Source organism: Callospermophilus lateralis, chromosome 4 (assembly GCF_048772815.1).
Source record: "Callospermophilus lateralis isolate mCalLat2 chromosome 4, mCalLat2.hap1, whole genome shotgun sequence".
Classification (NCBI taxonomy): Eukaryota; Metazoa; Chordata; class Mammalia; order Rodentia; family Sciuridae; genus Callospermophilus; species Callospermophilus lateralis.
Window position 1 is genome coordinate 35,497,462 of NC_135308.1, and position 140,182 is coordinate 35,637,643.

General features: G+C 36.1%; 2 protein-coding genes and 1 non-coding gene across 4 annotated transcripts; 1 reads left to right on the plus strand and 2 right to left on the minus strand.

Moving 5' to 3' along the window:
• Positions 1 to 31,730: 31,730 nt before the first annotated feature.
• On the plus strand, positions 31,731 to 112,364 carry Snx25 (sorting nexin 25). Of its 2 annotated transcripts, XM_076852402.1 has the most exons (18): positions 31,731 to 31,809; positions 41,844 to 42,060; positions 47,124 to 47,296; positions 48,341 to 48,527; positions 66,357 to 66,427; positions 80,413 to 80,594; positions 83,659 to 83,790; positions 85,711 to 85,983; positions 88,703 to 88,867; positions 93,507 to 93,638; positions 96,562 to 96,702; positions 99,328 to 99,441; positions 101,118 to 101,282; positions 103,479 to 103,596; positions 106,754 to 106,820; positions 109,918 to 110,099; positions 110,807 to 110,907; positions 111,805 to 112,364. In XM_076852402.1, the coding sequence occupies exons 1-18, from the start codon at positions 31,788 to 31,790 to the stop codon at positions 111,883 to 111,885; spliced, it is 2,523 nt and encodes an 840-aa protein (XP_076708517.1). In that variant the 5' UTR covers positions 31,731 to 31,787; the 3' UTR covers positions 111,886 to 112,364. The 2 variants fall into 2 exon arrangements, with proteins under 2 accessions (XP_076708517.1, XP_076708518.1); XM_076852403.1 differs by lacking the exon at positions 99,328 to 99,441.
• Positions 112,365 to 115,504: 3,140 nt separating this feature from the next.
• Lrp2bp (LRP2 binding protein) lies at positions 115,505 to 134,898 on the minus strand. Its single transcript, XM_076852404.1, has 9 exons — positions 134,855 to 134,898; positions 133,470 to 133,596; positions 132,582 to 132,694; positions 130,520 to 130,633; positions 120,773 to 120,915; positions 120,589 to 120,694; positions 119,098 to 119,321; positions 117,126 to 117,300; positions 115,505 to 115,570 (listed from the first exon to the last, which is right to left on the minus strand). The coding sequence occupies exons 1-9, from the start codon at positions 134,867 to 134,869 to the stop codon at positions 115,505 to 115,507; spliced, it is 1,083 nt and encodes a 360-aa protein (XP_076708519.1). The 5' UTR covers positions 134,870 to 134,898.
• Positions 124,065 to 124,172, minus strand: LOC143398695 (U6 spliceosomal RNA). The gene has a single exon (XR_013091300.1). It is a non-coding gene; the product is annotated as a U6 spliceosomal RNA (small nuclear RNA).
• Positions 134,899 to 140,182: the final 5,284 nt, after the last annotated feature.

The following is a 140,182-nucleotide window of genomic DNA, read 5'->3' on the forward strand; positions in this document are numbered from 1 at the left end:
ATCCTCGTGAATCCAAGAATGAAACACTTGATGTTAAAGCTAAACACAGAAGAACAAGTATAATTCTGTTTGTATAAGGAAGTCATATTCATAGACAGCAGAATAATAGGCCCTAGGCTTTCTGGGGAGAAGGGACTAGGGAGTTGATGTATTTGGGTTGTTAAAAAAGTTCTGAGCCGGGCTGGTGGTGCACACCTGTAATCACAGTGGCTGGGGAGGCTAAGGCAGTAGGATCCCAAGGTCAAAGCCAGCTTCAGCAACAGCCAGGCGCTGAACAACTCAGTGAGACCCTGTCTCTAAAATACAAAACAGGGCTGGGTATGTGGCTCAGTGGTTGAAAGCCCCTGAGTTTAATCCCTGGTACTAAAAAAAGAAAATTCTGGGCTGGGACTGTGGCTTAGCGGTAGAGTGCCCGGGTTCCATTCTCTGCACCACATAAAAATAAAGGTATTGTGTCCGTCTACACCTAAAAAGTAAATATTTAAAAAAAAAATTCTGGAGAATGGATAATTATATAGTTGCATAACAACATGAAAAATGTTGAATTATACATTAAAAATTGTTAAAATGGTAAATTTAAGTTTTGTATATTTTACCACAATAAAAAAACACATTTTAAAGTTTTATACCTTAAAGTATTTTTGACTCTCTTTTGGGGCTTTGAGTTTGTAAATTTTGTCTTGTTTCTGTCATCTTAGGCATTCAGGCTACTATAACAAAATTCCATAGACATGGTGACTTGTGTACAACTAACTTTTTTTACAGTTCAGGAGACTAGGAAGTTCAAGACCAGAGCAGACCAGGTGTCTGGTGAGAGCTTATTTCCTGGTTCAGAGATGGCTCCTTTGTAGGTCTTCACTGTTGTAAGGGACTGGGCAGCTCTTTCAGGCCTCTTTTTTTTTTTTTTTTTTTTTAATATTTATTTTTTAGTGTAGTTGGACACAATAGCTTTATTTTTATGTGGTGCTGAGGATGGAACCTAGGGCCTACGGACAGCGCTCTACCACTGAACCACAACTCCAGCCCCTTTCAGGCCTCTTTTATAAGGGTACTAATCCCATTTATGCAAGCTGTGCCCTCAAGACCTAATCACTTCCCAGAATCCTACTTCCTAATATCAACACATTGGTGACTAGGGCTCAACATACGAATTTTGAGGAAACAAACATTCAAACCATAATATTAATTGTGCACTGCCTACTTTATATTTTTCTCTGCTCATGACAAGTGTAGTGAAATACAGATCAGTTCAAAATTTACTAGCTGTTAGCATTCTCTAGAGGAACAGAATCAGCAGGGTGTGTATGTGTGTGTGTGTGTGTGTGTGTGTGTGTGTGTGAGTGAGAGAGATTATAAAAAGGGATTTATTAGATTGGCTTACAAATCAGAATCTAGTCCAACAGTGTCCTTATGCGCACCAGAGAGCTGGAGAAAGCAGTAGTAGCTCAGTCCAAGAAGCTACAGCCTCAGTCTGAAACCAAAGGCCCGGGAATTCACCTGTATAATTGCTGGCCAGAATTCATCTTGAAAGAATGAAGAACTGGAGTCTAGTTTCCTCGGGCAATGGCAGTAGCAAAGAATGCACCCTCTTAAGAAGAATCAAGCTTACAATTGCTACATTTGAACTGGCAGCCTGTTGGACAATGCTGCCTACATTCACAGAGGATCTTCCCTCAATTTGCTGTCCCTCATGCCAAACATCTCTGGAAACACCCTCATACACACTCCCAGAATTCTCTTAATCTTAGGCATCTTTCAGTCTGTTCCAGTTGACAATCCATATCATCACATTAGCCCAGTGCTTTCTGGAGACATATCAAGTAGTCACAATTTATTTTCTTTATAATTTGCTGATCACTAATATTGATGTCAAAATCTAGGTGAGTTTACAATTTTTTTTTGTTTTGTAATTTGAAAACATTGGAGTAAAATAAAGATGGTTAGCATCTTTATTACCAGACTCCTAACAGGCAAACATAAATAGTTGTTTACTGTCTCTTGTGACCTTATCCTCATCCTTTCCTTGTTTCCTAAGTAGATGGGAGCAGATTATGAAGATTATCAATTTAAGGAACAAGAAATGTGAACTTTTATGTATTTACAGTGGTAAATCACTTGACTTGGGTGAGCAAACAAGTGATCCACCAGAAACTAATAAAATGCATTTTGTCAATTGGCGATGGTTGTCATTAAAGTAATAGAAAAACTGAATTACATCCCTTACATTTAAACCCACATGTAGCCTGTTCCCTTATTTACTCCTTTGCCACAGTCCAGCTGCAGCAAAATAACCTGGGAGGAGGGTGGGGGGTGATGAACAACTTGTGTAGATCGATTCAGCAGGAGAGGAGCCGTTTATTGTAGGACCTGAGCGATATTTATACATTCCACACAGCTTATCTAATTAACATAAAATAGATATAGCAGTCAACCAATAAGGAATCTCCACACTTAATGGCTCGCTTTTGTTACTTCACAAACCACTCCCTCTGGCATTTTGCCAGGTGCCATCCAGACTTGTTTACAGACTCTAACATTTCTCTGGCAAAATGCTAGGCGCCATCCTGACTTGTTTACAGACTGTAACACTCCTTAATGGGCCATGTGATTTGCTTTGCTTTGGCCAAGGGGACATTGGCAAACAACACAACAGCTTAAAAGTACTTGCATATTTCATCCCTGAGAATGTCATGTGAAGAAGCCCATACTAACATTTTGGGGGATAAGAACACAGGCTGCAAAGACAAGTTACCTCAGCAGAGGTTCTACAGACCAAGCAGCCTCTAGGCTATGTACCAACAAGGTGCAGCTTTATTTTTTTATTTGGATACTGGCAATTGAACCCAGGAATATTTTCACCACTGAGCTACATCCCTACTCCTCTTTTTTTTTTTTTTTTTTTGGATGATACTGGGGATTGAATTCAGGACCTGGCACATGCTAGATAAGTGCTTGGCCACTGAGTTACATGCCTCACCACCAGTCCCTTTTTTTTCTTAAGTTTGAAAGGTTCTCATTAAATTGCTGAGGGTCTCACCAAGTTGCATATACTGGCCTTGAACTTGAAACCCTCCTGCCTCAGCCTCCTGAATTGCTGGGATTATGGGTATGTGTCACCATACCTTGCTAGTTACAGCTTTATCAGTGACCCTGGACAAGAAGAGGAGAATTGCCCAGCTGACACTAACTCACATTGCTGGTCCATAAAATCATACAATGACCTTTTTACAGGGTATGTATTATGCAATTGTAGATAATTGACATGCAGTATTTACTACAGTTTGGATCTGGAATATCCCCAAAGGCCCATGTGTTAAAGGCTTGTCACCAGTGTGGCACTATTGGGAGGTGGTGGAACCTTAGAGGTGGTGAGCCTAGTGGAAAGAAATTAGGCCATTTGCGGGGGGTGGGGGTGGGGGGGTAACCTTAAAGGTGATATTAGAATGCCAATATCTTCCTTTCTTTTGGTTACTGAGCATCATGAGTCAGGAAGCTTTTCTCTGCCACATACTTCCTACTATGATGTTCTGCCTTGCCACAGGCCTAAGAGCAAAGGGCCAAGTAACCAGACTAAAATAAACAGAAAGTTGACTTAACACTCTATTTCCTCAAATTTTAGATCAACATCTACATAAGTCAAAATTATCCTTTTTTTGTGATCTACCCTTATTCTCTATCTGAATACCAGCTGGTTTCATTTTCAGTATTCTTTGTGATTTTGTTTCTCTTTAGGGATTAATATAAAGACATTTCTGCCTGAAAGTTTACCAGTATAGATACTTTTACTAATATGGAAACTCACATATACTAATATGGAAACTCATTAAAATTATATGTGTGTGCATACACACACACACACACACACACACACACAAATATATATATTTTAAAGTTACTTTCAGAGATTCAGTTTCCTATAAGCAATACTGCAGTATGTTTCCTTCCAGGTTTAGCAGTCTATTATTTGCTTTTATTGCATTTTGTGATTTTTCACTTTCCCCTTTTAAAGTCTGACAATAAATTTCTTCTCTCATATATTTTCCACAAATCACAATTTTTTTGAGGTTATAAGAAAAACATTAACTGACTTGTTATGGTCTTACAGTGAATTGGTGGAAGAAACTAGAATCTATATAGGTCTCTGAACTTGCGTCAATGTCTTTATTCACAAAAGTGGCCAGGGACAAACATTGTGGTTTTCTCTCCAATCCTGTGACTACCTCTAAGGTGAGCCAAGGGACTTAAGGAGAAACAAACCAATAGGGAAAGTAAAGATGCATCACACATTTAGATAAAAATCAGGTGTTATCTACCTGCTTACACAATCTAGCATTTAAAAATTGTCAAATTTTCACTTATTAATTTTATCCTTAGGTGTTAAGGCACATGCCATTCCCATCTTAGATAAGAGACAGTTAAGGCACCTTATGGAGTATTCAACAGGCTTGTCAGAATTCACCAGCAGTAAGGAATACAAACAAGGCAACCCTACTTATCCATTATAACCCTTAGAACTCAACACTGACTACTGGGAAGGAACACCTAGATGCTAATTTAAAACCTAATTTAGTGGGGCACAGTGGTGCACACCTTTAATCTCAGCAACTGAGAAGAGGATCTCAAGTTCAAAAGCCAGCCTCAGCAACTTAGAAAAGGCCCTAAGCAACTTAGTAAGACTCTGTCTCAAAAAATATAAAGGGCTGGGGATGTGGCTCAGTGATTAAGCACCCATGGGTTCAATCTCTAGTACTAAACCAAACCAACAAAAAAACCCTGGTTTTAGGACCTCATTTCCCTCAGTACCTTCTGATCCTAGGTATTTTCTTATGCTCTCTTATTATGGACTAATTATGAAGAGTCCCCACAGAAAGTGATGTAGCAATGTTTAGAGGTGAAATGATTAGGTTGAGAAATATGACCTAATCAGTGGATCTGTCCATTCAAATGATTACTCCATCAAATGGATTAATTCTTCAAATGGATTAAGAGGGGGTAACTATAGGTAGGTGGGACAGCTAGAGAAATTAGGTCACTGGAGGAATCCCCTTGGGGATTATATATCTTGTCCCTGGCTCCTCTCTCTGCTTTCTTGGCTGCCATGAAGTGAGCAGTGTTCCTCTACCACACTCTTCTACTATAATGTTTTGACTCATCTCAGGCCTAGAGTAATGGAGTTGACTAACCATGGACTGAACAAATGAACCAAAATAAATTGTTCTTATCAGATATTTTGGTCACAGTAATGAAAAGCTGACTAACACACCCCTTATCTTGCCTCACCTCTCAGTGTTCTTCAAACCTTGTACCAGGGTAGAGGCCTACTTACTGTTAAGTATAAGTGCTGACTTAGCAGCAATATAGAATGTGTCTTGAGGCCATTTCCTGATTGTGGGTTTACATTGCTCCAGTTCTGCCTTACTCTTGGGAAAAATGTACTGATGTATTAGAAAGCTCATTATGAGTTACTACCTGAGATATCAGTAAATGTCAGCCAGTTTCCCCTTTACTGATTCAAATTATAATCCCTTGGCTCTTGTCAAGGGTAGCTAAGGTGGTGCTTATTTTCACAAAATAACCAAACACTTTTAAACATGTAATACAGGTCTTAGGCTCATGCATTTAAACCCTGTTTTTTTTTTCTGTTTTCCTGTAATATAGGATGCTAATTTAGTTAAGAAGTACTATAAATAGTGGTTAAATGTACAAATTCTGAAGCAAATCCAGAGTGATAACAAAATACTAGCTTTGTTATTTATTTGGTTTTGTGATGTTGAACAAGATTAATTTACTTCCTGTGCCTTAATTTCCCCATGTGTAGATGGAGATAATCTCTATCAAGATTATACATGAAATGAAGTATATCTAATGCTTGGAATGGTATCTGGTACACAGTAAGTGTTCAGTTAGTAACTATCATTGTGAACTATGAGTTTTAATTGGAAAACAAAATATCTTCATATGGTCCCTGCTTGTGGCAAAAAATATTGATATAATTACTGAATGCTATCAGTCTTTAAATGAAATAACTTGGATTTGTACAGTACATTTTGAGGCTCCCTGATGTATAAATATTAACTATTTTAGAGGCAAAAGAGCTTACTCAAAATAGATATACTGCTTTTCTTTTTTAAAAAAAGGACAGGAGATTATGAAAGGTAGGTTTTTGTTTTGTTTTGTTTTTTGGGTTTTTTTTTTTTTTTTTTTTTGCACCAGGAGTTGAACCCAGGGATACTCAACCAATAAGCCACATCCACAGACCTTTTTTATTTTTTGTTTTAAAACAGCATCTCACTAAGGTGCTTAGGGCCTCACTAAATTGCTGAGGCTGACCTTAAATTAGTAATCTTCCTGCCTCCGCCTCCTGAATTACTGGGATTATAGGCATGGGCCACTGTGCCTGTCTAGTTACTTACTTTTGATGTCATCACCTTGGCATGGCAAACTCACATTTGGCTAGTTCTTATTTTTGTATTAGAGGGTATAAGAGAGAATGAAGTTCTCCATGAATACCAATTAGTATTAAAAACAAAAGGTTTCTAAAAATAAAAAATGTGAATTTGTTTATATATATATAAAATAATTCACTTGCATACCATTTGTTTAAATTAACCATTGAAGATTACTTTTAGAACTTACTTCATTTCCTATTTGAAATCCATGTGCCATTCCAAAGAAATCATTAAGACATGAAATGAATGCCTAGGTGAACTGTACATGTCTATGGACACCAGTGCATTTTCTTTTGAATAACCTCTTAAATAATACTTAATTTTAGAAGAATATACACTAAATATTTTAGCTTACTTCTAAATAATGTTTAATGTTGAATTTTACCTTTATTGAAGTAACACAGTAATAATACTTATTCACAGATGGAATGATTCCTTATAGAAAAACACATAGTCACAGTATCTTAAAATACATTTTAATCCTTATATTTCTTATATTACCCAAGGAAAGCTGAATGTAAATCCACTTATTGGAAAACAACAGAAGTTTAAAAATATTTAAATTATTCATTAAAGTGGCAATGGAGAGAGTTCCTAGGCTCTTGCCCTTTTAATGTTTCCCATATCCTTATCTTTGTCTCATGCTTCTCTTGCTAAAATGCCTCTCCTTCCCGTCCTGTTTTCATTCTTTATTTGCCATCCTACTCTTTCCTACTTTTTAAATAATCTTTTTAGAATTCCTTTAATCCCATTGTCCAGTAAAGATACATCTGGTACTTTATTGGTCTTAGCACTACAGTAATTACCTGGGTTTGTGTAGCCTATTGGCATCTATCTTCTCAAAGCATCATGTGTATACTACGGGGTGGGACCATAATAGGAAGAGGCAAATATATAATATAAAAATCTGGACCACTCTCGTTTGCGTGGGTAACAGCATTTGCACTGAACAGTTGGCAACAAAAAATACATTATTGGAGATAAACTAATTATGGCAGCTGTGTATACCCTCTGGCACCAGGCAGAGTCTTTCGGCCTTTCCATAAGTAGGAATCTAGATTTCCTTTACTCCACCTTTGCCTGATTCTTTATCTAAGGTAGCAGCAGGGTGGGAAAGAGGAGTTTGTTAGTGGAAAATTGTTAAAAAGTGAGGAATAAAAATGATTTCCGTTTACAGAGCAGGCGAAAACAAGGCTATAAGGAAGGTTAGGAGGTTACTTTTAGGTGATGATCAGAGGGCGGAATTAAGGGATCACCTACCTGAGTTAAAAATGCTCCCGACACCTGCAGCAAAATTTTCCATCAACAGACGGTATCCTGGGGGAGTGAAGAAAAGGGGGAGGGGGAGCGCGGGAAAGAGCTGTGTTCGCTGCGATTGGTTGCCACCCTCCCCCCTAGGGGCAGCGGCCTGCCTGCCGGACCCCGCCCCCGCACCGCGGATGGGTGGCCGGCACCTCCCAGCTGTCACTCTGCTGTAGCAGTGGCCCTCCGCCCTCTCTTGGCAGTCACTCGGTGGCTGCCCCCACCCCCCGCCCAGCGTCAGGCATCGCCGGCTTCAGTCACAACACGGTCCCGCTACCTGGGCGCGCCCGGCCCGGCAGCTGAGGGCCCGGCGCCGGCTGGCGGCGCTGAGGGGCCGCTGGGAGGGGCTCGGCAGAGTCTGTTGGAGCCGTTCCCTCGGAGGGCCGCCGGCTGGGGCATGAGAACCGGCTCCCCTAGCCTCTGGAGCGGTGGCGGGAGCGGCGAGGCGGGGAGGCGCCGCGCAGAGGCCACCGTCCAGGGCAGCGCCAGGGGACAGCGGGGCAGGAGATGTGCCTGTCCTTAGCGGCACAAGAAGCAGCATGCACCCCGATGCCACCGACAGCAGCAGCACCGGCTTCAGCCCCGCGCCGGCCGCAGGCACCGGCGGCCATCCTGCCCCGGGCTGCGCGGGCGGGCAGCAGCCAGAGTTGCTGGAGAACGCCCAGGCGGCGGCGGCGGCGGCGCCCGGGGGTCCCGGCGGCGGTTGCTGGCGGGTGCCGGTGGCCGTGGCCGCATTCGCCGCCGTGGCTCTCTCCTTCTTGGGGCCCGGCTGCTGGGAGGCGGCGGGAGGCGCGGGGCCGTGCACCGTCCTGCTCCGGCTCAGCCTGTACCTGAGCTGCGCGGCGGCCGCCTTCCTGCTGGGGACCCTCTTCGCCCTTGTTGGCTGGAGCCCTCGCGCCTCGCCGCCCGACTTCGTCGGCGCCTGGAGCCGGCTGGCCGCTACCCCCGGCTGGCCGCTGCGGGTGAGTACCCCTCTCGGCTGCCTCACGCGCCCGCGGCCTCGGCCCGTTCGCCCGCTTCCGGTGCGAGCCTCCGGTTCTGCGAGACCCCGCGGGCCGCGGCGTGCCCTCCTCGCCCGCCCTGGGCCCCTCCTTGTAGCTGGAAACCCGAGAGGAACGGGCGAGGTGTGTGGGCCCACGCGAGGCGGCTCCAGACTCCGTGGCTTTGGAGGGGATACAGGGCATTAGGTAGGCTCTGTAGTTACTCATCCACCATCCTCAGTCTCAACCTCGGTCGCTGAACAGTCATGCCGAATCCTCGATGTTGCTGTGCAGTAGGGGAGTGGTGTGTTCCCTAGGAACCTGGACAGCTTTCGCTGTACCCAGGCACCGCACTCTACATTGGCTCTCCTGTTTGGTTCTGGGAACCGGTTTTGTTGGGAGGTAAATTTACAGTCATTTCCAGGTAAGGAAACTTTGTTAGATCACCCACCTACTACCTCACACCAAAGCCTGTATACACTTCCTACCACCCCGTCCTGTCTTCCACCATATTGATAACTAGGAACAGGACAGCACAAATCACTGTAGTTTGCAAAGAAAGACAAGTTATCCGCAGCGAGGTCTGGGACATTGGGGCTGTGATTAGGAAAAATAGCAAAGAACTATTATAAATGAGCTTTTCTTGAGTTCCAAACCCACTATTTTCTCTACCTCTTATCTTTTTTTTTTTTTTTTTTAATAATCCCTTAAAAGTAGCCTTATTCTGTTGTAGCTTGATGTTCACTGCTTGACTGAATGATACTATCATTAAACTGAAATTGCTCAAGCACTCTGGGGAGTCAGTGAAATGGCAGTAGCTAAATTTCATAAGAATGTTTATTAGAGTGACCATCATCCCCAGGGTTTGTATTTACTTATAACATGACCTGCTTACTCATATGTAAAAAAGCATCACACTCTCCTCCAAAATGACTCTTCCTAGAGTCTGTCAGTCAGAATGGCGTGCTGGAGTAATGACTGAAGGTTTGAAGACAAAGAAGGAATCAGGCATCCTTTCTCTGATGATTTGGTGTAGTAAAGGGTAGGAGACTCTTGGTTATGTAAGTAAGTAGTCCCTCAAATCGGTAATGGCTATTTCTCTTAAAAATCTTCACCTAGCTGTCCATTTTTCCTTTCTCATGTAGCAAGAGTTGGTGAACAGATGTTTTCCTTTTTTTTTTCTATAGTGGTGTTACCTGTTTGTTTATAGATCTATACTCAGTTCTTGAGTAGTGTGAGAAGTTATAATTCTTTCAGTACATATTTAATGAGCATCTTGTATGAACCAAATTCTACTGTATTCTGGAAGCTGGGGTTGAACTGATACAGAAAAGTTATTCTTTCTGGAAGTTATATTCCTGTGAAGGACCAGACAATAAATACATATTTTCATGTAATGATAAATGCTCATTAAACAAAGTGTGATTAAGAAGCCAGGCACTCACCTGTAAATCAGCAGCTCACTGAGTCAGGAAGATGGCAAGTTCAAAGCCAGCCTCAGCAACTTGGTGAGACCCTGTCTCAAAATAAATAAAGGACTGGGGGTCCAGCTCAGTGGTTGAGTGCCTCTGGGTTCAACCCCTGGTGTGTACACACACACACACACACACACACTATTAAGAGATAAGTGATTAAGATCCAGGAGTACTGGGGGGAGAGAAGTTTAAATGGTCAGATCAGGGTCAAAAGCTGAGGGTCTGGAAGCTTCATGTTGTGGATTACTACTATTTCCTACAAAATGCATTCTCCCACATTTCACAGCTCACTTATACCTCTATGTTGGTAAAATTTGATTATCATTTAGAAAGATGGTTTCATAGAAGAATTTTTAAAGAAAGTACTTTGCAGGTGACAGAAAATGAAGCAACAGGCATAGTCTCTACAGTATATGATGCCAAGATTTCAGATAATAGCAGAGGGAAGTATAATCTAAGGAAAGTGATTATTGTTCATTCTTTTTGAACTTTTAATTCCTATAATAGATTTAATTAAGAAAATAAGCAATTAGGGAATTACTTTCAAAGTTATATATTACTGAGAATTGAAATGTAAGTTATTCCCATGAAATTGTGTTTTCTTTATGGCTCTGAGACTAGTTACTTGAGCCTCTAGTTTTGCTGTATTTGCAGTAACTTGTGTTTTTAAAAAATGTTCTCTTCTTTATGAATGGAAGGATGGGAAGCATAAGCATGTGGTGTAGTATAAGATATCCATCAGTTATGTGGGGGTAGGAGCTGGACCACACAGGTCATTTAACATATGTGGAGGGGGAGACTGTTTAGCAGTGAACCAAATGGAGCTTCTTAGAAAAACAGTGACTACTACAGAAATCTGGATTCTGCATACACAAAAAAAGAATCCTTTTTTATTCTTTATACATGGTGAGTTTTTCCAGTCTGAGCTAGACATGCAGACAGTGGGATCCATCCTTTTATCTACCATACTCTCCCCACCTTTTTTTTCTTTCTTGGCTTCTTTCAGTAGAAGAAAAACACGTATACGGTTAAAAGCAGGTAACTCCAGAAATCTAAACTGAAAGGGCAAAAATGTTTTCATGACTAGAGGTGTTTGAAAGCTTTACCATATTGTTATCAGTTGTAAACTCCAAGAAGTCAGGGCCTATAATTGGCATCTTTTGTTATCCTTTGCACCTAGTAGGAGCGCAGGGCTCCTCAAATGATTGCTGATGATAATTAAAAAAAAATGGTCTGTTTGTGTTCACTAATTTAATACTTTCCCCCTCCAATTAAACTAGTTTCAGACATTTCCCATGAATTTGAATTTACTTAGATGGGAACTACTATTGGTTAAAGTAATAAAAATAGCTTTTATCCCAGATACAAATTGCATCCCAAATGTCCAATGGAATTTTCAGGCACTCGCAAAGCTTTTGTGTAAAGTTGGAATGTTGACACTGAAGTCTTGACTGTTGATATCTGGACCCAACTTTAGAAAAACTTAGACTTTGATACAGGCCTGCAGACTGGAGCTGTGATTCTGTGTTGCTAGTCATCTCCTAGTGTGACAGGTGTTAACTCAACTTTGCTGAGTGGGCTGTCATAGTACAATGTTCCTAGTCCAAGGTTGTGTTTGGTATTCTACAAGTCAGTTAACTTGCTTGGGTCAGATTGACTAGCCACAGTTACTTGACTCTAGCTTCTGATCTCACCAAAGCAAGAACAAGAGAAATAGGACAAATATGAATTAATGGTTTAGGAACTTGATTGTTATTATGAGACCAGCAGTTCAAAGTACATCTTATAATGGAAAAGAGGGAACTATTTCTTACATTTCCATGATAAGAAGGTAAGAGAGAATAACTTCTTAGACAACTTTTCTGCCACTTAGTCTTTATTCTTTTACACAGTTTAGTAGATACTTTAACAATTATTACAAATTGACAGTTTATAGTTGTGTTTATTTTTAAGGTAAAAGGTGATCTTATTTCTGAATATACTGTGAAATAATTAAATCAAGCTATCTAGCATATTAATTCCTCAAACACTTAACAGTTTTAATCTAGGTACTTTCTGACTTATACCTCTTAAGTTCAAAACAAATAAGCAGTTAATTAATGAGGATTGGAGGGCTGACACAAGAATGTCCACAAAAGTTGAGTGATTAGTAGTATACAGGAAATTAAAGATCTTGGTTATATGAAGAAAACATTAATGAAAGACTTCAAAGTTCAGCCAGATAGAAAAGTTCAAGAAGTTCATCAAATGTAATTAATAAACATTTACTGAATGTCTGTTACACATCTCACGTTCTGAACTTGTTAACTATTTTTTTTCCCTGTAGTTTCTGAGTGCCAGTGCCAGGCACATAGTAAACTCTCAGTAGGTAGATTTTGATGTGAACAAATTTAAGTATACAGCTGACATTTTTAGATTTGAAATTTCAACCATCTACTTAGGGAGGGATAGAGTCTTTCTAAAGGGAACATTAAGAGCTTGAATACTTTTTTTTATAAGTGCATGGTATGGTTTGTGGGGTTGAGGAGGATTCAGAGATGAACAAGAATATTCCTGTCCCTGCCCTCTTAGTCTGAGTAGATCAGAATGATACAGAACCCTAGATAGGAAGGCAGATGTTTACAAAGACAGTAAAAACATTCACACAGCAATCAACTGCTCTAGTTGGCCTGGGGTAGACTTCTAGAATTCCTAAATGGGTTCTTTTACTAATACAAACGTTCTTTGAGTAAAACATACTTAATTTAGTTACTTGAGGGGAAAAGGAAGAGAAACAGGAATTAGGAGTCTATACATAGCCTCTTTGTGGCTTTCCTTTTTTTATGCTAACATGCAAGCTAATCCTCAATAATTTGATAATGGGTAATGGCACAATATATTTACTGTCTGCAGAATGTTTGTTAGCATTTTAACTAGAGGATTTAAGTGTGGTGACCAATGAGAAAAATGTTTTTTTTTTAGGAATATGGTGTTTAGAAAATCCCTTAAATCATAGGATTATTCCTAATTCCTTGTGGTATAAGGGACATTGTACTTAAGACTCATACTATGCATAATTTTTAATTTTTATAGGTAGTAATATAACATGATTGATAAAATCAAAGCATTTAGAAAGGTAAAATAATGAAAAAATTTATCTTCCCTATAGGCAGCCACTATTAATAGTTGCTGTTTATTCTTCTAGCACATACAAGCAAATATAAATATATATTCAAAAAGAAGTTTTTAATACCTATAATTTTTTTTCAGTACTTGATTGAACAAAGGGGTGCCATACCATTAAGCTACATCTCCCAGCCAGTTTTTTGTTGTTGTTTTGAAACACAGTCTCCCTAAATTGCTGAGGTTGTCCTTGAACTTGTGATTTTCCTGCCTCAGACTCCTGAGTCATGGGGCACCTATCATCTCTTGATTTATAAACAGTGATTACACATAAAGGGAAGTTATTAATGTTTACTGTTTTCTGTTAGGAAGAAACTCTTCATTAAAGTTGGGGAATTAAAGACAACTTACATTAAGACAAAGCTATATATGAATAGTGATAACTTCAAAGTAGGAAGATAGACTACATGGAACATAAAAATAACCAATCAGATGAACCAAATATATCCTAGGAAATGAGGCAAATATGTATTTGAATTTGGCAAAACTGTCTAAAGGAAGCAATATATATTTTTGTAATTTGTTAAAAGGATCTGGAAAACTGTTTTAGAGACAGAGTACATGTACCATTTGAGATTTGAGTTGCTAGTGAGATTATGAGATGAGTCACAAAAACTGAGTTTGGAAAGGAAGTTTTGGCCAGGTTGTAGAAGTCTTCAAATGAGAGAGAGATTTTGAGTACAGAACAACTGAGCTCAGCTTTAGAGATATTAAATGGAAATGTGATTCTACTGGACTTCAGAGGAGAAATACTGTGTGGCTGCAGTGATCAAAAGTGAGAGTTAAATGAGGGGTTGGGATTGTGGCTCAGTGATAGAGCACTTGCCAAGCATGCGTGAGTCACTGGCACCACATAAAAATAAACAAATAAAAGTATTGAGGCCATCTACTATGTTGTGTGTGTGTGTGTGTGTGTGTGTGTATTTTTTTTTTTTTAAATGAGAGTTAATTAACTTGTGTGAATGGAGACTAGAGGAATACATTTTAAGAGTGAGATTTTTTTGATGTTAAATATCATTGGTTATCAAGTCTCTTGATTGTGTTCTCAATGAGATAGGAATTTGGGAATAAAGGGAGAGATACTGAGTCTCAAAGGAAGTGCCCATGAACCATCGAATTGCAGACAGCACCTACTACTCCAGGCTGACAGGCCCTTGGAACAGGGAAACTCAGGAAAAACTGGTGAGAAATTTATGTAGCTCCATCCTAGCTCCACCTCTATGCAAGGGTATCCAGGAGAACTTCTGAGAAGGAGTTCTATAAACATTAACACCCACACCAACTAGTTGCAGTTTCTCCCTCTGGAGATAGCCTAAAGAATGTGAATTCCTTGCTTTATCCCAAAGTGCTTCTCTCTTGAGATTGCCGCCATGCTCCCTGAATATGGATCTGTTTTCCTAGATAAACCTCCCTCTATGCCTTTGACTGGGTACTTGCTGAAATTCTTTTCTGTCAGGTAACTCTATGCTAAGAACCCCACTGGTTCTGAGTCAAGTTCCCTGTCCTCTCTGGGAACCCCTCAGATCCTTCTTCAGAGATGTCTCTTCGGTGACATAAAAAGTGGCCTTATATTCCTTTTAAACAATACATTCAGACCCAAACCAAAGAGTCATACTCTTGGTATACAAATGTGAAGACTAAAGCCTTGATTTGAATGTTCTCCTCTGAGCCTTCTTAATTCTGGTCATACCTGGGGTGTTATTTTTAACTGTCTTGATTCTTAAACTGCTTTTTGTCGGGAGCATACTATGATGTCATCCTGGTAATTGATGTTGCCTGCTTAAAAATATTTTAGGTTTCGTTTTCCAAGTATATCATTTTGGGGGTAGGAAGTGCCCTAGATTTCCTAAAATGTATGCTTCCTTGTACTCAGAAATGGTGCACAGTTGTACTAAAAAGGTGACTCAGCAGATTTGCTGCTGAGAGTTCAGGCTACAGAGAAGAATAGTGTCTATGGAAGGCTGTTAGTATTCAAATGATTGCGTCCAAACTTGGATTTTTTTTTGTTTTTGTTTTTGTTTGTGTTTTGTTGTGAATTAAAGCTTTACTTTTGAAAAAAAAAAAAAAAGTAAACAGAGAATTTGAGTTTTTACCCTGTTAGGTTACCTTCCAAGCTAGGATTGATTGGTTGAATGGAAAGACATGGAAGTTTGCAGCCCTTCTCTGGAGTTCTCCTGGATACCTGAGGGCAAGATTTAGGTCTAAGCCATACCCTGTTTAGTCTTGGGCTCTGTGCTTCTATAGTTTCTTCAAACACAGTGATGCTTTCCAGAAAACCCAATGGTTTTGGGTGTGTTTGGGTGGGCTTCTCAGCTCACATGCTGCTTTGGGGAGAAAGTAGTTAAGAGTTTTGAGTTATGTCTGCTGTGATCCTGTGGCTAGCCAGAACTTACCAGCTACTCTAGACACTGGCTAGTCCTGGTACCTTTGTTAGCCTTGGATTCCATGTATGAATAGCCACAAGTTGGTATAAAGAGATATGAATACAGTAACTCAAAGTAAAATGCCTCTGAGGTCAAGAAGGAAAAAAGGAGTGAAATGTGCTTTTTATTTTTTTGGATAAGACACATGAACTTGTTTAGGCTACTAGGATCCATTTAATAAGCATTCTATTTTAGCACTAAATGCTGTTTTAGTGAGCTTTTAGTGAACTGTTTAGAGGAAGAAAAGTTATTTTGGGTTCACAGTTTCAGATGTCTAAGTCCATAGACAGTGTTCTCCATTCCTCAGGGATCCAGATGAGGCAGGGCATCATGACTGAAGAGGGTGGTGAAGGAATGAAACTGGGACATGGCACCAGGAAGGGGGTGGGGAGAGAGAGAGAGAGAGAGAGAGAGAGAGAGAGAGAGAGACACACACACTCTCCACTTGCCAGATACAAAATATAAACCCTAAATGCCCCCAAATCACCTACTTCCTCCAGCCACACCCTACCTGATTCCAGTGACCACTTAGTTAATCCATATTAGGAGATTAATTCCCTAATTGTGTTAAGGCTCCCAGAACCCAATCATTTCACCTCTAAACAATGCACTTCTTGCATTGTCTCACACATGATTTTTGGGAGGACACCCAATAGCAAGCCATAACAAATACACTGTTTGGGAAATTAGTTTACAAATATCCATTGCTAAAGTAATCTGGATGTCTGTAGTTCTCACTCAACGTAATATAGTAGTGAGTTTATGTAATAGTAGTAACTAAAATTGCTGAGTAGTAACTAAATTTGCTCATAAGATTTTCATATTTTGCAGTATTCTTTAACTCACGTGGGTTCCTCCATTCTTGGTGCCTGCAGGGTTTTTGAGGGAGGCTTCTGTACTGTGCCACCACTGGCAGTGTCTAAAATAGTGTGTTTCCTGTTGGAGTATCACTGGCTCTATCCCCAGTGTTGTACATTCATAAATGCTTTCTCCTTTTGTTTATCTAGAGCCAAAACCATATTATATGTTTTCTAGAACTTGGAGTATTGTAATTTTTCTCACTCAGACATGTTTAAGTTTTTTTAACCTTGTGGATGCTGAGGAATTCCTGCCTCTGTTTGCACCTCTTGTGAAAACATATTCTTCTTTTTTTTTCCTGGCCTTGTCTTTTCTCCATCTGGCCTAGAATAGCCCCTGGGATCAAGCTAGGACCCTCTGGTTTCTACTCTCCAACCTTAAGCCTTTGCATATGAGCCATCTTTTCTTCCTATACAAATCAACTCATAGAAATATAAGCATGAGGGCTGAATGAAGGGTTTGCCAACTTGTTAGACATGAAATTAATGTCTTCAGTATTCCAGAAATTTCTATGTGTTTTTCCTGATGCAGAATTTTTAATTTTTTTAAATTCCATTTTAGTATACCTTCCTGTGATTTTGATCTGTAGATAGCTGAGAAGGTTGGTTTGTTTTCCAAATTTTAATCTTGGTCATTCTTGAAGGCTCATTTTTTTTTTAAAGAGAGAGAGTGGTGGGGGGGGGGAGAGAGAGAGAGTGAGAGAGAGAGAGAATTTTTTAATATTTATTTTTTAGTTATCGGCAGACACAACATCTTTGTATGTGGTGCTGAGAATCGAACCCGGGCCGCACGGATGCCAGGCGAACGCGCTACCGCTTGAGCCACATCCCCAGCCCCGAAGGCTCAGTTTTTGATTCTCTCTGTTAGGTAGCTCATGTTGAGCTCCCTCCAATAGCCATCTCTACATTAAAGACTTTGAGGGTTATTCCTCAGACTCAACCTCTTAACTTGGCATTTCCATATGGCAGTCCCAGAGGTACCTGAAATTCAAGTCTAAGACATCTTGAGATCAGTGTCTCCATTTGTCTTTTCTCTGTGGCAGTGAATGGCACCTCTGAAAGTTATATCCCACATCCTGAAGCCTAGGGATCCTTTCCAACCTCTCGTCCTCTTAACCACATGCACTGCATCTTCAAGTCCTGTCTTCTTACCTTGCAGTCATCTGCTTCTTTCCAACTCTCCTACTTGGTCCCAGCTAGCATCATGGCCCACTTAGATGATTACAACCTCACCTTTTAATTTATTCTCTTAAAAATGCAAGCCTAATCATATCCCTCTTCAGGTTTCAATTAAAACCCCTCAGTAGTGTCCTGATGATCTTCCAAACCCTGTAGCTTAATCTGTCATAATTACCTTCAGTCCTCATGCTATGTCCTTAAATCTTGCAGTGCCAAGCTCCCTCCATTTATATGGACTTCATGTGTGGTTACCTCTATATCTAGTGCCCCTTTCTCTGTCCCCTTTACCTGTTGAACTCTCTTCCTCTTCTTTCAGGCCTCAATTGTCATGTTGGCAAAGAAGTTCTGTGGCTCCAAGTACCTCTCCTTCATTGTACTTATCACAATTGCCATTTTAGACTCATTTGAATGGTTTCTTGTCCTTTTTCATTAACCCTTGAACTCCATGCAGGCAGAAACACCCCTCTGTATCTTTAATACTTAGGTGATTTACTAGATGAGCAATTCATGTTTCTTGAATGAATGAATAAGTGATTGGATCAGTAGATTATAGGCATTAAGAGAATGTTTTTTTTTTTTTCTGTATTTGAACCTTGGCTTCATCCTAATACTCTGTGATGAGTATTGCATTTTTAAAAGAATAAATTAAAAAGTGAGGTTGTAATCGTCTAGGTGGGCCATGATGCTAGTTGGGACCAAATAGGAGAGTTGGAAAGAAGCAGATGGCTGTAAGGTACTCAAGAGGATGAGGATAATTTGCCTAAGATTTCTAAGCCCATTCCCCTCATCTGAAAAACAGAGGTAGTAAATACTTCTGTGGGTTATTTGGAATAATGTGATAATCTTTGTAAAACATGGATTTTAGATATGGTAAGTGTTAAGTGATAGCTTTTATACTTTTATACTTTAATTTTTAAAAACCTTTTAATTATGAAATTTTGAAATGCAGATTCCCAAAATCACATAAACTAAATGTTTAGTGAATGAATGACTTGGCTCTATAGTACTTTCTTCCTTGCATGCTGTCATTCTATCACCCAAATGTGCATCCACAGACATTAATGGAGTGGTGTGTGTGTTATGGGATAGATTTTGTTGTTTGTTGAGAGAGATTTTGTTGTTGTTGAGAGAGAGATTTCTGGGTTAAGAGACAGACTGGAAAGTAGAGAAGGCGGGACCTAAAAACCCCAGAGATGCTGATTGATAGTGTCCAGGCAAAAAAGGAGGGGATTTAGACTTGAGACTAGTGAGAAAGTGGTAAATGAGAGTACATAGAACTTTGTGAGAGGTTGTCAGGGAATTAAGATACTTCAAGCTGGGTAGCTTCAAATATCTGAGTAAATGGGAGGCAAAATTAACAACTGATGTATGAAAAAAATAGCTGATGTATGTGGAGGGCATTCTATAGAGGGTGATTTTAGGAAAAGTGGTAAAAGGTTTGGAAAAGATAATCATTGGATGGGATAACATCAAACATATTATTTTAGACCTTACTTTATAACAGGTAAAATACACTCTCATTTACTTCTCACAGTTATGAGATATTTACTATTATTCCTATTCTATGGATTAGGAAACAGATTTAAAGAGGTTAAGTGACTTACAAAGGGTGACAGATCTAGTGAATGGTGGATGGTTCTACACTTTTCATGGCATGACAGGTCAAAGAACAAGAGTATTTGATGAGAGTTGCTCATATATTATCTAGCTAAAGGAGGAACTGAGGCCAGGGGAGTACTAAGAACCTGGAGAAAAAGTGCCAAAGGGATTAAAAGCCCCTGCCATGCCAAACCCTTGTGTATATCTCTGAGGATAGGTTCCTGAAATGAAGTGGAAAGGAGCTAGGGCTTGCTGGAGTAGATGGGGTTAGGGCACTCTGTGGCTGTGATCTGCTCCACTGATCTATATTGTTTATTTATCTTTTGTCTGGAGGAATTGCAATCCAGAAATCCCTGGTAAAATGCTATGAGGGAGGGAAAATTGCATTGTACATTGTGAAATCAGAGGGAATGAGAGAAGCCAGGGATGGGTAGGGTAGAGGTTGTTGTCTCTTGACTATTTTGCCCAAGGCCACCTCTGGCTATACCATGGTCATTCAGAGTATTTACTTGTACCTATGTTTGGGAACAGTTTCTCTGATTAAATGCAACAGAAGTCAGATTTTGGGAAAAATAGTTAATATTTTTCTTCTTTAGAAGAGTATGTTTTAGCTACATTTATTTTCTACCTGTGCATAGTATAGACCATTATAGGAATGTAAATAATTTTTTTTCTTTTTAAAAATCTTTTATTTATTTTTTATTTATATATAATAGCAGAATGCGTTACAATTCTTATTACATGTATACTGCACAATTTTTCATACCTCTGGTTGTATATATAGTATATTCACACCAATTTGTATCCTCATACATGTACTTTGGATAATAATGATCATCACATTCAACCATCATTAATTATCCCATGCCCCCTCCCTTCCCCTCCCACCCCTCTGCCCTATCTGGAGTTCCTCTATTCCTCCCATGCTCCCTCTCCCTATCCCACTTTGAATCAGCCTCCTTATATCAGAGAAAACATTCGGCATTTGGTTTTTTGGGATTGGCTAACTTCACTTAGCATTATCTTCTCTAACTCTATCCATTTACCTGCAAATGCCATGATTTTATTCTCTTTTATTGCTGAGTAAAGGAATATAAATAATTTTTTATTCAAATACTGTATTTAAAACTACTTCTATTTAACTGATTTTTCTTTTATGATTTGATATGTTTATATCATTTTGGAATAGAAATGTATATAGAAAGTGTTCATAGTACCTCCTTTCTTTATGAGGATACAAATAAAGCATTTATAAAGATCATTTCAATTAACTAAGCAAAGTTCTAAATTATGAATGTATCTTTTGTGACCCTGATCCCCAATACATATAGAATGACTGCTATATTCTTATATTAAAATTAATCTTTCTGATTTTTCTAGTAATAAAGCACTTCTTTTTTTTTAGAGATTGTAATTTTTGTCATCAGTACCTCTTAGTAGTGTATCTCAAATTGAAGTCCAAGGATTGCAGAAATGAATTAGGAATTCTTGTTAAAAATACTGTGTATATTCCAAAGATATATCTTAAACTTTCCAAATTAAGAATCTTAGAAAGCTCTAGAAATCTGCATTTGAATAACTTCCCCAACTTATTCTTGAAAATTGATTGAGAATATTTTCAAACTAAGGATAGGGTCTTCTGATGTCAACAAGGACGAAGAAAACTCAGTCATATTTAATATGCACATGTTTGTATACCCACATGTGTAAGTATGCATTTCTCAGTTGTCTCTGCTCAGCGTTAGAATGACTTCTGTACAAAGGCAAGTCTTAATACTATGTTTCTTTGAAGAGGAGGTTTTAGTTTTTGAATTCAACACATTTATTTTGGATAGGAATGGATGAAATTATTTTTAGGATTTAGATTTAGGGTGGAGACATTTTATTCACCAGTTAGAAGCAATTTAAAGTCAGACTCTTTGAGTAGATTCAGTTGAATTATATCTTTAATTTTATGCACCTGAATTTTATGTCAATAATTCAGCACACACATCTCAATATCTTAAACATATATGTTATCTGGGTCACTCTGTCTGTAATGCAGTTTTTTGCTTCAAGGGAACTATGAAATAGAGATCCCACTGATTCAATTTACCAATGTAATATTTTTCTAACTATGTACTAAATATTTTATCAACAGTTTTTATTTAAAAGCGAGTCAACAAATTAATAAGAAAATGGTATTGTCATATTCTGGGCAATAATGGAGTATGAAACAGTGAAAAAAGCACTTCTGTGTGATTCATGTAGTTGTTGAATTACATAAAAGCCCTGAAGCAGGGATAACTACACTGGTTTTATCATATTTACGTTCAGTATATCAGTGAGAATGCTTATGAGATGGGAATTATTTTTGTAATATATTTAAATATGTATCAATCTCAAAATTCTTATGAAATTATCTCATGGATAGATTGATTGAGTGACTTTCTTCCATGACATGGGCAGGAGAGTGAAATGTAGAGAGGATTCCAGGATAGAAAGAGTATTAGAATTCCTAAGCATAACCTATCATAATAGTATGGCTCATTAGTTACTCTGTTATGAGCTTCCATCAAGAATAGATTAAGCCCCTAGAGTACGGAGAATGTAATTTCTATATTATTGTCTCTCCAGTACCCAACTAAGTGCCAGGCACATAGAGTGAGTCCTCAGTAAATATTAGATCATTGAATGAATTAATGGAAATGTGATTCATATCATGGAAACCTATGATTTCCCACATGAACTCAAAATTGCAATAGAAGCCAGTGATAAAATGATTGCAGATGTTTTATTACACCATTTTTTTCAAGAATCCAAATAGCTAATGTCATTGTTTTCAATTACCTTTCCCTAAGTCAGTTTCCTTTTTTTATTCTTTTTCTCTATCCCTGCTATCTATTCTACACTTGCCAATTTATATCAGTTTTATGCTAATCTCTGTATATTTTCAAGGGCATATTATGATATCAGTTTTCAAATCTATGTCTGATTTGAAATATACTTGAATTTTTCTTAATGAAATGGAGTATGTTTTAAGGATTTTCAGATTTGGATCTTAGAAATAAAACATGTTTTTTCCCCCATAAATATAACTCTTCCAAATAACTGGAACACCAGTCTTAAGTATTACTATCTCTGTTGATCAGTTAATAGAGATTTTGCCTTTGTGTTAATATTCATTTTCCTCTTAGAAAACAGATTAATTACCAAGCAATATTACTAAAGGGATCTGCTTATGATGATAAAATCTGAATTCATGACAGGTCATTACACCCATATAATAAAACTATAATCATTCTTTGGAAAGGAAACTAACATTGTAAAAAATTTAGATTATGACTTTGGGATCATAATAGCAACATATATATGCATACTGCTTTATAATTTTTAAAGCATTTTTACATGCATATCCTTCTTGAATATATAACAATTCTTTAAATAGTGCAGACAGTATTTCCAATTACAGTGAATCTTGGAGAAGTAGATGTGTTCTTTATAATTCAGCAAGTTAATGGCACAGAATCAACTACATTGTATATCTTTCTTGGTTTGAATTGAGTACCCCTGCCACAATATGAAGTTATATGCTCTTGTCATTGTAATAAGGGGACTATATCGCAGCAGGAAACATAGGAATCCCTTCATAGGATCAAGTCTCAGGGTTTATCTTGACAGATGTTATCTTTATGAAAATATTAACATAACCTTGATTGTTATATTTGATATGTGCAGGTAGGGTTGATCTTTAACCTGAACACAACATACGCTTTGATAAATGGTGTATTCAGTAGCTATTGAAGCTATTGATAATCTATTTCACCATTCATTTCTTGCTAAGTCCATGTTAGGTAATATCATTGTAGTGATTTATACTTCAGAAGACCAAGTGGGCTTTACACAGTAGTGACAGTATTTCTCAGGGTAAAGAACACCCTGGCTTGCTTCTTCACACCTTCTCTGTGTCTAATACTTGTTTCTCTGTCTGGAGGTATTCTGCACAGAATACCTGGACTTCAAGGTACATGATTTACAATTGAATGAAGAGGATGAAAAGGGATTTTTAAAATTTCACCTATCCATAATTTGTACTTCAAAGCTAGAAAAGCTCAGTCCTCGTCCTCATGCCCCCTCCCGCATTTGATCCTTTGGTTTCTTCTCAGCTGGTAAAAGACTCTTTTTGAAGCACAAGAAAATTCTTGATGTATTAAATCCTGTGAAATTAGAATCCAACAATATATTTCATAGACACTTTTATATCTTAGAACATGTTCGGCTATACTTAGACCAATAGTATAGAAATGAAAATACTTTTCATTTAAAATAGAAAAAAAAAACATGGAGACAAAGTAAGTGTAAATAAGAGAATAGTTAAATTATGACATTCAAAATATTCTGTTCTGTTATATACCAGGTCATTTCTCTTTTTTTGTTGTTATTCTTCACTAACTGCATCCTGATTCTACTTATACTTGTTTTATTGGTGCATATTATGTAGAATAGTGAGTTTCATTGCAACATGTTCATAAATGCACATAACTTAATTTGATCAGTTTCACTGCCCCATATCTTTACTTCCTCCCCTTATCTTTCCCTGGATCTGCTTCTTCTACCCTAATGGTTTCCTTCCCTTGTGTTTTCATGAAAACCTTTCCTTTCCCTTCTAGCTTTCACATATGAGAGAAAACATGTGACACTTGTCAGAATTTCTGAGTCTGGTTTATTTTGCTTAACATAATGGTTTCAGTACCATCCATTTTCCTGAAAGTGACATAATTGCATTCTTATTTATGGCTGAATAAAATGATTGTGTATATATTCCATATTTTCTTTTATCTGTTTAGTGGTTGATGGACTTCTAGACTGGTTCCATAAATTGGCTATTGTTAATGGTACTGCTGTATATATACACTGAAATGCAGGTGTCTCTAAAGTATTCTGTTTTTAGTTTTTTTGGACAAATACCAAGGAGTGGCATAGCTGGATCATATGTTAGGTAGTTCCAGTTTTAGTCTGTTGAGGAACCTTTATATTGATTTCTACAGTGGCTACACTAATTTGTAATTCCACCAATAGTATGTAAGTGTTCCAGGTCTTTTATTACAGAAAAGGTGTTTATAATAGAATATTGAGTATACAAAGCTAGATAAAGAATTGTGTCTGTACTATATATACTAATTTCTTTAAAAAGGTATGCAATGGGAAAAGGCCCAATAATAATTTCTGATTATTACTGTGTCATCAGATGATGATGTACTTTATTTGTATTAACTCAAGTTAATCTCACATTAACCCTAACCAGGTGGGTATTATTGTTATCTCTGTTACAAAGAAGAAAACTGAGGAAGTGAAGAATAACTTGTTCAAGGTTACTTAGTAAATATTAGACACGTTGACTAGAAGGAAACACTTCAAAATGTCAGTTATTTTCTCTGGATGATGATATTATGGGTCAGTTTAATTCTTTACACCTATAATATATTATAAAATGTATCTCCACTGTTTATATAGTTGGAAATTACATTTTAAAGAGAAATTGTAGCATGCTTGAAATGTAGAAAAACAGCAATATGAGAAATTTGTAGATTTTAATTAAAAATAGCTTCTATTATATTTAAAATAGAAATTAAGGTTGGTTAAGAAGGGGAAATCTGGTGTGCTATTGAACACACAGTAGGATAACTATAGACAACAATTACATACTGTACATTTCAAAAAGCTAGAAGAAAGAATTTTTTTTTCTTTTAACTTTTCTTTTAACTTGATCTAAACATTGCACAATGTACACATATATGGAAACATCACGTGGTACCCATTAATGTGTAAAATTTTTATGTTTTGTGTTTTTATACATCAGTTAAAATTAATTTGACTACAAATAATAAAAATAAAAGGTATCATTTTCAAACAAAAAAAAAGGGAGAGGAAAGAAAAAGACATAAATGCACCACTTTGTATCAAAGTAAAATTACCTAAATGATAACCTCTCAGTATATGTGCTTGACCATTTTCTTTTATTTATAAGAAAACAAGGTATTCTTCAGTTCATGACTAAACACAATAAAACACTTTCAGGAAACTGACTTTTGTCAAATGAGGCTTTGTTTAGATACTTAAATCCTTGACCAGTAATAGAAAATGGAAAGGCACAAACACAGTAGGACATCTCCAGGAAATGTGTACTTTCCTCTCTATAAAGCATATCCTCTAAGACCAGAATATTCCAGGAGTGGAATGTTCTGTTGTCTAACTCTGGTTGCTTAACTTCTCGGCCCTTTGTTTGCTTTCATTTCCACCTTTGCTGTCCTATTAGAGTCAATCATTTGGCCATCCAGCCAATTAACCAACTTTCACCTTTCTGAAATTTGGTAACATTTTGAGTTTTATTAGTAATACTAGCTGTTCTTTGCCACTGTATACCAGGCATTCTGCCAAATGCTTTATGTAAAGGAGCAATTATAGACTAGATGCCCATAGGTTGAACATGGCTCGTGTTGGGAATGACTTCCCTTGCCCATGTCTCCATCTTCTCTCAGTCTTAGTCTACTTGGATAGCATTTCAAGTTTCTTAGTCTCTTCTTATCCTTCTGAGTATAGATATGCCTTCTTCATTTCTTTGGTTTTGAATAAATTGTGTGTTGAGGCCAAGGCAGAATATGATTGTTTTGAAAGGACCATGGTTCTGAGAATAACAATCAGGAGTGAGAATGCTAGTCATGGGGTCACAGTAGATGGTCACATGCCGAGAATGCTTGGAAAGACTCAGCCATGTGATGGCTCCATGTGGTTAATGATAATTATTGGGTTTCTGTTTTTGTAAATTAAACCACTGTTCTAATAACTTTACGGAAATTATACCCATCACCCATTAAACTCTGTATAATTGTTGAACTCTGTGCAACTGATTTTCTTTTAAAAATGAAATGCATTGGAAAAGTTAACCTATATAACGAAGTGGGGAGAGGCACTTGTTTATTTGAATAGTGCAGGTAAGGCATGAAAGGAATTGCAATTTTGGATTGGCTTGGAAGCAACCCAGAAAAGAGTGCCATTTTAAAAACAGAGGACAATGTGGCTTATGTATGGTTGGATTTCAGATAGGTCCTGGTTATTTACTTGCAAATAGTGTCAGAGTACCCAGGTTTCTCTGGGTGTTGTTTCCTCAGGACAGGGTGTCTCTAGCCTTGACACAAAGAGAATATGAGTGTGTTGACTGAAAATCTGATATGTATTCAAGAGAGGGTTTATTGATATGATGTCTGGTCTTGATGTTAACGATCAAGTTCATCAAGTTCATGTATTAGAGGAAAGCTTTTAGGTTTTTCCTTGTCTTTAGAAAACGTTTTCATAATTAGCAATTATATGTTGAGAGTTTAATTTTCTCCTTCCTAAGAACTCACTGAGTGATTACAAATGATCTTGGAAAGTTGTTTAAGCTAGATTTAAATCTTAAAATGAAGACAGGTTCATTTATTTTAATAAAATAAAAACGTGGTTTGTTTGTTCCTTTGTTTATATAATAGTAATCTGGTTCACCAAAAGTGTTTATGACTTAATTTTGTGATATGGATACTAAAATCTTAAGGCAAGAACAAAGTGGTCAGACTACATATGAAGATGTAATTTCTGGACTAGAACTCTCAAGATTTCTAATACTTATCCTTCATGTCAGTAAGCGAAATACATGTTTTTCTTTCATCTTTCTTTAAAACCAGAGCTTTAGGAAGCTGATTGTCAGGAAGAGGTAGGCTTTATCTCAGGAATGAGGCCTGTGCTAATGCAGATAGAAGAAATTAATATTTGCCTTTAAGAACAAGTCTTTGGGGGAAGTTGGCCTGTGGAGCTTCTTTTTTTAAAACAATAAATATTTGCATTTTAGTTTCTTTCCTGCCTTCCTTCCTTCCTTCGTTCCTTTCTTCCTTGCTTTGGAAAAAAACTCTGCTTTGGGACAATGATTATAAAAATCTATCCTGTGACCTGAAAGAAAATAGTGTGGAGTGTTTATCTTAAATTCATTTCAATATGAGATTCTGACTCCATAAATATTATATCCTTAAAAAAGGAATTTATGTGCATAATAAGTAGCCCAGTTAGTTTTGGCCCTGATTTTTTATATTTGTTTTGTTTGAGTTGGGGAAAAGGTTATTTCTATGTTGCTAAGGCTGGTCTCCAACTCATGAGCTCAAGGGAGCCTCCTGCCTCAGTCTCCCAAGTAGCTGGGACTATAGGTTTGTGCTACCACAATTGGCTGGCCCATGATATTTATTCTTTTATTTTCCCTTACTTATAGATTCTCCATCAGACTGTGGGGTGGGATAAGGATAACTTTTTTTTCTTTCTGATAAGGGTCAGTGACACCTGAGGGTAGGATAAGGGAAATCCAGAATCAAATTGGAAAATCAGATTGAAAAATAATAGAGCTTTCGTTTAAAGTGTTAAAATAGAAAATGTTATTCTCATAAGCCACTCTCCCCAATTTATTTAGTGTGGTAAAATACTCATAATTTACCATCTTATTTTTAAGTATACAGTTCTGTGGTATTAAATACCTTCATAATGTTATGTAATCGTCACCACTATCTATCTCTATAACTCTCTGCCTTGTAAAATTGAAACTCTGTGCCCATTAAACAATTAGTCCTCTTCTCCAACCTCTGGTACCCACCATTCTACTTTCCTTCCTAAGCTTCTTAAAGAGACTCTGTTCAGATATAGTCAGTAGTGTTAAAAGTATTTTGTTATATTACATGTAGTTAACAGACACATCACAAGAAATATTAGCTCCAAACTAGAGAGACAAAAAAAAGAGGAAGAAGAATTTACAAATTGAAAGTTTTGAAGAGAGTTGTAAAAGAGAGACGTGCAAAGAATATGCTTCAAATATGTATGTTGTCTTAGCTTTCTGTTGCTGTAACAAATATTGAGCAAAATCAACTTAAAAGGAGGAAGGGTTTATTTTGGCTTATAGTGTTAGAGGTTTCAGTCCATGGTCACTTGTCCCTGTTGTCCTGGGGCTATGGAAAGGCAGTACATTGTGGTGGGAAGTGCGTGACGGAGGAAACTGCTCACTTCTTGGTGTCTGAGAAGCAAAGAGAGACAGGAAGGGGCTGAGTTCCAATTTTCCCACCAAGGGCATTCCTCCACAGACTTAACTTCCTTCCACTAGGTCCTAACTCCTAAAGGTTCCATCCATCCAAAGAGCAACACATGCTGGGGATCAGCACATGGCCCTTGGAAAACATTCAAGATCCAAACTAAAGCATGTTTGCTGCCTGTCATTTACATTCACACCTGTTTCTCTTCAGCCCTTAAAGATGGTTTCCATTTTAAGAATCCAAGTTCAGGTACTTCTCCAATAAGTGTTTGACTTCAGTTTTATTATGTGATCACAATTTATCATTAAAACTACTATAAGTATATTTGGCAAACTAACCAGAGTACTTGCCAAAACCTTGAAAGGTTATGATTAACTCAAAGTTCAGCCAATAAATAAATAAATAAATAAATAAATAAATAAATTTCTTAAATATCTGCCTGATTGTTTCTTTAGTGTGCCCCCCCCCCCCCCCCCCCCCCCCCCCCCCCCCGCTTCATGAGCTCCATAAAAACTTAAATTAGAGGACTGGGTTTATGGCTCAGCGGTAGAGCACTTGCCTAGCACGTGGGAGGCCCTGGGTTCAATCCTCAGCACCACATAAAAACAAATAAATAAATAAAACAAAAAGTATTAAAAAAAGAGCACTAATCCTATTCCTAAAGGCTCTATTTTTAAAAAAATAAATTAGAATAAAATCTACTGACCATGCAATTCGTTAACAAGCTGCCAAGAGACTAAAAAATAGTTTTGAATGGTTGAATGTATTTTTTTATGCATTGAGTGGCTTTGTCTATATATGATTATGAAGTTTTTGTTAATTTCTTGGGAATGCATTCAATGCTGTATGTTAATTTGTAGCATAAAGGAATGTCTGTTCTTTCATATCGTAAAGCTTTGCTAAAAAACAAATTCTAATTAGAAATCTTAAAACTACAGCTTTTTGGTTGTTTTTTAATAATAACAAGCATAAACAGGGATGACACTTGGCACTTGACCCATGGACAGCATGAAACTAAGCCAAGGATTAGAAATTATCCACTCCCTATTGGGTGACCTATGACCATTGAATCGATTGCAACTGTGCTGGTGTGACATACTTGAGAACAAAGTGATTCCTCATGCTTGTTGGTAGGATGAGAGTGATAATAGTATTAGCCATTTAGATCTCTTAAGAAACATGACAATGCTGATCAAGCATTGTCGTACTTTTCATTCACAAAAGTGCTGTGTAATATTTTAGTTTCATTATTTTCCTCCCAAACCCAGTTACATTACATATTTCAATCACTTTGTATATGACAATTAAGAAGTTTTTCTTTAATTATATTGGCCAAATAGTGGTATTTTAATTCTGTACAGTCTCACCTGTTTTTTTAAAACAAAAAAAAACTTAAATTCTAAGCAGTTATATAGTTCATTCTTTTTAAGCATTACTGACATATAGAGAGTGAAAATTTAAATTCTATGCCTCACTGAGAGAAAACAACTTTTTTGTATGTGTGCTCATGATTGAACCTAGGATACTCTATGTTGGAATTATATTCCCAGCCCTATTTTATTTTGGTAATAGGGTCTTACTGAGTTGCTCAGGCCGACATCATACTTGTAATCCTTCTACCCCAGTCTTCTAGGTAACTGGGATTACAGGAGTGTGACATCATGCCCAGCAAGAAAACATTATTAATAGTTTGGTGTTTGTGCTTCCAAATATTTTCTCAAGTTGGAATATATACTCTCCCTAAACCATGCTTTTTAATCATGTACTATACTTTAACTTCCCCCCATCCCTAGTTCTGTTAGGATCAAACCGAAGGTCTATACATGCTGGGCAAGTGCTCCCCCACTAAGCTATACCCCCAGCACTATTACTCTTTGACTATTGATTTATATTTGGGTTATTTCCAGTTTTTTTTCCCTTATAATCAATAGCAGTGGAATTCTTTGTATATGGACTTTTTTGCATATATGCAAGTAATTTTTTTGATAGAGTCCTAAGAGTGGAATTGGTGAATCAAGATACTTCACTTAAAATTCTAATATTTGTGATTCAGTTGTCTCTTAAAAGCTTTTAGAAATATACATCCTCCCAACTTTATATGAAAGTAGCAATTATTTCCCAAAGCTCTGATCAACATGAGTCTTTCCCCTACTTTTGGCAATCTGATGGTATGTCATTGCTCCAATTTGCAATTCTCTAATAAAAATGTAGTGTATTTTTTCATATGTGTATAGGCCATTTGCTTCTTTTATGATTACCCTTTCAGTCTTTGCTTGGTTTTCATTTTAGTTATTTTTTTTCTTGCTTGAAAATATATGTATAAAATATCCTTTGTTTAATATGTTGAAGATATTATCTCCTAGTCCATCATTTATGTATTGTTTTTAGCATGTTTGGTCAAATAGAAATTTTCTGTTTTATTTATTTATTTATTGATTGATTGATTGATTGATTGATTTTTAGAGAGAGTGAGAGATGGAGAGAGAGATGGAGAGAGAGAGAGAGAGAGAGAATTTAATATTTATTTTTTAGTTTTCAGCGGACACAACATCTTTGTATGTGGTGCTGAGAATCGAACCTGGGCCGCACACATGCCAGGCGAGCGCGCTACCACTTGAACCACATCCCCAGCCCCTAAAATTTTCTGTTTTAAATAGTCATATTTATCTTCGTTTTCCTTCATAATTTTTGGATTTTAAGCCTTATTTTAGAAAAGTCTTTCTCTTATTCTAAGATTATAAGCCGCTTTTGCCATATTTTAATTTTTAGTTTAAGAAAGTATTTAGCTCTTCATTCAGTTTTGAGTTATTTGTATATAAAGGGTGAGACTATAACCCTTTACCCCCCATGAATATAAAATGATTCTAATACTGTTTATTGAATAGTGTTTATCCCTTTCTATATTAATTTCAGATTTTTATTATGTTATTAATTCCCATATATAGATGCATGTTTTTTGTAGTTTCTTATCATTCTGTTGATTTGTTTATTTCTACATTATCACCATACTATTATGATATTTGATAAAGAAAATCCTTCCTTAACTTTTTTTTTTTCGAAAAATGTTTTAACTAATTACAGCATTTACTTTTCCAGAAGAACATTATAATCTAATAAAACTTATCTTAATGATTGTTATATGAAATTTCACACCTTTGATTTTATTTTTATATGTAATTTTTCATTCAATAATCTTTATCGTTTTCCCCCTTATATTTCAGAGTTCTGTTTGTGGAAACTCAAATGAGACAGTTCAGCCTAGAAGGGTAGTAATTTCTCATAATATGGATAAAGCTCTGAAAGAAGGTAAGAATTAAGGTAAGGTAAGGCAATCTGATGGCAATTTGATGGTATGTCATTGCTCCAATTTGCATTTCTCTAATAAAAATGTCATGTATTTTTACATATGTGTGTGGGCCATCTGTTTCTTTTATGATTACCCTTTCAGTATTTGCTTGGTTTTCATTTTAGTTATTTTTTTCTTGCTTGAAGATATATGTTTAAAATAGTCCTTTGTTCAGTATGTTCAATATGTAAGGATAATTACTACATAAAGCAATTCATTATGTTTTAAAAGGAAAATAAAAATCTAGCAAATTAATCTATCCTTCTTTCCTATAGCATTAGGAATTTTTCTTCATAGTTTATATTTGATGATTAAATAAATGCATTCATATTTTGGTTGAATGAAAGGGATTAAGTATTTATCGGGTATGAATTTCCAGATCACAGGAGGTTAGCAGCCAGTCAAGTGGAGCTTCTTCTGCCATAGAAAACACAGATATTTGTTCCCTAAAATAAGGATCAGGAAATTATTTTTTATTCTAGATATAACTTACAGAAGGTATGTTAGGGATAAATAGACACAGTCTTACTCATGGGCAAACCATTAACCAAATTGATTGATAGCAGTTAGTCTTACATAAGAATGAAGAGAACATATAAGTGAAGCTTATATTGACAGAGTGACACTTTTGGGGGGTTTCCTGTGTTGTTATTTTTGATCCTATGCTGAACAACGTGAATGCTATTTTTTAAACACTCTAGATTCTTTTATCTTCCTCTGAAAAATGGTGGTTTTTGTTTTGATATTCAGTTTAGCTATTGACTGGTCACCTTGGAGACAGTTGATTTCATACATTTTTGGGGGGCTGGGTACGTTTGGATTTTGTCTTTAGTCCAAGGTGAATCCTTTCGTCCTAGCAGTCAGTTGTGAGTCTCATTGGGAGACAGTGGTTGAAGTTATCTGCTAGGCTCTTCAGTCCTCCTGTCCTTGCTTTCCACTGCCCTACGGGGGTAGCCAGACTTAGCAATGGGTTTGAGGATTTGTACCTAGTTATTGTATCTCCATCCTTTTTTGTTTTTTTCCTGCCTATATTTTCATCTTCACTGGCAACTCCTATTTTCTGTTATCTGTATCTTAAATGATAAGATAATAATTCTGATTATGGTATCTTTAATAATAATAATAATTATTATAACAACAACAATTATAAAATACAATCATTCTGAGTTCAGACTACCTTATGCCTCTAACAATGTGGTTGCCTTTAGGGGAAAGCATTAAACCACTACTCAAAGAAAAGACCACCGACTCCATCTTTAAATCAAATAAAAACAAGCTAGTAATTCTGACTTGCTGGGACTGTCCCTCCCAAAACCCATGGGAATAGAAGACAGTGCTCTAGCTCTCTAGGAGTGCAGCTTTATAGCACAGAAAGTTGCAAAAAAGGTGGGGGGGGGGTATCTTGAGAACTTACAGATAACAGGATTTTGATAAGCATAATACAAAGGTAGGTAGTAGGTTAATGGTCTAAATGGTTCAGCACTTAGGGAGTAAATTTAGATCCCAACATCAGAATTTATGAGGCGCCATTAGGGTTTCAGAGAGGATTGTTATCTGGCCAGGGAAAGCCAGAATTTATGAGGCGCCACTAAGGTTTCAGAGAGGGTTGTTATCTGGTCAGGGAAAGCCAGGCATGGGTGAGTTCAAGACAAGGGCAGGCATTCCAAGTAAGTTTAAAACATCAAAATACGGCCAGGCCAAATAGAAATCTTACTATTTTACAGAAAACAGAAATGAATCTTTTATAACTTGTGGCTCCTGATCTTAAGAGGGAATCAGGCTGGGTTTATCAAAACTTGTACAGAAACATATCTTATTCAGTACCATTCCTTTTTTTCAAGGGTAGATTCCTCTCCAGTGCCTTTAAATAATTCTTTGATGTTTTTTCCAGAGTTCCTAATTGTATTTTACTGTAAGAAGGTTAGTCTAATATAAGCTATTCCAACAACTCTGAAACTGGAACTTTATCCTTAATTAAAAAAAAAAAAGTTAATGGTATGATTGTGCTTTAATGTTTCTTTCCTTTTTAAGGCTGAATAATATGCCATTATATATATGTACCACATTTGTTTATCCATTTCTCCATTAGTGGACGATTGGGTTGATTCCATATTTTGGCTTTTGTGAATGATGCTGCCACAAATATGGCATTTTTAATTTTTAAGACTTAGAAATTTCTGTGCACTTGGACATAACCTTTTCTATTGGATGGACCAGTTTGTTCTAGAAGTTTTTATTAAAAAAAAAAAAAAAAAAAAAAAAGGAAAAGAGCTTCAGCCTAGGTGACAGAAAGGAAAAACACATTACTCTTAAGCTAATTTCTGTGCAGTGATTTCTTTTTAGGGGAAAATGTTATCCAAAGCCGTTGGGTAAGAGCTTTAGTTAATTACATTTTAGTATAGTTTTTTTTTTTAAACCACATTTCTTAATATTCAGATTTCCTATTCTTTGTTTTAAGTAAAATGATTTTCAGGGAAGTTGAGCATTGTATGATGTACCTAAAAGAAAGCCATAAACTGATTGTTGGAGTAAACTTTATCTATTTGACAATAGTTATTAGTCAACAAAAAACAAGCCAAAACTAGAATCACCTTCTAAAAATTTTGCCATTAAAACTCGTGGGGAATTAGAACCTAGAAATGTGTGTTGTGAAAGCTAAGAGGTTTCATAAGCATTTAGAAAACCCACAGTGATTGTAATTTGCATATCTGGAGTATTTGATTTACATTTCTAAATCTCGGCACCAGTATGTTTAACTGGAATTCAGGATATTATTAGCTAGCTATAATAGACTTAGTGTTGATAAAATTGAGAGTCTCTGTGTGTTTTCAAAACTTAAGTAACTGGGGCTGGGGATGTGGCTCAAGCGGTAGCGCGCTCGCCTGGATTGCATGCGGCCCGGGTTCGATCCTCAGCACCACATACAAACAAAGATGTTGTGTCCGCCAATAACTAAAAAAAATAAATATTTAAAAATTCTCTCTCTCTCTCTCTCTCTTTAAAAAAAAAAGAACCATTTATCAGTTAACATCTCAACCACTTAGGTTGGGTCTCTCTTTAAAAAAAAAAACAAAAAACTTAAGTAACTATACACTTGTTCAGGCTTTGGCTATTTCAATGCAGTTGATTTGAATTGCTCATGAAGTATTTATTTAAAAATTTCATCCTAAAGTTAATTTCAACTAGATGATAATATTATACCATTTTATCTTTATATTTTTACTTTATTGCTTTTGGAATATATAATTTAAAAACAGATTTGTTCAAAGAGTCTTGAGTAAAATATAAAGCATATGTGTGTGTGTTTCTGCACAGACATGTTTTACATTGTGTACGTGGATTTTTTTGTTACTCAAATGTTTCTGATGTAGCTCAGTTTAAGTTTGGGTTTATCATGAGTCTAAAGATTGAATTACAAGAAGAAAGAAGTAACCGTCAAAAATACAGAGTAAATAATATAGTTAGGCTTTATGAGAACAATAAGAATTATGCTACAAATGCTGGAAGTTAAATGGGATACTTGGGAAAGACAATCAGAGCATATTATTATTGTTTTGTTATCCAGTTTAAAATCTAAAAACTATATATTCAGAGGTTCTGATATAGTGTGAATGAACTACATGTCTATTTGAGAAGTCAGAACAGTTACTGTTCTATACCAAATACCTTTAAAAGTTTCTCCTAGAATTACATTTCCTAGGCTGGGGTTGTGGCTCATCGGTAGAGCGCTGGCCTAGCACGTGTGAGGCCATGGGTTCAATCCTCAGTACCACATAAAAATGAATAAATAAAATAAAGGTATTATGTCCAACTACAGCTAAAAGATAAATATTTTAAAAAATATATTACATTTCCTGGAAAGCAGACAGAGGATGTGGTTGGGAGAAGGACTTCTAAAATTATTTTTGATTTACTATTAAGTTTTATTAGATCTGTTGCCTAATTTTCTAGGTTACTCTGAATTATCTCAAAAATGTGGACCAGGTTATTTAATTCCATAATTATTGAGTACTTGCCATTTTCTTGGTATAGTTTCTGAATGTTAAATTGAATATATATGTATATATATACATATATATTCAATATATATGTGTGTATGTATATATATTTTTTTCATTCTGATGATTGAACCCCAGGGTGTTTTATCACTGAGCTACATCCCGAGCCCTTTTTATTTTAGTTTTTAAAAATTGTTAAAAATATTTTTATTAGTTGTTGATGGACCCTTTTTCCCCCTAATATACTTATGAGTATGTGGCACTGAGAATCAAACCCAGTGCCTCACACATGCTAGGCAAGCACTCTACCACTGAGCTACAACCCCACCCCTATTTTTTTAAATTTTGAGAAGGGTCTCAGTTTCTGAGGATCTCACCACATTTCTGACATATGTCTTAAACTTGTAATCCTCTTGCCTTAGCCTCCCAAGTCACTGGGATTATAGGTGTGTACCAACACACCAGGCTAAATTGAAAATTCTTGAATTGGACATATAGTTTTTTCTAAGATTTTATCCTTTTCAAAGTATTGGGGATGCTGACCTAGACTTTTTTTGTCTTGTAGGACACTGCCTAAAAGTCTTAGACATATCATTACTTTATTATTTCTTGTGGTTGTCTTCACTTTGAAATTAGTGTTACATGTATACTTCAAGAGTGAATATATTTCTGTTAGTTTTGATTGACTTTTTAAAATTAAAATTAAAATTTTTATTTTTTTTAATTAACTCTTAATGCTTTGCTGTTCATTTTTGTGGTACTAGCGTTCAAACCTATGGCCTTACATGTGCTAGGCAAGCTCTCTGCCACTGTGCTAAATCCCTGGCCATTAATTGTTTTCTTTTTTAAAATTATAGTGGTAAATATGCCTGTTAGTAAATTATCTAGGTTATGCAAAGGGCCACAACTTGAAAATGATCATGATAGCAGAAGATATAGGTAGATCATTGTCCACGTGTAACAGAACTTTTAGTTTCTTTGAAATAGGTCTTAGATAAGGCAAACCTGATACAGTAATCTTTTTTACTAGACTCCCCTTGTGGCTATTCTAGAGGATGTTGGGCTGTCTGAGAATTAAATTGTGACACAGAGGAAAGTAGGTCTTGCACCTGAAAGATGGTGACTTCTTATACCCCTTTAAGGCTTGACTCATGCAGTTCATGAACTTTTTTTTTTTTTTAACTCAGTGGTATGCAGTGTATATACAGCTTTTTGTTTAATGAATAAATAGATCAGTCAATAGTATTAGTATAAACTAGTAGCCCCAGATCTTCCCAAATATAACTTTACATTGTATTTTAAAACTTTCAGGGGCTGGAGGTAGAGCTTAGTGGTAGAGCAAAACCTGGTATGCCCAAGACTCTGGGTTGGATTCCCAGCATTAAAAATAAAACAAAAGCAAAAATACTTTGATACTTTATGTAAATCATAAAGAAAGCCAGGCATGGTGGCTCAGGCCTGTAATCCAGCAACTTGGGAGGCTGAGGCAGAAGGATCACAACTTTGAAGCCATCCTGGGCAGTTGAGTGAGACCCTTTCTCAAAATATAATAATAATTTTAAAAGGGTGGTAGAGCATCACTGGATTCAGTCCCCAGTACCACAAAAACAACCAACCAACCGTAAAGGACTATCTACTTGAGCAGAAGAATTATTGTTGTCTTTATCATTATCATTAAACCAGTTTCTGGTTGAAGGAGGATTACTACTTTGTTCCAGGAGACCAGACCATGAATGTTTCTGCTCTATGGGGTGAAACCTCATGGACAGAGCAGACAATATCTTTGAATTGCTCTGGGGAAAGATAAGGGTAAAAAGAAAGAAATAGTGGGGGAGAGAGAGAGAGAGAGAGAAAAAAAAGGACTCTCTTAGAGCTTTCTCTTTTATACTATTTACTTCACTTGAGTGTTAGAGATTACCTGATATCACATTATCTAGACTAAGTAGCTTTTTAACTTGGTCTCATTGCTAGTTTTACTTTGTTACCTTATATCTTTTCAGATTAACCTAACTAAAGTTCCAATCATGTTACTTTATATTCTGTAATCTCCAGGGATATCCCTTTTAACTACTTATTTCTTTGACAGTAATCTTAGAAAATAGATGTATTGGGGTGATAATAGCATCTGAATTTTTGTTGGCTATTACTTTGTCTTTAAAATAAAGACTTTGCCCAGCAGTGAGAAGTGCTCTTTTATTTCTCATTGTGATTATACATGTATTTATGTTTATTTCTTAGTAAATTCCATAAAATGATTTCATCATGAACTTCTATCTCCTTGAATTGACTTATAGGGTATGTCTTAAAATACACTGTTCGTATGTGTACTTGTGTAAATGAGTCTGTATCATTATATGATATGTGTATTTGAACTCATGGCTTTGTTTTGTACTATTATTTTTGAGTTACATATTTATTCATGATACTTGACTGAAGAGTGATAATTAGCTAGAAATAGAAGATGCGCCTGTGGTTAAAATGTATCTCTATTACTAAGTTCAAATTTAGGCCAGTAATAATTTTTATCCATTCTTAACCAAAATGTAACCAGAGGAGTATTTTAGAATTATCTTAATTAGCATAAGCAATGTGCTTAACAAATGTAATGAGACATTATAGAGGTGATATGCCTTTCACAATAGGCCTTAAGCACCCTCAATATGATCTTATTTTAAAAATATTGTGTCATTATTATTCTTAATTTCCTGTCATAATTTGAAAATAAATTATAATGAAAAGGAAAAATGTTTCTATTTTCCAGATATTTTGGGCTGCAGATTCATTGACTACTAGTCAAAAATTCTGTGGCATGAAAATCTACAGGTAAAAAAAAAAGCAAGGGAGAAAGTTGCAAATTAACAAATGAGCAGGGTTTGTTAGAAAGATAGAGCTTATACTCTTATTAGTTGGCACTGAGACTGAAGAAAGCTATAGAGGCCTTACAGAAAGAGCCTTTTGGAGGTTATCGAATACAGCCCACCATTTTAGGATGTCATGTTTTTCTATGTCATCCTTGTCTACTAGGTATCTAGCTTAAGAATTTATGATGGAATGGTCACCGTCCAATATGGCCACTTCTGGAACAATTTCAGTGTTTTTATTCAGTTCCTCCTTATTTTGAGCTGCAAAAGCAACTTACTCATGACTTGTACCCGTTTGTCCTATTTGTGATTTCTAGAACAACTTTATAAAGTAGAACCTTTTGCACACACGTGCACACACACATACACATATTTTTTCATATACATATGGTTTAAACAAGATGGATGTTCATTGGACAAGGATGCTATTTCAGATTTTTCTTATCTTTTACTCATATAATTTACTTTGTTCTACTTAGGTGTAGGACTACAGAGTGCTGAGTAGAAAGATGTTTTACTGACAGGAAACTTGTCACTGCCTTCCTCAAGTTATTTTACATCTTTGAGCCAAAGTTTCCTAAAGGGATGAGACACAACTACTGTGTAGGAACCATAGTCTATTTGTTTGTTGCCAAAAAATAAGATTATAGGATTGACCCATTCCTGGTTTTTTGCCATAATTTCTTACATTTGGGTCAGAAACTGTATCTGCTTTCTTCTTAATGGAATAGTTCAATTAGTAATGAGATAGGACAACTTTTTATAAAATCTAGAAAACATAACTGCCATTTATTCAAAGTAATATCTGAAAGTCAACATAAAAAGGACTGAAAGTGCTAGGAGATGATTTGTTTGTTTTGCTTTTATTTTGCCTTTTCTTTCATATTCAGTGGTTCATGATGTGGATATTGATACTACCTTACAAACTGGAAGGTTTCTATAAATATTTGTTTAAAGAACAGTTAAAGATTGTGGCAAGATCTTTTTTTCTGACTCTGGCAGGTCATTGTTCTCAGCCAGAAGGCACAATTATCCTACTATAACTGAAGCTGTGGATTCACTGTAAATTTAAACCTTCCTCCATGCATGTGAACAAAATTCTTGATTCTCTATAATGATTTTGAATGAGATGTAAGATACTTTTTTGTAAAGTATTATAAAACTAAATTAAGAAATTTGGAAATGCGAAAAGCATTGGATTGACTTTCATGGTTGATGTTTCAAGAAAAAAAATCCCAGAATATTAAAACAAAAATAGTGTTTCCTTGGGCCTATGGGCATCATATTGGGTAAATACTGATCCTGAACTCAAGGTTCTAGTTACCTTTTAGTTTTCTAAGAAATATGACTCATGATGTTCCCTTTCACTCATCCCTCTAAAAAACAGACCTAAATTTATTATTTTTAAGTCTCTCAATTGGTAAAAATATAGTGGCCAAGAGAAATAACATGACTATCAAATACCAGACTCAAAACTTATTTGAGAATTTCAGATTAGTCCTTTGTATACCAGGCGTAAAATAAATCACAAGTTATGTTTTGTTCCTAAGGATTTTTGGGGATGAAATGCTGTACAGACAAGCAAAGAAAAGCAGGAGGATAAATTCATCACTTTAAATAATACATAGTCTCATCTGAAATTAAGCCAAATCAAGAAGTATTTGAAAATTAAAAATAAATTGAGAAATAAGTGATTTTAAAAAAATTTATCCTGGTATTCTTGAACCTGGGTTAGGATTGTGTAACCAAATGTTAGTTTCTCCCTTTGGGCACTTGGAGGTGTCATAACTTGAGACTGGTAGCATTTTATTTTTCAAAAGACATAGTTTCTTGGGGTTGGGGCTGGGGCTCAGTGGTAGAGTGCCTGCCTAGCATGTGGAAGCCCTAGGTTTGATCCTTAGCACCACATAAAAATAAATCAGTCAAATAAAGGTATTGTGTCCATCTGCAACTAAAAATGTTGAAAAAAAATAGTTGCTTGCAAAGGTCACATTGACTTCACTTTTTTCTCCCCTATGGACTATAGATATACTATCCAGCATAGTAACTACATAGACCTATATGTGGCTGTTGAACACCAAAAGTGTGGCCAGTCCAATTTGAAATTACTGAAAGTGTAAAGTATACACCAGATTACAAAGCTTAGCATGAAAATATTTCATTTTTAGATATTTATTTTTAAATATTACCTATTGGAATAATATTTTGAATATATTTTGTGTGAAATGAAATTTTATTAAAATGAATGCCACCTCTTAAATTTTCTAATATGGTTACTAGAAAAGTTAAAATTACATACATGGGTCTCACGTTTGTATTAGCTGACACTATTCTAGAGCCAGGGCTCTCTAATTTTGAGGCATAGGATTGATTCAGAATTAAGAAAATTAAATATCTTCCAATGAAGGTGACAGGCCACACTTGCTGAACCTAATATGAAATCTGGCACTCATATATGGGATTCATTCTACGTTTGTTGAGGTATTAGGGGACAAACCATACTGTAACTGAGCAGGGAAGGTTAAATATAAAGAATCATTACCTTATAACATGGAATTAGCTATTAATAATACTAATTATTAACATTAAAATAGTTTGATATTAACTATTAAAAGTAAAAAGAATTCTAAGGATATAGGAAGACCAAATAATGCGAGCAGCCACTATCTCTAGGCACTGAGGAAAAGCATTGTAGAATGGAATAAATTTGGAAGAAGTGTTTTTCATCCTGTGGTGAAGGCCCAGGCCTTATTAGAAAGACCACAATTTTGGCTACATGAAGAGAGAGAAGTTTGGGGCAATACCAAAAGCTGGGGGGGAAAATGTGTTGTCACTGTGTTAAGATGCTTTTTGTTCTTTCTTTCTTTGATTGAAATATAAATTTTAAGTAGTGTGGAACCAAGATCAAATATTTTAAGATTAGATTATGTTAGAAAGTCTAGGACATGTGATGAGTATACACAACATACCAGTTAGAGTCTTTCATTTTAGAATATCTGTCTTCTCTTGACTTCTGTTTTCTCTTTACTTTTTAAACAGTATTAAAAATGAGTAGCCAATTTGCAGTAGAAATGCTTTATTGCTTTTGCTTCTTTCATCTAAGTTTTCCTTAATGCTTTGTTTATTCCTGGGTAGTGTTTGACTACAGTTACAGAGATTACATTCTCTCCTGGTATGGAAATCTCAGCAGAGATGAGGGGCAGCTTTACAATCTGCTTTCAGAAGACTTTTGGGAAATTGCCAGACAGCTGCGACACAGATTGAGTCACGTGGATGTGGTTAAAGTTGTCTGCAATGATGTTGTAAGAACTTTACTCACTCATTTCTGTGACCTGAAAGCTGCTAATACCAGGTAACTGATATCATGAGCAACCCACTCCCCTTTTCCACATCAAAAAGATTTTTCTTGAATAATAAAGTCAAGCCATACTACAGAATATTCTGCCTCTTGCTGACACTTGAGTTGAAAATGCAGATGTTTTGAGGGGGAATAATTATAGTGTTCTGATAGAGTAGATTTGGGGGATAATTTTCCAATAGGTGTATTTAATTTTGTAAATAACTTAAATAGTGAAATAAATTTCACTGACCCAGTGTCATGATGAACTTACTTATGGTATTATAAATACCTAAGCATCGAAAATTTTAAATATTTTAAAATGTGATCAGTGTCAATGAGTTTATAAATTTTGGAAAAATGTGAGTATTGTTTATTTTATTTTTGTGACTCCTATGTTAACAGCTGAATTGCAGCATAATATCCTGAAAACTGACTTTTAAAGGAACTTAAATGAAAATAGCTAATATATAGGTTTGTTAGCCTCTTGTGCTATTACGTTGAAAAGATCTATCTGTACCTATTAGATGAGAAGGTGAGAACCTGCCCATGAAAGAAGACTTCAACAAGACCATTTCTGTGCAAATAACAAATTCAGGTTTGCTGATAGGATCTTAAATTTATATCTTACTTAAATTTATATCTTATGCTTGAATAAGTGCAAGGATAATGCATTATAGCACTTCTAACTTGCTTATAAATATGAAACAAATAGCCTTGTGCTTGTTTGGGTGTGGACTTGTTTGCAGTAGGAATGGAATTACCTATAGTTAATATGGCCTAGTCTTACTTTCAGGGAAGAGATAAAGTATTGAAAGTATACAAGGAGATGAGTCAGCATCAGCATCCTTATTGGGCAGGTGGTAATTCACATTTTCTTCTCAGAAGCTCTGTTGTTTGACTTTATCAGAACCAGTCCCTGTTCTGTCGTGTGATGTTGCCCTTGTAGTGGACCTGGTTGCTAAATGTGGTTGTGCAGAAGGTCTTCATGTTCAAATTCCAGAGGAATTACATACCTACTCTTTTTCAGCTTGCTGCCCCCATGTTTTACAAACTTTAATCATAATGCATAATGAGAAATACATTTTAAATTGTGCCACACTTTTATGAAATGGTGCTGTTATTACCAGTGATAGCTTTGGTGTCATTTGTTCTTGACACTTTTTTAAAATGCTGTTTGAGATCAATTCAGTTTTATTGTGTTACTTCTTGATCACGACCTGTGTTTTTAAGAACATTACTGTAGAGCAATGGCTCTCAGATTTTTTGGCCTCAGAATTTTTCAACAATCTTAAAAGCTATTGAGAACCTCAAAGTGCTTTAATTTATGTGGGTCATATATAATGGGCTGCTGGAGCCAACTACTGGCATGCAAGAGCTGATTGTGCACATCTTTTCCTGACTCTGAGTTCAGTGAAGTCCTTTTGTTGACTTGGAATCAACTGTTTACACAGTGGGATGTTTTAAATCAGAATTTTTTCCCATGGAGAAACAGTTGTTAAACATTTACCAGCACCACTCAACATATCTATTAATATTTACCACATTAGATATTAAAACCAAGAACTTTTTAAAGTACAAGAGGATACCGTACACTTTCCATTTGTTATCAGAATGATGATGTCATTGAACATCATGCAGCCTCTGGAAAATTCCAGTACACTTGTGAGAATATGAGTAAAAAATAAAAAGGCATTTTTATATTCCTATGAATATAATTTTGATATCCTAGAACTGAGGGTTCTTGAGACATGTAGAAGTCTCTGGACCACCCTTGTTTGTAAGTGAAGATAACTTTCAATAGGGGGGTTGTGTTCACTGATAAGGAAAATGAAAGAAATTGGACTCTTGGGTCATTCCCCTAGAATATCAGTGGCTTCCACCTCTCCTTTTGAAGTGTTCATCAATCCTTTGGAGCACCTGCTATATAGTATCCACTACATAATTATGCCAGACAGATGTTATAAAAGACTTCTTAGAATTCAGTGGAAGCACATTTCAAAGTAATTAATTGTAGTCTAATAGAGGGCAGTATTTTAAATCAATGTTTATGCCACTTAAAAGAACAATAGAGTTTAGGGCAAGTGTTTCAAGACATTTATTGTTTTTATGATTATCTAGTTTCAACATGAGAATATATTTTTCATTGAGATATTTACCAACTTCTGAAATTACTGTTTTTGAAGATAACATAAAGATAGTTATGGGAACAGCATCAAAGAACTAACTCCAGATTAAAAGCTCTGTGTCTTTGGGCCTCATAAAAGTTCTCTTATGTGAAGGGGAGATTTTCTAGGCTATTCCTAGAAGCTCTAATTGATGATAAGAAATAAAGAGTAAAGAACAAAACAAAAAACTCTATCACTATTCTTAGAGTTATGGGTAGTAGCAAAAGTGCCAGTAGGTCACTGATGTTTTGTATATAAATGATTGCGTTCTAGAGAACTAATATTATCTGTTTATCATCTTATACAAACCACACAGTGAGATTGGCAGACAGTGACTCTAGGATTGATGATTATAGCTGTATCTAGCTGTCCCAGGTAAACAGCTCCAATAGAAATCTTCAATGGTCTGCATATCTCTATTGGCTACAAAATAACTTTGGTAGCCTCTGGAACACCTAATCAAGTTGTCCACTATCAGACAAAAGAATAATAAATTACATTAATAAAGCAACACATCCTCGGTTTGACTGTGAGGCAATTGTATGAAGGCTGCTTTCTGGTCAGTCTGTGTTTATTTCAGGCTGTTATTCTATTGGCTGCTTTAGGCCAATCCAGATCACATTTAAGTCTTGCCTCTGCTTCCTTTTCCTTGATCCCATCTGTCATGTTTCAGCAAATTTCAGGAAAATCTAAAAATGATTGCTTTTATACCATTAATTCAGTAGCATCTTTAATTTCACGTTCTCCTTACAATATGTGTTCTCTTTGCAGGTCAATACTGGCATGTTGTTTGAGGAAAAGTGTTTTTATATATAAATGTTTTTCATATATTTTTCTTCTTTATCACTGATGCTTTTTTTCCCCTTTACCCTTAGCCATCTTTGTAGTATAAAGAGTTAATTTGAAAGAACAGAACTAATTTCTACCATTCGTCACCTCTATGACTTTAATCTCTTAACCTTTGGATCTTAGTTTTCTCACCCATAAAATGGTGGTGATGAAATATTTCTTAATGTATAAGGGAGGATTAAGCAATATTGTACATATGAAACTTACAAAAGGTTAATGTGCTTTTGCCTACTCGAGAATGAGAACCCAGAAATAAGTAGCAGGACCTGCAGTAAACACATGATTGATTCACACTGGTAGGGGTAGGAAGCTGCAAAAACCAATGTTACAACCTACCTGAAGGCTTGCTAGACATTTCCTACTGTAGTCATTACCCTCGCATAGCCACGTCTGATCATTTCTTGGCTTCTAATGCTATGCTAGATGTCCACTTACTAGAGAGCATCACAGGAATATCCTGCTTGCAGACAGAGTCTAGGGAAATCTTTGAGGAACATTTTTCCATAGGTCAATCTTACTTGACCAGTCTTCTGGTCTTTGGCTGACTCAAGAAAAATTTTTCCTAACTCCTTAGGAGGGAGTATAATTTGTGACCTTCTGAGGACCAATCCCCTTTTATTATCTGCCTTCCATTGATATGGACAAGGAATGGTGTACACTTTAAGAGGGATTTTGATATTATATTTAAATAAGCTTTTCTTATAAAAGTGTATTTTCTTTTGGCCAACCTATTTGAATTAATATTCAAATATAGGTTTCAAAGCAAAGAATTACCTTTAAAAAGTGTTTGATATGACAAAGGAGTAGCATCTTAGTCTTACTATATTGAAATATCAGGTCTAGCTGGCAGCATAACTAGAGTTTAAAATATTTGAAACTGCCATTTTTTTAAAAAGTCAGCATACATTAGTGTACACATAAAGGCTCACTCCTAGAATCTCTTTTTGTATTGTTGGCTTTGCACATTAGGGTAGAATTCCTCTTGATTATTGTAGAAGACAGAGAGAAAATCATTCTTTTTTTTTTTTTTTAGCATACAAACTCTAGAAATATGTCTCCAGTCTCTAGTGAAAAATGAAATCACAGTTACCGTCCCAAGAGACGTTGGTCATGAAGCCACCAACTTGCACTTTCATATTTGTTTGATTCTCTCCCACTGTATAGGGTTTTTTCTCTCTCAGTATTGGCCCCTATAAGTCACTATAAGAATCTTTTACACTTTGTCCCTTATTTAGAAGATACTAGAAAAATTAGCATTTCAGGACTGGGGTTGTAGCTCAGTGGTAGAGCTCTTGCCTAGCATGCATGAGGCTCTGGGTTTGATCCTCAGCACCACATATAAATAAATTAAATAAAACAAATAAAGGTAGATCAACAACTAAAAAACATTTTTAAAAAGTAGCATTCCAGTTGCTATCAAGTTACTGTGAAAAAAAGCATAGAAAGTTCTTTCTACGAAAATTCTCCAGATTAATGATCCAGAGATGGGGTCAGTGCTGCCAGGAAATCCACAGCCAAGGTTAAAAAGTATTTGGAAACCTCACAGAAAGCAATATTTAATAGCATCAAATTATGGACCTTTTCTTCACTTAGAAACACCTGCAGATTTTTTATCTTATGATCTTCCAGTCAAGAAAACTGCCTAGTAATCCTATTTATGTGTCATCATTTGTTTTTTTAATTTTGAAAAATGAAGCTGAAGATCACATTTAAGAAGAAATCTAGAAGATTTTAAAATAATGTAATTAAAGAAATACTCACACCTGTTTGGATTGTTGCTATGATTTGGGAGTTACCTATAAACTTTGATGGTATTTCAGGTAGTTATCATTTATTTTGAAATCCCAGAAGGCTATACATTTGCATTTATCACAGCCCAGATTTTCTAGATTAGTCTCAGATTAATGAAATTATTGATTATTGGTATTGTCAAGGAGGTGGCAGAGTTATAATCAATGTGTTGTTCATTTGAAAAGCTTCTTAATCTAATGGTTTATAACTGAATTGTTTCTGGAATTTCTTTGCTTCCTTTTCACTTTCTTCATTTAATTGTTCTTTTAGACATGAAGAACAGCCAAGGCCTTTTGTGTTGCATGCATGCTTAAGGAACTCAGATGAAGAAGTAAGATTTTTACAAACATGTTCTCGGGTTCTGGTGTTCTGTCTACTCCCATCAAAGGATGTCCAGTCTCTCAGCTTACGTATAATGCTCGCAGAAATTCTCACGACGAAAGGTAGACTTATAAAATTAATTTACAATTATGATAAGTTTGTAAATTAATGTGCCATATACTGTGATTACATTTTAACACTTGTACAAACTTCATTTACTGTGGGACATATGGATAATAAAGTAGTATTTTAGAAATTTCAAGCTTAATTGTCATTTAGAGAAAACATTTGGCCTTACGTGATAAACATAAATTTTTTATATTATATATATTGCAAAATGCACAGTCCATTCTGCTGTTTATTTTGACAAGAAAACCAGTCCTTATGCTCTCCACTGCAAAGCATTCACTTGGGATAGCCTTTGAGTTTTCCGGGCCAATAATGTATAGGTTATAAGATTAATTGATATTGCTTACACATAGTCTGTGAATTTGGGATAACTAAAAATAGTACTGTGCCACAATATGACATAAAAGAACCTTTCCCTGTCTCAGAATCTCAAACAAATAAGGAGAGAAGCACTGATTGTATATCTCATTTATGTCAGGATTATCCAGGTATGCCCATCAACTGGTACAGCCAACCACAGAGAAAGGGAGAACTTTTTAATCTACAGTAAGTGGGATGGATTTGTAATAGTGTTATTGATTTTTTCTAACAACTTCCTCCATGAAGTCTGCTTTGACCAGTTAGTAGAAGATTTTCATCTTTTAGCAGACTAAACTGGTCAAAACAAAAATGAATGAGCCTTATAAAAGAAATATAAGAAAAAGAAACAGTACTTAATTTTAATATCATTGTTAGTGATTTGGGTTTCCGATGACTTCTTTTCATTTACATTTTACTCACTTATTAAAATCACTTGATTGTATCTATATATATGGTAACTTATCCAGAGGGATAAGCAACTTTGAGTGTGTGTGTGTGTTTATGTACATGCATGCTTATATATCACACATACTTGCATGCATGTGCCTTTTTATATATTTGAGCTGTTTATAATTTCCTCCATTTGACTTGTTGAAAATAGTTTCAACTATGTAATATGAAAACAATTCCTTCAGAAGAATATCTTTTTCCATGATGTTTTCTTCTCATTTCCACAGTCTTGAAGCCAATAGTGGAGTTATTGAGTAATCCAGATTACATTAACCAAATGCTGCTTGCCCAGTTGGAGTACAGAGAACAGATGAATGAACATCACAAGAGAGCCTATACCTATGCTCCCTCTTATGAAGAGTTCATCAAGCTCATCAATGGCAACTCTGATGTAGAATTCTTGAAGCAGCTAAGGTATTTGGTCTTTAATTATAGCACAACAATAGCTACTGGTTATTTCCTAAGTAGGTATACATGTATATATGTATTATATATACATAATATATATGTATATATTTGTCAGATAAGCAGAAATAAATAACTAAAGTCCATAAATTTTACCATTTAGTGACAACTACATTTATCCCGCTTCTTCTTAACAGTGGAATTAGAATTAGGTTTTTCCAATAATTAGTTGTAATAGACTGAAAGTTCTTCACTTGTTAGGAATCCCTTATTAGCCACTCAGATGCTATCCCTCAAAAAGCATTTGAAGGAAATGATGTGTTTTTAAATTACAATGTTGAAAGAATACTGTTGGTTTTCATTTTTCTGGGAAATGCAGAGACTCAGTTCTGAGTATAAGGGGTTCTTGACTAATTATTTTAAGAAATCACATTAAAAAATATCAGAAGTCTCTTATAGGGGAACATGTATCCCTAAGATATTTTCAGGGTGACCATGTTTTTTTTCTTCTATAATATATATATTATATGTGTGTGTATACACACACACACACACACACACACACACACACAGTATAATTATATAGCATTTTCTAGTCTGTGGATTTGCTAGGCTTGTTTTCTATGCTTACCTTTCTGTTTGTTCACAAGTGTTGTTACATAGGAAAAGGAAAGAAAACTGTAGTGTCAGTTTTAATTTTCATTAGTACTTTCAGTAAATCACTGACATAAAAGTAAAATATTGACTAAAATTGAATCTTTGAACTATTCAAGGATTTTTAGATTGGCCACATTTGCCTTTGAACTGGGGTTCACATTAAGGTGACTTATGCTATTTAACTTACTAGTTGAAATAGTAATTTCATAAAAGACTCATTGTAGATGGCATTGTATTCTTATGGAGTGTATCATGTTAATCTTGATCCTACAAATGTGTTACGATGAGTTTAGTGATATGATTTTCTTTAAAAGTGATTAATTCTTTTGGACTATAATATCTGGATATTTTATTTATCCTTCTCCTTCTACAAATAGTCTTCAATGAAATGTGCTAAATGGTAAGTATTTATTATAGATTTGTGATTATTTGTATATGAATCTAGAAATTTCATTTTGAGAAGTGAGACACATATTTGTCATCTGGGGCTTGTAGATTGTACCTACCCAAAAGTCTTCCTTATCATGGCTTCCTTTGATTCCTTTTTTTAAAAAGAGCCCACAATAACATGCTCTTGGTCATGCACTCCAAGCTCTGGTTCTGAGGATGCCATTCAGACCTGTGCTCCAATATTTACCCACCTGTTGCATTTATGCCCACATCCTAGCAGTCACTTTCTGCACCGCACCCCCAACCACAGCCCATGGCAATCTACTTTCTGTTTTGATGAATTTACCTATTTTGGACATTTCATATAAATTGGAATCATTCAATATGTGTATGGTTTGACCAAAGTAGCATATGCTGACCACTCTAAGACATTGTTTAGAAGCAGATACCTCATGTTCATAAATTCTGGGTGCACTGAATTCCTAAGCATTTTTTCCCTGGTAAATGATCCACAGTAAAGTCAAACATGGACCATTTGGTAACACCAAGTAAGTTTAAGATAATTTAATGGTGGCAGATTAAGTGAGTAAGTAAGTATTCATTGTTCTTCCGAACTTATGAATGAATATTATATTTTATATGTCAAACATATATTTTATATGCCCTGTACACATGGTGAAATAGTGATACTTACAAAAAGGTATAAAAGATGTTTTTGAATTTTCAACTGTTGGTTCTCCAGCACCATCTGTCATTTTGTATTTGAGCACAATTTCTATGTGAGAAGATGAATGAATCTTGATAAGAATTAATAGTCCCTCTTCTTCAAAATATACTAACCAGATGCTTAGAACTATTTGAATACTGCAGTTCAATATTTGGCAATAAAGAGGTATCTCAGCAAGAGTTGGCCCTTTAAATGATAAATTGGTATCTGCTGCCCCAGGGTCATTGAATAACTTGATTTGGCTACAATAGGAAAATCATGCCTTAACTGGGTGACCAAAAATTACACCAGATCTTACATTTTCTCTTTCCCATATGATATGTGATGAAATGAAAATGGTGTTAGCATTTCAATCTTCCTTTTCACTTCATAAATAAGGCAACATTGTGGAACAGCATAAAGGGAGTTCTAGGAACCAAGCCCTTTGTTCAGTCTTGAGACAACTAAGGGACAGTAGAAATGCTGAGCTAAAGAACACTTGTTTCAAAAATTGAGATATAATTCACAGATAATTAAGTTCACCATTTAAAAGTGTATACTTCAGTGGTTTATAGTGGGTTCAAAAATTGGACAACTAATATCACTGTATAATTCCAAAATATTTTCATCACTCTCAAAAGAAATTCCTATGCCCATTAGCAGTCACTTTCTATCCCACCCCCTGAAGCCTTTGGCAATCTCTAATCTGCTTTTTGAATTTGCCTATTCTGGATATTTTATATAAATGGAGTCATGCAATATGTGGCCTTTGGTGTCTGGCTTCTTTCACTCAGTATGTTTTTAAGGTTCATCCATACTACAGAATGTATCAGTACTCATTCCTTTTTTTGGCTGAATAATATATGTCATTGGATGAATATATCACATTTTCTTTATCCATTTATCAGTTAACAAACAATTTGTCTTGCTTACACTTTAAAGAATGCCTTTTGAGTGACCACTGAGCATCTTCAGGAGCATTTCAGTAGCATTCCCAATGACTCTTGGTAAATGAAAGTAAAATAAAGTGTTGTGGATTCTAACCTGTACCTACTACTACCTACCCCAGTGTGCCTGTCACCAAGAAGAGATGGAATACAGACACCAGGAAGGGATATTCCTCTTATGCATTGTTACTGATCTATGTATGTTATTCTCTTTTGTGTCTTCCATCATACTGTTTGAGTTTGCATTTCTAGCAGAGTTTACTAAGTCAGTGGAGAGAGCAGCTAGAAGTATTTTAATGATTAGATAATCAAGAATGTCAGTCTATTAGAAGAAAAATACATTTGCAGGTCTAATTAAGTAGGTATGATGACTTAGTCCAGTTTAAATGGCAATGTTGCTGACTTCTAAACCTTTATAAGTTTTCAGTTCCTCATGTAAGTCTTGGGGTATGTGTTCATGACTTCCTCTAGAAACTTCTCTAGTAATAAGGGGTTGAAAGAGAACTTTCCTTGAAAGTGTGATATGCATCTCAGATATGGGATTATGGTAATCTGAAGAATTTATAGTCCCTGCAACAAGCTTGGCAAAGAACCTTGGGAGAAAATACCATGGAATGCATTTTTCTCAATTAATAGATATATACCTCCAGAGTTACTTTCTGAATAGTTTTGTAAATACTCCGTAGAGTCTTCCTCTGGACCTTTGTTTGTGAGACAGCTTCTTGGGCTTTACAATATAGTAGAATTCCAGGCAGTTCTATTTGATAGGGCACTGGGATATCTTTTATTTATGGGGCATTTGTCCTTATTCCTTGCATTTTAGGAATAGACCTGAGGGCTAACCTCTGTTCTCTATTTCATGCACAGCTAAGTAAAAAGGCTACCAAGAATGACTGTAATTATAGAGATTGATCTTTTTGCTCCAAAATGTAGATGATGTTACATAAATTTATAGTCAGTATTGCTTTTTATTATATTCTTGTCTTAAGTCTACTTTACTGAGACTTATCAGCCTCCCAGCATTAATAGCATTGCTTTCTTCAGTCATAGTCTGAATACCCTGTTGTTAGAGTACTCTGCTGTCTGACTTTATTAGCATTTTAGGTCACTATTTTCAAATTGCTGTCAATAAAATTTTGGAATGAGCTGCCTCAGGCAGGGAGTATGTTTTATTTAGACTAAGCAGTTAATGAAATCATCCACTTTTATTTCCCACATATTTGGGAGACAGATGCATGTTTTCTAAAGGAAATAGTCATTCCACTCTGCTGGGATGGAATGCATTGAAGACAAAATAAAATAAAGAACCATGAAGGTGATAATTATAGTTCTGGGATAGTTTAGTAATTTTCTGTGTCAGCATGAGATGCTTTCATAGTAGGATTATACAGCTAGAAATGCTTCCTTCAAATACACTAAATTAGTTGTTTTTAACCCTGATCATAGAGTCACCTAGACTTTAATAAAATTACAGTTAAATATTCCACTATCCTTTTTAGCTACTTCCTTTTCTTTTTTAGTATCCAGGAAGTTGAAGTGAAGATGTGATAGCTAGACTGGTTCAATATTTTGAATTTTCCATGGTTTATAGTAGGAGCAGTGTTGAACACTGCCAAAACACAGGAACCAAAAATGTGAATGCTGTCTTGGCACAGGATATTAATGGGCAGCTGGATAGATTTCCTTCTGCTGGTGTGGGTGATGGGGTAATATCACAGTCCGGAAAGGCAAACCCAAGCTTAGAATGAAGGTGCAGCCATTAGTGAAGCTCAACAGTTAGAATCATACTAGAGAAAGTGCTAAGTATTCCCTTATATTGAAGATAAAGTGGAGTCAGTATACAAGAAGGGAAAATGAAAGGTTCTGCCCTTATAGAACTTTATGTAAAGTAGTGGGCAGATTGTGGTCCAGGAAAGCATCCAGTGCTCTCATTGGTAATTTTTCAGCATATCTGTAAGACATACTCCACTGAAAATTGTACACACACACACACACACACACACACACACAAATAGATACCCAAGTGTCACCCTAGGAATTTTATGTGACTGAACTAGAGAAGAACCAAAGCCCCCAAAGTAATCCCAACAGGTATTAATTGGAATATTCTTCCACACATTACCACTGAAGTCTTGCCTAGATATCATATATATTGTAATTCTTTGAAAAGTAGTTTGAGATATATGGTAAGAGTTGAGGATAATATTGATTAGACAGGACCCTTCAGTCTCTACACTTCAGTCTGAACCAAAGGCTTTTTTTTTGGTTTTTCTTTTTTTTTTAATCACTTACCTTCCCGAGAGTTATGTTTCACCTTAGGTTTCTCAATCTTTGTAAAATTGACACTTTGGGCTAGATAATTCTGTTCTGTTTATTTTAGAATGTTTAGCAGCATCCCTGGCCTCTACTCACTGAATGCCTATAGTATCCCTATAGTTATAATAACCAGAAATGTTTCTAGGCATTGCTAAATGTCCTCCATGGCAAAAAGTTGCCCTTGATTAAATGTTACTGGTTTAACTCCAGGATAAATTAGAATATTTTTCATAGTTGGAATGAGATTCAGCTGAAAGATACAGAACTGCCCCTCAAATAAGGATGATTTATCCAAAGTAAGTGATTTCCCTTGCCAGCTTTATTGAGGTACACTTGACAAATAAAATTTGTATATATTAAAGATATACAATATGATGTTTGGTATACATGTCCATTATAAAATGATTACCATAATCAAGTTAATTAACATCTATCACTCACAAAATCACCATTGTAACTCTCAGCACATTTTAAATGTACAGACAGTATTCTTAATTACAGTCACATGCTGTGCATTAGATCTCCAGAACTTATTTACCCCACATAATTGACTAGAATCTCCTCATTTCCCCCATACCAAAAGTCTGCTGTTATGATTTTCTGTGCCAGCATAAGGTGTTTTCACAGTAGGATTATAAAGCTCAAAAAGCTTCTTTCAAACATACTAAATTTCACCCACCAGGGAGATTATGTAGTATTTGTCCTTCTGTCTGCCTCATTTTATTTTAGCACACTGTCCTCCAGATTCATCCCTGCTGTCATCAGTGGCATAATTTCCTTCTTTTTAAGGCTGAATAGTGGAGTAGCCAGTCCAGGATGCCATCCCACTTAAGGACCCAGACTCCCTCCAGCCCCTACTCTGCCATCCGAAGGGTATTTTTCAGAGTCCTCAGGGTCTGGGTTAACTCCAAAGTGGCATTCATCAAATCCTGATTCCAAGGAACAGGACAAAGGCAAGGAAAGAAGGTGGTAAAGAAACATGCACTGGCTGTCTGTTAAGGAAATTTCTCAAAGCTGCCACATGACATTTCTGCTTATATTTTATTGGCTATAATGAATGAGATATACTAGATAAACTTATTCAAGACAGTCTTAGGCCCAGTTAAAAGGGGACGATTCTAATTAGTAGGAAGAGAGAAGAAAAGATAATGGGATAGGCAATACCTGGTTGTGCTACCATACCACATGCTTTATAGTTTAGTGAGACAAAATAGCTCTGTTTTCCACATAAGCATGGAGAAATATAACTTCATAGATTGGGCATTTGCTTAGGTTAAACAGATTGCAAGTAAATGCTCTATTTCACTAAAATAAGGCAAGAGGAAACTTAAGAGATCATAATGAATGAATTAATTTAAGAGATTATAATTAGCAATAGAAAGGGTTACTTAGGGACTTTACTAAATATTTTTTTCTTTAAGCATTGTATTAGTCAGCTCTTTGTTGCTGGGACCAAAATACCTGACAAGAACAACTAAGAGGCAATCCCAGTGACTCAAGAGGCTGAAATAAGAGGATTTCAAGTTTGAGACCAACTTTTGCAACTTAGCAGGGCCCTAAGCAATTTAGTGAGACCCTGACTCAAAATAAAAAAGGATGGGGATTTAGCTCAGTGGTAGATTTCCTCTGGGTTAAATTCTAAGTCTCTCCTGCTACCCACCCCAAAACAAAACAACCAAGAGGAGGAAAAGTTTATTTTGGGATCATGATTTCAAGGATCTCAGTCCATGTTGGCTGAACTCATTATTCTGGGTCTGGAGGTAAGGCAGAACAACATGGAAGAAGAGTGTGGTGGAAGAAAGCTGCTCAACTCATGGCAGTCAAGGAAACAGAAACAAAAGAGTATGAAGAGCCAGGGAAAAGATATAGTCCACAAAGATATGTCTCCCCAGTGACCTCCTTCCTTCAACCATGCCCCACTTCCTACCATTACCACCCATCAAATGGGTTAATCCACAGATGTGGCAACTCTTATAATCTAATCATTTATTTCACCTGTGAAAATTCCTTCATTGCCTAACACATGAGCTTTTGAGGAGCTACCTTATATCCAAACCATAGGATACATTAAGGAAATGGGTTTTTAATCTCTACATTGGCATAGGTACATAGGCACTTGAAGATAATATATTAACATTCTTAAATTTGCATGCTTTTATGAAGAACTTAAATTGTTTGAACATTTGGTGTTTTGAACAATGATTCTGAAAATGTATTGTGAATCATGAATAGTAAAGTAGGATTACATTGTAAAAGGAACATGAAAGAAGAAATCAAGTACATCTCAAGACAAACTAATGCACCATGTCAGAAATCAGTAAGCACACAACAACTGCTAAGGAAAAGATTAGTGTGGGTGGACAAGGAGATGAAAAATCTTAAAGTATAAAACATAATCCTGGCAAACTTTTATCAAAAGAATGAATATTAATTTAGTTTTAAAATTGCAATAAAACACAAGACCACTTGTGGAAAATGTTCTAAAACATCTTTCAATTTTCTGAGAAATAAAAGTACTTTAAACTGGGTGTGATGGTGATGCCTGTAATCCCAGTGACTTGGGAAGCTAGGTAGGAGGATTGCCAAGTTCAAGGCCAGCCTCAGCAATTTAACAAGGCCGTAAGCAACTTATCAAGACTGTGCAAGACTGTGAAAAAATAGAAAGGGCTCAGGATGTTGCTCAGTGGTAGAGCACCCTAGTAGGGTCAGTCCCCATTGCCACTCCCCACCCCCAAAAAAGAAGTACTGATTTTTTTCAGAAAAATTTGCTTCTCTTGGTGTCTGAGAAATAGTAAAGGGTACAGAGGTGGGAGTTAAACATATTGGAGGACACTCAGTATTTTCACTTATCAGAGGAAAGATAATTGAATATTGACAATAATATAAAATTTGATAAAAGAGGGTAATTTTGATGTTAAAGAAGTTTATGATTTGAGTATGATTTGAGTTATGATTTGACTAGTTCTATCTGCTTTCAGACCATGGAGTCAGTTTATATAAAGCACTTAGTGCAAGGTCTGGCACATTCCCAATTATTACCCCACTACTGTTCTTGTTATACAGTCTTTAGATCAAGGATTGCAAACACATTTCTTTATTAGGGAATGGGTACTAGGGATTTAACCCAGGGGTAATTTACCACTGAGCTACATATTCAGCCATTTTTATTTTTTATTTTGAGGTAGGATCTCACTAAGTTGCTTAGAACCTTGCTAAGTTGCTGAGGCTGGCCTTGAACTTGTGATCCTCCTGTTTCAGCCTTCTAAGCCACTGGGATTGCAGGTGTGTGCCAGTGCATCTGCTGCAAATATCCAGCACAAATAGATTTAATTTCATTATGAACACTGATCAATTGCCAGTAGCTGATTGGAGTGCAATATTAAGTTTGGGGGTTTGTGGAAGTCTATTAAATAACAATGCCCTTCTCTCCTTCTGAGGTCTGAACCATGTTAGAGCCAAGGAATAAGGCAAGTAGACCAAAATGACACTCATTACTGATAGGTAATTGAGAATGCGGTTTGTATATGCAAGCAGTGCACTTTCTAAACTAGTCTCAGGATTAGCTAATCCTTTTCACCTAAGATTGCTGAACCTCAGCAAACCTTCCTCTTCCTCCTTCCTACCTTCCTGGTAGTTCCAGAGTCTAGCTGCTAGCTGCCCTTGGAGGAACACATGTTCTTAAGGGGAAGGAGAAAAGAAAGGCTGTACCTCACACATGTAGTTTCTCTTTATTTGTGATCAAACTAAAAATCCCTTTTGCCAGGCACATTGGCACATGCCTGTAGTTAGCCACTTGATAGGTGGAGGCAGTAAGATTGCAAATTCGAGACCAGCTTGGGCGATTTAGTGAGATGCTGTCTCAAAATAGGAAATAAAAAAAAACTATTATAAACAGATACAAACTATTAATACCTAGTATATCTTAGATTATTTTATATAGTGTGCATGTTTATATAAATTCAGGACACTTCACTTCAGTCACATCCTGCCTGATGTGACTCAGATAGAAAATGAGTTTCTTCAGTCCTTGGGAGTCTGGGCAGAACCTGGGATGGCTGGTTATATCCATGTTCTGTTTACACATCCTTTTTTTATGTGTAGCATGAATGGAAAAAGGTCAGGAAATGTTTCTTCTTCTTTCTGTAGAATCAGCCACCTTTTGCACTCTAAAAAGAAAACAGGTTCAAAATCCCCTTTGGCAGAAAGCGCCTCCAAGTCCTAAATAAAAGCATTTCTCTTGTTTGTGCTCCTGACATTCCCTATAACATTCCTCATGAAAAGATAGCTCCTAACCTTTTTATTATCCTTAATAATACTCAAAGACATAGGAAGTAAAATGAAGATACCTTTTTTTGTTTATAATATTGGTGAATATTAAAATTTTGGTGATATCTAATGTTGATAAGAGTGTAGGAAAATAGACAACCTCATGTTCTACTGGAAAGTGTATAAATTATTATGTAACACAGCTTTATAATGTAAAAATGTATATTCTTGGTCCAATTTTTACTATTAATCATTTTCTTAAAGAAGTAATAAGGAGTGTATGGAAATATTTTTTCAAAAATGCCTCTTAGTCTTTTATTAAAATAGAGAAAGGCTTGAAATAACCAAAATGTCTAATCATAAGGATTTAAATTTTTTAAAAAAATTTCAGTGACTCTACACAATGTATCATCATGTATTGTTATTGGAATAGCATTAGAATATGTAAAGATAATGGAAGATATTACCTATAAATTGATAAATAAAAAAGGCTCTGGGAGTCTATATATATCATAAACCCAGTCTCATAAAGCAAGAAATATTGTTTGCATAGAAAAAAAGATTAAAAGCTAGGCATGTTGGCCCACACCTGTAATCCTAGCTACTTGGGAGACTGAGGCAGGAGGATTACACAAATTTGAGACCAGCCTAGTCAATTTAGTGAGACCCTCTTAAAATTAAAAAACAAATAAATAAAAAGGGCTAAGGAGATAGCTAGTGGTAATGTACCCCTGAATTCAATCTACAACATTAAAAAATACAAAAGATAAAATATGCCATATGTTAGTAGTGGTTAACTTTAAATGTTGTACTTTGTGTATTTTCTAATTTTCTTTAGTGAACATATGCTATTTTAGAAGAAGTAAAGATTGGCTCAGACTAAGAAAGTTTTCCCAACCATTTATCAGACTGGAATAACAGGCACTAAAGTTAGCTACCTAGTTAACAGAGACGTGTTTCTCCCAAGTACACGCTACCACTGTAAAATGTCATTATGCGCCCATTCTTTGAGCTTTCTTATTCTCTGAAACTTTAGACTATCAGAAACTTTTCTCTTTGGAATTAGATCAGTAAGAATAATATATTCTTCTCTTGCCTAGAGAATCTAAGTCAGGTTGACCCACAGAAACAACTTTGATTTATAACCCAGATGCAGAGCTGCAAATTAGGGGTTTCTGGAGGCAACATACCTGTTTTAGTCAGCTTTTCTGCTGCTGTGACTAAAAGGATTTGACCAGAACAATTTTAGAAGAGGAAGTCTATTTGAGGGCTCATGGTTTCAGAGGACTTAGTCCCTAGAAAGCCAGCTCCATTTCTCAGGACTGGAAGTGAGGCTGAACATCAGGGTGGAAGAGTGGGGCAGAGTGAACCTGCTCACATGATGATCAGAAAGCAGAGAGGGAGAGAGAGACTGCACTCTCCAAGATACACCCCACCAGCCTTCAATTACTACTCAGTTAATCCCCGTCAGAGGATTAAGTCACTGATGGGTTAAGATTCTTACAAGCCAATCATTTCTTCCCTGAACCTTCTTGCATTGTCTCACATGTGACCTTTTTGGGGGACACCACACATCCAAACCATAACAATACCATATCTATCTTGACTTTTTAACTTTATACGTCCAAAAGAAATAGGACCCTGGACTACCCAAAATTGACTTCTTGACACACCCTTGCCTTGAACCCATCAAAATACTGCTTCATTTAAATTTTATCTCCTCTCTGGTTCCCAAAGGAACTTCATCTTTTCCTTTGGGGGATTTTCCACAGTTTCTCTGGGATATGGTCTTTAGCTCATTTCTGGGTCCAAAAACCTGATTTTGTTGGAATATAGTGATCCTGGTAGCCATAGGTTGAGAGGACTAAAATATGTTTATAATCAGGAAGAAGTACCACTATTTGAAAAATATTCATATGTATATTACAAACACTTGCATACCACCATTTCCCTAGATAATGTCCATTTAAAGAGTCAGCAACAATGGCAAGAAACAATAATAATATTAGTTAACATTTATTGTGAGGCAGGCATTGTTCCAGGTTTTTAGAGGTATTATCTAATTTAATCTGCATGACAACTCTATGAGGCAACTCCATCACTCTGTTTCACAGTTGAGGACTCTTAAGATTTAGAAAACTTACATAATGTGCCTGGGGAGAACAGAGTATGTGTTAGAAACAGGATGTGAACACAGGCCTGTCTGATGCCAGAGCTCACATTCTCAACTACTCTTGATTCATGTTCTGAATTTTCTAGCAGACCCTTTCAGTAATGCCATGGATATGAGACACAGTGTCAGCTTAGCTGGCTGATGTTATCACAGCTTTTGCTCAAATGCTTTAAGTGAAGTCCCTTTAATAAAAACACTATCCCTAGTCTGTGGCAACTCTGAAAACATTATCTTTAATTTTTTTAGTTTTTCTTTAACATTTGTACTTATATGGTCATCTATAAAGTTTCCTTCCTAATTTTAACATAAAACAGTATTTTAAATCATTCAGTATATTGTATAACTGAAACTAAGTTTTTTTCCAATCTTTGATTCTGAGAAATCCAAAATGTATATGCCCAGATAGTTCTAAAGTAGTAATTAAAAAAAAAATCTGTTATGTGTGCCTAATGAAACAAAGAGGAGTATATATGTATACATATAAATACACACACAGCATACATATATGTGTTTGGTTTGATGTGTAAATAACTTTGAAATGCATTTTTAAGCATTTCAAAACTGTTCTGAACATAGACAGTAGAAAGGCAATGAATATATAGATTTCTAAGGTGATTATTTTGAAGTGCTCTGTAACATTTTAGGTGTTTCAATTTGGCAGGAAAAATTCATAAATGCAAACCTGTTCTCAGGCTTTATTTATTTAACCAAGTATATAAAACAAAAGACAGGTGAGGCGGTTACGCAGAGGACCAGATAACAGTTACCTTTGTATAGCTTTTTCCTTGTCCCTGGGACAAAGGGATATTGCCAGAGTTGTGAAACAGCTCAACTCTTGCTATGCCACTTCTCCCTAACATTTGAGTTTACATTATAACTTGGAAAAACATATATAACAATCTATACATTTCCAATCATTTTCTAAGCAAACTCTGCCCCAGCAAGTCCATATCCCCTTCTGGAGGAAGAAAGCCGGATGAGTGCTGGGTATCTCTCAACAGCTTCCTAGAATTCTGAAAAGCCTGGGCCCTGAAGGACAGCCGGCACTTGGATGTGGGTGTTGTATGCTTTTGTTCAGAAAAGTGAGAATGAAAAAAGTCATTTTCTACTTTGCCTTTTGACATCAAGTAAAAGTGAACTAGTAGACTTTCATCTTCAAACGCTGACTACATGCAAAACACTGTGAGGCAGGTCTGGTTTATGTAAAGTTGGGTTGGTTGTGTATCTTTGGATTCCACTCTCTGCTATTGGGATCGTGCTGTTTATAATCTAGCATAGGAGAGCCAGGTGGATGTAAATAGCCAAGTGTATACCTGCAGTGACTCTGGAAGTGGAATGGTAAGAGCTAAGAGCTGGGTAGGAACAAATGTATACTATAAAACAGAAGAACCTAGGAAAGCTGTAGAGAGGACTGGCCATGAATAGCAGGATTTCAACAGATGAGCAGGGAAAGTGATATATGAAATCTAGGGAGAATAAACAGGAGAGCAAATGACAGGAGTTGGAGAAGAGCTAGAGTGTGTGTATGGTCTCATTGGTAGAACCAGAGTAGAACCTCTATTCAAGAGGGATAGAGAAGTCAGTAAGGCTCTTTATCTGGTGTTGGCCATGCTTGTATACTTTGAGAATCCTTAGATGAGATGATACTACCATATATTTAATTTTGTGGAATTACAGGAAAATGGTAAACAGTATGAGCTTTAAGTCAGGTAGCCCTCAGTTGTATTTCTGGCTCTAGGCGACCTCACATAGATTTCTTAATTCATTTGAACACCAATTTCCTCCTCTTCAATGTGGAGACAATATAGTCCTCTTATGAGGATTAAGTGAGTTTATGTGAATTAAAAGATCTAAATAGGTACCTGGTACCTTTGAAAGATTCTATAAATGTTAGCTGATATTACAGTATGATTTTATGAATTAATTAAAAAATGCTAACTATTGACTTAGACAGTATGTATTTGCTTCAGTACCATCAGTGACTCATTTGTTCCAAAGCATGAAATCACTAAGACTATCAAAAGAATAAGTTGTCCAGAATATTATGCATACCTGTTAAGTGGTAGAGATGTTAACTCTTATTTCTAATTTATTAATATTTATTGAGTATCTAAGTTACTTCCAATAGTTCTGATATTTTCCCTGTTATATCACCATGCTGCAGTGAATAATTGTGTACTAAATCATTTCACAAATATCTTGAGATGTATCCCTGGCTTAAAGTCTTAGAAGAGAAATTGCTAGATTGATGAAGTTTTACATTTGCAATTTCAATTATTATTGCCAAATCACCCTTCAGGTTATACTAATTTCCACTTCCATCAAAAAATGTATGTATTGAGCATCTACCATACGTTTGGTGTTAAGAAAGTGCTATAAAGTATAAACACACTACCTTTCTTCAAGAGGTTCATGATCTAGATGGGGAGAAAGTAGCATATCTTTATTTTAGATAAAACCACAATGTTTTCATAGGCTCAAAAATGTGTCATATTTTTTGAAGATATATTAGGCCCTAAAATCACTGAACACCATTTTCTTTTCGTAGCATTCTTGGTGGAAGTCTGACTTTAAACAGCATTATAAAGTAGCAAACAAATAGGTATTGTTATAGAGCAGAAGTAATTTAGGATTTGAGAAAAGACATATATTAAGTGTGCTTTACTGGTGCTGGGAAAACTTGAAGAAGTAATACATGTAAGATGTAGTTAGATGAACAAGTAGGGAGATTGTCTTCTGAGGCAGAGCATGAGCAAGAGCCTAGGGAGACTGTAGCTTTGTGAGGACAGCTTAGAAATTGACCTACCTGAAGTCCACACCTAGATTGAGGAGAAAAGGAAATTGGGTTGGATAAAAGAGCCAGTGCTAATTAGTGAATGAAATGGCAAGCTGTTATATAGGTTATTCCTTTGAGGAATTTGCTGGAGATATTGAGCAAGGGAGGTTAAATGGTCGTGGGAAAGTGAGAAGGTGTTTTGATGGGGCTGCTCAAGCTGTTTTCATGTGAAAGAGAGCAAGATAGCGTCAGGCAAGCAACTAAAACTGTTCAGCCATTACAGGGACCCACACATGAGGAGGAGCCCCCAAATAGGGTAGTGGCCAAGGGAAGAAAAAGAAAAGAACTTACTTAAAAATGTTCAAAGGACAGGTCAATTGGGCTTTGAGACTGATGGTTCCTATTAGGATAAATATCTAATTAAGATAATAAGATTTTGAGAAGGTTGGTGGTTAGAAATGAAAATGTAAGGAAACCTATGCAAGAAAGAAGGTAGTTTGAATAGGTTTAGAGAGGGAGGTAGAGAATAAGGGAGAGAGAGAAATTGTTTGGAAAAAGTTAAAGAATGACTTATAATTCTGTCAGTTTAACATAACTGCCTTTAATTTCATCTCCATCTTACCTTGTAGCCCTGGTTCATGTACCCACATAACATATCTGCTATTATAAATGTACATTCCATTTTGTATTTTTAAAATCAGTGTGTCACAACATTTATTTCCATATAAACTTAATAATTATAAATATTATTGGCTGGAGGATTTATCTTCAATCTGATATATCCCCAGAGCTTCCTGAAAGCAGGGACCATATTGCTGTTGTTCATTCCTGTGTTCAGAACATAGGAAAAGATTAACAAATGTTGACCCCTAGATTATTTCCATGTTTTTCTTTATAGAAATTGCCATAACAAATGTTTATGATGTGGATTTGTTTTTGTTTTTGTTTTTTGGTTTATTTGTTTGTTTTTAATGGGAATTGTTGTGTGAATGGACATTGGACATTAAGTCTATTTGCAGGACATCCAGATGGCAGTTTACAAGGAGGTGTTCAAAGACGTGTTCTAGAGTTGAATGAAAAGTCAGTGTATTCCAGTAGTAGAACTTTAGTCCTAAGGTTAAATTAAGGACTTTATTCAAGAATGTTGGGCTCTGATAGTTCCAGATTTGTATATGCTTCTTATATGTGCTTCCTTATCTATGTAGTAACTAACATGAAAATTCACATCATGAGCCATTTTTGTGCTTGTCCATAATTGGGAAGAATTTCAGTTCCATTAGTGTCCTGAGCATGAGTGAATCATTTCTTTGAATTGCTCAAAGACAGAGGCGACACTTCCCTTGGGAATTTCTCAATTGGAAGCCACCAGTTGAAAACTTCCCAGTTGGTGGTGATGCCCTGCTCAAGGGAGATTCTGTGCAAGCCACAGAATTTATTAGTTCATGGCCTTGAGTTGAAATGCCAGCTCCCTGGAGGTAAAGAGTTATGGGCAGAAGCTGATATGCCCTAAAGGGGCTGTTTTACCCACAAGTTAGGTTTTTTTCATCTTGAAGAAGCTTCCTCACAATAAATTCTTTTGATGTTTAAGCCTATATAACGAACGTGCTGAGCTTGCTCTTGGACAATCTTCCTCCAACAGAGGCAGGCTGAACCACCGAGTTCCACTTTTTCTATTTTTGTGTCTGTTGGCCTGTTTTTTTCAATTCCCTCACTGCCTGGTTCAGGAAATTGAGTAAACATCTTGCAGATAGTGACACATTAGAAAACTTCAGTGCTCAGTATAATGTCCTAGCAAAGCTTCAGTTTGGAAAATAGCACCTGGGCATATACTTAGCCCAAAGATATTTTCTGTGTATGGAGTCCTTAAAGAGCTCTCTGTCAGCTGGGATGGCATTGATCATAAGATAAGATGATATACAGTGACTTAAGCAATTCAGGGGTTTATTTTCTTTATGCAGCAACATGTCCTGAGATGGGCAGTTTGGGGTTGCTTTGACAGCTCAGTGAAGTCATCAGAGACGTAAACTTCTGTCCTCTGACTTCATTTTCAGCCTGTGGCTTCACTCCTTAATGTTGCTGAAGGATGAAGGTGGCTCTGTGCCTTGTTCCACTGCAACCTTGTTTCACACAGGACAATGAGGAAAGGGCAAGGAAAAAAAGTTGCAAGGGCTTCTCTAGGAAGTCTATACCCTGAGAATGCTTTCCTGGAGTCTGCACCCTGCAACTTCTGCCTTTGTCTCCTCAGCTAGAACTATGTCAGATGGTCATCCCTCATTTAGGGAGAAAGTTGGCTTGTTTAGTTGCAACCATTGCTTTCCCTGTCTAAAACTGTGATTCAGTTAGTAAGGAAGAAAGGGAAAATGAATGTTGGGTAGGCAACCAGCAGTGTCTGCCAGTCTTCATGGGACAGTCCAACACTATTCCTAACAACTTGCTTTTTGAGGTTGTGAGAATCAGACATCAATATTTATTATACAAATGAAGAAATAAAAAAGATGTGAATTTGTCAGGAGTTTATGAATAGCTATGCTTTTGATGAATTTGTATTTCTTCTTTAGGTTTTAGTTGAAAAGCCAAAGAATATATGCTCTATTGTGTGGGCTAAAAGCCAGCCAAATGTAGCATTAAATCTTAGAATGCTGCACAGTTTGTGTCCAAAGTAAGAATTAATGTTAAACAGCTTTATTGCAAGCAGATTACAGTCAACATAATTAAGATCTGAGAAACAGGGCAGAAAAGTTTGGTTAGGGAAACCCTAACCAAATTGACCAGCCCTAAAGAACTAGGTTTATAAAGCCCAAATCAATATGCTCAAAATAGCCATGACTCAGATTGAACTCAGCACTTAAAATGCAAAATTTTGTGTATTTTTCCTGACTCAGGCCTTCTAAGTCATATGTGCATCTAGCTGGTGCTCTAGTCCAGTGGTTCTCAACTCTCACTCTGAGTTAAAATTACTGAGACAGTTAACATGAAAATACAGGTATCTGAGTCCCCTTGCAGATGTTCTTGACTCTCTTGGTCTGGAATGGTCTTCTAAGTGAGAAATAACAAGAGAGCAAACTGAGGCAGTACCTGTGTACTGGAGAGGGGAGGACAACCTGGAGAAGCATTTAGGAAGGACCATCCAGTAGAACTGTCTTTGTACCAATCAAAATGTTCTTTCTATTTGTACCATCTAATAGGATCTTACAAGCTGCATTTGACTATGGAGCAGTTGAAATGTGGCTAGTGTGACTGAGGAATTAAACATTTTATTTACTTGGTTTAAATAGTCACATGTAGCTATTGGGCATCTTGTTGGACAATGCAAATTTAGGAGATTGGAATTGACAGACTTTGATTTCCAAGGACTACTGAGGAGAGGCAGGAGTTGAGCCTAACCTCAAGGTTTCTGCCTTCACTGTGAGATAGGTAGTAACACTTAGGGAGAGGAAGAGTGGGGTGCCAGATCATGACTTTTGTGTCACGATTAGCAAGTGGTGCAGTGCCCAGGGGTAGGACTCACAGCTTCTGTGTTTACTTGTTTAGTATAAATAAAAGTATCTCTGAAGATAGTATTTTCTTCCTAATCAATCTATTCTCTTTCTCTCTCTTTTAAAATCAGGTATCAAATTGTAGTGGAAATAATCCAGGCAACTACAATTAGCAGTTTTCCCCAACTGAAGAGGCACAAGGGTAAGAATATATTTGTTTTCCATTATACATTTTAAAGGTCCTAGATTTGTCCCATCTTCTGTTGTCAGATATGTGGCAAATATGAATATTTTTCTTTCATCAATTTTTCAAATTGTTAAAAATAATAATATAATATCATTAGAGAAAGTAAATATAATTTCACCCTAACTAAAACCTTAGTTTGTATTTCTGTTTCCTAATAGGAACTTTATTCTCTGTAGTTGTAGATTCTAGAAGGTTAAAATAATTGAGCATTTGGTATTTCTGTTCTGTTTTTAAACTAAACATGATTTATATAATTTTTTCTCATATTGTGGTTTAAACTTATTATTCATTAATATTTATGTCTTGAAACATAATCTTGATAGTCATTTAAATAACTCTAGTGAGTGGCGTTTCATAATTCACTTAATCTTTTCCTTTAGATTTGGATTGTTAATAGCTTTTTTCTCTTCACTTTTGTGTTGTTGATTTTGTGTGTGTGTGTGTGTGTGTGTGTGTGCTCTATTTTTTTTCTCTTTTCACTTTTTTCCTGTTTCTTTCACTTTTGTTTTGTCAATTTTATATATACTCTATTTTTTCCCCTGTTTATTTCTCTTCAAATGAAGTAAGGTTTAGACTCAGGCATGATTATGAGGAATAGTTAAGATGTGCAGATGGCTTCCAGCTCCCTTGTAGTTTGCTGGTGCTAGCATAATCCCCTCACATATAGGAAGTTGGAGGACATATTAAAATCTGGGGTGTAAGGCAAACCTTGATCTGCTGTGGAGAAGCAAACACTGCTTTCTCCCTGTAGTAGACTTTTCACAAAAATCTCCTGGTTCACTAAAATCTTCCTGTCGGGGTGAGAAAACAAACAAACAAACAAAAAACAGGAAAGAGTTGGACCAGAGACTTTAAAACATGCTTTCTCCCCAGGTTTCTAGTTAGCACAGAGAAGCAAAAGGAATATTGGTTTGGGGACTTTTTCTTTCTCCTTGAGTCACTGACTGAAGGTAGTAGTTATGTAAAAAAGGATAGGAAGGTGTTATCAAAAGCTGTCTTTGTCCTCAGTAACCAGGACACAGTTTTGAGAAAAAGGAAAAAGAAGTTTTATTGCTTTGCTAGCAAAAGAGAAACACAAGGGACTCCTGTCCTACAGGCTGTGATTCTGCTCATCAGGGAGAGGAAGAGTGGGGAGCTATAATTCACATGTTAATTTGGGAGATAGTCATTTCTTAGAGCTTCTGTCTGGTACCATTCACAATTCTGAATTACTTAATTCCCATGGTTTGTGTGTGTGCTCACCTACAGAGAACTGGGGAAGAAAGGAAATCCTGTTTCCCCCAAGGTTACAGGACGGCAAGAGGAAGAAACGTATCCCTTTTTAAAATAAGTCTCCGTGGCAGAGGATCAAGGGCCATATATTCAAAGTAGAAAGTGGACCATTGTTAAAAAGCTACCTGTTACCTGTGAAGAGGCATTAGTTTTTGATCTTAGCTCAGTAAGGAGGGCTGTGGAAATATGTTCACTCTGAGCATTTATGAGCACCTAGTAGATGGTGATGTTATGGTAGTAAACAAAAGGAAATTTCTGCACTTACTGAATCTCTAAACTAGGCTGGGAGGCAATTAGGCGATAAATAAAATGCACATTTCAGGTGATGATGTGTGCCTTGGAGAAAAAAGGTAGGTGTTTGGTGGTGGGGGGGGGGGAAGTGGGGTGGTAGGGAATGCTAGAACTGCTGCAGGGGAATCTGATTTTGCATTCAAATAATGTGATAGGGAAGTCCTCACCCAGATGATGACCCTTGAGCATTGCCCCAGGAGCTTGAAAGCTTCTAGGGAAGGAGGGAGCCTGAAGAGCTGAGTTGGCAGAATACAACAGTCACTAGTATGGCAATATGTAAAATCACGGATGTGTAACCAATGTGATTCTGCAATCTGTATACAGGGTAAAAATGGGAGTTCATAACCCACTTGAATCAAATGTATGAAATATGATATGTCAAGAACTTTGTAATGTTTTGAACAACCAATAATAATTAAAAAAAAAAAAAAAAAGAGCTGAGTTGGAGGAGAAAAGCCAAACTGAGCTCCAAGGCCCAATCAAGAAGGGCCTTACTGCTACTGTGGGGACTTTGGCCTTGACCCTGGATGAGGAAGTATTTGTAGGCTTTTGAGCAAAGGAACATCTGTGAGGATGATTCTGCTACTCTCCTTATTCTCATTGTTCTTACAGAGGAAACATTTCACTTTCAGACATTTTGACAGTATTTTAAAGAGAATACAGAAAGGGATTTATCCTTGCCTCCCTTATCTTTTGTTAGTGCTCCTCCTTATTATTATGAGTTGAGTCAGGATAATACCTTTCTTATTTTGTTATTTTAGTTTGGTCAGTCTGCCTGACAAATCCCTACATAGTGAGTGGCTTTAATGACAGAAATTCATGTTCTCATGATTCTGGAGACTAGAAGTCTGAGATTAAGGCATTAGTTCCTTCTGAGGACCAGGAGTGAAGGATAGGTTCCAGACCTTTCTCCATGACTTCTACAGTACTTTCCTTTTTTCATGGTGTTAGTTACATTTAACTGTGGTCCAAAAAATATTAAATGGGAACTTCTAGAAATAAACAATTTATAAGTTTTAAATTGTACACTGTTCTGAGTAGCTCGATGAAACCTCAAACCATTGTTTCATCCTACCTAGGATGTACTTTGTATCCACACTGTGTATGCTACCCACCCATTAGTCACTTAGTAGACATCTTATCAGATTGACTATGTATGTGTTCCAGTAACCCATATTTAACTTAATAATGTCCCCAAATTCAAGAGTAGTGATGCTGGTACTGGCAGTTTTATTATAGTATATCGTTACAGTTGGTCTATTTTATTATTGTCATTGTTAATATCTGCCTAGTTTATAAATTAAACTTTATTAAGTTATATATGCATAGGAAAAGCAGAGTACGTATGTATATATAAATCATATATTACATTAAATATATTTATAAACCATATATCATTATATAGTATATAATTATATAATATATAACATTATAATTATATAACATATTATATAATTATTACAATTATTGAGTATTTTATTATGTAATAATATATCATTATATAATTATATATATATATATATAAAATTAAAGGTTGGGTGCTATCTGAGGTCCCAGGCATCTACTGGGGTTCTTGGAATGCATCTGTCTTGCAAAAATGGAGACTGCTGTAGATGGCCATCTTTTTCAATTATCTTCACATTGTCTGTCCTTTGTTTCTAAGTTTCCTATGATTACAAGGACACCTGTCCTGTTGCATTAGATTTCACTGTAACAACACATGATCTTATCTTAATTCATAAACAACAAATAAAGTAAATTGGACTTAAAAACTTAAAAATTTATGTATGTCAAGGGACAGTATCAAGAAAGTAAAAAGACAATTCAGAGAATGAGAAAAATATTTGCAAATCATGTATCTGATAGGAGGCTTATGTCGAGAATATGGAAAGAACTCTTGTTACTCAATAATCAAAAGACAAATAACCCAAGATGAAAATGGAGAAAGAATTTATAGACATTTCTACAAAGATATTCAAACATTCAGTAAGCAAATGAAAGCCTGCTCAACATCATTATACATTAGGGAAATGTAAATCAAAACTAACATGAGATATCACTTCATAACTAATAGGGGCAACTAAAATAGTTAATAATATACTGATGAAGTATGGAGAAATTAGAACCCTTATTCATTCTCATTAGAAATTGGAAATGGAAAACAGTTGGCAGTTTCTCAAAATTTTAAGCATAGAATGACCATTGAACTAGCATTTATGTTCCTAGGTAGAGCAAAGCTGGGGTGGGGTGGGGTGGGGTGGGTGGTGCTGCAAACTTACTTGGTCCCCTAATAGTACTTCATTTAGGGATCAGTGAGTCACCTTTACTCTCTCTAGAGTAAAGGTGACCAACTAACTCATCTTTTCTGTGAGCAAGAAAATTACACGATGTGTAAGGGGGAAAGATTCCCACAGAAGACTTATAAATATAGGATTGGAGAATGTAGCTCAGTGGTAGAGTACTTACCTAGAGTGCATTGAAAGAAAAGCAAGAACTTGGGAGACGAGCGAGCAATAAATGAAAGACAGAGACCAGGCAGAGATACACAATGAGAGTTTGTCAGAGCTGACAAATAAAGGCACATCCTTCCCGAGAAGAGAGAGGCAGGACAGGCTTGAATTTTGGGGCTTTTATGGGCCAAGCTCAGGGATCAGAGCCTGTGGGTCCTAATGCAGGAGGCTGAAGGGTGGGGTTGGTATGAGGGAGTGGTGAGCCTTTTCTGAAAAGGCCCTTGGATGGGAAAATGGCGGCTGTCACTTAAAATGGCCACCCAGATGCTAAGCAAGGACCTTACATGCATGAGGCCCAGAGTTCAATTCCCAGTACTGAAACTTTAAAAAAGAAAACTTATGAATACTAAACAATTTTAAATAATGAGTCTTAGAAATTATATTTTGCACACAAAATTTTCTTGCTTCTGACCGTATTCAAATCTGGGGCCCAGTGTATTATTGACTGACACCTGAATTTTATCCCCTGGAGTTAGGGTTAGTTGCTTATTGGTCATGGAATTTGGGAAATCAGCTAATTTCAATGAATTTTTTTTTCAATCTTCATCTTCGTGACTTTTGGCAGTATTTGACATTGTTGACTAGTTCTATTCCCTTACCCTATTTAATATATATTTTCATACTGAAGTCATAGTGATTTTTTTAAAAATCAAGGTCCTGCTTACTCTGGCCTGTGTCCTTATACTAATTTCCACTTCCTGCCATCCCCCCCACCCCACTCCCACACTTTAGCTACATGAATTATTCTTGTTCTTAAGCTCACATTGGTTCCTCCTGTCTCAATAGTTTTTGCATGCTCTCTTTCTTCTTGAAATGCTACCTTTCTCTCAGTCTCTTTCTGCCTGGGTAACTCCTACTTATCCTTTGTATTTAATATCTAAAATCTCTTTCTCCTCTGATTACAACCCTACCTCCCTTGATTGCAGGTAGAAGAGAGCACTCTTAGTTCTCTTAGGATATCTCATGTCAGTAGAAAATTACTCTAAGGATAGCTTAATCACTACAAGTGGGTTTTCAGTTATTTGGAAAACATTTTCCGAGTGCCTTTATGGATTAGGTACAGCAGTGCAATGAATAAAACTCTCTCTGACTTAAAGGAGCTCACAGTCTTATGAGGAGACTGGTAGACACATACAACAGGATGATGTTATTTGATAAATGCAGGGAAAATTGATTGTTCGGGATACATAATGGCACAGAAATGTAGAGTGGTCAACCTTATCTGGAACACAGGTCAAGAGTAACACTGGGTTGAGTCCTAAAGTTTGAATGGCTTTCATTCCAATTTGGGTTTGTCTCATAGATACGGGTAGATAGTACCCCATGAAAAAGTAAGTTAGGAAATAACTTCATATAAGGTAAGAGGCAGGATAAGTAAACAGGGGCCTATTGTAAAGGGCCCTGAAACTAAAGTTAGAAGTTTAGACTTGTATCTGTAGAGCAGTGGTTCCATATGTGTCAGACTCCTTGGAGGGTTTGCTTAAAAGCAGATTCCTCAGCCATTTTCCATAGTTTCTGATTGTGCTGCTCTATGTGGGCCTGAGGGGTTTGCACTGCTCCCAGGCTCCCTGGTGAGGCTGATGTTGCTTATCCAGGAACCACACTTTGAAAATCATTAGTGCAAATGACACAGAACCATTGTTGTATTTATATTTGCATTTAGTTCGCAACTTTATAGCTTTATATTTACAACTAGACAGAAGGTCAGAGTGGTTCCAAAATAGTCTGTTAAAATAAGCTACCTCATAAGCTACCCAAGTGTAGGAATTCTAGTACTAGTGAGACATATAAAGTTTCACCTATAGTTTAATGCAAATAAGCCCACCATATCAGCTGCCTTATTTAAAGTTTTCTCCTGTGCTGTTCTGAATCCTGCAGTGTTATCAAGAATGGTTAAGGCAATTCAAGAGTAACACTCATTCAGCTGACTAAAGCCAAGGACATGAAGTTGATTTGAGTATGCCAGAAATGTCTGTAGTACATACTTAAGAGTGATAGATTCAATATAGACTCGAAGGTTTTTGCTTTTTTATTCATTTGGTAAAATTGATAAAATACTGTCTTACCCAAGTATAACTAAATGGTTATAGAATTGATCAAGTAGAACTTAGAAAACCATAGACTATATGGAATACGTATATACACATGTGTAAACACACATACACTGTTATTTTTCTGTAATAATTCCTTTAGGAATTATTTTTAAATCATATTATATGGTTTCATTATCCAGTCTAGAGTTTAAAGGTGTCTCTACCTGAGAGAAGGGAGCTAACCTGTGGGTTCCAGTGGATTTTCAGGGTCTTCTCTAATGCTTTGATTTTATTGAATTTTTTAGCATTTCAATGTAGTAATTCAAGCAGTTGCTAATTTATAAATGACCTAAACTTACAAGATCTGCTGTGATTTGAGTATTTATGTCTCCTAAATACTCAATGTTGAAACCTGATCACCAAGGTGATGGTATTTGAAGATGAAGTCTTTGAAGGGGAATTAGTACCCTTACAAGCCTGAGAGCATTGCCATGTCCCTTGTACCATGTGAAAACATGTCAAGAAGACACCACCTCTAATGACAATTAATTTTGGATTTTACAGCTTCCAGAATGACAAATTTCTGTTGTTTTTCAATATATCTGTTTATGGTGTTTTTTAATAGAGGCCTGAATGGATTAAGATGAGACCATGGGCTATTTCCCTGCTATTGTGATAGGGACTCTTGCTGTGGTTTCTCCCTGCCCAATCCTCATACTGTGAGTACAACAGCTTCTCAGCCTGTATGTCACTACCTAGCTCCCCTCTCTTCTCTTCCTTAAAACACTAAGGGCTCAGGTACTTCCATTACATTCATTATAGTCTATGATTTTTTTTATAGTCAACTCTACTCCTACTCTCTCCCCCTAGAAAACTATAATCCTCACATTTTCTAGCACCTACATTTTATAAAACAAAGATCAAGTCCAGATATGTTAAACAATTTACTTCCTTTGAACATAGAACTAGTTAGTCACACACCTGATTCAGAACTTTAACTCAGGTCTCCTGAGTTAAAGTCCTGGACTCTTTCCACTGCACTACTCATTTCCATGGGTAGATGTTATGAGAGTCACGCCCAACACTTAAAAATGATATAGATCCGATCTGTGTTTCAAGGGTGTCTATCAAATCCATTCACCTCACAGTACTAATTTGAAAAAGGGGTTCTGAATGTAATGTGTGAATTTAATAGATTTGATATAATTACCTGTTAAATGTAAACGTGTTTCAGGGCCTTAAACCAAAGGAAATGTGAGAAGTCCCAGCACTTGAGACATCAGAGGAAGGAAGTAGAAGGCAGGCTGCAGGCGTACTCTGACTAGGCCACTCAAGGTCTGTGAGGTCTCTGTAGTCTTTTCCCCTGTCAAGTAAGTGGTGAACCATCAACTCCTGATGATTTCTGCTTATTTCTCAAGTATGCTCTCCATAGAGTAGAGTGACACTTTAGACTGGAATTCCAGGTGTTTGATGTAATAAGGTACCCACCCCCACCTTTTTTTAAAGCACATACTAGCCTCAAATTGAAAAGCAAGGTAAATATTTTTTGAGTTTCTGGGGAGTTTTGAGATGATTTTCAGATAATTTTGAAGAAGTTTGTTACAGTAACTATTGAGAATTGTTGCCAGCTTCGTGTTAGGAAATCAAGTACCATTAACTCATTTTGAAACTTGACTAATCCCTTTGAGAACACATACCTGCTATGGGGTGTCTCTCCAGAATTCCTGTGTTAAAGATAAAATGATTAGATTATGAAATTAGTTCATCCATCCTAGTTTGAATAGACTGAGTGGGTGGTAACTATAGACAGCTGGAGCATGGCTTGAGATGGGTCACTGGAGGTATACCCTAGAAGGGTGCATAGTCCCTGTGGCCCCTTCCCTTTTCTTTCTCTCCCTGCTTCCTGACTGCCATGAATGGAGTTACATTCCTTCACCCCACCCTTCCACCATGATGTTCTTTTGCCTCACCTTGGCCCTACAGCAATGGAGTCAGCCCATCATGAACTAAATCTCTGAAACTGTGAACACAAAATGAACTTCTCTAAGTTGTTCTTGTTGGTTATTTTGGTCATAGTGACAAAAAGCTGACTAATAAATCTTCCATCAAGAGGATTTGGTAAAACTTCTATTTAAATGTACAAGAAGATTCAAAGGCTGTTTGGTCTGTTAGAATGCATATGGGTTAAGGAATGTAGCCCAGCATTTCTTATTGAGGAAGTCCCTGTTCCTTTCCTTGATTGCCTGGGGACTGTGAGAAAATGTGTGGATTCTGCAGAGAAGGAAAGAGGACCTGTGTTGAGTAGTCAGGGGTAGGGGAGGCGTATGCAGCCTTGTCCTCTGTGTGGTCACAGAAGTTGTACTCTCTATTAGTATTTCTTGCTGGGACCTGGTAGGGGTTGGGGCGAGTTTTGCTCCCATTTAACAGTGTCTGGAGTCATTTTTGGTGGTCATCTCTGGGAGAAGGGATGCTACTGGCATCTAGTGGTGGAGGCCAGGGATGCTCCTTATTATTCTTCAGTATACAGTATAGCCCTCCACAACAATTACCGGGCCTCAAATACCCACAAGATTGAGAAACCCTGCCGTGAGTTCTCTTTTAAACTCTTCAATCTGCTGAGAATGCTATTATTAATATGCTTGGTAATACTATGACAGAAGAATAATTTTCTCTTGACTTTTTTTATACCTGAAAAATATAGAGGTGCCCTTTTCATCCAGTTATAATCATGTTGTTTCTAGAGTAATCAGTTTGTACTGTAAGTTACTTTACTCTCTGTTGCCTCATGAGAAATAGCACCTAACAGTTGTCCTTTGGTATTTTATTCAAGGCACTTCACTCACTTAACAAAGAACCATAAATCTTCATAGGCAGAAGATTTATAGCAAAAAGCATTTCTAAGATGTTGTTCATAATTTTGATGTAGTATCATGGCCAGAACAGTTCACCTAATATCTAATATAATTGTCTTTTTTCAGCACATTAACCCATTTGTTTTTTCTGTGTTCTCAATAGAATCTAGACTATCTAGGAGGGGGGAAAGTAAAACTATTTAATTAATTGCTTTAGAATATTGTATCACTTGATTTCATCTTGGCACCAATTTAAAGAGCTGCCACCCGGTACTTCACTGGCCACTGTTTGTCATCTTTGCCTTCTTTTTCTAAGCTAGATTAAATATTGTGTGATTAGCCCACTTTTAACAATGCAGAGCGTTACTACTTTAGACTGCACAGAAACAGCCATATGAATCTGGCTTGAGCTGGGTCACAGCATGTTGTCGCACACCCGCTTGCCTATACTTTTCTTGACATGAATATTTCTTGGATGAATGGTTTCAGGGCCACAAAGGAGCGTATTCATCCGTGTTGCTGGATTTACAAGGATTTTTGCACGCCAGAAGCATGGGCTGCATGAGCTCCATGTTAGTCACTTTAGCTCTGATCGTAGCATTAGTTTTCTGAGGCAAAAATAAACAGAAGTGTCTAAGCAACAAGCTGCTACTGCATTTGTTAGCAACAAGCTTTGTGATCAGACAATGGCTTTGTATCACCCTTTAACAAACAGAGAGCATTCACGTGAGCAGGCTACGTTGAAGCCGAACACGAGAATATTCTTCTCAGCCTTGCAGCTGGGTTTTAAGGGAAGGTTTATTCTCTTTCATTCTTCCTTCTCTTTGGAATTTGCTTCTAGTTTTTGTTCTTTAGAATGGCTTTCAAGCTTTCGAGGGAGAAAAAGAATGTGGTAGTTGATAAATGTGTGCCATTTTCCTCCTAGACACGGCTCTCTTTGTATTAGCATGTTTTAACCCCAAATTAAGATTAAGTTTTAGGTTTGTTTTCTGAAAGGCAACATTTGCCCCTGAATTTCAGGGTACTCTAAATGTGGCATAAAATTTAAAGTTTAACTATAGGTTTAAAAAGTAAATATTTTTCTGAAAATACATCCTCTAAACATACATTTATTTAGGTATATCCACAAAGCATCTTAGCTTGCAATAGACTAGTTTGGAGCCAACTATATTTACCTTTATCCTCACATAAAGGGGACTCTGAAATAGTAATTTTCCTATGTTGAGATAAATGCTGAGTTTATCTCAATATAGGAAATAGCCAAACATAGGACAAGTTCAGAAACCATTATTGTAGTCCAATGAAAATACCTCCCTTGCACACATATGGAAAAATTCCATAATATCTGAAAGATCATCTTGAATGTCATAATCTATTGACCTGAAGTCTGTCTATGATCCTTTGTGATAAGCACTGGAAAAGCTGCTTCTGACAGATAAACATGTTTTATGATGTTTAAGTTTTTCTAATGACTGCTAAACTTGAGGAGGTCCTATTTTGTGCATTGGAAAATAGTTACTACTAAGTGGGATATGAGAGAGGTCATGATCATCCTCAGGAATTTGAGGTCTCCAGTGTAAAAACATTTTGGATTGCACTCTAAGGGAAACCAAGAAATTCAATGCAGAACTTTGTCTTTTATTATTAGTAGCTCCAAATCTCCAAGTATATATATTATGACTCACCTCCAGAGAGCCTGATCTGGAGTGCCTACATAGGTAGTTACCATATCTAAGGAGGATATTTATATTTATCTAGTGGTTTTTTTAGGCCCTAAACATTACTAACAATCTCACTGAGTTTCTGAGGCAGGCATGCTCTTCTGCTCTTCACTGTGGGTCTCACACTTTCCCTGCTTTCTTCTCATCTCGGATCCCTCACCCTTTCACCTACCTCACTCTATGCAGGTAACCTCACTCACTTGGAGAAAACAAAATCCTTGCAAAAGGAACTGTTTCAGCTTACAGCCACCCATCTCCAAATTTCTTGTATCTTACATAGATTTGGTCTGCCTCCACGTTTCTATCATGGATAAGGTGGCACTTTTCAAAAGCTAATCTAGTTTCTAGATTCCATTCCCTATCTATGGCCCCTTCTTACTTTCAACTGGTTCCTTCTCATTAGCATTAAAACCAGCTCACTTGTCTCCCACTTTAAACAAACAAAAAATACTTTCCTTTACCCCAACCCAGCCTTCAGGTCGTACTTGCAAAGGCGGTCCATTCCCCATAAGGTAAGACTCAATGTTCAGTCATTTAAAATTAATTTTGTAGAGGCTGGGTATGGTGGTACACACTTGTAATCCTAGCTTCTAGCAAGTGTGAGACCAGGTTTTGCAGTTTAGCAAGACCCTGTCTCAAAATAAAACATAAAAAGGGCAGGGGTGTAAATTAGTTAGTTGTAAAGTGCCCCTGTGTTCACACTCAGTATAATTAGTTATTTAATTTTGTAGGGTTGTTCTGTTTTTTTTTTTTTAATTATATAATATTAACCTAAGGAAGCAAATTACATAGTTGTTTTTAAGTTAAGTTTTTTAAAATTCTTGCACAAGGCCACATAACTTGTAAATAACAGAGTCAGAATTTGACTCTTAACTCTGATTGCCAATCATACTGAATTTTTTCCACTGGATTTGGTGTGAGGTCACTGGTGATCTTAGCAACAATATATTGTCAGTGGGTGGGGGATAGAGGAGCCATATGAGATTAGTTTAAAAAATAGGAGTTAAGAATTCTTCACCCTGAGCCCAGGATGGTGGCACATGCCTGTAATCCCAGCAATTTGGGAGGCTAAGGCAGGCGGATTGCAACTTCAAGGCCCTAAGCAACTTAGTGAGACCCTGTCTCAAAATAAAAAAAAGAGCTGGGGATGTAACTCAGTGGTAAATCACCCCTGGGTCCATTCCCCAGTACAAAAAAATTAAATAAATACTTTACCCTGTTTCTCTTCTTCACAGCCACAGTTCTAGAAAGAGCACAATGCCTGATACATAGTAAGTACTCAGCAAAATGTTAGCTGTATTATTATTGGCCTCTCAGTAAAATTTGACATATTTCATTCATCCACTCAGCAACTGTTTCATTTGAGTTCCTATTGGGAACTATTGGCACTTTTGGCACTGTTGTAAGTGCTGGAGATACAGCAGTGTATAAACAGATAAAGTGCCTTCTTTTACACAGATGTACATGTAACCTGGCTTTTCAGCTTGTCTTCCCTTTTACCACTGAATGTACGGTTTATTTAGATTATATCCTGGGATCATTTTGTTTCTTCCTGGGTTGTTTAACCTACTCCCAAGATGTCAGTAACCATCGAAGAGCTGTGAACCCTAGACCTATTAGATAGATCAAAAGCCCTCAACCCAATTTTTCCTATTCTAGTTATCATTTGTTGTATAATACACCACCCTGAAATACAGTTTCTTAAACAGCAGTCATTTATCTTGCTCATGCATCTGCACTTGGGCAGAGGCTGGGAAGAATGACTTCTGTGCTTCACATGGCATCAACTGGATTAAGACAATTTGCTTTCCAGGTAGTGTACTCCACATGATACCAAGTGAGTGCAGGATTTTGGCCAAGGTCTTAATCAGAGCTATGATCTAGGAAGCCTTGGTTCCTCTCCATGTAGATCTCTCCATTATCTGATTGTTCAGTTTTCTTCTGTTTGGAAGCCTTGGGGCAGGTGGATGGTGTTCATGGTGGCTCACAGCTACAAATCAGTAGCTTTAGACAAACTAGTCTTGGAATTTACAGTATTGCTTCTGCCATAATCATAAGCCCATTCAAATTCAAGAAAGGAAACATATTCTCCTTCTTAGAGGGAGATTATCAGAAATGACATTGTAAAAAGAAAGTGAGACCGAAGATATTGTAGCTATCTTTGGGAAGTCTCTATCACATTGTCCAAAGTTGAATTAATAATTTTCTACATATCTGCTTTTTCTCCATTATTCCCAGATCCATAATTGGCTCCACCACCAACGTGACTGCTTATGTTAGAAACCTAGAAGCCGTGACTAACACCTCTTTACCTCTTTTCTTTTCATTCCTCAGGAACCTATCCTCTACCTGTCCAGTGGATCACTGGATCTGTCATTGTCAAAATTTCCAGTCCTTTCTGCTGCCACTGGCATGAACCTAATTTAGGCCATCATTTTGTCCCTCTGCAGTTTTGCTACAATGGTTTCCCAACTAGAACTTTCTCTTTTTTCCTCATGCTTCCTTTGTTATCTTTTAAAATATAAATCCATTCATGACATATTCCTGCTGAAAATCCACTAAAAGCTTCACTTTGGGGCTAACGAACAAAGTTCTTTCTCTGGCCCCCAAATATTTGCATCTTCTGGCTTGTACCTATTTCCAGTTCATTTTGGATCTCCCTTCCATTTTGCATCTGCTATACAGGGTCTTGAAGTTTTTTTCTCTTTAGGGTTCTCATTTAACCCTTGATGTTCTTCTTGACTGCCACACTGTATTCATATTCATGTTTGAATGTGATTTCTTTAAGGAAACCTGAGTTAGAATTCTCTTTTAAACAGTTCAGTGGTATCTGCTCATCTTTTTATAACCCACATTATACTTTTAATTGCTTGTATCATCTTTGGTTTTCTTCCTTCATAAACTCTATGTGGTCCAACAATTGGTCCTGAATCTCAAAAGCCAAAACAGTGCCTAACAGATACAGCATTCAGTACAGACCTACAAATGAATATGTATATATACACATCCATATCAAGATATTAAATATACATACAGTGATTTGTGAACTTTTACATACAGAGGTTTAATAAAAAAATTTTACATTTGGGTAAATTTGTCAGTGATATATTCAGAAACTACTGTTATTTGGGAATATAGATGTATTTATCATGATTTCTATTTCATTGCTTAATTTTGCTATTTTTCAAAATATAGAGTTGTTGTGTTCCCTCTTTTATACCTTGTCCTCTGACTGGGTTCTATTCATCACTTATATTCAAGGTAAGGAATCTGCTGCAATGAAAGCTGATCTCCTGAGGGCCAGGAATATGAAAAGGTACATTAACCAGCTGACTGTGGCAAAGAAGCAGTGTGAAAAGAGGATCAGAATTCTGGGAGGTCCTGCCTATGACCAGCAAGAGGATGGGGCCTTGGATGAGGGGGAAGGGCCTCAAAGCCAGAAGGTAGAACTTTTTAGTTTCTTATTTTGACCTTATAATTTTATTATAAACAATGATGTAACCACACATATAGTCTTTTAGCTTTTTAGTATTTCACTTAAGACATGTGTTCCGTAATTACAGACTCACATACTTGCTTTTATGAGTAAAAGAACCCTGTTATTTGGTGTCCTTGACTTCTATCAACAGTAGAATGTAGGCATGGCAAGGGTGTGCATGTGTGCATATGTGCCATTGCATGTTTTCCCCTTGTTTTCCCCCAGTTTCAGAGAAGCATGTTTTTATTTGTAGGTTTCCAATCAAGTCGCTCACTCAGTTGGTTGAAATAACCACCTGTGAAGTAGAAAGCATCTTAAACATTATTTTGCTTACTCCTTGCCACAATGCTATGAAATTTGTACTTGATATCTTCATTTTCAAAAAATAAAATGCTATATTTAAGTAACCTGCCTAAGGACACATAGATATAATGAGGCAGAACTAGATTAAAAACACAGATGTGATTGCTTCACAAGTCTTAAGTGCTTTCTCTCTAAACCATAATGCCAATGACTTTTTGTATTACAAAACTCTGGATTGTGTTGCTACCAAGTCTTTAAATCACAGAGCCTAGGAACATGATGTAGCCCTACTTTAGTGTCTTATCCTAACTCTAAAGGACCAAGTTTGTCTTACAAGACCTGGAGCATGCTGGTACAGTTTGGCTGTACCATCTGGGACTGGGACTGAAACGCAAATGCCAAGATCCTTTTTTGTAAGCTATTGTTTAGTCACAAAGAAGCCAGCATCTATAAGCTTCTAATATTCATCTGTTCTGATTTCTTGATCTTTCTTGCTCTTCTTCGACTTGGATCAGATACTTGTCTGTCACATTCCCCTGCATCCCTATTCTAGTGATGTGCTTTGTACTTTTTCACTTGTTCCTGGACTAGTCTCCATTGGAGCCTGTTCAGGCAGGTTTCTGTCCCAGAATTCTGCAGTATCTTACATACATGGCACAAGTGCAACTCCAAGGGACCCTTGTTTTCTAGAGGAGTGCCCTGCCTATGAGAGATCTGTTAATTTTGCTATTGGCAATGGAAACTTTCTGAGATTTTAGATTTTGATCCAAAGTGAAAACTTCACATTTTGGTGAATGTAAGAGTAATTTGGTAGGCTGAATATTCTCCTTCTTCTTTCTTTCCCTCAGCTTTTGGTCTCCTAAATAAATGTCTAGCCCCATTTGTCATAGATGAAGTCTTAATTTATGTCCTATTCATTCTTCATTAATCCATTCATTTAATTAACATTAATGAAGGCTCACAGTCTCTCAGGCATAGTGCTAAATACTAGTATACAAAATGAGTAAGATAGAATCCCTGTTCTTAAAGAAGCTAAAGTAGGCCGGGTATGGTGGCACGTGCCTGTAATCCTAGCAGCTGGGGAGGCTGAGACAGGAGAATCGCAAGTTCAAAGCCAGCCACAGCAATAGCAGGGCTCTAAGTAACTCAGTGAGACCCTATTTCTAAATAAAACACAAAACAGGGCTGGGGATGTGGCTCAGTGATTGAGTGCCCCAGAATTCAATCCCTGGTACCAAAAAATAAGTAAATTAATTAAAAAGTCCAAAGTAATTATAAAACAAAATGAAAGTAATCTAGTAGAGAGAGTAGAAAATATTTGGGGTTTAGAAATTAGTGACAATACATATCCAACCTTTTCTAAAGAAAAGCCAACTTTCACATCAGTTTATTCATTTCATCCAAGTCCAGTTCAAAACAAATAGTACTGAATGTAGTCTTGGACTCTGTATTTGAGTCTAAAAAGGTCCCCTGGCTTCATCTGTTGCTGGAGTTGTTAACCCCAACTTCTCTCTTCTTTAGCCAAAGTTGATGTGAGTTACTTTAAGCCTCTTTATAGTAGAGTTAGAATTTGTGCTTCAGAATGCTCTACTGGTAGGATTTACACAAAGTAAAGATATCTGTTGTGATGTCACAAAATTAGTAAACTGACTAAATACTAATGCCTTGAAATATATATGGAAACTGATTACTAATGGTCTGTACAAAATGAATGGCCATCTCCTTTAGTTAGGTGCCAGAAGTTGTTAGAAAATGCTTTTCTCTTTCTACCCGCAAAGCATATTAAGCAAGGGCTCATTGTTGGATAGAAGAGTTGAATGTACTTGATTATATGTGCATGACTTTGGAAATATCTTACTGGTAATAGTTGAGAAATTGCCAACTGCCATTATGTTAATTCTAAGAATCTCAATATATGAGTTTTTACTTAACTTAAAATTTTTGAGTTCCACTTATTAGATATAAATTTTTACCATTAATTCAGGCTAAGGTTATGGCTAAATTAATCATTTCACCTAACTGAGTTTTATACATTGTTATGGAGGTCATCTGCTTTCTCAGATTAGAGCCATCCATATTCAAGGTTGTTCTTTCTGTGTCTTCAGGTAGATTCCTTTTTCTGTTTCTGCGAATATACAGAATAGTAATCAAAGGAGTAGTAGAATTGAGTTTGGTATATCCAACAATGGAATATTAGGGACCAATTAAAATGATGCTTACAAAAGATTTTTTAATGAGTGTGGTATTGTAAACAAAAAGTCAGTATATAAAATCACTTGTGTATTCCTCAGCTGTATAAAAATATGATGGAAAACAAAATTCTAAACCTTAAGACTCCAGCTTTTTGGTCTTTTTATACATTCTCTTCAATTTTTTCTATCACTGGCAACTATTGAGTTTTAGGCATAGAATATTCTTCCTGTAGGGATTTTTATCTGTTTCTAGAACTGTACCTGATACCAAGTAGATGTCAAGTAAATCTTTGTTGAGTGAGTGAATGATTAACAGAAAATTGGTATCTCTTGAATATATGCATTTTGAATATTCAGCAAGTTTTATTCCTTTTAAAATTTAGGAAGATGGTAGATGAGATATTTCAGTTTATGTTGGCTATGACCTTAAAAGTGCATTCTTCCCTAAATGTAGAAGTTAATCTGTTTGAAGTTAAAGCAAACTGGCATTTAAAATTTGATTTTAAAAATATTTTTCTTAAATTTCTATTATAGATTCTTCAGTTTGAAGAGATCTTGACCAATCCTTTGTACCGAGAGCACTTTCGATTATACATGGAAAGGATAGACAAAAGAGCTCTGATTAGTTTTTGGGAGTCTGTGGAACATTTAAAGAGTGCAAACAAGGTAGTATATATAGGCTCAAGGGATTTTTAATTTCTAGATGATGAAAATTGCATGTTAGGCATGTTGTCTCTTTTCTCAACACAGCTGTAAGTATACATTAAAAGAATATTTTAAACTAAATATAATATTGTCATTATATCTCAGCCTGTTTTGACAAATAAAATTATATTTTGGAATGTGTAGTCATAGGGAAAAGAGATTCATAAGTGTCCTAAGAGATTAAATTGCTATTGTAATAAACTTGGTCTTGTTCACCTCAGTCTCATAACCTTGCCATTTATTATAGCATAATACTCGTTTTTCCTTTTTGTTCATTTTTATTCTTCACTTTATAATATGTATTTTTCACAACTCTTCTTTAATTTCATTTAAAATTTGATTGAATAAATGAACATAAAGTACATTTGTAGTTATGTATGCCTCTGTCAATGAAGAAGCCAATGGTTAAACAGTGTTCTTTGTACTTGCAGGTTCTGAATAGATAATAAAAATTAGCTGGGCAAGGGGATATAGTCCTGGCTACTCAGGAGGCTGAGGTGGGAGAATAGCTTTAGTAATTGAGGCCAGCCTGGGCAACATAGCAAGACTCTATCTCAAAAAAAGAGAAAGAATAAATGTCTATACATTTTTAGTGTATATGTATGCATATGTCTACATACATACATAGCAATATGTTTAATGTATATACATGAAATATATCAGTGTATAACATTTCCAGAGGTTTATTAATAGAAGCACAGAGAGAATTCTTGTGTATTGAATTGCTCATTTGCTTATGAATTTTGCTAGAACAGAATGCTAATTTAAAATACATTATAAATCACAAACTGCCTTGGTTAAGGAACTAAATACAGACTTACAGTATTTTTAAATTTTCTTAGGAATATTTCTCATTGTTAAGTTACAAACCACAAATTACCTCATTTTACCCATTATTGTATTTGGCAACTTCATTGCTTTTTTTTAATCAACACCTTTAGCTCCTCTCAAAAGAATACAGTAAAGAACAATCTTTTTTTTTTTTTTTTTTTTTTTTTTGGTGCTGGGGATTGAACCCAGGGACTTGTGAATGTAAGGCAAGCACTCTATCAACTGAGCTATATCCCCAGCCCCAGTAAAGAACAATCTAAAGAGTTTTCTTAAACAACTATGTTTTCAAAATTCTCAAGAAATAAGAGCATACAGTTTCCTCAAAATAGCCACATTTTCACCTAGCAGCTCATTACTATATGTATTTTATTTTCACTACCGTTGAGAACTTTACATACCATTCCTAGAGTTAATAAAGTATCTCTAGAAGAAGTGTACATATTATGTCAATCAAAAGAGATGTTGGCATTTCTGAAGTAGGCCAGTGGTGACCCAAGTGTACTGTGTAAGACTAAGCTGATCAATATAAGGTTGATGACAATGTAATTATGCTGCATTAACATTTTGAAGAATATCTGTCTTCTTTTTTCAAAATGTACAACTACTATATTGATATATTTCTGGGATAAAAATTATTTATATTAGTGGGTGAGGACTTACAAGTATTCATTTTGATAAAAAGTCAGATGAATTTTCGTCAATAATTTGTATCCCTGTGGAATTGAGATTTATGGAAAGCTATCCATTGCAGAAAGAGAATTTCTAATTCTTGTGTTTCCTTCATTTCTGGCTTTTAAAAGAAATTACTGATGTTAACTGTTTGACATAAGGTGCTTATTTTAAGAAACCAGTAATTTTTTCAGGGCCTAACACTTATCCCTTAACTCTGAACATGGACACAGAAGTCTAAGCTCTGCAGTGGTAACAGTATCAGGATACATCCCAAATATCTTCCTTCCAGCCTTAAAATGCAAACAATTCAGTGGAAAGTAATTTCTCTCAGAGATGATATTACTTACCCTTCTTATTCTTCAACTCTTGTCTTTTCAGAATGAAATTCCACAATTAGTTGGTGAAATTTATCAGAATTTCTTTGTGGAAAGCAAAGACATATCTGTAGAAAAATCACTTTACAAAGAAATCCAGCAATGTCTTGTAGGAAATAAAGGTATTGAGGTGTTCTACAAAATCCAGGGAGATGTATATGAGACCTTAAAGGATAGATATTACCCTTCATTTATCGTCAGTGATTTGTATGAGAAATTGATGATAAAAGAGGAAGAAAAACATGTCTCAAAATTGATTTCCAACAAAGATGATATGGTGAGTCAAATTTAATTTTTGACTTCTTTTTCAGTGAATAAGCTTTAAATATTATTAGTTGGGCACATATTAGAAGAGCTAAATTTGATGTACACCTCCATGTTTTAATATATAGGATTTTAAGTAGAATAAGAAGTTCAATTAACTCGTTGCTTCTGATCTTGTACAATTCTTTCTTCCCTTTTCTGCCCTTCCAGACAATTTGCTGCCACTATCAGTACTAAGTTGAAACCTTTGCCTGCCTTAGATACAACCCTAATTTGACTCCTGAAAAATAAGAATAGACCATTTGAGGCTTAGGCCAGCTAAAGGAATCAGTAGAGCTATCGTCTAGCCTCCTATTAGTGAGAAAAGGGTTGGCAGGGGCTGGGGGGCGGTGGATGAAAAGAAAAGGGGTATGGAAGGAGTTAAAGTAACTATTTTGGAGTTTTAAAAAATCAGATGAAATTAAAATGTTCTAAAGAAATCTTGGTAAATCATACCTTAGGTCTAATTTTCTTATAGTGTCTACTCAGTCATTTTGGATAGCTTTAAGTAATGTCTCTCGTTTACTAATGGTGACTACATCTTTAAGATTAGTACATAAAAAGATTATAATTTATCCTGGATTTTTTTTTCTCTGCCCAGTTCTCTGTATCTCCAATTCTGAGGAATCTTTGCTCTTAATAGTATTTGAAGTCAGCTTGAGGTCTCTGAACTATTGTTACATTTTATGATCTTTTCTTAGAATTGTTTTAAGGTTTTGCTATTTAGTTTTTTGTTTATTTGTTTTAGCAGGGTAGCAGGGGTTGAACTCAGGGGCACTCAGCCACTGCGCCACATCCTCAACCCTATTTTGTATTTCATTTAGAGAGACAGGATCTCACCGAATTGCCTAGTGCTTTGTTATTGCTGAAGCCAGCTTTGAATTCACAATCATCCTGCCTCAGTCTCCTGAGCTGCTGGGATTATAGGCATGCACCACCGTGCCTGGCTGTTACTTAGTTCTTTACATATAAAATCACTGAACTGATTGGGCATCTCACTACTCATTGCAATGTTTTTTTAAAGATAGATCACAGTTTGTTTTAACTGTCATCTTCCTACTTCAGATATTTAAATGGTTAATATTTTAGCAAATGCTGTAAAACATATTATTCAAATTAATAAAAAGATAAGTCAAATAAGGACTTGAACTGACAGTTGAAGTGAGAGGTAACCATAAACAAATTCATAAAAGGTCTACCACCTAGGTTTAAAAGAAGGCCAGTGTGTACTATTGACCTTTTGAAAACTATTGGTATTCTTTGTTTCAATAATCCTGGAAGTGGTAACTTCTAGAAATGTTTGAAAATGATTAAAATGAAGGAAATTTTTTAAGTACGATGGAGTTTGTTTTAGTACATCTGAGGCAGTGAGATAATGAAAGAAAAAAAAAAAGAAGAGTTGACTCATAGCAGGAACAACAATAGAAATACACCTCCATAAATTGTCAGTACAGTAGAATACAATGAAGCTAAAAAATTATAATTTTGAAGACTATTATAGCCTTAAAATATACTACTTTATATTTTTTGAAAAGGGTAGAATACCCACTTTAATGGGTACAAGGTATAGGATTACATAATAATGCATATATTTAAAACAATGAGTAGAAAGAATAAAAATGAAAACATCTTGTTTTTCTAGAACTACCAGTACTGTTATTTTTTCTTTGGAAAAAAAATCTAACTTTATGTTTGTTACAGTTAATAAAAATTAGGCCTGGTGCGATGGTGCGTATCTGTAATCCTGAGGCAGAAGGATCACAAGTTCAAAGCCAACCTCAACAACTTAGCGAGACCCTTAGCAACATAGCAAGACCCTGTCTCTAATAATAAAAACAATAAAATAAAAAGAGCTGTGGATATAGCTAAGTGGTAAACACCCATGGCTCAGTCCCTAGTACCAATAAATAAATAAAATAAATAGTGAATGAATGAATGTACGTATGTAAAAATTAGAAGAAGAAAGTCTGGAAGAAAGTTAAAGAGTGAACAAGCCAGAAGATAATTCTCAGCAGCTCCATTCAGTGCTCTGTGTGCTGTTGGTTATTCTGAAATCTAATTCCTGTGCTGTTTGGTAATCTGTTCAGATTTTTCCAAGTTGCGTAGTTCTTTATGACACTTAGGTCATTTTCAAATGCTACTTTACTGGTAAAATTATCTGCCTATTAATTTACAAAATATGTCTTCAAGAGAAGGACCGAACAAAGTACTTACTGAAAATGTGTTTACTAGTGGGAATTTGGACATTTTATTTTAAAGTGACTTACGTTAGTTTCTCATAATATTGTTAGGAAAGAAGCAAGATCTCTGTCAAAGATTAGGTATAGATTTTTCAGATCAAGTTGGGATGATAACTCAGTTGCCTTCCCTTGTTCTATGCAGATTTCCTTGGATGTACCATTTAGAGAATAACACCATGCAACCCTGCTCTCCCACCTTCTTCAGGTTATTAAATATTTCCCTTTTCAACACAATTCTGAATATCAATTACTTCAATTTTTCTCGTTGTTGAAAAAAGAAAAACACTCTGCTTCTAAGCATTCTGTTTAAGTATTTTTTCCTTTATTGGAATCTAGTACTTTGGAATGGTGTCCTGTGATGATATAACATCTGCATAAGAGATAATAATTGCTAAGGTTTATTTATTTATTTTTATCATCATAAGACATGGTGGTGTGTGGCTTTTCCTCCAGGGCCTGGAAAATGAGGCTAGCGAGGAACCTTTAGATGAAGGTGCCAGTGGGATTAATGAACATACCAGTTTTGCTGTCAACAAACTCCGAGAACTAAATGAGAAACTTGAATATAAAAGGCAAGCTCTAAATTCTATTCAAAGTGCACCAAAACCTGACAAGAAGGTAATTCTTCTTTGCTTTCAAGATTATCTCTGAGTGTCTATTTGTTTAATTTGATAAGTATTAGTTTTCAATCTATGATGAGAAGTGTCAATTTCTTTAAAAAAGAATTTTAACTATGAGCAAATTCCATTTTTGTTTGTATTATTTTGGTTTTGCTTCTAGGATAAGAATTAGAAAAGCATTTGTTTTTAGTCTTTTCTGATTTGGAGTTTTTTCTGAGTCATCTGCTGTGACCAGTTGCTCACAGTTGATTCTGCTTTGCCAACAGTACCTTTGGGGGGAAAAGGCTTAAGCTTTCTCTTGTGCTGAAGTCATTTCTGGAAGTAAGTTAAATACTCAAGGACAAATTTGGGGGGGAAAAATTTTTTTCCTACTGACACAAGAATAGAAAATCTCACAGAATTGTGAAGACAAATAAATTGCTTTTCTAAAAGCAAGAAAATTTGAAAGTTTAAAAATGTAAACAGTATTTTGCTAGTTGGCATTTCTCAGACTAAGCTGTGTTGCAGCTTTTTGCTTTGTCTTTATGCCTCTTTGAAGTCTAACAAGGAGTTTTTTTCTCACAGGGTATGGCTTATGTTCTTTGGTCAGCCAAATGGGTCTCCTCTGGCAGTTCCTGAATATGTGTGTGAGGCTTTCAAACTGGCCAACAGAGCAACTTTGAATAAAACAATTTAAGTGGATCACTTTGGGTTTTCTTCTTTAGCATTTCTTTAGTACTTAGTACTTCTTTTGTGGAGATTTAATGCTTTTGTAATAAGAGAATATTCCTGAAATAAAATGTAAGGAAACAATGTGTTCTGTACCTATTCACAATTATATAATCAAAATATCTATTTGTCTATTATCCAGTTAAACCAGTGAGTTTTCCTTAAAAAAGTAGAAAAAAAAAAAACAAGAAGAAAGTTCTGCAAAGGTGTATAAACTCTGTTAGTAATGATTTTTTAAAAATTATATGGGAATCAAGTGTAGTGGCTCACACCTATAATTCCTCAGGAGGCTGAGGCAGGAGTATCACAGGTTTTAAGCTAGCCTAGGCAATTTAGCAAGATCTTGTTTCAAAATAAAATATAAAATGGGCTGGGGATATAGCTCAGTGATAGAGTGTCCCTAGGTTTAATCCCAAGTAGTAAAAATAAATTTTATCAGGCAAAAGAAAGTTTAATATGAAAGACACTTTAGTAATCATTAATGATTTTCTGAGAAAAAAAATTCAGCTTTCCTGGGTTGTTATAAGAGAGGTTTATTTCCCCCCTTAAATAGAATCATTCCCCCCCAATTGGTACATATAGAACTTGTAAAGCCCTGCAGTTTTCCCACTGATAGAAACATCTTTGAGATAATAAGTAGAATTAGCTGACACGGTAGATGATCAGTATCTGCAATATGGTGTGTTCTTTAAGAACAGTTGTCTTTCTGGATTCATCTCATTATAAATTAAAATGTATTTTGAGGGAGCAGTATGAAAGATGAACTAGAAAATCTTCATTATTTTCTGTTTGGTTCATCATTTCATTCAGAGTTATTCTTTAGCTATTCTTACATGAATCTCTAATAACCATGGAGTAAACATTCTGAGCTGTAATTACATGAAGGAATTCTCAAGAGATTGGAGCGATTCACTGTTATTATGGGTTAATTTGAACACTAATCTTATGATCATAGCAAAGATAGTCCACATTTCCTGTTAAATCCAATTGTCCACAGGCTGCTTCAGGGAGCACTTTGCTTTCCAGCAGTTTTGTGCTGGGCATAGAGGGCTGCATGGATGTAAGGCAATTGGTACTTTTCCCCAGAAGGACACATTGTGTTCCTTCTGTGTCCTTCATTCACATTGGTAAAAAGTAAAATATCTGTTAATTGACTTTTTAAAACTTAAGGTTGATATTGAAAAGGTTTTAGTAACCTAGCAATGAACACACACACCCCACAAAAATCTTGTGCTAGAAAGACTTTTGTGGATTAACTGTCTAATTATGAATCAGACCATTTCCCTATGCATATAATAGTGGTATAGTCTTCTTCCCCTCAAGAAAGAAAGTCAGGAGTTTGCTGACCACTCCTCTTCTCACGCATCTCTGCACTAACAGTGTCACTGGCTACTGGATGTCTAGTTGGCCTTTTAGCTTGATTTTCTGAAATCCAATGCCCAGATTTTATTTTGTTTTATTTCTCTAGAGAAATTTTGTGAGACTGGAGCAAACTTTCTAATTCTAGGTCAATATTGGGAGTATATCACTAACGAGGAAGAATCTCAGTAATGGAAATGATGAGTAAATGCATAATGTTGTGCTAGTCACTGTGGAGCAAAGCCTGACACCTGCCCTTATCCAGCAGAAGTGCTGTCTAAGAAGTAGTCACAGCCCTTTTTGGTGATAAAAGGGCACAGTCTTTAGGCCTTTCCTTTAGGCCTTCTGAGGAAGGAAAGAAACCTGGGAGACACTGCATATTCATGAGGGTTCCTATGGAGGCAAAGCTGCAGTCCTTAAGCTACAGAGTTAACATAACCCTGTAGGTTTTCTCATAAAAGAGATCCAGGATGATGGCAAGCATAAAAATTTTTTAAATATATTTATATTTTAAAGTTGTGGTAAAAATATATGACAAACCTTACTACTTAAGCCATTTTTAAGTGTGCATTTCAGTGGCATTAAGGACATTCATGTTGTCTTACAGTCATCACCGCCATCCATCTGCAGAATTTTTTTCATTGTGAGAAACTTAAACTCTGTATCCCTTAAAGAGTAACTCCAATTTCTTCCTCTCCCAGCCCCTGGGGAGACCACCATTCTACTTTCTGTCTCCATGAATTGAACTATTCTATGTACCTCAGATGACTGGAATCATACTGTATTTATCCTTTATGACTGGCTTATTTTATTTGGCATGGCATGATGTCTTTAAGGTTCTTCTATCCTGTAGCATGTGTCAGAATTTTATTCATTCTTAAGTTCATTGCAGGTGAATGCCACATTTTGTTTTGTTAATCCATTCATCCACCAATAAACAGTGGCTTACTTTCACCTTTTTGCTATTGTGAATAATGATGTTATGGACATGAATATATAAATATCTCTTAAGAGATTCTGTTTCCATTTCTTTGGGGGTTACCTAGAAGAGGAATTTCTGGGTCTAATAATTCTGTTTTTAATTTTTTGAGGAATCATCATACTATTTTCCATAGCATCTGCACCATTTTACAGTATGCAAGGGTTCTAGTCTTTCCATGTCCTCCAAATACTTGTTATCTTAGTCTTTCTGTTCCTCCTCTTTTTCTTCCTCCTCATGAGTGAGAAATGGATTTTTTTTTTTTTTTTTGGTGGATGGAAACAATACCTTTTATTTTATTTATTTATTTTTATGCAATGCTAAGGATTAAATCCAGTGCCTTACACATGCTAGACAAGCGCTCTACCACTGAGCCACCACCCCAGCCCTCATTGTGCTTTTGATTTGCATTTTCCTACTAATTAGTAATGTTGAGCATGTTTTCATGTGTCTGTTAACCATTTGCATAATCGTCTTTGGAGCAATGTCTATACAAATCCTTTGCCCATTTTGTAATTGTTTTTATTTCTTTATTTAATTGGGTTTTTTTTTGTTATCTTTGCGTTTTAGGTATTTCCTTTTGTATTCTAGATGTTAAAGCTTAATCAGATGTATGATTTATAAATATTTTCTCCCGTTCTATGGTTTGCCTTTTTACTGTGTTGATAGTGTTCTTTGATTCACAGATGTTTTTAATTTTGAGGAAGTCCAAGTTGTCTATTTTTGTTATTGTTGTTGTTGAGTATGCTTTTAGTATCATAGCCAAAAAGTTATAGTCAAATCTAGTATTATGATACTTTCCCCCTATACTTTATTTTGTTTTTATAATTCTGTACTACTTAAGCTACTGTCTTTGATCCATCTTCAGGTATTTGTTTTATGTGATAAGGATCCAACTTCATCTTTTACACATGGATATCCATTTTTCTAGCACCATTTATTGAAAAAACTGCATCTTTCCCCAATTGAATAGTCTCAGCACTCTTGTTGAAAATCATTTGACTGTATAGGGGAATGTTTCCTTTAAGGTTCCCTTTTATATTCCATTGGTCCTTAGATCTGTCTTTATGCCAGTCCTGCATTGTTTTGATTACTGTAGTTCTGTAGTAAGTCTTAAAATCAGAAAGTGTGAGTCTTCCAACTTTGTTCTTTTCCAAAATTATTTTGGCTATTTGGGGCTCCCTGAATTTTAGGATGGAATGCTTCTATTTCTACAAAAAAATTCATAGAAATAATGATAGGGATTGCATTGAATGTGTAGATTGCTCTTGATAGTATTGACATCTTAACAATATTAAGTCTTATAATTCATGCACTTGAGATGTCTTTGTAAATATTTGTTGTCATTAATTTTCTTATCAGTGTTTTATAGTTTTCATCTTTCACTTCCTTGGTTAATTCATCAGTATTTTATTCTTTTTGCTGCTATTGTAAATGGAATTTTTTTCTTAATTTCCTTTTTTGATTGTTTATTATTAGTATATAAAACACACATCTGGTTTTTGTGTGTCAATTTTGTATCCTGAAACTTTGCTGAATTGTATAGCTTTTTAAGTGCTTTCATAACTCTCAGGATGTTTTCCTATGGCAGATTGTTTCCAAGTTGAAGGATGAAATAATTCTAATAGAGAAAGAACGCACAGACCTTCAACTGCACATGGCGAGAACAGACTGGTGGTGTGAGAACCTTGGCCTGTGGAAAGCGTGCATCACCAGTGGAGAGGTAGGCTTCACTACTTTTGCCCGATATTTATTTTAAAGTTTGACTTTACAAGGCAAAATTTTGTTCTTGAGAATTAAAACTGATGCTAGAAAATCTCTACTCATTCATTTAGACCATATTTGTCTACTGTCTTCCTTCCCTCAATATTTTCACTCAGTTTTGCCTGGAGTTAGTAACTATCACAGGCTGCTTGATACAGATCTTACCCTGCTTTGTATGAAAAGTTGCTCTTGTTCACTAGAATTGCAAGCAACTTTGCTATCAGAGCATTTAATGCCCCTGAATGACCAGTTTATTTTTCCGATGATGATTGAAATAAAATGGAAAGTACTTTTTGAAACTTAAGAGTTTTAAAAATTTAAGTACATCTGATTGTTCCATCTTGCTGACTTGAATTGCTTAATTCTCAGACATTCTAAGTTCTTTAATAATGAATGTTTTCCCTTTTAATTACCTGACTGTTCTTTGAGAGATATGGGATAACAGTGTGCAGTTACATAAACTAGACTCTAATTTCACTTCGGAGGAAAGATGCTTATAGGCATGACAACTCCCTACTGTCACTTAGGTGGAAACCTGGAGACAAAAATCATGTCTACTGTGTACAGATAGCAATATCCTGAGAAGGTAGTGTTATTGTTTTGTTTTGTCATTGTTTCAAATGGCTGTCTTTGTTCTTCTCTGCTATCATATGAGTGACTTGACACTCCTGCTGGGGGAGGGCTTAAAATTCACAATCTTAAGTTCTCTTCTAGATAGATGATAAAACAAAGCAGTTTTCCAAGAGCTTCCCTGAAAGAGTTTAACCAAATGCCCTTTGGCACTTGTTGGCACTCCCATTAGCACAGCTATAGGACAGTATACCTTGTTAGAGGTCAGGGAAGGCCTTGGAATACCATATGAAAAATATAGTAGTTGATAATTGCAGATGAAGTTATTATTTGGGGGGAAATCTAGAAACGTGATGGGCTCAAGGGTACATAATGTCAAAGGGTAGTAGAGGAAACCTCTTGAAGGGAAAGAACACAAATTTTGTCACCTCAGCATTGCTTAGAGCTATCTGTGGTATTTCCAGTATGTCAGATATTCAGGGAGGGAAGGAGGGAGGGGTGAAATGGAAATCCCCAAAGGTACTTCGCCCTGGTAATCAGCCATTACGCTGGGGTTTGCTGTGGTCCTTGTCACTGACAAGATAAGGGAAATGGAAACAGAGGAGTCACCTGACAGCCAGCAGTCACAAAGCAATCCCACATACAAATGTGTGGAAGATGCATTTACATGGAGCCAGACTCTTGACTTCTGATCCTGGGGGACCCATTCATCAGATGTGTGGTCCTAGGAAAGTACATTACCCTGTCTCTGCCTCTACTTTCCCATCCATATGGGGGTGGCGGGGGGGACAGTTTCCCTACCTCACAGGGCAGAGTGGGTTTTTTCAGTAAACTTTGCATCTCTTTCTTTTGCCTTTCTTTTTGACTCCTTTTCTCTAATTCAGTTTTCGATACTAATTTAGACAAATGTTCAATGTATTTTCTTATCTATTTAGGTTAAAAATAATAGTGGCCTATTCTGAATTATGATGGCAGGCATGTATACATGTGTGTGAGAATTAAGTTGTAAGATTTCACAATGTAAAATTTCACAAAAACAGCAATCATGGGTTATTGAGTCCTGATATGAACCAAGGAGGCCCTCAAGCCTTCCCTGAAAGAGGCTGTCACTGTCTGATAACTCTTTGCTTGCTATGAATGTGTTTTTTCAGGGAAGTACACTTAAGAGGTTAAGCCTACTGTATATGTTTTATTTTGCTGTATAATAGATTTCTTAGCTTAAAACAGCACCCTTTATCACCTCACACTTCTGTATGTCAGGAGTAGGTACAGTATGGATAGTTCTTTGTCCATTGTATTGTAAGGGTCCCGCGAATGTCGGAGGAAGAGACCACCAAGAGACTGACTCATGCAATCAGCAGAAGGGGTTTATTGAGGATCCAATCCAGCGCGCTGGGGCTCCGTGCTCACTCAAGAGGGGAGAGCAGCCCGGAACCCAGAGCTGAGGTTAAGCAGTGCTTAAGTACACTTTTTGAGGAGGGCGGGGGCTTTGCTACATCAGAACAAATCATCATGAGGCGCGGGAAAATTGAACAACAACTCTGAGACATGATTAGCACATTCATTGGCGGGAACAGGTCGGGCGGGGGTGATTGGTCATTCCTACAGCGGGGTACACATTCAAACTGATTGGTCTGGGCCCTGAAGTGTGTCCGTGCTGGACTGCACGATTTCTGGGAGGGGGTTGTTTTTAGCTTCTACATGAATTGCAGGTTCCAGGAAAACAGAACTTAATTTCACTTCAGGAAATTGCAACTTAACAGAACTCAGAACTTTAAAAACTTCATAGAACTTGAAACAAATCTTAATCTTATCCTTTACATTTTAACTTAGGCTTTGTAGTTTAAAAACTTTACCCTTTCAGTATCACAAGGCTGAAGTCAAGGCATTGGCCAGACTGAGTCCTTATCTGGGGCCTCTGGGGGTAAAAAAAAAAAGTGTCCGAGATTTTCAGGTTTATTTGCAGAATTCAGTTCCTTGTGGTTGAAGATCGGAGGTCTCTATTTCCTTTCTGGCCTCCTTCTTGGACTTCCAGACTTTCTGACTTCCTTTTCTGTTATTTGCCGAAAAAAAAACTCTCTGCTTTTAAAAGGGCTCATATGATTAGGTTAGAACCACCCAGATAGCTTCTGTCTGAAGATTTGTGCCATATTGTATAGCCTAATTGTCAGAATACAATCCATCATGTTCACAGACCCAGGCATTATGCAGGGCAAACTAGGGAGAGGGAGGTCTCAGAGGACATTTTAAAACCTTCCTACTACATCCTCTCACCTTGCTTTAGGTTGTTGATTTTGACTTTTTTTTTCAAGGTTACAGAAGAGAATGGTGAGCAAATGCCTTGTTACTTTGTCACAGTAAGCCTACAAGAAGTTGGAGGAGTTGAAACTAAAAACTGGACTGTCCCAAGAAGGCTCAGTGAGTTTCAGAATTTACACCGGAAACTTAGTGAGGTATGAATACTCATGAATGCAAGATTCTAGCATTATTGAGCACAAAGAGATTCAAGAGCTCATTCTAGTTTTCACACGTAAGAAAACTGATTAGTCTTTCTCTTTGCTGTTGATACTGGCACAGTGACATTTTCAGCTTGACATTTGGAAATTACTCATAGGTCCAACTCTAGTCTGATCCTTCAAGACAGACAGTTGTCTGATTTTCATTGTAAATTGCCATAGAGCCTCAGAGCTACAAGTGACCAGGGATCACATAGGGCCAGTGGTGTTGAAGCTGCCAATTGTGACCCTTTAATGAGTAGTGAAACCAATTATGAGTTACAGCAATAGCAGGAGAGTAAAGTATATTGGCTGCCCTCACATTTACTAACAGAGGCACAATCTCCAGAGCCAGACTGCTCGACTCTGAATCCTAGCTTTACACCAAGAGACTTAAAAAGTGTAGCCTGGGGTTCATCACTCAATCTTTTTATACTCTTCTCATCAGTGAAATAGAAATATTAATAGTTCCTGTTCACCTACCTCACAGGGTTATTGTGAGAACTAAGGGAATAAATGTATACAGAGCATTTAGAAGAACATGCGGCATTTATTAGGTATTATTGTGTTTTATTAATAATAATAGTCGCAGTAATGACCACTGTTTCACTTTTGTTTTATATGTGTATATAAGATTCACATATGGATGTGTGTATTTTTTATTTTTTAGTTGTAGGTGGACATAATATCTTTATTTTTATTTATTTATTTTTATGTGGTGCTGAGAATTCAACCCAGGGCCTCATGCATGCAAGGCAAGTGCTCTACCACTGAGCTACAACCCCAGCCCAAAGACAAGTGTATTTTTTTAAAGCAATTCTAGTTTGTGGTTTTTTTTTTTTTTTAATATCTTTTAGTTGCCAATGGGCCTTTATTTTATTTATTTATATGTGATGCTGAGAATTGGATCCAGTGCCTCACATATGCTTAGGCAAGTGGTCTACCACTGAGCCACAACACCAGCCCCTTATGGTTGCAATGTAGTATGCATTTCCTACTGTGGGTTTTAGTCAAAAATGTTTGCATGCCACTAATCTAGGTCAATTTTTATATTTGATAATTTTATATCTGATTCCAGAATTAACTGACTTGTCTGTCATTAGACATGTTCATAATGAGCAAATTGGATTAGAATTGAGATCATCTTGCTTTTAGTTTATTATTCTCCTACTTTTCCTCAGGCCTTGAATCTTCTCTAACTCTCTTCCTACTAGAGGTAGGAATTGCTGTTTCCCCAGCAATGAAAAGCTCTTCAGTCATTTCTACTTTAATTCAAGTCTATTTTTGTCTTGCACAAAATTAACTCCAACTGGAAAAACTCTTGTGGTCACCTCTTAGACTCCTCTTTTGCAAATGAAATATGTCTGTTTCCTTTAACCTTGTCTCCTAAGGTTTTTTTTTTTTTAAACTCTCTTAATCACTAGCTTCTGAATATTAAACTTCTTCAACTGCTTTTTAAAGGATGATATCCCAAACTAAATGCCATACGTATTACAGCATTTCTCAAATTGACTGTGGTCACTCCAGCAATATAGAAAGCAAAATATTTATCTGAATGTAAGAATAAATTCTTCCCAAAATTGTTGAGTAAAATTGATACTACAGAAAATTGCATTGTTTGCCCTGTGGCAAACCTTTGTGAAACCAAAGTTTAGTATCAAGCTAGTTGCTGATAAAAATGGAAGGAGGAAAGGCATTTAGCGGCAATTTTGAAATAAAATGTACTCATAAAATTAAATGTATTTAGGAAACAAAAAATAATTACACTAAAGCATTACAAGAAACAAATTTTGAAAATGCTGTGTGTATCCTTTTGTCTCATCATCTTTCCTCATTTGTGGACTGATGTCTGGGCTCTTCTCTTAATCTTGCCATTTCTTACCTTGCAAGATTTCCTGTTGTGAGAATTTTTCCTGTTGGCAGCTGTGATAGGAAGTACCTAGTGATTTTAATCTTCCCTTCCAGCTCTCACTGCCTGTTTCATTTCCCTAAAATTTCATAGAACTGTTATAAGGATGAAATAACATTCCACATTTCTAGCACAGTGTCTGATAGAATGTATGACTTAATCCATAACAGGCAATCTATTGTTATTAATTATATCTTATTATGATTAATGTATTTACTTTCTACAGTTTGACATTTATTATGCAGGGCATAATAAAACTACAACCCAAGTTTGCTTTTTCCCCCACCCCCTTTTTTTTTAAACTTGGGTCACTTTGTTTACAAACATGTTAGAAATACTGCTCTAGTAGGAAAATTTTTGTGAACCAGGTTTTCATACCAAGCATAATGTGCTACTGTGCATGTTATTACAACTCCATATTATCAGCCTAGCTTCATGATTTCATGTCTTCTAGGTATTTCTAGCTCTGGGGATGAGCTTTAACTTTTTCCATCAAATGCACTATTCGTCCAGATACTTTAAGTCCAGTTACAGTGGATAGATTTTCAAGGTCTTAAATCTCAGAGGCACAAGTACAGGAGGAAGATATTTGTTTTGTTCTAATTATAAGTCTAAATCCTTTAAAAGGTTAAGATATAATTTTAAAACACTAACATTTAATTTTTCTCCTACAGTGTGTCCCTTCTATTAAAAAAGTCCAGTTGCCTTCTCTTAGCAAGCTGCCTTTCAAATCTATAGATCACAAATTTATGGAAAAGTCAAAGAATCAATTAAATAAGTTTTTACAGGTAAGCAAGTGAAAAGTTTTAGATATGAAAAGGAAAATGAGTTATTTGGAGTTAAGTAATCATTGTCCTGAAAGCTTGCTAGTTTGATTTTTGTTCTCACCAGCTGTGCCAAACTTACTGTCAGGAGCTGCCAGCTTTTTTTGCATTGCTTATCCTCACCAAAGGAAACTTACTACTGTCCTGACTTTAAGCAATAGTTATCATTACTTTTGAACTTGATATAAGTGAAAATATACAGTGCACATTCCTTTGTGTCTTTCTCATTCAACATTATATTCATGAGATTCATGCAAGTGTTGTTTTAGTTGTAGATCATTTTCATTACTGCATAGATTTTTCTTTGTGTGAACACACTACACTCTATCTGTTCTATTGTTGATGGGTGTTTAGAATTTGAGGCTTTTACAGGGTGGCTTTTTCTAGTGCATGTTGTTTGGAGAATATATGTTAATACCTAAGGATTGTAATTTTTCAATGTGAGTGTAGACTCACCAGTAACATGTAAGGGTTCTCATTGCTTCACATCCTCATTAACACTTATTTTCTGTCTTTTATTTCTTAGCTGGTGGTTCATTGCAATTTTAATTATTCATTTATTTTTTGGTGGTGATGGGGTGTTTTTCCCTTGGCCCCAGTTTCATAATATTCAGCCCTCTCAGAAGTGGTTATTCTAGGTGGATTTATAGGATGTGTCAGGTCATTTGCCATCTGAACAGATTGTAAGCCTCATGGACTAATCCCTCTGAGACTAAAAAAACCTCATCACTGTCCCAGTTGCTGTTATCAGAAGCATATTTTGCTCCACAGTGTTCCATCTCCTCTGGTAGTGACCATCATAAATGGTAATAGTTTCATTGGCTTATTCACTCTTAAATTCTATACTTTGAATGATAGACACATTTTTGTCATTACATTGATGATCTTACTGTCTTATCGTATTTGTACATAAACATACTCAATTTCTGTTCTGCCCTCATCTCCCCTAGGTCAGATAAGTACATTCAGAACTCTAGATAATTTCCAGCTTAAGGTCCAATAAAAACAGTTATGTAATTATGTAAACAAGCATTGTTTCAAAGGTGGTGGATCACAGTGAAATGAAACTGTTGCTGGCAGGCAGGGCCACCATGGAATTCAGAAGTTCCTTTTTCAGCAGACGTACAAAGTCTGAACATAGCCATGAAAGGTTGTGTAATGGTATTCATGAATAATTTGCAAACATTTAAGTTACCCAAACACAGATGAGTGAATGTTATTTTTCAAAGGCAGTGGCCCCTGAGATCTATGAGTTGTTTGTAAAGTAGAAATTTTTTGTTGCTCAAAGTGGTACAGAGTTGAGTGAGTTCCATCATCTGCACAGTATTTCCTACAGGCATTGATTAGGGAATTCACCCTGGAGAGGATTATTTGCTATTAAGATCACTGAGAATTGATCTTATATATAGTTCATTGTGGAGAGAAGGGGTTAAGTTCAGAATTATGATGAAAGTAAATTCATGACACAATCAATTTTAACCTAAGTGTCCCTCACTTTTAATTTCCTTTCCTATGTCTGAGTTGCTACTGCACATATCCATGCCAGTCTTCTGCAGAGTATGTGTTTGCCTTACGTGTAGTAGCTCCCAGCAGCACAGATCATTTCTTATCTAGAGTAATTAATCCTCTTTCTTCTGCAGAAGCTACTTTCAGATGAAAGACTGTGTCAGAGCGAAGCACTTTATGCCTTTTTGAGCCCTTCTCCTGACTACCTCAAGGTCATTGATGTGCAGGGGAAAAAAAACTCTTTTTCATTATCCTCATTTTTGGAAAAACTTCCCCGTGACTTCTTCTCCCATCAGGAGGTGAGTGCTCCAAAGGCTACCACTTTTGTAGCATGTTTAAGTAGATATTTTTTTGAAGGCTGTTTGAAGTAACAGAATCTTAGCAAATGCATATTACTAAGGAAGAACAAATGCGTCCATCTTCAGTTATTATCTCTGTTATATTTTGGGTCATCTGCTTGTCTTCCTCTATTAATCACCTGGATAAGTTAAGATGCATAAATAAAATGATTACTAAACAAGGTGAATAAGTGAACTGTGGATGAGAAGTTCCATAGGAGACAATCCCTGGGGATGGGGAAGCAGATTGAAGACCATCATTATGGAGTAGCTGGACCATTACTGAAGGTTCAGAGGAAGAATGTGTTTGTGGGATGGTCAGTAGGTCATTGGACTAGACTGGAGGGTTTCTGTGGTGCTCTAATGGAAGATAAGGCAGGGTTCATGTCAGGCTAAGGAGTTTAAACTATCTCCAGGAAATAGAGAGCTATGGAATATTTTGAAGCAAGATGAATATGTCAGCAATATGTATGAGTAATGGAATGAATAGAAAGAAACTGTAGACATGTTCAGTCTCATATTCTAGATGTCAGGCTCTCGATTCATGTGTAGGTCATTGAGGCCCCTTGTTTGACTCTGTAGCAAATTGCATAAAACCATCTCTGAAATTTTTTTTTTAATTTTTATTTTTTTTATTTTTAATTAATTTTTATTGTTGGTTGTTCAAAACATTACATAGTTCTTGATATATCATATTTCACACTTTGATTCAAGTGGGATATGAACTCCCATTTTTACCCCGTATACAGATTGCAGAATCACATCAGTTGCACATCCATTGATTTACATATTGCCATACTAGTGTCTGTTGTATTCTGCTGCCTTTCCTATCCTCTACTATCTCCCCTCCCCCTCCCCTCCCCTCTTCTCTCTCTACCCCCTCTACTGTAATTCATTTCTCCCCCTTATATTTTTCCCCCTTTCCCCTCACTTCCTCTTGTATGTAATTTTGTATACCCCTGAGGGTCTCCTTCCCATCTCTGAAATTTTGCTGCTTCTTAGTTCATTGGCAAATGCCATGCCTCTTCACCAGGATTGGCTTAATGGGTTTGCATAGAGGAACTGGCCATGAAAATGTGCACATGGCTTTACCATCTTGTGAACCAGGAGATCCCTATGTGTCCCATAGAACATACCCACACCTCTGTTCAGGTCTATGGACCTGCCTCCCTCCCCAGCTACTGTCCTACCTCTTTCCTTCATCTGTCTAGACTTGGCTAGTTTACCTCCATTACCTCCCTTTTATGCCAGAACCTCTTAGAATGGCTTAAGCGCTCTGAAGGTACTATCTGAAGGGGTCAGTAGCTTCCTGTACTGTTCACCTTCCTCCCACATCTTTGAAGCATTCGATGTTGCTGGAATTCTGCCAAGCTGTTTTTAGAGAACTCCTCCTTCTTCCAGAAATTCTCCTCAGTCTTTTCCTCTGCTCTCCTGATGTGGTCCAAAGTCCTGTCGGCTGCTTGGTTCCACGACTTGGGCTTTTTCCTCCGTGCAGACATGAGAATGACTTCCTCGGCTGTCCTCACACTGGCTGATGTTTGAATGTCTGTAATAATACTTCATCCAGTCTGGTGAAAATAGCTGCCTGTGTACGTGTCCGTCTCTCCAGGTGGCTGTTGGCCAAGAAAAGTCTGGATTCACATTGCATTCATTTTCACTAGCCTGGTGCCTGACATAAGAAATTTTGAGCTGAAACTTGCTGACATGCAGATCAGAAAATGAGAATAGCTGAAGTACAGAATAAAAGCTTGAAGCAGAGCTTTAAAAAATAACTGCATTACTTTAAAATTCACGTATTTTAAAAAAAGCAATGAATGTAAAATTATTTGTTAAACTTTACTTTTAAAACTCAAAATGGTTTTATTTTTAGAAAACTCTAAATTGCCTATGAATTCACTGATTATTAATACCATTGAATGTTTTTTTAATTAGTTTATTTTGAACTTTGAATTAGGCTTTGGAATCTTACTTTTCCCTGAGGTCAGACAGATTTTGTCCTCCACATTGAAAAATAGATAGATTTTTGTATAAAAGTTGAGGGATTTTATGAAGCTAAAACATAAGCAAATAGTTTGGAATTTATATTTGAAGAACAACAACAACTCTGTAATTTTCTTGGATAATGACCTGCTTCCTGTGGCTTTGCTGTACCCCTAGGAGGAGACGGAGGAGGACAGTGACCTGTCAGATTATGGTGATGATGTGGATGGGAAGAAAGATGCCTTGGCTGAACCATGTTTCATGTTAATTGGGGAGATTTTTGAACTTCGAGGAAGTAAGCCTCTTTGTTATTATTTAGTATTATTTACTGATTAAGTGGGACTAATTTAATGTCTCCTTATTTCTGAAGTACGTTAGATATGTATTTATATTCATGTATTTATTGCCATATTACTAAAAATTATTATACAAAAACTATTTTGCATAGAAAAATAATAAATAATCTTGGCTAAAGGTGCAGTTTTGATGCTAGTATAGCATGTGGCCAGGGACATATTTTTTGGACCTATTTTTTGGCCTCCTTTCTTCCTTTAGAGCAGTAATTCTCAATGTAGGGAGTGGAGACATTTGGTGATGTCTGGAGACATTTTTGGTTGTCACAACTTAGGGTGGGGAGTACTGCTGGCGTCTGGTGTGTACAGGCCAGGGATGTTCCTGATATCCTACATTGCACAGGACAGCACCCCCAGCAGAGTTAGCCTGTCCATAATGACTAATGCTGAGGCTGAGAAATCCCACCCTAGTGATTCTGAAGGAGATATACTTAGAAGACACAATGACTCTATATACTCAGATTAGCATCTTTTCCCTGGGGGCAAAGTTGGTCCTACATTTGTTCCTAAACATGTCACTTAAAAAATTCTTAGCAAATGAAAAAGCTCTGTTATAAATTTGAATACATCATGTGTCTTTTAATCCTCAGCATCTACAATGTCTTATCCATAATAGATAATCAGTAAAAATGTCCAGATGCATGCATTAATGAGTAAATAGGCAAGAAAATTTTAAGTGCCAGAATTATCTTTGATCACTGGACTTTTTCTTCTCCTAAGTCTAAGCTAAGAAGATATATAATTTTAATCACTCTACCTTTGAGTGCATATAGAGAAACAAAAATGTAGAGATTCTGCCTTCAGTGAATTTACACTAACAGGAATCCAAAAATGTAATTTACATTAAGCAATAGATGAAATTTATTTCTACATTAAAGGCAGAGATTTATATGTAAAGAGGTTCATTTTAGCATAATTTAATTAACAAAAATTAGAACTAAGATAACTTTAGAGGTGGGGGATGGACAAGGTAGTTACTTAAGAAATATCCAGGGCAGGGGTTGTGGCTTGGTGGTATAGTGCTTGTTCAGCACATGAGAGGCACTGGGTTCAATCCTCAGCATCACTTAAAAATAAATAAATAAAATAAAGGTATTGTGTATCTTCAATTAAAAATATATTTTTTAAAAAGAGAAATATCCATGAGATAGAATATCATTTGGGCATTAAAAATTCCTTCAAATAAACTGTCTATAGTCTTTCCATATTTTAGATACTTTTAAGGTTACATTGATGTTTATCATAATGTATCTATAGAAAAAGAGATGTACACTGATGTTTAACTTGATTCAGTATAGAAAAAAAAATAATGCTCAATCCAAAGTCTATCTGCATATGAAGTCATGAATCCTCCCAGTTTCCCACTGGGGGTGTGTTCTTTTTGATAGGTGCAGAGAGATTAGTAGGGCTCAAAATGCTCTTTGTATCCTGCACATTCTCCATCAAATGCCTGCTCAGAAATGCATTTGGTTTTGCTAGTGACATTTCATAGGGGAATAAATAGAACATCCTTTATAATGAGATGTGATATATTTGCCATCAGCAAAATCCTTGTGCTGCTGCAGCTGCCTCTGTAGCTTTGAACAAATGAAACCTTGAAAGGAGACATGGACTGTTTTGTTATGGGGGTGGTTGGGGACTGGAGAAGGATAAGAAATAATAGTAGACAAAGAGAATATCAGTGATGAGAGAGAATATTTAGCAAAACCAGTTTTGGTTTCTGCTCTTGTTCAGTATTCAAAAAGGAGCCAGTAATACAGCCTTTTCTATAGCCACTCTGCAGTCAGGCATTCCTTCTAGAGCTGCACTGTGCTCACACCCTCTGGGTAGAGCTACCTCTTTTCTGCCCTAGAAAGGCAGCCTGAAGTTATCATCTCTGACAGAAATGCTCATCCCAGCCTGAATGCCACCCTAACTTGAACAAGTCTACATGCTTGGTAGCCTTCCAGCAAATTCCATGAAGAAGTTTAAGGCATTTCTGAGACCTGGTTCTGACTCTCATACTTGACTTTTTCCTAGAGGATTAATACTATTTTAACTGAACATTTAGAGCCATTCAAAAAAAATTTGAAAGGACTTCAGAATATTTTAGTCTAGAGGCAGGTCTGTATTTACTCGTGTGGCTGCCCTTGTGCAAAGGCATGTGTGATTTAGTCCTTTAGGTTTTCTTGCTGGGTACAGGAGGCCTGTACTTGTGGCGCCATTATAGCCAAGTCTGAATTTTTCATTTCCTCATGTGTCAGTAGCCAAACATCACAGTAGCTGGAGGTAAACATACAAATGAAAAATGTAGTTTATATTCCAATTGGTGGGTGTAATATATTCTCATAACATTTTTCTTCACCTAAAATATATCTCTATGTTAATAAAAAAAAGTTTAGGCCCTTCACATACAAAAAAAAAAAAAAAAAAAAACACCTCAGAGCAAGTAAAAAAGTGAACACTAATTCTTTCCTTCTTTAGATGGAAAAAAATGAGGTTCAGAAGGTTCAGAAAAGGGGATATATACTCAGCTGTTCTCAGAGGCAGCACAGGAGATTGCAGAATCCCCATCCCATTCAGGGTCCTCACTCTTTATAGTTCACGATTCTTCCCCCAAACACGTAAAATATATAAAATACACAATATACACACTACTACTCAAATGTGAGCAGTTAAAACTGTCACTTCATTAATAGTTCACAATATTTGTCAACATTTTACTACAGATGTTTCTCATTCAGAGCCATGTATTAGCAAATTTTGTTCAGCTATCCAGTCAGAAATCTGCAGTAGAAATCACACTGTCTGCTAAGGAACAGGCATTGTTGCCAGTATTCATAAACACAGGAAGTAAAGTAAAGCTAGTAACCTAGCTCTTCTGAAGCCATCGAGAGTTACAAAAACTCTTAGGTTTCTTCTCATTAGGTGCTTAGTAAAAAATGAAAGCTTAGAGTTTTCTTGAGCAGAAGTTTGTTAAGCTAGATCCAAATTCTGCAGAAAGCATAGGTATCAGGTCTACAGTTGAATTAAGTGGTAAGATTTTTATGCTTTGTACAGCTATGAAAATGTCTTAATTGTGATATCCTATGATGAGTTTTCCTTTGATTTATATTTTAGTGTTTAAATGGGTGAGAAGAACATTAATTGCTCTCGTTCAGGTCACTTTTGGAAGAACCATCAACAAGTAAGTGTTACAAAATTAACACTTGAATCTATGCCCTACTGAATAGTTCAAGTACCGTATAGTATAGTACCCACCTGATGATTTAACTATAAGTATTTTTCTCTTACTTTATGTTTCTGATATGATTCTGAAATTGGATAGGGAAGAAAATATCTGAATTTCTCTTGCAGAAAGCATGGTGAATTTAATGATAAAAGCTTGAGTTAGTATTCTGATTGAAGTGGTCAGAGGATTGGGTTCTACAGAGCTCATTTTTGATCAGGATGACTAGTTACTGTCATACAATAGTAATTGAATTCGTCCAAGGTTTAGACATTAAGCCATAATGAAAGTAGGATGCGCATTATATGGCAAGTATTTTCTTAGAGGGAAATAAAACTGTGTATTAACTTTTTTAGAGTTAAGATAGCATTAATATGTCAGTGCTTCTTGTTAACATCTATTATCCATGGTGGGGGTATATGGGTCTATCTAGGCCATATGTAAATTCTAAACTAAGTTACATTGTCCACATACATATGTATGTATACATACTTATATATATGTTTACATCTTTCTAAACTTCAAAAAAATGATCCACATTTTGGCCACTTATTTATGAAAACCCTGGGTCTGTTACTAAAAACTCATTATCAATAATATTAGTTTCTAGGAAATTATTGAAATTTTTCATAACTGCAAAATCATGCAGTCACTAGAAGTCAAATTGAAATTATTAGGTAGGTTCAGTTCTGAAGGGGGTCTCTAAAGTTAGTCTAACTCCTCATTTTATCAGTGAGGAAACAGAATCTAAGAAATCATGTGAGTTATATGAGATTACCAGACTGGTCAGCAAACCCAACTTGGCCTCCTGGCCTGTGCCTGCTCACTCAGCTATGTCTCAAGAGCCTCTGGGCCTGAAATTTGGAACTTCTATTATAAAAATCTTTTAAATAGTAATTCCATATCCAAAACTCTTCAGGAGATAAGCATTATGACTTCCTGCAGAATAGACATGTGAAATAAAAAGTCACTTTTTTTGTATGGTAAAATACATTTTAATATGAAATTGTCAGGTTTTCCCATATGAAAGATTAATTTATTATTAAATATTTATGTGAGGTTAACATAATAGCTTTACCATACAGAGTTATAAATTTTTATAGGAAACAAAGAAAATTTGTTGCTCTTTTATACAGATTTTCAAATAGAATATGTTTTCCTTGTGGTCATAAACAAAAGTTTACTTCTTTTATTTCTAAGATTAAAAAAAAAAGTAGTTTAAGTTGCATTCAGGCCTTGTTTAGGTGACCTAGAATCATAGGCTTTTGTTTTAATCAGAAAAATGGCCCCTTTTACTTGCCGTTTTAGTCTAAAGCAAACCTCTTAACTCTGGTGTTGACAAGCGTCAAATAAAGAAATTTCCAGAATGACCTGATTTTACTCAGTACTTGAGATTTTCTAATTTATTTTTCTAAGTCAGTTTCAACAAATTCATCCATACTTTTCCTTGTTCCTTTTTATGATATTGGCTCTTAATTATAAAATGAGCAACTGTAATTTGTGAGTGGTGAATACATTTGGCAATTATTTTCAACAAGATAGAGGAGAGACTTGTAGAAAAATTTCAGTGATCTTTTATCAGATAGAGACTTATGAAGCACCTGACACTTTGCTATTTTTGCCTTTAGCAGATGATAATACATAATAAAATTATGCAGCAATGCAGGCTAGGCCTCTTGTCGTGTACCAATCGTGGTCTCATATACTAGAAGCTTACAAAGTTTCTTCCAGGTCTTGGCTCATAGAAAAATCAGACCTAAATTGACAAAAATGCATAGGTGATGTCCTTTAGTAAGGGTCACTGAATTTTAAGTTGTAAATTGAAGTTTTTACTTCATTTCTTCATGGAGTGCCAGTGATTAACCCAAAAGAAAACTACAGAAAACGCAATGCTGGCGTGATAGAGATTGTTTTAGGAGGTAAGCAGGAAAGTCAGCAGATTCTTTCTGAAGGCAGGAGTACCACTAAATTAATTAACAAAATTGTTTCACTTGGTCTAGATTTAAATTGCACAGTTCTAAGCAATATAGATGTACAGTTTCAAATAGAATTCATTGCAGTTTGACTCACAGTAGAGTCTAGACCTTCATTCAATAGTAATTGACTACCATGTGGAAAGAACTGCTAGGCTTGAAACATGTATTTCAATAGCATTTCTGAAACCCTCATGTTATTCACTTAAAAGTCTGGTTAGAAAGTCAGATTCCTTAAGAGCTTTATGATTTATTATTGTTCATGAATCAAATTTGAAGTTAGGTTTTTCTGGCACTAATAGTCTAAGATGATACTTTTTCCCATCTCAATAGAAGCTTTCTCCTCCCAACATCACTATATTTCTGGGCTCTCTGAACTTTGTTTACTTGCCTCTGACAGCAGAAGACTTGTAGCCAGTTAAAATTTGACTACTGAAATAAGGCTGGGTGGAAGACCAGTGTAACCAGATAAAAACCATTTATGTATAACTGCAAGCCAAACATCTGCCCAATTTTCATTCCTACGGAAATTTGCAGTTTGCTAGATGGTATTATATCTTTGAAAGAGATAATCTTTTCCCTTGCTCTGAGCATGTGAGATGCTTCCTCTGGGTTGGAGCATCCTGCCTGGTGTTATCTGCCCTAGTAACCCTTAGAGACAACTAGTGAACAAGCTTGTTCTCTTCCAGGACTTCAGGGGCACAAGGAGGTTTTGCAGTCCACTTTTAACCATCTTAAAAGGGAACTCATATTTTCAGTTTATAATGCTTCATGGAGAAATTAGTGCATAGTGTTATGCACAGTTAGTCATAAGCTTCAAAAAAACAAATTTTTCATTTATTATCTATACAGATAAGAAGATAAGACAAATGGGCACCAACAAAAATGTTGACTCCGGGAATGAGTGATAATGCAAATTAAAAATAACATTCATGGCCAGGATTTAAAGATGGAATTCCTAGTTCATTCATCAGACATTTAGATCAGACTGTATCTTAACCTATCCATTAATGAATGTCTTTTGAGACTTGAGTGGAAAATTTTTAAAAACTTCATGCAAACATTCTTCTTTCTCTTAAAAGACAAATCCGGGACACAGTGAACTGGATTTTCAGTGAGCAGATGTTGGTTTACTACATCAATGTTTTCCGGGATGCTTTTTGGCCAAATGGGAAATTGGCACCACCAACCACAATCAGAAGCAAAGCACAAAGTCAGGAAACAAAACAGAAAGCACAGCAAAAGCTACTTGAAAACATTCCAGGTGAGGCCTGGGATCTCAACCTGAGAGCTTAGAGATAAAAAGGGAATGTGAGCCCTGTTAAGATCTTCTTCATGAGGCTAGGGCTGTAGTTCAGTGGCGGAGTGCTTGCCTCACATGTGTGAGGGACTGGGTTGGATCCTCAGCACTACATATAAATAAGTAAAAACATAAAGATCCATTGATGACTAAAAAAATTTAAAAAACAACAAAAGATATTTTTTATTTATATCCCTCAGGAAACATTATTTACAATTAAACATTATTGTACTTTTAAAAGCCATTTATTGTCATTTGTTAATTCATACTGAGAATCTTAAGTTTTAGAGCAAATAGTAAATTTTGTGCTTTAGCAGAGGTCAGGCTAAAGTGTACTGTAAAATTTTAGTAGTATTAAAAATATATTGATTTTAATTGTTTAAACTGTAGTTTTTTTTTTATAAATGCCTTATATTGAAAATTCTAAATAAACTTTTAAAAAAATATTTGAGAACTGACCATTCCTAATGCTTCAGTGCCTTTGTTTACTATGTATGTATCATGTGATATATTCATTGTGCACATTATCAATAGCAACACAGAATCAAAACTTAGTTTTTCAGGGCTGGCCATGTAGCTTAATGGTAGAGTAGTTACCTAGCATACACAAAACCCTGGGTTCAATCCCCAGCACTGCAAAAACTTTTTTAAAAAAATACTTAATTTTTCAGATACACTCCAGAGCCTTGTTGGACAACAAAATGCCCGCCATGGTATAATAAAAATATTCAAGGCACTGCAAGAAACAAGAGCCAATAAGCATCTGTTATATGTGAGTAAATTAAAGCCTGCCAGAGAAACTAAGCACGTCTGGGATTTTATATTTCTGTTCACATATTGGAGTAGATTTTAATCCATTACATTCTATTTCTCCTTCCTTCTAACTCTCAACCCATATTTTCTGCTTCATTTTTGTTTCTATCTCTTCATTTGGTGAAAAAGAATAAAAGTGCTCCCCAGTACATACAGCATTCTCAGCCTTATATTCTAGCTGTCTCTCCTACTTTTGATGCAATATTTCTGCTTCCTCTGTTTTCTTTTTCTTTTTTTTAACTTTTTTTTTTATTTCTTACATACATGACAGTAGTGGAATGCATTACAAACATAATTATCCAGTCACAACACCATTTTTCACAAGTCTGTATATAAAGTATGTTCACGCAAAATTATGCCATTATACATGAGATCTCAATTCTTAATACACCTTTATACCACAATTTATCATATCTCTGATTGTATCTAAAGTATGTTGACACCCAATTCACATCTTCTTACATGTATTTTGTATAATGATGAGGGTCTCCTTCCAACATCCATGCTATTCCCCTTGTCCCTCCCTTTCCCTCCCACCCCTATTCCCTATCTGAGGTAATCTTCCTCCCTTGCTCTCCTTCCCAACTCCTCTGTTTTTTTAACTTCAGTCCATCAAATTTTGACCAGTCACTATTACCAACATTAAATATTGTTGATTTATTTTACATGGTTAATAAGTCATAAAATAATCAAGTTTATATAATATTAATTCCTTTTGTTTGAGAGTCATTTGTTTACTGAGAATAATCTCAGAATTAAACTTAGACTTTTCTCTTAAGACATAGATGATTATTTTGAGGAAACCCTTGGAGTAAAAACATACCTTTCTACTTTTTCCCCTTCTTTCTCGGTACAGGTGTTGATGGAGTTGCTGCTAATTGAACTGTGTCCTGAGCTGAAAACTCATTTAGATCAACTTAAAGCTGGTCGAGTTTGAGACTGCACAAATAAACCACCAGAGAAATGTCTGTAATAATAGACATGAAACATTTTCCTCTTTTCCACAGAGGGTCTGACTGAGAACATATTGATTTTTATTTTCGTTACCTCCCTCTAGTTTTATGTGAAGTAAGCAGAATTGGGGGGAGGGGTCTTGATGCTGTGGTAGGCAACAGGGAAAAAAGAAAACCTGTTTATTAATTTTTAAGTAATAAAAATACTTTCAAAAGTTCAACAATACTGATTGAAATACAAATGTTAATATGTGATAAGAAGCTAGGAAATATTTTAAATATTTATGAAAACAATTTTGTTTTAAAATGAACTATGAATATTGTACAGTTAATTTCCTCACTGAGGATTCTGAACATTCCTATGTTATTTCATGTGTACTGAAGAACATTGTTGTGCAATGCTTTGTGTAAAGTTATTGTGAAAATTTTATTGTCTTTATTTTTACCAAAGATTTCCCATAGTTTGAAGCATTTGAAGCAATAAAATATAAAAAAATGAATCACAGTGCTTTATATTTAAGATGCATATCTCAGAGAGATTGAAACATGTGGGGCAGTCTACATATTTATTGAGTGCCTTTTTTTCTAGACACAGAATTAATGTGAAACCTATGACTTATAATGCATAAAAAGAGCCAAATTAGTGTTTTAAATGAGGCATTAGGGAGGTAAGATGTGAGCTGAACCTTGGAGGCAATTAAGATAGAGAGACAGGAGTGAAGTTCCTTCAAGGAGTTTAGGAACCTGATAATCATCAAATCTTATGAACTACAGCAGGGCTTTAGGGGAGATTCAGAGTACATATTTTGTTTGATTTAATCAATCAATTTTCTTGGACTTCATCATCTATTAGGGAGTGATAATAAAATGTCTTGTCCCTAATCTTTAGAACTAGTGAAAACAAACAAAAAGGTACAAGTTCAGTTTAAATCCATAAAATAAGAAACAAGTTCTGAAAGATAAAATCTAGATTTTATCTTTGAGACTCTTCTAATTAATCTCTTTGATCCTTTTTTTCAAATGAAAATATTTGACATTTCAGGAAAACCCAAAGTTGGCTACTTACAACATAAGAATTATCCTTCAAAGGGATGTTGAAAAGAACATTTAAAATATATCCAGGGGTGAGAAGTAATATGAGATTGCTAAACCCAAAGAACTCATATAACACAGTAACTGGAAATGTCTGTCCTGTGTATAACTCTATGTGATCATTTAAACTGTAGTTGTTAAGTTTATACTGCAAATGAAAAAAAATTTTTGATATCTCAACATTTATTAATAATTCTTATTTTTTCACATGATATCAGCTATAATGGGTCTTTACAGAAGTTTCTTTTGTTGTGTTTTAGAGTAATATTCTAGAAGCCTCAGCTCACTTGAGTTAGACTAACTCTACTCACAGAGTAAGGTATATACATATCACTGTTTGCGGCACTAGTAGTTCTTAAGTAAGTGCCAGGTCATCCATCCGCCTTCTGGTAACTACAGTGAACTGAATTTTTAAATTCTGTGTTGGGTTCACATTTAGGCATAACATTTTACCACACGTGACACATTATATCCTTACATTTGGGCTTTCTGAAGCCTGTTTCTTCGTTTTTGCTGGCTGAGTACTGGAGATCAAATCCAGGGCCCCATGGGTGGAAAGCAAGTGCTTTTCCAGCCCTGAGGTCTATGTTTTAATGGCAGTTTAAAAAGTGGTCGTTACTTTGGGATGAAGAAAGATAATAGATTCATTAAATGTGCCATGAATTCAGCATTTACTTTTTGATTATGTCCCTAGTTTAAGACCAGCCTGAGCAACACAGTGAGAACCAGTCCCTGTTTGAAGATTCTTGAGGAAAAGTTTTAGGAACCAGATTAAGTGTGGAGAAGAGAATACTGGTTGAGAATTTGGATCTTCACATGGTTGAAGGAATATTGTATGGATGGTATTAAAGGTTGCAAACCAAGTAAGATTTAAGTGAGATGTTTTGAAATCTTGTAATGAACTTGAGACATTGAACGTGTTACTGGGATCTCATAAAGTATTCAGTAGTGATATGAAAATGAGTTTCAAGGATGGTTTAAGTGTATAATTTTTGATATACAAAACATGACTGAGATATCTCACAGACCTAAATTTCCTCCTGAAATTTCTTCCCTTTATCTAAAGACAAAATAGAATTCAAGAAATACAAGCAAGTCAGAGCATAAAACAAGAGCAGGTTATTTTCTGCTGTGTAACAGTTCTAGTGATTGATTGTCACATATGTAATTAATTCCATTTTTCCATTACTAAGAGGAGATCTTGTTTAAATCCACGAATGGAAAGAATGTTGTGATTTATAAAAATAAAGGCAAATTAATTTATTATGCTAACAAAAAGGGATAATTAAGGTATCTTTAAGACATATTTCAATGTATTTGTTTCACAATTTTTTGAGGTTGCTATACAAAAAGTTGCTATACAACTTTTTTTTATTTTGGCCCAGAGGATCAAATCCAGCTACATCCCTAGCCCTTTTTATTTTTTATTTTCAGACAGGGTCTTGCTAAGTTGAGGGCCTTGTTAAGTTGCTGAGGCTGGCCTCAAACTTTTGATTCTCTTGCCTTAGCCTCTCGCATCACTGGGACTACAGGTGTGTGTCACCAGACCCAGCACTATACAATCTTATGGATATGAATCTTACTATTCTTACTGTCATCATTTGCTTTCATAGATATCACTGACAGAAAGACTTGCTCATGGAGTTTTAAAACAAAGTTTAGATATAATTCTTGTATAATTAGGTGATTTGATGAGATCTTTCTCACATTTTATTGTGCATTGAATGTATCTGTTTTCAAAATGTAAAATGAGTTGAAAGATCAAGAAGCATCTTGCTTTAATGAATTATCTTATGAATATTCATCAGGGATGTAGTAATGGTGTTGCACATTAAAAAGATCTTTGAGGTAATATTTGGAGGAACAAAATTCCAAGCAATTTTCTTAGACCCTCTCTTTTAAAAGTTTATAATAAGTCAATTATTTTTAAAAATATTTTTAGCTTTAATAACTTCAGAAGTAGAAATGCTATATATCAAAAATGTTATTTGAAAATCTAATTCTTTACATTTCTTTAGCCTTTGTTTTGTGAATTTAAAATTTTTTCATGATTAAAACAAAAAATTCAAATTAACAATGTGTTATTCAAAATTCACAAAACTAAGCACCAAAGAAATTTAAAGAAACTTGCAAATGGTGTTTTAAAATAAGCTTGTAGCATTTATGCTTTGGAACTTATTAACTAGAACTGCTAAATCTTTAAGACACTGTGTATGTAAGAAAGGAAAAAGACATTTGCTTTAAGGAATAGCTTCAAATTTAATATGGTCTAGGCTACGCTATAGGTTAAGAGGTGGACTCTGAGGACTCTTCCAGCAATTTGATCCTGTGGCTAGGTTTCTGGTTGCAAAAATTATAGAATAAAAATTCAAGAACAAAGGTAACATTTCATCTGTAAAATACCCAGGATAATATAACTGGGGATGCAGAAAATAACATACATAGCTGCCATAAAAATATACACATTATATGGAGTTAGGATTGATGATCTTTGATGAAATGCACTGTGGTCTAAATTCTTTGATGAATAACTAAAGAGTGAAGTTCATCTGCCATTGCCGGATTCAGACGACAAGCCTTAAAATCAAAAGGAGCCAGTCATTAAATGTATCTAATTGTTTGAGTCTGTCTTCTTTTTTTAATGAATAGTAAAGAAAGTACAATGAGTATCAAGGAAATTTCTTAACATTTTCTATTCTGTATTTCTTACTAGAAATAAAGGAATTTAAAATCTAACCCAGGCAAAATAGATCATGCTCAAAATATCCATTTATTGGGTCTGGGGTTATGGCTCAGCAGTAGAGCGCTCATCTAGCACAGGAGAGGCCCTGGGTTCAAACCCCTCAGCAACACATAAAAATTAATTAATTAATTAATGATATTGTATTCAACTACAACTAAAAAACAAATATCTTTAAAAAAATATACACTTGTCATTTGAAAGAGAGAAAATTTTATCAGGGCCAAGGAAAATTTTTGTTACATGTACCTTGCTGGTGGGACTGCAAAATGGTGCAGCCAATATGGAAGGCAGTATGGATATTCCTTGGAAAACTTGGAGTGGAACCACCTTTTGTCCCAGCTATCCCACTCAAAGGACTTAAAAACAGCATACTACAGGGACATAGCCACATCAGTGTTTATTGCAGAATGTCAGGAATTTGGGAGAGAGATCAAAGGTTATCCTGTCCAACACTCCCCACCTCCCCCAACCCCACCCCCCACCCTCCCCCAACCCCACTCTGTGCAGAAATTTTCCTTTCAGTACCCAGGGAAATTGGTCACTAGCTTCTGGTGGCAGGAGATGACTTATAAAGAAAACTTGTTTTTGTTTCCTGTTTCAGTTGTGTCAGGCAAGGGTCTCATGACCTTAGGTCTTGCTTTCCCTGTGTCCTCCTGCCCTGCCCTCACAGTACTGCCTTACGTTTTTCCATAATACAAGAACCTTGTCTCTAGTTGCTTCTTCCCACAGTTCCTTTTCTTTAGGACACTTTATTAGTTCAGTGAGATCACTTCAGCATACCCCCCCTCCACCGCCATGCTCGTCCTTTTGCTCTGAATAAAACATTCTTCATTTCTATTCCAATGCCTCATATGACATGGTTAAACCAGACCCTGTACTGGTTTACTGCCTCTAAATTTTCTCCATTCCATCAGTATCTCCCATGGTAAATACAATAGCAAAAATGGACACTTCATTCTGAATATGGTCTTTTTTGGTTTTGTACTAGGGATTGAAACAAGGGCATTTTACCACTGAGCTACAAACCCATGGTCCTCTTTTTTTTCTTCCTCTTTTCTCAGCCTCCCAAGTTGTTGGGATTACAGGTGTGCACCACCACACTCAGCTTAAAGGTGGTCTTACTGCAAAATAATGGGTTGATCACCTTTCCATCATGTGGAAAAGAGTTCTAACATTGCAATGTTTGGTTTGCTGACTTTTCAGGATATATATACCACATTTCAAGATATTTTTACCCAGAATTTTCTCTGTTTATATTAATTTAGAAAGAATACCAAGTGAGGATAGTCTAAAACCTAAAATGGACTTGGTTTGGAAATCAGAATAATGCAGAAAGCATTTATATTTTCTAAGTTAACAAAGACAACTTTATATTTTCTTCAAGCTTACTTTAGAATAATATAGTCTAGCTGTTTCTTCATCTTTTGTGATGCCCAGGCCAAGCTGAAGACACCGTGCGTGGTAGAAGGACGCCATGGCCATGCCTCTGTTGATGAATTCTGGGAGACAGTCTGTGACCTGGGCTATTATGGAGATGTCATGAGTCTCATCATAGTCAGCAATCCTGATAGGATGTTAAATTGTGAAGTTAAAAAAAACATCAGCTATGGTTTCCATTTTTACAAAATGACATGTCTAGAAATTGTCCTTGTAGTCAATGTTTCTGTTCTTTGCAAACTAGGTAGTCTGCCGAATAGTCATGTGATATTATCACCTGATACCAGGGGAATGTAAACTAATTAAAGAGGTTACAGTTTCCCTATGACCTTACTCTTCAGGTTTAATAGCCATTAGAAAAAGATTGTACTTTTCTCATGATATTAAAATAAAATTTCTGGATAGCAATTTTCTCATAATAATATTTTAAGCTTAAAATAGGACCAGAAACTACTTTTAAAAGCTAGCATATCTATTTTCTTTAAAAGTGGGAAATAAAAAGGTGATCTTTTGTAAATAGAGGTAAATATGGAAAATCATGTGACCATGATATCTAGTCAACTCCATGCTATTCACAACATTAGAGAGAATAGAAATGGAGAAGATAATGGATAGTTCCACAGATTTTTAAGGAATAATTTAGTCTTAATTGGGATGGGCATGTGCTCAGGGACACTGGAGGTCACTCAAAGCTTTAAGTAGCTGCTTCCTGAAAGCTAAGATGGGAGAGGGGAGTAGCAGGTCCTTCCTGCTTTCCTCTCTTCATCACTGTCTCTCACTTGGGCTGTGGATGAAGGGAGACCTTGGGCTCTGTGGAACTGCATGATCCTGAAATGCATCAGCAGATGTATAGTCTGATGACCACTTGAGAACATGCAGGTCTGTTTTTCCTTGTACATTGCTTTTGTATAGTATGTAGAAAAGTGTGTGGAGCCTTATGGACTCAGAGAAAAATTCCCATATATTTTATAAGGGTGTCAGTCTTATAACTATTGTTTCATTTTATAATCATGAAGTTGTATTTTGATTGTACAGTAATAGAACTTCATGACTGAGGAACGCAAGGTGTAATTTAAACTTAATTAGCAGACATTTTTTGATGCATCGATCTGTTATTTTAAATGCACGATTTTTATAATTCTGCTGTAAAAGTATTTTCTTATTACAAATAAACCAATTAATGTTTTAAAAATCTAGAGCACTGAAATCCTGAAGGGCATAGGATTGTGTTATTCAGTATGGTAGCCACTAGCCCTGTGTAGCTTTTTTTTTTAATTAAAACTAAATCAAATTTAAATGTTCAGTCCTAGATTACATTAGATTCATTTTAAGTGCTCAGTAGCTATTCCTAGCATTGTAGAAAGTTCTAATGAACAGATCTAGCCTAGCATAGAACATCTAGTTGTGTTTTTGTTTGTTTGTTTGTTTGTTTGTTTGTTTTGGTGATTTGGGAGGTGGGGTTTTTGTCTTTCTGCATTGGCCAGACTGGCCTCAAACTTGCTATCCTGCCTCAGCCTCCCAAGTAGCTGGGGTTATATAGAGATGGGTGTGCTCTACCATACAGAGTTTACTGAAATACTTTCATTCAGAATCTTACTGCTGCTGTTTGAATGTGTCCCCTGAAAAATTCAGGTGTTGCAAAGGTGACATTCTTTAAGAAGTGACTGGATCACAAGGGCTCTTCCCTCGTGAATGAGATTAAAGCTCTTAGGATGCTTCACACAGCTTTTATATTCCACTACATGAAAACAGCATACGTCCCATCCCTTCCCCAGGATGCGGCCCTCCTTAACCAACGGAACCTGCGGCATCTCTGTTGGGTTTCCTAGCCTCCAGAACTGTGAGAAACAGATTTGTATTCATTATAAAGTATCTAGTCTGTGGTGTTCTATTGTAGCAACACAAAGTGGATTGAGACAGTCACCTTTTGGAAAATGTGATACACTTTGTAAAAAATTTCATCTTGTAGTAATACTGCACGAGATTCCCTTGAGCATAGACATTCCCACGTTCTGCTGCTTCTTTTAAGCAGTGCAGCGCAGCTTCAGTATCCTGGCGGATGCCATGTCCATAAAGGTACATGAGACCAAGAGCACCCTGGGACTCCAGGTTTCCATTGCCACATGCTTCTGAATGCCAATAAAATGCCTAAGAAGGAGCACAAGTTGATCGTTTTATTATTAACAATTTGAAATTGTAAGGGGATTCTAGAAAGAAAAGGCTAATTGTAAAATAGTACGATAGAACATTCATCTTTAGGAAGTATTTCTAGCCCCTTGAATGTATGGCACACAAGCACTGAATGCACAGGCCAGCAAGAGTGCTGTCCACCTCGTGCTGGTGACGACACAGGCAAGAATGGCTAACAGGGGAGGATCAGCTGTCATTGTTTCAGGCTTCAAACTTCCCAGAGTAAGGATCAAGATGGTGTAAAATCAGAAGTGAAAGGCTTGAGGACACCTGCAATGAGTCTCCTAAGGGAGAGAAGAGCTGTGACACTAAGGAAAAGTTAGAGCCACAGCGGGGTGGTAGAGAAGGCAGCTGCCAAGATCAAAGACTACTGAGGATGGAAGCTGTATGTGGTCTCAAGTGCATTTGCTTGATGCTCTATTATGGTGAATTTGAATTACTTTAAAAATCTACCTACAAGTGGCTGCTCAGTTATCTGTGGATAGTCTTAGTTGTTATCTGCCTCTTACTAATTTGCCATTCATTTCTCTCATAGAAGCAGAAGTCAGTTCTCCGTGTAGAATTTCTTGGAAAATGTTCCCATCATTGATGATGAAGAGATTATGTTTCTGTGAAAAACTTAAATGGATTTACCTTTTAATTCTCGGTATATTTTACTTAGTTTCATTGATTATTTCCTCAAATCAAAGGTGATATTATTTATTCACACTTAAGAGAATCTGGGCATTAATTTCAGGACCATTATAGCTTTTATAATGTTATGCTTTATATATGTAACTTTATACAAAATACTCTCACCTCTAAATACTCTCTCCTATGGTAGAAATAGGGAAGACAGCATTTACAGATGAGTAAAAGGTATGAGATGAGCGTTGAGATCCTAAAATATGAACTTTCTTTACATTTTAAAGGAAATGCAAGACACGTTTGACACTACACAGTTATTCCCCACTGTTCTCTCAAAAAAGAATGAAGCAGGGGCTGGGGATGTGGCTCAAGCGGTAGCGCACTCCCCTGGCATGCGTGCGGCCTGGGTTGGATCCTCAGCACCACATACAGACAAAGATGTTGTGTCTGCCAAATACTAAAAAATAAATATTAAAATTCTCTCTCTCTCTCCCTCTTTCTCACTCTCTCTCACTCTTTCTTTTAAAAAAAAGAATGAAGCAAATATAAATCTAAATGCAATGCTAGCATTAAAAAAGAAGAAGAAAGGGAATGTTACCTTTTCTAACTCTTTGGGTTCTTTTGTTGAATAATACAATCCTAGGATACACTGAGCCTTCACACTAGCTTTTGGATTTCCATTGTCTGCAGCAAAAAGCCACAGTCTAAAAGAGAAAGCAAGGTTAGTTACTCCTCGTTTCAGCATTTCAGTAAAACAAAATATTGTTTCCAGGTACAATTACCTTTCAGCTTCCTCATCTGATCGTTTAACACCTTTTCCTTCATAATAAGCTCTTCCGAGGTTGTAAGCAGCAGCAAATTTTAAGTGTCTTGCTTTGGGACATGGAGAATCAACAATTTTCTTCATATATTCCACTCCTTTTTCCTTCCACAAAGGAAAAGAACAAACAAAACCTAGTTTTTAGTTTTATCCAAACTGAGTTTTTCTCCCAATAGCATACAGTGTTCGCTCTTGGACATAATGTTTGACATCAGAGATCTCAGCCTAAGGGGTATGATAGCTTTGGATTCTTAAAGTTAAGGAAAGAATGTTTAAAAATACATCTCTACTCAGGCATTCCCAGAATCTCTGGGATATAAGAAATCTATTAAAAATATATAAATATATATATTTTGGTTGTCAATGGACTTTATTGTGTTTATATGCAGTGCTGAGAATGAAACCCAGTGCCTTTCACACATGCTATGCAAGCGCTCTACCACTAATCCACAACCCCAGCCCTGAAATCTTCATTTTTACAGCTTCCAGAATTGCATTAGTCTTAATATGTGTTGCATTTTCCTCTCCTCCCTCCCACTTTGTACCCCTGGTCCTGAAACAGCACTTACCAAAAGTAACTAACACTTACCAAAATACAAGAATAGCCAGTAACTTCTTTCGCATTATTTAATGAGTCTTTTTTAGTTATACATAACAGTAGAATCCATTTTGGTAAAATTACACAAGTGTGGCATAAATCTTATTCATATCAGGGCCCCATTCTTGTGGGTATACATGACAGTGGGATTCACTTAGGTATTTTCATATAGGTAAACAGGAAAATTATGTCAGATTCATTCCACTGTCTTTCCTATTCTTATGCCCCCTCCCTTCCCTTCATTCCTCTATGTCTTATCTACTGAACTTCTCTTCTTCCTCTCCCCACCTTTATTGTGGTTTAGCTTTCACATATCACTGAAAATATTCCAATTTTGGGTTTTTTGGGATTGGCTTATTTCACTTAGCACAACAGTCTCCAGATCCATCAATTTACTGGCAAATGTCATAAAGTTGTTCGTCTTTATGGCTGTGTAATATTCTATTGCGTGTATATATACCACAATTTCCTTATCCATTCATCTGTTAAAGGGCACATAGTTTGGTTCCACAGCTTAGGTGTTGTGATTTATGCTGCTATAAATATCATTGATGTGGCTGCGTCACTGTGGAATGCTGTTTTAAAATCCTTTGGATATATACTGAAGAGTGGGATGACTGGGTCAAATGGTAGTTCCATTCCTAATTTTTTGAGAACTCTCCATAATGCTTTGCAAAGTGGTTGCACCAATTTGCAGTCCCTGACTTTGCAATGACTGACTTCAAGGAGCAATAAAGAAGATCAAGACTTTAGAGTAACATATTCAAAATGCAGAAAAAATATTGTTAACTAGAAAAATAATTAGTGAGATTGTTTTTCAAAATATTTGTGACTAACCCAAAAATTATTTTTGAGGTAATAGAATTGTAACTGAAATATTTTGAAGTTGATAGCATTATTAATGTAACTCACATACCACAGCAAATAACACCAAGGTTGAAGAGTGTTAAATAAAAACATTTCTCTTCAGGGTTCCTACATTTTTACCTGAAATAATCTGGCATTGATTCTATGTAAATGGTTATCAGTTAGAGATGCATATTATACTGTCTAGGGAAACTACTAAAAACAAAACAAAGCCAAAAATGTACAGCTCAAAAATTAATAAATCAAAATAGAATACCAAATGGTATTCAAATTGTCCCATCATTATTTTCTATAGATTTGAATTAATTACTTTATGATACACTAAATACCCATACATCCACATGGCCCTTTCTGAACTCAGTATTTTGTTACCTTTCGATCTATTTATCTAAACAAAATCTCACATTATTTTAAGTACAACAGATATATTTGGCTATTTATTAGTGTAAGTCCCCTCCCCCTCCCTTTGTTCATTCTTTAAAATAGACTGACTATATTGCATATATCCCTTTTCATATGAAATTTAGAATCAACTTGAGATTCATAAAAATTTTTGTAATAAATTTGATTATGATTTCATTTAATACATAAAGTTGAATCTGAGTAGCAATTAGAGACAAGATGTGAAAATAGTGTCTCTGAAAAATAGAAAAACTGACAAATGATGAACAGCACTATGGCCCAATCAACCTGTATAACATGAACTGCATAAATCAATGTGCCTGATTCTTGCGCTAAATTTATTCAAAGGATTTCTGCCTTATGCTAGAGAAACTGCCTAAAACTTTTTCAGATTCTGAAACTCGGGTACAACTTTCCTCGACACAATTTATCTCAGTGAAAAAATTGGCAGCATTTTCCCCCCAATCCTAGTTTCAAATTTCACTTGTAGCTTCTCCAAATGTTGGGGCCTACATGTCATTATTATCGCTTTAGGATACAAGTGACCTTATAATGCTCCACGAAAAAGAAAACAGACATTTTAAGTCTTTCACATAAAACATACACGGTTTAACCAGGCTGTGAATCAAATTATATCAAGAATAAGTTGATAAATTAATGAAAGAAGGTGAAAAATTAATTTTATCTTTGCCCCTTTACCTTGGGAAATTGTATGCTCAAGCTAAAAATGTAATCCTAGGTAAAGAGGAACCCACAGAATTTTTTTTGCTCCTCTAATCTTATATAATTACATTCAAGTCATTCTGATTTGGAGTTGCCATAGGCAACCCATTGAACCTTTCAATTTTCTTTTTTACTTTTGTTTAAGATGTTGATGGACCTTTATTTTATTCACTTATTTAAAGGTAGTGCTGAGAACTGAACCCAGTGCCTCATACATACTAGACAAGCACTCTATCACTGAGCCACAACCCCAGCTCTGAACCTTCCAATTTTCATCGTCTCTCTCTACTCCTTTGGGTTCTGATTTCCCACATTACCCAATTTATTTTATATCCATCACTAAATTCAATTATTTTCCCCTCTTTTTATTCATGACATGGGACCACCTAGCAAATGCCCCATTTTCTGCTGTACTTAAGCAGCTAAATATGATTGGAAAAACCCACAACCATAATGACACAACTTTCTTTAAATTTATAACCACAAATTTGAGAGGAGGCCCTCAACACTGGTAAGCAATGCTATCAATTTGTCTTAAATTCTGTCTTCCACTTACCTAACATTATTTGTTTTTTTATCTTTATTTAAGCTTCCTCACCCATCTCCTGCCTCCTTTTCAGCTCATAGTTTCACTTTATTTTTTTTTCTACTTTTTAGTTTCATAAAGAACATGAAATGCTTTACAAATTTACATGTCATCCCTATTCATGGGCTTTGTTAATTTTTTTCTGTGTTGTTCCAATTTTAGGACACATACAGCTGAGGTGAGCATATAGCTTTACTTTTATTTCACCAAGAAAACAGAGGATATCAAATGAAACACCAGACCTATCATCTTACCTTATTTATCAATTTTTCCTCCAGATTTTGTGTATGAACTTACAAACATACTGTGCTATCTATGATGGGGGCGGGTAGGGAGAATTTCTCTTGAGTCCATGATCTCCTTTAGTTACTGTACATATTGTTCTACTTTATAGCAAAATTCTGTGCTTATGTCTACTTTCTTACCTCCATATTAACTCCTCAACCAGTTAAGGTCCATTATGACTCCACTGAAAATGCTTTTGTCAAGGTTTCCAATGAAATCCATCTAAACATATTCAGTAGTTGGCGCTCATTCTACTCTACCTCTTAGCAGAATTTGAAACAGATGATCACTCCCTTCATCTTGAAATATTTTCATCTTTTGACTTTTCCAGATCACCATGCTCTTCTGACTTTCCTACATTTTCCCTGGATAATGCTTCTCCTTCTCCTTTGTAGGTTCTTTTCCTCTCACCATTAGATGATGGATGGTTCCAATCTCTGCCTTTGGCTGCCTTCCCTATCTGTGTTCACATTCATCAATCTATGCAATCTAATACCATAACTACCACTGCTCCACAGTTAATCCACCATTTATTTCTCCACTTCTGACTGCACCATTGAACTCCTGACACTCTACTTGACATCTCCAATTTTCAAATATAAACTTTTAGGTATTTCTATCATACATCATATCTGCTCCTCACTCAGTCATCCCATTTTTATTAAAAGCCATCCCACTTTTAGTAAAAGTCCTGTCTCCTCTAAAACATGTATCCTAAATCTTCCCACTTTTCTTTATTTCCACTATCACTATTATAATTTTTTTTAAAGTCATCATCTTATCTGAACTACATGGCTTCCTAACTGGAGTTCTTGCTTCCATTCTTGCATCAACTCACTTTTTAAATAAAAGACAAATGATTTTTTAAAATGTAAATCATTTATTCCACTCCTCTTGAGTGACTTCACATTGCATTGAGAATATGAATCATGCCTTTGGCCACATTTTGTTAAATCTCATGAGGTCTGGACCCTGACTCTCTAATTTGACTACATTTCAGTGATTCTGTTCTTTCTGTTTCTTAGGCCTTAGAGTTATTTCTTCTGCCTGGAATGTTCTCCTAGACCTAGCTGTACATGGTTACTCCTTATTGCTCAGATTTTTCATGTCTTCAAAGTGGCTTTCCCAATCTGAGACTATAAAGATCTTCCAATCTAAAATGGCATTTCCAGCTACTTTCATATATAAACCTGTTTTATATTCTTCATAGTTCATCTAATTATCTTTCCTCTAGGTATATCTTTGCTGATAAAAGTACTAGGTAAATGATGAGTACTTAATAAATATTTGTGAGAATGAATGAATGGAAAAGCATTCTGGAACTATGAATGGGCAGTTCAAAGATGTGGTATAGGGAGTTGCAATAAGAAAAGACGAAATATTGGTTCCCATGATCACATGTGAGGTCAGAGTTGAGTAGGAAGCTAAATCTACAAGACTATAAGACTAGGAGAAAATGGAGACTGAAGGATTGGACTAAGACCCAGAGTCTGTTCATTAACAGTGAGGAAATAAGAGACCTGGAGAGCCAAGGACTATGGTCATGTGGTAGAATACTGGGGTTTAAAATTTTTTATGTGGTGTAAACAAGATTTTTCAGGGGATGACATGGTTGAGGATATGGACAGTAGGTGGATGGCTGAAATGGAGAGGAGGCAAGGGACACTGGAAATGCATTGGGCCTGTCAAGGAACTCTATGGCTAAGGTGTTAGATTGTCCATTCTCATGGACACTGAAGTCAGATCAAATGATGGAATGACACGAGGAAGAAAACTAAACAGAGTCAAAGCCTTCAGATTAATATAAGGAAGTGAGCAATGACCAGGAAATTGATAGAACTAGGAAAGCAATGGATGGGTATAAACTTAAAAGTAGGTACTTTATGTGGGTGGAGAGATGAGACAATGGTTGAAAGTCTAATTGGAGGATATAAGTAAAATGGCAGCACCACCCTTGAAGATGGTACATTGGAGACTAAAAGGAGAAACTTCTATGAAAGAGAGCTGCTGGTGTCTGAAAAGGTCAGGAAGCAATCTGAGAAAAGGGAGACATTATTGGCCAATTGTAAGGTTTTAGAAGAGAAAGTAGCAGAAGGAGAGGGAGTTATAACAAAAAGCATCATGGTCAAGAAGCTGTGAGAAAACAGATGACCTGAGAAGTACGGTGTATATCTTGGGGTAGCCCAAGTGATCCAGCTGTTACACTTGGTGGGACCAACTGAACTCAAAGTTCCAGGTGGAATCTGGGTGCCAAGTTCAGATACAGTCATAGATGGCTGGGCCTGAGGTTATGTGCTGGGAGCAGTCAAGCAGACACGGGAAATTTGGGGCTGTGTGGGGGACTGGAACAGCAGTTATTGGGTTAGAAACTAAAGAAGAGTGCTGTTTTGATAATATGATCATAGAAAGCCTCTCAAAATCTTTTGAAGATACCTGAAGGATGCAAAGGCCATGAGAGAGATGACTAAACTGCTTTGTGTGAGAAACATGGGATAAATTTGCCTCTGCGTTGGTGACTCGGGGCAGCTTTGGGATTGTGGTGTGCTGATAAATAGCCAGAAATTCAATAACTTGGTTTGGCTAGCATCACTCACATTTCAAAAGGTTAATCAACCTGTGGAAAAGACATGATAAGTTTTCTGGAATTGAAAGGTTAAAAGCCAGATTCTAAGCCAAGGAGAACTTACTAAATAAATGTTACTTTGTATAGCCTCTCTTCTTGGCAGTCAAATACCTGGCTTCCCACAGGAACATCCCAATTTATGCTCCTTTATTTTGACCTTTTGACATGGAAGACGGGACACGATTGATATTTTGGAAAGATGGCCGTGGTGGCAGTATGAATGATGAATTTGGTACATGGGCAGAAGTAGGGGACAGGCTTTTGTTATAAATCAGGTAAGGGGTATTGTGGGTCTGAACTGAAAAAAATGAGAATAAAAGGCTGGGGACAAATTTGAAAGATATTCAAAAGACAATGAAGAAAAAAGCAGAGGTGATTACTGACACTCTAAATTACTTATGATTGAAGCTCTTTGATTTTGATAATCTATGAAACTGTAGCGGTGGGAGAAAATTGGATACATTTTATTTAAATCTAAAGGAATGGAGTTTTCACACACAATTTGTGTGTATGTGTATTGCGGGGAGGATGATGCTATGATTTTCTTTGCATTCAAACACAAAATGTTCAATTTTGGTGCCTCAACCACAGTGTTAAAAAGTCATGCAAGAAAGTTTATTGTCTGGATCCTACATAGTTTACATAATTTATCCATCATTTACTGAAAATCACCTATCACATTAAGAAATCAAAATAATTTAATTTTAATCAATTCATTTATTATTTTAATTTAAAATATTCTGTTGACTTTTAGCACATTTTGTGTAGTTTGATGCTATGATGTTTGGCACACATAGGCTTTGTATTTTTATGTTTTTCATATTGACTATGGCTAAAGTTATCATTATATTTAACTATTTTTTTCCATTAAGTTTCAATGAGTGTTTCCATGCATACTTCTTTGGAATATCTTCAGTTAGCCATTTGAAAATGTTTTCTGTATTATTTGCTTTAAGTAAAGCAAATGTGTACTTTTTTTTACTAGGGAAATTTATGCAAATTATTCTTCTTTCATGGCTGAATTGAGTTTGAGTGCTCTTTTACTTTATATATAAAATTTTCAAACATGTAGGAAAGTAAAAAGCATAATGTAAAAACATTATAGCCACGGTATAGATTCAGCAACAATATTTTGCTATATTTACTTCCTCTTTCTCTATATATTTGCTGATCTGTTTCAAGTTATCCCCAGATATGTAAATATCAGGATAATTCTCCCCTAAATCTCTCAGAAATGATCTGCAAAAGAAGAACTACTTCTGCATCAGCACAATACCAGTGTTATTTCTAAAAATGTCAAGTTATGAAATTGCGAATGCTCTAATTTTTTGAAGAAAAAACTTTAAAGATTGGTTTTCACAAATTTAACTATGCTACATTGTAATTTTTCTCTCACTCTTTCAAGTTGGATTGATGAGACTAGAATTCAAATACCGCTGGCAAATTTCTTTCTTTCTTTCTGCTATTCTATTTTTTGTGTCGAAAATATTTTTCATTGATCCCAAATCTTTTGAACATTTATTATTTCTTTGGAAATTTTAAATTATTGATTTTTGTCTTTGTAAATTCTCTCTGGTTAGAGAATATGTATATTTTGAAGGTTTCCAAAGAACATGGTTTTAAATATAATCCTACCATTACTATCATTTCCTAAGCACTTATTTCTAAGTTTTATGCTAAACAATCCCATAGCTCATGTGATGGGTTAGCCTTGATAGTATTCAAATGTAAATAGAAGACCACTGAGTTAGAAAGCACAAATAACTATAAAACAAATACCTCAAAACAATTTTCAATTCTAGAAAGAGACACGGGTAGTTTCACGACAGCTGTGTTTAGGTAATGAACACAGTACAGCACCAGATAACCTCATGAAGAAATAACTACATCCCTCAAACTTTTTTCTTGGTCCTCCTTTACTTTTCTATTTCCAAATTAATTCTGGAAGTCAATTGACTAATCTTTCATTATAGCAAAACTGATAAATACTAAAGAAAGTGACATAGCCATAGAGTACATCTCTGAAATGTCTTGGGACTTTGTGTGATATTTTTTAAAAAGCACATTGGTTTGTTTTTTCAATACTGGAGATAGAACCCAGGGTTACTCTACCACTTAACTACATTCCCAGTCCCTTTTATTTTTTATTTTGAGCTGTTCTCACTAAGTGTCCAGGCTGACCTCAACCTTGCAGTCTTCCTGCTTCAGTCTCCCAGGTTGCTACATTATATGTTTTGCAATTGCACCCTGCCTTTTACGCTCTTCTTACCAGGAAGTTTCAGTTTGTGTCAACTGTTCTATGAAAACTTCCTGACACCACCACCTTTGAGCCTAGTGAGTATCTATCTCAGTTCAGGGCACCCAACTGCACCAGGTTATCAAAGCCTTTTACACTCATCTTTGACTCTCCAGCACCTAGTATTGTTTCTGACATCATTCCAAATGTTTGTGGAGTTACAAGTAATTAAATAATATATCAATCCAACTAATCTAGTGCAAAAAGGCCACAAAAGTGAGGGTGAGTACCTACCTCAAGGATTGCACAGTAGGTGCTCCCAGTAAAAAAAGAGAGAAAAAAAAAAAAAAGAAATGGATTTTCTAGCTATATTTGTGTCCTTCAAGAGCAATTTCAAGGATGACAATAGTCACTATGAATGGTACTAGTTCACAGATTCCACTGCTTAAATACTAGGATTTGTGTACATTTCAAGTGATATGTTTTTAGATGAATTAGATGTGGAATCAGAGACAGGGAGATACATATTAAACGTATACAAAGAGGCAACTGGCTATATGATCTCACAATGAAGTTCCGGTAAGTTGTTTTCATAAAATAATGAGTGTTCATGTTAATAGTAGAATCTGGAATGATTTTATTTTTGCCTATTTTTTAAATTTTTATAAATGGTCATGTAGTTTTGGAATTTTTTTAAATAAAGGAAATCATTTTAAAAAGAAATGTTATTGAAAGCAAATGATAGAAAGGAATATTATTGAATCAGAAATTCTAATTGACCCTTAGTGACTCAACTTGTATAATTAAAAAAGTCCCTGGCAAACTGATAATATAATTGCTCAGCCAAAAGTATCTGAATTTCCCCAGTATCTGTTTCTGACCTGGTATCTCAAAATTTAGAGCAACAGACAGCTGTCTTTACTATCAATACAGTACATAAAATTCTATTTTTATCTAAGGTCACTAGATTCGAAGAAAATATCTATAATAATTTTAGGAAATATTTTAACATGTTCAGAGTCCACTGTTTCAATATAAAGAAGTCCATTCTTTTTGATAGTTGAACCTGGTTACATAAGCATCTGGAAAGATTTTGAAGAACTGATAACCTAAGGTTACAGTTGAGGAGGAGAAAGACAAAAGTAATTTTTTGACATAAATGTAAAAATAATATCATTAACCTTTAAAATATTTTTGCACAAAATTATGTCTTATTTTTTTTGTTGCTCTTATACTGTAAAAGAAATGAAGATTAATGAGATTAAATATTAAATGGGATTAGATATTAAAATAAAAAATGGAGATTTATTAATTAAAACATAATTTAATTGTACAAAATAATCCATTGACAATGAAATCTTAAACTCTGTAAACAAAACAATAACTTACAGCATTTGCAGCGATCCCCAGCCCATCATAATACATTACTCCTAGCTGGTAAGTTGCTTGGTGATCTTTCTCCTTGATTTCTTCAAACTGTTCTAATGCTTCTTCATACCAACCCTAAAACCCCCAGAAAATATTTAATTATTTTTTTTATTGGTTGTTCAAAACATTACAAAGCTCTTGACATATCATATTTCATACATTAGATTCAAGTGGGTTATGAACTCCCATTTTTACCCCAAATACAGATTGCAGAATCACATCGGTTACACATCCACATTTTTACATAATGCCATACTAGTGTCTGTTGTATTCTGCTGCCTTTCCTATCCTCTACTACCCCCCTCCCCTCCCCTCCCATCTTCTCTCTCTACCCCATCTACTGTAATTCATTTCTCTCCTTGTTTTTTTCCCCTTTCCCCTCACTTCCTCTTATATGTAATTTTGTATAACAATGAGGGTCTCCTTCCATTTCCATGCAATTTCCCTTTTTTCTCCCTTTCCCTCCCACCTCATGTCTCTGTTAAATGTTAATCTTTTCTTCCTGCTCTTCCTCCCTGCTCTGTTCTTAGTTGCACTCATTATATCAAAGAAGACATTTGGCATTTGTTTTTTAGGAATTGGCTAGCTTCACTTAGCATAATCTGCTCTAGTGCCATCCATTTCCCTGCAAATTCCATGATTTTGTCATTTTTTAGTGCTGCGTAATACTCCATGGTGTATAAATGCCACATTTTTTTTTATCCATTCATCTATTGAAGGGCATCTGGGTTGGTTCCACAGTCTAGCTATTGTGAATTGTGCTGCTATGAACATCGATGTGGCAGTATCCCTGTAGTACGCTCTTTTAAGGTCTTCAGGGAATAGTCCGAGAAGGGCAATAGCTGGGTCAAATGTTGATTCCATTCCCAGCTTTCCCAGGAATCTCCATACTGCTTTCCAAATTGGCAGCACCAATTTGCAGTCCCACCAGCAATGTACAAGAGTACCCTTTTCCCCACATCCTCGCCAGCACTTGTTGTTGTTTGACTTCAGAATGGCTGCCAATCTTACTGGAGTGAGATGGTATCTTAGGGTAGTTTTGATTTGCATTTCTCTGACCCCTAGAGATGGTGAGCATTTTTTCATGTACTTGTTGATTGATTGTATGTCCTCCTCTGAGAAGTGTCTGTTCAGGTCCTTGGCCCATTTGTTGATTGGGTTATTTGTTATCTTATTGTCTAATTTTTTGAGTTCTTTGTATAATTGATGATCTTAAAGTAATCCCAAACAGAGGCACACCTTGAGGTTATTTGTGCCCGAGGATACACAGTATTAAGTGGATACGCAGTAATAAGTGATACAGCCATATTGGTACCCAGGGCCAAAGCTGAGAGGTCACACTGTTAGCCACTGGGCTGTCAGTTCAGACTGACAAGTGCATGAGTCTCCAATAAATATTTGTATCCAGAATAAATGAAGATGCCATTAAAAGGTTAGAGAGAAAGTGGGATGTGGGTGAATAACTGCCCCAATATTAAATGGATCATGAGGGATTGGAGATGTTCCCTTTTCAAGTCTAACTTGGGGTTTGATGAAGTATTGAGGCTATTTTACTGAAGTTGGGATGGTTAGTTTGCATAGTTTTCTTAGGTTCACCTCCCAGGCTATTCTAGCATAATGTGAGTAAAAAAGGGAAATTGCCTCTTCACGCTATAAAGCCACTTTTAAGAACTAGAGAAGAATCAGGGCCTTCAATTGTTATTAGTATGAACGTATCTTATAAATGATATTAAATATTTCTAGCAAAAATGTGTAAACTCAATTTTTAATTTTTAATGTGGAAATGGATTTTTACATCAAAATGACTCTGATAAATGACATTATTAAAATGATTTCTCTGAAAAAAGATCAAAAATCTCCTTGAGCTGGTAGTAGTGTATCATACTTAAAGCCACAACCATAATCCAGATAATTTGACAGAATTTCTTGGTATAACAACATAAGGAACTCTATATGAAAATTTGCTCGGAGAATCCAACAACAGAATTATAGGGAACAAAAACAATTTTTTTAAAAATGATACCTCTTCAAAATATAGTTGACCCCGTAGGAAATATGCCAGAGCATCTCCTCTTCTTATTCTTTCCTTCAAGAGCTGCAATGCTTTATCCACCAAATTAGAATGGTTGTAATGATCTGATTTTAGAAAGTAAAAATTCTATTAATCATACAATGTGAATTTTCTCTCTCAAAAATTATATCAATTCATCTGGCACTGTTAATACTAATCTTAGTTTCTTTCCTAGTTCTCATTCCTCAATCTGGCCTTCTTAGCTCAAGGAAAAAGTAACATTTGAAAAACAAAACAACAACAACCAAAAAAACCCCACCATTACCACAGTACCTCACACTTTACCTGGTCTAATCAAGAAATACTCATTGATTTTTCAGACTAACCCTGGTCACTACTGGATCAGAGTTCTAAAATGTAGTTTGTATGCACATCTTGAGTTTTCTTTGGGCAAAGCTGTCTTGCAGGTGAGTTAAATTCTTAACTCTGAGCTGTAATTAGAATTATTCTCATCAAATAAGATGATCACCTCAAATTAAATTTTTGAAAATCTAAAGGAAACCAAATGGGTAGTTTTAAATGCCCCTTTCAAGTAAAGCATATTGTTGTTCTCTTTGATAGAAGTGACATTTGGCTTCTGTTTCCTTGAAGCCTATTATTAAGTTCTCAGGGTAAAATAAGAATCAGGACCAAATTGTGTGATTCTTCCACTGATAATCTGCTACCAAATTAAGTCGTTAATTTCACAGATTCTTGCAGGAAACCTAGAAAGGGCTGTAAAATTAACCACTTCCTTGAAATCACTAAGATATATTCCTTGTCTTGTTTATGCTATTGTACATAATGAAATTCCAATAAAAAAATATTTTCTAAAGGAAGATTAAATATCCAGATTTGTACCAGTCTTTTCCTTTCTCCATTGGAAGAATTGTGGGTGATTAGCAGCATACTGAGATATAGATGTATAAAAGGGGTTCTTGGGCAAATTTTCACTGGTCAACTTCATCCTGTTTCCACAATGTGTATCCTGTAAACAAGATTAAAAAACAAGATGGCAGAAAATTCTGTCTCTGGAAAAGTGCAAACAGAGATTCCATTCCCAGTAAGCACCCATTATAAAAGGTATCCTCCCCTCATTGCCTAGCGACAGGACAGTAAGCCACCAGCTCCAAGACGTGAACATTCTTTCCTGGGAAACAGGACACTCCACAGCTACAAGCCTTAGCTACTCTCCATGCCTTTTTGCACAGTATGGGATTAATGATGAAACCCGTTTGCGAGTCCTGTCTGGCTACGAGTTCACACATTGCAGTGAGTCATGGCACCCACCACAACTGCTGCCACTTAGTAGAAATTGGTGTCACTGTCCATAGAAATAGCTCCTGTGTGCTGGTAACTTCCTGCAGCCTTGTAACTGAAGCTCATCAAAGTAATCCATGTCAAGTGAAATCATTTGTCCACTTTACCTGGGAATACCCTTTATTTAGCTGTGTTGTTCAGTTTTGTCTTCCCATCTGTATTGGATTGCCATGTTATAAGACATATCACAGTTGAATGGTCAATCAGAGCCTTCATATAAAATGTAGAGGCCACCTCATTTGGGATGAAGGAGTCCAGATTGGCCTATGCTGAAGGTAGTGGGACAGCAAACTCAGTTGTTCCTGTGCTTTTTTGTTTACTCCTTGACATTCTACTGCTACAGCTTAGTTTCACCAATCAGGAGCAGGCTTTCAGTCAAGGTTCCTGGTTGGTGGATAAGAGAACTAACTTCTCAAGAGATCCTTAGTGTGATTGGAAGGATGCATTTATATAATTACAGGATTCTATTTTTAGAAAATAATTTACTTCATTAAATAAGAATGAAATGCAGGATATGTTATTAGCAAAAAAATTTCACTGAACTATCTTTGTAAGTTTGGAAGAGCAAATCTTTTTAAGAATCGATGTAGTTTGGACTATTATATAAGTTGTTTGAACTATGGGATTTTATATATTCCTTTCTAAATATATAAAATTATTTGATTATGTGATTCACAAAATCTATGGTTGCATTAAAGAATATAATGGTGAAGCAATATTAGATAAGGTATTTAGAAGAACAACAATTCAAGTAGGATGTTTCAGAAAGTATATAGTATCACTCAGAAACTGGAGGTAGAAGTTTTTATTTTCACTGAAGATATTAACCAAGAATGCTATTATAGCCAAAAAAAAAAAAAAAAAAAAAACTTGTCACATTCAGTAAGGGCATCAGAAATGTACCAAATCAGAAAACAATACCTTACATTGTTTGAACTCATATTGTCCTCTGGGGTTGTAAGGCTGCACATGTTTCTTTTGCTTGATCTTATTTTTGCTGTAGCTTAAAAGAAGTGTTGGAGAGGGTCTGGAATATAAAAAAAAAGATTTATTGAGTTTTTACTAAATATCAGGTATTGTTATTTGTTTTATGTGCTTTGAAGGCACTCACTCCTACAAAATTTTATGAAACAGAGACTATTATGAGATCTACTGGACACATGAAGAAAATAAGGTGTGGTGAGGATGTTAAATCACCCAATGTCACAGTGTTTTTTCTTTATTATTTTATCTCTAAAAAAAAAAAAAAAGCAAAACATGGGACTTTTTTTTTTTTTTTAACATGGAAGGACTCTTGTAAAAGAATAACCTGAAATTTAGTACTTTCTATTATCAGAAAATGAGAACAAAGAGAAGACTGGAAAAAAGTGAGAGCACATGTTTATTTCTGCCAAATCTTGGGATCAGTTAAAAAAAATTATCATTTGAAGCTTGACAACTCTTCAGATATGTTGTAAATTTAGAAAATTCTATATTACAAACTGTATACATTAAGTGATAGCATAGAATTTGAAAGAAATCTATGATTGTAACAGGAAGAGCTGGTGTAGGAAATACTGATGGTGCCCTTCTCAGATCCTCTTTTTGAGTTAGTGACCCTATCCCCATCTGCTGTGAAGGTTAACTGAAAACAACTTAGAGCTGTTTCCTTTCTGTAGCTTTCTCCCTGATAAACTCTGTTCCTAGTGAAACATGAGTCCCCTCAGTTGGAACACTTTGCTCCTTCTATCTTGCAGACAGAGCACTTAAAAGTTCATCCCCCCATTAAAAGAGGCAATCTGTTTCAAGCATCCTTGCACATTCTTTCTGGGTGTTATGGTTTGGTTCTGCAATGTACTCCCAAAGCTTCTTCCCCAGTGTTCAGAGGAAGGTCTTTTGGGAGGTGATTATCATGAGAGCTCTCTCTGACCTACTAAGTGGATTAATCCATTTATGGATTCATAGCTTAATAGTTTTTGGAAGGAAGGGCTTTGTTATAAAAGCACAGTCTCTCTCTTTGCTTTCTGGCTACCATGAGATGAACAGCTGTTCTGCCACATGCTTCCTGCTATGATGTATCTATTGCCTTGTCACAGGCCCACAAGGTTGGGGCCAAGTGACCAAGGACTAAAACATATGAGCCAAATAAACCTTTTCTCCTTTAAGTTGATTTCTCTCAGGCATTTTATCACAGAAACAGAAATCTGACTTAGAAAACTGGGTGTGTCATGAAAGCGAGGCACTGTGTGTTCTTTATATGAACCATTCTCAGGATCATGTTTGCAGTAAGGGATGTTGCAGGATAAGGTCATATCCCCTGAAAGAGCAGGCTTGCTTTTCTAAAAAGCAGGGAATCCCTCAAGCTCAGTGCTCCCCTCTTATGAGCAGTCGACTGGGTGTGTAGGCATCCATCATGGGACCTGTGAATTCCCTCTGTGGGAACGGAAGGGCATGGGAACTGGCTCAAATATGCTGACACTCTGACTACGGCTTTGGCCAGGAGTGAGAAATCACTTGTCTCTGAGCCAGGCATCTTGTGTCTTTGTCAGTATCCATAAAACAGGCTGGTAGTTTTCATGTAATTTTGAAAGCACAATCTATACATATATGATGGAAAATTAGAAAAAAAAAATAAAAATACTAGCTACCCAAATTCAAAAGACAATTTTGGAACAGGCTTTTTTTTTTTTTCCCCCTTTCTGGCTAGGCCTATTTGTTTATTTAATATAAAAATACTTGGTCTCATGCTTTTCCTCTTGTGTGCAGCAAATTTACATCATTTTTCTGAAATTAGAGAGAGAGAGAAAAAAGTATGCAGAAAGGCAGGACGCTTCCCCCCCGCCCACCCCCCTGTAGTACTAGAGATTAAACCTGGGACACTCTACCACTGAAACTTGTGATCATTTTCCCTCAACCTTCCAAGTCACTGGGATGACAGGCATGTGCCACTGTGCCTGGCTTGATGAGATATCTTTCACAACCATAGAAGTTGTGGTAAGCACCTGAGGAGAAAGCCTAGTCGATTTTTGTTGCTTTTCTCTGATGTGCCTTGCATTCTTGTAAGCAAATAAGACAGGCTACGAAATATTGATATATTCAAAATCTGAATGCTAATTGCATAGGAGACATATACCTCACCCATCCTGTTCCCAATGTGTGGTAACCTTTCTCAGCTAGGTCCTTTTCCTGAGAGAATAACACTCAACACAAGGTAAATGAATATGCTTCTGGATTTATAGAAGACTGTTTGTGTGGAAGAGTTGTTGCATGGTAGTTATAAATACAAGCTTGGAGGATTTTCCTCCCAAATTCTTTTAAATGTAATAATTGCTCATCCCTCTCAAAGTGTAGCAAAAGTTCAGGGAAAAAAGGACAAAAATCTGTTAACAGAAATTTAAATTGACCCATAGTCCTAATGACCATGAGAACCACCCCAGACTGGAAAACTGGATTAATCCTTTATAAAACGATCATGAGCAGACGCACAAGGTTGCTTGTATTCCTCAGGTCCTCATGCAGCTTACAAGTAACAGATAATAGCATCATATACTGGGAAGCCCTGTTGTCTTTAGTCTTACCTTCCAGGGAAGTTTGTCTAACAAAAGACACAGGTTTTAATTTTAGAGCAAGAAAGAGTGAAAGGTATGTTCTGAGAGGAAAAAGTTATATTCTGCTTGAAATCAGGGTAGAAACAGAGATTCCTGGTATCACCATTATTATGCTGTAATATTTTAAAAGTTCAAGTCAGAGCATTAACTGAGAAACAAAAGGATATGTACACAAAAAGATAAAAACAAAATCTTTCTTGTAGATGATTATAACTTTGAGGATCCAAAAGAATAGGCTTTAAAGCACTTATTAGTTCAGAAAAGTGGCAAAATAAAAAAAAATGCTCAAAGATAAAAAGGTGTATCTTCAATAGACAAGGAGTATTCATTTATAATGAAAACCTAAACAGAAAATATGCAGAAATAATCTCAGAATTGTCTGTTACATATATGAAGAAAACTAAAAACATCTTTAAAAGAATGAATAAATAATCCAGATGTCAGTCAGAGGCTGTGGGAGACTAACCTTGCACATGACTGAGTCACACTCCCTGGTTGGGTGCTGAGGCGCTCAGTCACAGAAATGTGGCAGAGATTTCCCCACCCTTCTTGGGTTCAAGAGTTGGTGTCTCGTGCATGGGTGTGTCTTGCTACAGCCCCATGGGTGAAGCTATGCCCACCTGTTCCTTTGTAATATAACCCCTTGCCCTGTCTAGGATAGAATCTTCCATGGAAGTGCCTTGTGTGTGTGTCCCCTTCTCTTACTGTGCCCTTGGGTGTGGCCTACCCAGGTGTCAGTCAACCTGCTGACAGTGGACATCATGAAGATAGACTCAGCCCCCTGAAACCTGACCCCTTGCCTCATTTAGCTGATCCTCAATAAAAGGGGTCAGCATGTTCTCTCCCTCTCTCTCTTCCTGTGGACCCTTAAGGTCAGAGGAGCCGTCACAGCGACCCCAATGAAAAAGATATTTGTGTCTCTTGTGTGGCTATTTTGTGCAGCCCAGTTAGCCCAGTTCAACTGGAATAACCCCCTGAGCCTTTTAGTCGAGAACAGAAACTAGGCAAGAGGCCCAGAAAGTTGAGCAATGAGAGGACAGAGAATAGCCTGGGTCTTATCCTATCCCGTGCTTTTGGGGGCCACATCCTAGGAGGGCTGCCACTTGGTAGATGTATCCCAACCATGTCTGTGCTTTGGAAAGCTGTCTTTTTTATTTATTTATTTATTTTTTTCATCTTCCATACATTTGATTCAAGTGAGTTATGCATTTCCATTTTTACCCCAAATACAGATTGCAGAATCACATCAGTTACACATTCACAATGTTTACATAATGCCATATTAGTGACTGTTGTATTCTGCTGACTTTCCTATCCCCTACTATCCCCCCTCCCCTCCCCTCTCATCTTCCCTCTCTACCTCATCTGTTGTTGTTCCGTTCTCTCCCTCCCCCCCCTTTCCCCTCACAACCTTGTATATGTGATTTCGTATAAAAATGAGGGTTTCCTTCCGTTTCCATGCAATTTCCCTTCTCTCTCCCTTTCCCTCCCATCACTCATCTCAGTTTAATGTTAATATTTTCCTCATGCTCTTTCCCTCTGTTCAGTTCTTAGTTGCTCTCCTTAAATCAAAGAAGACATTTGGCATTTGTTTTTTAAGGATTGGCTAGCTTCACTTAGCATAATCTGCTCTAATGCCATCCATTTCCCTGCAAATTCAATGATTTTGTCATTTTTTAGTGCTGCATAATACTCCATTGTGTATAGATGCCACATTTTTTTTTATCCATTCATCTATTGAAGGGCATCTAGGTTGGTTCCACAGTCTGGCTATTGTGGATTGTGCTGCTATGAACATGGATGTGGCAGTATCCCTATAGCATGCTCTTTTAAGGTCCTCAGGGAATAGTCCGAGGAGGGCGATAGCTGGGTCAAATGGTGGTTCCATTCCCAGCTTTCCCAGGAATCTCCATACTGCTTACCATATTGGCCGCACCATTTTGCAGTCCCACCAGCAATGTACAAGTGTACCCTTTTTTCCACATCCTCGCCAGCACTTATTGTTGTTTGACTTCCTAATGGCTGCCAATCTTACTGGAGTGAGATGGTATCTTAGGGTGGTTTTGATTTGCATTTCTCTGACTGCTAGAGAAGGTGAGCATTTTTTCATGTACTTATTAATTGACTGTATGTCTTCTTCTGAGAAGTGTCTGTTCAGGTCCTTGGCCCATTTGTTGATTGGGTTATTTGTTATCTTATTGTTTAATTTTTTGAGTTCTTTGTATATTCTGGAAATTAGGGCTCTATCTGAAGTGTGAGGAGTAAAGATTTGTTCCCAGGATGTAGGCTCCCTATTTACTTCTCTTATTGTTTCTCTTGCTGAGAAAAAACTTTTTAGTTTAAGTAAGTCCCATTTGTTTATTCTTGTTATTAACTCTTGGGCTATGGGCGTCCTATTAAGGAATTTGGAGCCTGACCCCACAATATGTAGATCGGAGCCAACTTTTTTTTCTATCAGGTGCAGGGTCTCTGCTTTGATATCAAGCTCCTTGATCCATTTTGAGTTAACTTTTGTGCATGGCAAGAGAAAGGGATTCAGTTTCATTTTGTTGCATATGGATTTCCAATTTTCCCAGCACCATTTGTTGAAGATGCTATCCTTCCTCCATTGCATGTTTTTAGCCCCTTTATCAAATATAAGAAATTTGTAATTTTGTGGATTGGTTT

Bases quoted from the DNA above. Each gene is read 5' to 3' on its own strand.
- Lrp2bp (XM_076852404.1), bottom strand. The intron at 120,916-130,519 runs GTAAGTTATTGT...CCTTTGTGGAAG, and splicing joins TGGGGATCGCTGCAAATGCT to GAAAAAGGAGTGGAATATAT. The intron at 119,322-120,588 runs GTAACATTCCCT...GCTCCTTCTTAG, and splicing joins AACCCAAAGAGTTAGAAAAG to GCATTTTATTGGCATTCAGA.
- Snx25 (XM_076852402.1), top strand. From the start codon at position 31,788: ATGGATAAAGCTCTGAAAGAAG. The intron at 88,868-93,506 runs GTAATTCTTCTT...TTCCTATGGCAG, and splicing joins CACCAAAACCTGACAAGAAG to ATTGTTTCCAAGTTGAAGGA. The intron at 106,821-109,917 runs GTAAGTGTTACA...TTCTCTTAAAAG, and splicing joins TTTGGAAGAACCATCAACAA to ACAAATCCGGGACACAGTGA.